Here is a 108,382-nt window from a genome sequence, read left to right as displayed (position 1 = left end):
ACTTTGAGATAGAGTCTTGTACTGGGTTGGGTACCTATGGGTACCCACCGAGTACACGCAAAGCAGGCAGGTTCTGGGTAGAAAATCCCTGATTCCATAGGTAACCTGCCTGGTTACCTGGCAAATGTGCAGAACTGGTCCCACCCACCTTCCGAAGTGTTGTAGGTGGTTTTTTGGTAACTTTCCAGAAAAATCAGCACCAGGATGATTTTGGTATGCGATTATGTCACTCCCGGTTTAGCAGCTCCTGGGTCGGGAGGTAAATTCAACTTATAGGGTCCTGGTCAGGTAACAGCTTTGGGTAGAGGGATGTGGTGGATGCAGGTCAGGTTAGGGGTCAGCGGGTCTGGGTCGACCAGGGGCCCTTCCATTTGGACCCATGCAATGATAATACATTTGTAGCTTTGTAGCATTTGCTTTAAAGAAGGGGTTAGCTACACCCATTTGAAAGCTGCAAAGAGTCCGAAGAAAAAGGCAAATAACTTTAAAAAAATAAACAATTAAAACCAATTGAAAAGTTGCTTAGGGGCAGAAATAAAGGGCAGATTTATCAAGGGTAGAATTTCGAGTGGGGTTAAAACCCTCGAATTCAAGCATCGAATATCTAATTCGAAGGATTTAACGCTAAAATAAGCATTAGATTGATCGAATAAAAATCGTTCCATCGAAGGATTTCTATTTGTTGCCAAAAACTTTGAAAATGCTTGTAGAAGGTCCCCATAGGCTTATAATGCAATTCAGTAGGTTTATCTTGGCGAAGTATTGACTTCGAAGGATTTTTAAATAGACAGTACTTCGACTATCGAATGGTCGAATAATCAAAACGATTTTTAGTTCGAATCGAAGTCGAAGGTCGTAGTAGCCTATTCGATGCTGGAAGTACCCAAAAAATTACTTCGAAATTCGAACTTTTTCAACTTCGAAAATTCACTCAAGCTTAGTAAATCTGCCCCTTAGAGTTGGCCATTAAAATCCTAAAAGTTACCTTAAAGATGAACCACCCCTTTAAATATTGTGCTCAATAAACTGTACATGCTGCTTTATTTAATGCATAGGTCACAACTGGGACCAAAATGTTAGTTGTAAATACATGCTGATTGTTTTAATACAGGTATAGAATCTATTATCCAGAATGCTTGAGATTGGGGGGGGGGGTTCCAGACAAGGCATAATTCTGTAATTTTGATCAACATGCCTTAAGTCTGCTAAAAAAAATTGATTAAAAATTAAATAAACCCAACAGGGTAGTTTTGCCTCCAATGTGGATTTTTGTAGCATAGTTACAATCAATAACAAGCTACTGTTAGAATTATTTGCGCTATAGACTCTATATGGGAGATAGACTCCCCTAATTCTGAACTTTCTGGATAAAGGTTCTCCTGATAAGTGATCCCATAACTTTTTTTTTTTTTTTTTTTTTTAAATTCTTTATTTATGATTTTCCAGAATACAAAAAGAAACACAAGAAGAAAAAAGAAGAAAAGAAAAAAAAACAGACATAAAATCACAAGAAATAAATAAAATAAATAAATAAATATATAAGTTACATGGCGGTTTTTTTTTTTTTTTTATCATATAATCCACATATGCTAGTTCTTGACTAGCTGGCATAAATCACCTTAAACTTCAAGTAGTTCTAACACCTTAATCCTTAGGTATATCTCGCCTATTACACCATATATTTAAATAAATAAAAATGGGCAAACAGTAAGAAAAAAAAAAAAAGAAAAAAAAGGGGGGGGGAAACACAACAAAGAAATAAATAGGGATACAACTCCGTACATACGTACTTGTACACCTGCATATGTACGAGTGTATAGGCATGCAAATATGAAATATACGAGAGGATGAATATACGAGAGGACCATGACTCCGATTTTGAGATTCCTATTTGTATCTGGATTCCCCACCATATTAGTGTTCTATTTCAATTCAATAATTCAATAATTCTTGATATTCTCTAGATTCTACAAACAGAAGCCAATGAGTCCATTTTCGTGTAAACTGTGCTTGTTGAGTTTTCCCCGTTTTATTTTTAAATTTTTCAAACTGATAGATTTCCTGAACTTTTCCTAGCCATTCTTTTATCGTTGGTACTATCTGCGATTTCCAATACTTCGGTATAAGCGATTTGGCCACATTTATTAGAGTGGATATCAAAGATTTTTTATATTGAGCTGTAGACAATTTGTTTTTATGCAAAAGAAAGAAGGCTGCTGAATCTTCTAAATCTATATCCGTAAATTTCTTTAATAGTTGTTGTATTTCGAGCCAATAAGGACGTATCTTAATACAGTCCCAGAGGATATGGCTAAGGTTTGCTTTCGGCTGGTTGCATCTCCAGCAATTATCTGGTATATTCCCCTTCATTCTTGCCAGCACCGTAGGGACCTTATACCAATATGAGAGTATCTTATAATTATTTTCCTGTAATTTGCAACAAGGGGTGATCTTATATGTGCGCTCATTTATTCAGTTCCACTCTATTTCAGTAAATGTTTCTCCTAGTTCACATTCCCACTTTTGCCGAAATTTGCTAATAGGGTAATCTCCCGACTCCAGCATTATTTTATATAGTATTGATATTTCTCGTGTTGGCCTATTTCGACCCATAAGCAATGATTCAAATGCTGTGTCTGCCGGGCCCCCATAACTTTTTTGATAAGTCCATGTTACTCTTTTTTTCTTCCAGCTACTCAACTCCTTCTGTGACATAATTCTTAATTTGCTATCTCTTTTCTGAAATAAAGTTCCTCTTACCACTACTACCGTACTTTCTGAAATATGACACGAGACAGTTTGCAGTCTGCAGTCAAGGAATAATAAAGGAATAGCATGAGAATAGCTTTCCTTCTTTATAATAGTTAGTGAAGTTCTGTAGCAATAATGCAGTTGTCCATGTCCTGTTCCAGTTAGTCTGAGACATACGGCCGAATGGATCTAACCAGAAAACCCAATGTTGAGTATCTGTACTACAGGAAAAGAGTTTTCATAAAGAACAAATGTTCTGATGTCCCTCAAAATGCTCCTAACGTATTGTATAGTAAAAGACTGAAAGAACCAATCACAGTGACCTTCTAAATTCGGTGCAAAGGTTGTTTTGCCTGTTGAACTGGCCATTGATGTCTTCAGGCAAAAAGCAGGTGGAAGGGATAACTCTGGTACTGGGATATAGTGGAAAATGTGCTTGTGCTGAGAATGACTCATACTATAAAATTCTCACAGAGTATCTACGTCCTAAGATGTAGGCTACTGATGAACTGTCATTTGTTTCAAGGTAATAAAACCCACTATTTAGAGAAAAAGTAAAATGAAAGAAAATAATAAATTTTCTACTTTTGAAATTTTAATTTTTTTTAATGTAATCACATTACATTATTGGAATTGTAGGTTTTTGTGGGCAATCAAATCTTTTTTATTTAAGGTGGTAAAATATTTAATTTTACTGATAAAATATTCAATTTTACTGAGAATGACTCATACTATAACTATTTTTTATTTAAGGTGGTAAAATATTTAATTTTTAAAACCTGAAAATGCTCAAATCAGAAAAAAACAATGGAGAGTTTTCCACGATTCACTCAACTCATCTTGAACTGTACTTGAAAAACTGATTGATTTGCCTCTAAAAAGGCAATATATTTCCTGGTTTAGTTTCATTGACAAATAAGAGATATGGGAAGCACTACTTACACTCTTCAGGTGTTGTTGCATACGGTGGTGCTATTCCTTAGACGTACGGCCACGTCCACATTCAGCAACATTTCACAGGAAAGGCAAGCACTTCACCACTTCTTGCTGTGCAAATAATCCTTTATTTTAGCCAGTTTTACCACTTCAAGTACAGAACAACGTTCTATGAAGGAGTGTATTTGGAGATCAGAGATGAAATATAGGGAGGGGCTTTATTATTAAGGGCCTTGAAGGTGTGTTTTAGTAATCTGAATTTGATTCTAGAGGAGATTGGGAGCCAGTGAAGGGATTTGCATATGGGTGCAGCTGATGCTGAGTGGCGAGATAGACTTGTTGGAATACCTGCAAGGAGTAGGTTGCAGTAATCAAGGCGGGAGATGATGAGTGACGGAATCAGTGTTTTAGTTGATTCTGAACTGAGATATGGTCGTTTCTGGCACTGTTGCGCAGTTGAATACGACAAGATTTTGCAGGTGTTTGAATGTGTCGTGAAAAAGACAGATGTGAGTCTAAGATAACTCCTAGGCAGCGTGCCTGTGTGGTGGAATGAAAGGTGGTGTTGTTTACGGTGAGTGATAACTGAGGGACAGGGGAAGATCTTGGAAGAAATATTATGACTTCTGTTTATGAAAGGTTCATTTTCAGGTGGCGCTGTAACATCCAGGAGGAGACAGCAGAGAGACAATCTGTAACTTGGGAAAGGAAAGAATTAGAAAGATCAGGAGTAGACAAGTAGAGTTGGGTGTCATCAGCATAAAGGTGGTACTGAAGTCCAAACTACTGAATACATTTTCCTAGTGAAGTTGTATAGAGCGAGAACAGCAGGGGGCCTAGAACAGAGCCTTGAGGAACTCAGACAGAGAGAGAGGGAATGTAGTAGAAATAGAGTTAGAGAAGGCAACTTTAAAGGAATGGTGAAACAGATAAGATGTAAATCATGAAAGAGCAGTGACACGAATGCCAGCTGAGTATAGAATGTCTAGGAGAAGTGTGTGGTCAAATGTGTCAAAGGCTGCAGAGAGATCTAGAAGGATGAGTATGGAATAGTGACCTTTAGACTTTGCCAGTACAAGATCATTAGTTACTTTGGTGAGTGCAGTTTCAGTTGAGTGTGTTGGGCGAAAGCCAAATTGCAGGGGGTCAAGAAGGGAGTTGTGAGATGCTTGTAAACAAGCCTTTCTAGTAATTTGGATGCAAATGGAAGAAGGGAAACCCGGACGATAGTAAGCGGGAGAGCTGGGATCAATGGAAGGTTTTTTGAGGATAGGAGTGATTAGTGCTTGTTTGTATAAGGATGGAAAAGTGCCAGTAGAGAGTGAAAGATTAAATAGGTGGGTACGTGCAGAAGAGAGTGTATGAGAGATTGGAAAGAGGAGGCGAGAGGGTATGGGGTTAAGGGAACAGGTTGCGAGTTTTGAGCAGGTTAGAAGTTTGCTAACTTCATCTAGTGTTGCAGGGGTGAAGGAGTGCAAAGTGGATGTGAGTGGACTGCACGTTAGTCTGAGATTGTTGTCAGACGGTATTCTCAGCCTAATGAGATCAATTTTTTCATTAAAGAAATGAGCAAGATCTTGGGCAGTTACATTAATGGGTGGAGGGGGTTGAGGGGGCATGGGAGTGAGTTAAATGTGGCAAACAGTCGCTGTGGTTTAGAGGACAGAGTGGAGATTAAAGAAGAGAAGTATTGTTCTTTAGCTAATGATAATGATGAATTCAGGATCAGTTTGTGACTTTCTCCACCGTCGCTCAGCTGATCTACTACATCTTTTGAGGTAACATAGTAACATAGTAAGTAAGGTTGAAAAAAGACACATGTCCATCGAGGTGAACCTTTTTTTTTTTCTTTTTATTAACTACCTATCTGCCAGTTGATCCAGCGGAAGGCAAAAAAAACCCCATCTGAAGCCTCTCCAATTTGCCTTAGAGGGGGAAAAATTCCATCCTGACTCCAAAATGGCAATTGGACTAGTCCCTGGATCAACTTGTACTATGAGCTATTTCCCATAACCCTGTATTCTCTCATTTGCTAAAAAGCTATCCAACCCCTTCTTAAAGCTATCTAATGTGTCAGCCTGTACCACTGATTCAGGGAGAGAATTCCACATCTTCACAGCTCTCACTGTAAAAAACCCCTTCTGAATATTTTAGGCGGAACATCTTTTCTTCTATTTGGAATGGGTGACCTCGTGTCAGCTGGAAAGACCTACTGGTAAATAAAGCATTAGAGAGATTATTATATGATCCCCTTATATATTTATACATAGTTATCATATCACCCCTTAAGTGCCTCTTTTCCAGCGTAAACATCCCCAATTTGGCCAGTCTTTCCTCATAGCTAAGATTTTCCATACCTTTTACCAGCTTAGTTGCCCTTCTCTGTACCCTCTCTAATACAATAATGTCCTGTTTGAGTGATGGAGACCAAAACTGTACGGCATATTCTAGATGGGGCCTTAAAAGTGCTCTATACAGTGGAAGAATGACCCCCTCCTTGCTTGACTCAATGCCCCTTTTAATACAGCTCAAGACCTTATTTGCCCTTGATGCTGCCGACTGGCATTGCTTTCTACAGCCAAGTTTATCATCTACAAGGACTCCAAGGTCCTTTTCCATAATGGATTTGCCTAGTGCAGTCCCATTAAGGGTATAAGTGGCTTGGATATTTTTACATCCCAGGTGCATGACTTTACATTTATCAACATTGAATCTCATTTGCCACTTAGCTGCCCAGATTGCCAGTTTGTCAAGATCATGTTGCAAGGATGCCACATCCTGGATGGAATTAATTGGGCTGGATAATTTTGTGTCATCTGCAAACACTGATACATTACTTACAACACCCTCCCCTAAGTCATTAATGAACAAGTTAAATAAAAGTGGACCCAATACTGAGCCCTGGGGGACCCCACTAAGAACCTTACTCCAAGTAGAGAATGTCCCATTAACAACCACCCTCTGTACCCGATCCTGTAGCCAGTTTCCTATCCACGTGCAAATGACTTCATTAAGCCCAACAGACCTTAGTTTAGAAAGCAGTCGTTTGTGGGGCACAGTATCAAACGCTTTGGCAAAATCCAAATAGATCACATCTACTGCCCCCTCCACTGTCCAGAATCTTACTTACCACATCATAAAATGCAATCAAATTCGTCTGACATGACCTATCCTTCATAAAGCCATGCTGATTGTTGCTCATAATGCCATTCATTAGGACAACATTTTGAATGTGATCCCTTAACAAGCCTTCAAATAATTTGCCCACCACAGATGTCAAGCTTACTGACCTATAATTGCCAGGCTGAGATCTTAATCCCTTTTTAAATATTGGAATAACATCATCTTTTCTCCAATCCACAGGCACCATACCAGATGACAGTGAATCTGAGAAAATCAGAAATAAGGGCTGGTCTAAAACTGAACTAAGCTCTCTTAGAACCCGGGGGTGTATGCCATCAGGCCCTGGAGCCTTGTTTACATTAATTTGTATTAAAGCTTTTTGAATCATATCCTGAGTCAGCCACTGACTAGATTGAGATGAGCCATCAGTGCAGTTATAAAGTGAGCCTGTGAACCCAGACTCCTCTATTGTATACACTGAAGAAAAGAACTGATTTAACACATTTGCCTTTTCTGTACCGAGTTACATTAGTGTGCCAGGGTTGGGGTTTAGCTGGTCACCTGTGATGGGTGGTAGAAGGTGCAAGGGAGTCAAGAGCTGTTGAAAGGGCATCGTTGTAGAGAGAAGCTGCCATATTGGGACAGGAAAGATTGTTAATATAAGAGATGGGTTGTGCTCATACTGTTGATAATTGTTGTGGATCAAAGGCGTTAAGGTTTCTGTATGTGTGGGTAGAGAGAGAGATGTTTGTGATAGTACATATGAAAGTATTATCTGAAAGGAGGGTAGGTGATGGTCAGATAGGGGTAAGTAGAGTTAGTAAGGTTGGAGTGGCGGCACGAGTGGCAGAATATACTGTAAGTTCAAGAGCATGACCCTCGATGTGGGTAGGTGAGTCGGCCCACTGAGAGAGACCAAATGAAGTTGTTAGAGAGACGAGTTTAAAGGTGGCAGGAGAAGCAGAGTTGTCAATATCAATTGTGGATTTTATAGTTTTGTGTAAACTGTTTAAATAAGTGAAGAATTATTTTAGTTCTTCCTCAGTCCCTTTAAGACAATAAACATATCGTCCACATACCTTTTCCATGTGACGATCTTTATCTGCTTTTTTAATAATTATGGGTCCTGTTGTAAATTCCTGAGAGCATTTCTCTCATCTTTGCTAAGATTGTCCTTTTTGACCCATACTTTATTACACATGTAGTAATTAATATCAGTGTTTACAATATTTACAAATGTATGGGCATTATTTATAGTGGGCCTATAGGAGCTTTCAAGTTTATTAGCCAAAATGTCTTTTTTACTTGAAGGTTGCTATGTTACTGTTGATATGTCCATAAATAACATTTTCATTTTATTTGTCTGTAAAATGTAAACATTTTATATTACCTGATTTTTATTTTTGTTACTACTTGAGTGAGCTAGGTTTTTTGCATGTTTTTCTCAAATGGCGAAAAAGCGATTTTCACCTACAATTTTTTCAAAATGGGTAACATATGTAGGGACCCATAGGGTTAATATGCCCCTATGACTTTAATTCCCTACACTTCCTGATCTCCCTAGTTGCTGGGCAGAGGCCCATGTAGCTAGATGTAATTTGCATATCCAAGTTATTGGCCTGGAGGTGCTGTGACCACACCATGTCACACTTTGGTATCTTTCTCTTTGGCTTCTGGTTGCTGATCAAGCTGGATGTTCCAGGGAGCCTGGGTGCAACAAGGCCCAGTAAAGCCATGTGCCCTAGAGGGACCAGTACCTCTAGAGAGATAAGTCAAGGAGCTGGAACCCTGTGATTGAGGCCAGCTAGAGATAGGTTACTACTTGTAACAGTACTCTCTAGGAGAGCAAGATAGACAGGTTAAGTAGCAAGAGGGATAGGAGGAGGTGGCTCTCCCCTCAGTCAAGACTGGCCATTAGTATAGGGACACAGCCTAATAGGGAATTATTGCCTCAGGGAGTTCCAATGTGCTGTTTCTGACGGACATGTTGTAACCATATCATGATTGTCTGCTGGGCCTCTGTGGCTTTGTAAGTACAACCCTGTGGATCATTTGTCTCTTACAAATAAAAGTTTTATTCTGTTTGTGTTGCACCAGAGATTGTCTCTACAGAACAATAGAATAAAACCCTGCTTCATGTAAATAAATCATTTTCATAATAATATACTTTTTTAGTAGTATGTGACATTGGGTAATCATAAATAGAAAATTGCCATTTTAAAAAATAAGGACTGCCCCCTGGGATCACATGATTCACTGTGCACACAAACATACCAAACAAACCATACATATTAAGTCACATGAGCCAATTAACAGACAGAGTTCTGTCTTTTGCTTCCAACTCCAGAGTTGCAGTATTTCTGGTCAGGTGATCTCTGAGGCAGCACACAGACCATCACAAAATGGTTTTTCAAGGCATGAGATGTAAAAGGCCAATATTTACTTAAATATATATATATCGGTATGACAAGATTCTTTAATATGCTACTTAATTTGATATAAACTATCTGTTGCTTAAGTATTCATTCTGGGGGTATAGTTTTCCTTTAACAAAACCCGAAATGTTCTCTCTGTCTTTTTATTCAGACTTTTAACACAATCAGGGTTTAACAAATCTCTAAAACTTTAAGGGTTTTTTTCTATGAAAAGTCTGACCAGAAAAAATCTGTATTTAGTAAGTATTTAGCAAGTATGTCTCTATTGCATAACGGGTGCTCACATAAATAAGTAATAACCTGTGATCTTTTAAATTTAGCTTTAATTAAATAAGGTATTGGTGGCCAGATGACTGTGTCCTTGTTATTTTTAGAGCCACTGTCAACCTTCTTGTCACTCAGGTCTATGATGCACATTTGTGGGAAGAGGTCTTCATTCTTCATTCTCCTCTTGGCTTAGTACAGGCTGAAATAAACAACAATATGTAGCTTAGAGCAGAAAAAAGTATATACAGTAAATAGTATCTAGAGTAATGTGCTATATTTATAAACTCAAAACGACCTATGTAAATTGCCATGGTAAAATAAAATATAAGCAATGTCTAATGCAGTTTAAAAAAGCATTTTATATTTTCTGTGTGGTGGAAGTGTTGGAGACCTCGTGATGCAGACAGGTCATCTGGAGGGAAGAACTTTACTTGAAAAAAAAAAAAAAAAAAAAAAAAAAAAAAATATATATATATATATATATATATATATATATATATATATATATATATATATATATATATATATCAATCATTGGGCATATCAGTGTTTGACATTTTTTGCATCTGCAGCCAAATTATACATGTCCTCCATTAATTTAAAAGCTTCATTTAGCACAAAGCGTATCCTATGTGTAGGGGACTGATAAATGTATTCCCCATTTATAGTGCATTTTGGGCACTTAAGGACCCCCTAGTTTATGCAGGAGCTAGACTCCTCTTCCAGGATAAAAGTAGGACCCCTAGAGTTCCCAATGTATAATCTGAGCACACATGTGCTAAGGGTCCATTTTGTTAGTCCCCTTACCTGAACAGGCAGGAAGGGTGAAGTGGAACCTAGTCAGGTCTAGCTAGTGATGGGCTATTCACATGAATAGTTCACTCTAGGAGTGATAGATAGGTTCAGGGCTATTTAGCTGAGCAGCACAGGTTTCACCAAGGAGTGTTGTGTGTGACTAGGATACCGAGTACTAATTGCCAGGAAGTAGGGACTAAGTATTGAGCCAGGGTTTAGGGAGATACTCAGCAGCTGCACTTAGGGTAAAGGCTGTAAGCTAGGAGTTCCTCTGCCATATAGTCTCTCTTTTACCCTGCAGGGTTTTATTGGTGCTGTGAATATATGCCTGTCCACTGATGTTCTATGTTCTTGCTTCTCTCTCATTGAACTCCTATGTGGCTTGTGTTCTTTAATAAATTCTTTGGTTAAGTTATAAGAACCGCAGTATTTGTAGAACAGCACTCTAAGAGCAATCCTCCAGGCAGACTTATAAACAGATGTTTATTTTTGTGTTCTCACAACACTTAGGGGCACATTTACTTAGGGTCGAATATCGAGGGTTAATTAACCCTCGATATTCGACTGTCTATATTAAATCCTTCGACTTCTAATATCGAAGTCGAAGGATTTACCGCAATTCGTTCGTTCGATCGAACGATTAAATCCTTCTAATCGAATAATTCTAAGGATTTTAATCCATCGATCAAACGATTTTTCTTCGACCATAAAATTGTTAGAAAGCCTATGGGGACCTTCCCCATAGGCTAACATTGCACTTCGATAGGTTTTACTTGCCGAAGTAGGGGGTTGAAGTTTTTTTTAAAGAGACCTTGACCATGGGAACAATTTGAATTTGACTATTTGCCACCTAAAACCTGCCAAGTTCATCTAGAAGTCAATGGTAGAGGTCCAGTGACCCATTTGTAGATGTTAATAGCCTTCCTGACATTTGTGTTTGTCTCAGAGAAAAAAGTCGATGACTAGGGGGGTTATTTACTAAAATCTGAAAATTTCTCACTATTTTCTTAAAACCACTTTGACCAAACTCCCATGCACATTTTTATTGTAAAATTTTACTGGAAAAAATCTGGTGCTGGAAAAGATTTTGTCTCACCTTTGTCTCCTCTTTGCCTGGAGGGTTGCGCAGTAGAATGAAGAGAGGAGCATACGCAAGGTTTATTATACCTAATATCACCATTAACCAGGTGAATCCAATGGCCTTAGCAATGGCTCCTCCACAAGATGGGCCTGAGACATCAGAAAGAAAAAATTACAACCCCCACATAGAGCGCTGACAACACCATAACTAAAGTAAGATTTTGTTCACATAACATTATTGTACACGTATTTATTTTACATGGTACATTTTCATTTTGTGCATAACAGCAGAAATATGCTGCTGGAAATCATAAAGCAGTTTTATTTCAAAATCACATTGGTTATATGTACTGTATAAAAGTTTTGTATGGAATTAAATTTGAGTATATTTGAACATCAGTTAAGTTCATGTAACACCTATTTGGCTGCATAGCACACAAATAGTTAAACTGTCCAGCTAGCAGTAGAAGCATGGGTTACACTGCGACTCACACAACAGGGTCAGGGCCTTCGCCATGTGGAAGTGTTCCCTTTATGGTGTAGTGCAACTACATCCCCCAGGCTACTGTGCATACAACAAAAGATGGGCGCCAGGAGGTTCTTGCAGTAAAACAAACGGTTTATTTAACTATGCACGAGGCAAGTGACAACAGGTTTAGTACTCACACAGGAGCTGAGGCAATAGCACATTTCTCACACAGAGCTGCAGGCATTAGGCATTTCTCACAGAGGAAAGGTCTCCATTAGGCATTTGCAGTATTCACACACATTCCCTCCTGGAAGTTGTCAGGAAAGCAGCTTCTACCCTACAGTCCCTCTTCACTGACAGTCTACCCTACAGTCCCTCTTCACTGAGGTCCCTGACTGGAGGCAACACATAAAGCCTCTGGGAAGCTACTCCCTTACTGCAAATCCTTATGGAGCTTCAGCTGCTCTTTCTCTCTCACCTCTCTGCCTTTCTCTCCTAGAGAGACTATGACAAGTCTGCCCTAGTGTAACTATTCCTCATTCACGGGGTACCTGGTCCCCGACTTCTTCTCCAAAGCACATGGGCCTTTCTGGGCCTAGCTGTGCCCAGGCTCTCCTGAGCACACCCAGCTGGATCACCATCCACAGGCCAAAGAGGAAGTGGCCACTCCCTACACACACTATATAGCAGTGTAGCAGGGGAGTGTCATTCTCTCCTGGCAGATCACTCTAAGAAAAAGGTGGGGGCCTTAAAGCTGCAGGGCAGATTACCCAGTAGGGGTCCCTACATTCAGATGATGTTTATTTTACACAAAAGAAGAAAGTCATGTGGCTTACAAATATATCATATATTTGGGTTGTACAGTGGCATAACTACCGGGGGAGCAGGGGGTGCAATTGGGCCAAGGCCCGCACCCCCGCAGGGCCCCCCGGCAGTCACACGCCCACTGCAGCGGTTGCAGCGCCGCACGGAAAAGGGTGGGGGGCGGGGCACGGCTGCACGGCCCGCACCAGGTTCCGTCTCTGGGGTTGTATACAGATGACCCATATAATACTGCATTAAGTACAAAATAAGTCAACTGTCAAAAAGCATGTTCTGTCTCAAAGTAACCACCTGATAATATTCAGTAGGTGTATTTAATGGAAAACTAAAGCTTAACTAAAGACTAGGCTAGAAATGTTGTACATTATGTTTTGGGCTTCTGTATCAGCCCAAGGCAACCACAGCCCTTTAGCATTAAAGATCTGTGTCTCCAAAGATGCCCCAGTAGCTTCCCATTTTCTTTTCTGCTGATTCACTGCACATGCTCTGTGCAGTGAAAATCCTTCGACTTCGATATTCGAAGTCGAAGGATTTAACTTCGATGGTCGAATATCGAGTGTTAATTAACCCTCGATATTCGACCCATAGTAAATGTGCCCCTTAGAATAGAAATATCACAATATAAGGTTGATTAGTAATTAATACAGATAATTACTACATGGCAGCACAGAAACCAGTGCAATTAGCATCAGAATTTAAAAATCAGCCCTGTAGCATCAGCTTATATTACAGGCCAACCTTAATTTCTGCTTGATAATTTTTGACGACCCCTAAACTTAACTTCTCAACAGCTGCTCAGAGCCCACTGAGCATGTGAGTATCACAGACACTTTCCAAGATGGTGACCCCTTTTGACAAGTTTGAAGTCCTGGATCATTGCTGCTATTGAGAAGATGACACTTTAGGCTGGTGCAATAAGGTCAGTATATAAAATATGGCATTTTTAGCCATATTCATTTTTTAGGGTTTAGTTCTCCTTAGTTCTCCTTTAAAGACTTTATTTGAGTATATATAAAAAAATCATGGATGTGCGCATGAGCAGGCAAGTATTCTACAATAAATTCTACTTCTTCTCTATTTTGCTGTAATGGACAGATCATAGCCCTTCACTGTCATGCTAACATATCACCTCATTTACAGTACATGCTCCCCTTGTAGTTAACTTTCTTCAGTGCACCAACAGAAACAAACCATAAATGAATTACTGAACATTTCAATGGTTACATACCCAGTGCATAACCAACACACAAAGCAATATCAGAGATGGCGTAGATGCCCCCATAGTTTGAAGTGTGACGTAAATCTACCAGGTGTGCCATGATTGGCAACATTGATGTCTCAAACAATCCAAAGCCAATTCCCAGCGCAGCTTGTGGTGCAATAAGTCCATAAATATTTACTGCTAAAGGCATCTATGAGGAAAGAAATATAAGATACAATTATTTTTTTTCTAAAATGCCATACAAGTATCTCTATGTCCCTATGATGTGTTCCAGACTATAATTGTAAAAGGATGACACACGGTTGGCTGGATTCTTTAGACTTTCATGATGCCCAGTTGTGTGCACTAACTCTGATAAGGGCTGTATAAGTAGATTTTCTTACCTGATAAATCTCTTTTGCGTAGGCCCGTACTGTCAGTGCAGGACGTATGGGGGTTAAGTTCTCCTCTCTGGAGGCAGGACAAACATAATTGAATCTTTTAGACTCCTCCTCTTCCTGTGTCTCCTGTATCTCCAGTTTCTTGTAAAGTCTGTGAATGGAGACACACAACATAGAGAGAGACTAACTCCCTAACTAACTCAGGCACGGCAGCAACCGGCACCCCACCAAAAAGACAAGGGCGGGATGCTGCACTGACAGTACGGGCCTACGCAAAAGAGATTTATCAGGTAAGAAAATCTACTTTTATGCGTACGGCCCTACCTGTCAGTGCAGGACGTATGGGGATGTCCCAAAGTCGTCCAAAAAAAGGGTAGGGTAAACTATAGAACTGGAACCATAGAAAAAAAGGTAATCTTGAAGGAAGCTAACTACGTGCTACTGCTGCTAGTAGCACCTTCCTGCCAAACTCAGAATGACTGGAAACAAAAACATCAAACTTGTAGAATTTTGAAAAAGTATGTGGGGATGACCAGGTGGCTGCTTTACAAATCGCTTCCAAGGAAGCCTCCTGAAGAAAGGCCCAAGAAGTGCTAACCTTCCTAGTGGAATGGGCAGTAAGTTGTATCGGAGGACTTAGACCAGCTGTGGTGTAAGCCTCCGAAATGGTAGAAACAAGCCATCTAGCAATAGAACGTTTCGAAGCAGGAAAACCTACTCTGTTCCCCCCATGAAGAACAAAAAGGGCATCTGACTGTCTAATAGACTTGGTCTGAGCAACATAAATCTTCAGAGCCCTAACGGGATCTAGAGTAGTGAACTCCTCTGTGGAAAGCTCTGAATTTTGAGACTGAAATACGGGGAGTACAATGTCCTGGTTGACATGAAAATCTGAGACCATCTTAGGCAAAAAGGTCAGATTCGTACGAAGTACTGCTTTGTCTGGGTGAAACTTTAACCAGGGAGGTTTGCAGGAAAGTGAAGCCAGTTCAGATACCCTCCTAGCCGAAGCTATGGCTAAAAGAAACACCTCCTTGAGAGTAATATATTTTAACTCTACGGACTCTAAAGGCTCAAATGGAGGTCGTTGAAGTGACTTTAACACTAGATTGAGATCCCACTGAGGAACCGGCCGCCTGGATGGCGGCCGGAGTCTGGAAAGACCTTGAAAAAACAGCTTGACTTCCTGCAGAAGTGCCCACTGAGTGTGAAAAAGGGCTGCTAAGGCAGATGTCTGAACCTTCAGAGAATTAATGCTAAGTTTCATGTCAAAACCAGTCTGCAAAAATTGCAAAATTTGAGGAGAGTGACAACTGTCCCATAGAATGCTGTGTGCCTCGCACCAAGAAAGAAAAACACGCCAAACTCTGTGGTAGGCCTGAGCTGTGGATGGACGTCTCGCTGCTAGCAGAGTGGTGCTGAAAAACCTTTGTTTTTCCAGAGACTGGATTCAAGAGAAACGCCGTCAAATGTAGTTTGTGGATGTCTGGATACCAGGAAGGACCTTGCGTTAGAAGATCCGGCAGTGCAGGAAGCTGGAAAGGTTGATCCTCCAAAATGGAGACTATGTCTGCGAACCACGTCCGTGCCGGCCACGCTGGTGCCACCAGAATCGTCCGAATCCTCTCTTGACGGATTTTCGTGAGGATTCTCTGTAACATAGGAAGTGGTGGGAAGGCATAGGCCATCTGGAATGACCAGGGAGTAGCCAGCGCGTCTACAGCCTCTGCCATCGGGTCCCTGATCTTGGAGAAGAATCTTGGGAGTTGACTGTTGTGTCTGGACGCCATGACGTCCACACACGGTGTGCCCCACTTCTCTGTTAGCATTTGAAATAGGGAAGCCTTGAGTTTTCACTCTCCCGGGTCCAGAGTGTTGCGGCTGAGGTAATCGGCCTCCCAATTCAACAGACCTGGAATGTAGATTGCTGTGAGATGTACCGAGTAGGACTCGGCCCAGCGAATAATCTTTGCAATTTCTGCCATTGCTGCTGCACTTCTCATGCCCCCCTGTTTGTTGAGATAGGCAACAGCAGTGCAGTTGTCCGACTGGATCCGGACGTGAGCTGATTGGCAGATTGGAGTCCAGTGAAGGAGAGCATTGAAGATGGCCCGAATCTCCAGAATGTTGATATGAAGCTTCTGTTCTTGCTGGTTCCATAGGCCCTGGCAACTGTGATGTTGGTAGGTTGCGCCCCACCCACGTAGACTCGCATCTGTGGTGATGACCAGGGGTGGAGGCAAGTGCCAAGGCCTGCCTTTGGCCAGGTTTTGATGCAGAGACCACCAACGTAGACTGGTGCGCACCGTTGAAGAGAGAAAAATTGTCTGGGAAAGATCCTGATGATCTCCGTTCCATTGACTCAGAAATGCTCTTTGAAGAGGCCTCATGTGGAATTTGGCAAATGGTACTACATCGATTGTGGATGCCATTAGGCCTAACATCCGGAGGGCGTCGAAGGCAGTAATTGGTTGGGCTGACAGAGAAAGGGTGAGATCCCGAATATTGTTGATTTTTTCTGCTGGCAGAAAAAGGCGTTGAAGAGTGGAGTCCACTATCATGCCCAAGAAAGGAAGATTCTGACTGGGACACAAGATGCTTTTTTGATAGTTGATGATCCAACCGTGTCTTGTGAGATGTCGAATGCAAAATTGAGTTGCCTGCGCTGCGTGTTCCGCAGTGGTTGCGAAAATCAAAATATCGTCCAAGTATGGAAAGATATGAACGCCCTTGTGGTGAATTGTAGCGATTAGAGCTCCGAGGACCTTGGTGAATATTCGTGGAGCCGAGGTGAGGCCGAATGGCATGGCCTGAAATTGGTAATGTTGCTGATGTACATAGAAACGCAGGTATTTGTAATGATCTTGGAAAATGGGAATGTGAAGGTAAGCGTCCTTCAGATCGACTTTTGTCATAAAAGCCGCCGGTGGAATGGAAGCTGTTATGGATCGAATTGTCTCCATTTTGAAGCGTTGATACTTCACAAATTTGTTGAGCGAGTGCAGATTTAGGATGGGACGAAAACCACCGTCTTTTTTTGGGACAAGAATCAAGTTCGAATAAAAACCTTGAAAATGTTCCTTGACAGGCACTGGTGCAATAACCTTTTTTTGCAGCAGATCTTGAACAATATTTGACATCGCTAACTCCTTGACTGGGTCTGAAGGAGGCTTTGAAGGAACAAATCTGTGATGTGGTGGGAATTTTTTGAAAAATATCTTGTGACCTAGAGAGACAGTTCTTAGTATCCAAGAATCTGGTATTGATTCCTGCCAAATGTGCGAAAACTCTTTTAGTCTGCCTCCTAGGGTTTGGACATGCTGGGAAGGCAGAGAGTCAGGAATCCTGACTTTTTGATGGTCCACCTTTCCTAGGGACCTTAGACTGGTTCTGCCAGGATTTGAATCTCCTATTAGGAGGCTGCTGTGTAGAAGGCCTACCTCTACAAGACTGTCTATTGTAAGAGCCCCAAGAGCGGCGATGATAATTTCGTTTATGGGAATCCCTCTGTGGTCTTTTGCCTTGAGGAAGGAAGGCTCCTTTACCTCCCGTGACTTCTGAAATGATCTTTTTTAATTCAGAACCGAAAAGTTGTTGACCTTCAAATTTTAAGGAAACCAACCTGTTCTTCGATGCTGGGTCCCCTAACCACTGACGTAGCCAGAGCGCTCTTCTTGCAGCAATAGCAGCTGCTGAGGATTTGGCTGCCATTTTAGTGATTTCTAATGAAGCATCATTGAGGAAAGACAAGGCTAGGCTGAGTTTGTCTAGAATGGCTGCTGTATCAGTGTGTGTAGAAGGGTGTTTAAGTTCTTGACACCAAAACGTAGCGGTGCACTAAATGAAGCCGAGGCTGGTTGAATAATGGCTGCAGAATGGAGAAAATCCCTTTTGAGGGCAGATTCCATTTTTTTATCCATAGGGTCTCTAAATGAGCCCGCATCTTCCGCTGGAAGAGTAGTATTCTTGGATAAACGTACAATAGCCGAATCAACTTTGGGAGATTTGTCCCAACATTGTCTGTGTTCCTCTGCAATGGGAAATTTGGCATAAAATTTCTGAGAAATGTTATTTCTCTTGTCTGGGTCAGACCATTCATTGGAAATAGTTTGAGAGACAGACTTACTTATAGGAAAAGATCTGGTCTTTTTAGGAGTATTGCCAAGGACTTTGTCGACCTTGGAAAGTTGTGGCTGTGACTCCGTGATTTCTAACGTGTCACGAATGTATTTGAGCAAAAGCTTAATGTCTTCTGGCTGTTTATGAGTGGAGACAGTGTCAGAATCTGAATCATCATAATCAGAGGAAAAACTGTTCTGGGAGTCCTCAGCTGATGAGAAATCAGAAGAACTAGAGGAAAGTTTATGTGAAAACTTGGTCTTTGCTTTGGTACTGGACTGAGGTTGAGCAGCAACAGCTTGTTGTACAGAAGCATTAATATGTGTCTGTAACCACCCCATAAATTGCGAAAACTGCTGATCGGCTGGATTAGCAGGGTCTGAAACTCCAGGCAAATTTAATTCTGGTTGCCGCTGTGGTGAAATAGCTGACAGGACCTGGAGAAAATTGTGGATTAAATTCCTTATCTGAGGTATCCTGAACAGCATGTACTAAAGCTGTAGTAACTGACTTGGGTTGTTGTTGCAACTCAATGTCTGAGTCAGAGTGGTGATGACAAGGAACCATTTTAGATAGTTTGGGTGGGGATGGTGATGGAACATGTGCTGTCTTTTTAAGTCTTTTCCTAGATGTTCTTTGTGATTTCTTAGGAAAGGCTACTGGCTCTGAGAGATCTTCAATAAGATCTGCTAATTCCCTGGAGTGTGCCATAATAGAGAAGAAGTTAAGTACTTAACTCGTGTCCCTTCAGGAGCTGCAGAGAAAGAGCGCGATCAGAAGCGCTGACGTCATCAATGCGCAGCCGAAACGAAGCGCGTGTAGTCTAGAAGCTCAGACCGCCTCCAGTGGTGACGTCATCCGGATGCGCCGTTAGTTTTGGCGCTCACCGGAAACAATCTGCCGACTCCTGCGCCTGTACAGGCTCGTAGGAGCGTGTTAGAAGGCGGAATGTAGTCTGCGCAAGCAGACACCTTGGCACAGAGGTAATGGTCCACTAGGGAGGCTAAGTGTCATTGCGGACTGCCAGGGGGGTACACCCGCCGGTCATCCTGAAAATTCCCCTGAATAAAAAATATATAGGAGCTAAAGGAGCACACTCAGTCCGCCCTAGAAGGGAGGAGGGGCTCACAATAACTGGGGAATAACGCTGAATGAACAGCGGAGCAACACCTATGATGGAAGGGGCTCAGTAAATGAAGGAAAAAAAGAAAAAGGGCTCATGCATGTATTACTAAGGGAGCACACAACCTAGAAAGGGGGCTCACCTTAGACAGAGCACACTAGGTAAAATCATCTTGTCTGTGGAAGAGGAAAATTGGAAGTGTCCACCTCCGAGCAGGACAAACAAAAAACTGGAGATACAGGAGACACAGGAAGAGGAGGAGTCTAAAAGATTCAATTATGTTTGTCCTGCCTCCAGAGAGGAGAACTTAACCCCCATACGTCCTGCACTGACAGGTAGGGCCGTACGCATAAATAGATATTTATCGTACATACACAGTGACTGAGAGCCCTGTACCTGGGCTAAATATGTAATAAAATAAAATATGTCTTCTATCTTTATGTTATTTCTCCCTAGTATATAAAAGGCAGGTGGATGATACAATAAAGTAATTATTATTGAATGAAATCTAATGTGTTTCTGTTGAGATGGTTGCCCTCATCTTTTTGGTTTATAGATTAGAAGACTTGCATAAATTGCTCAGAAGTGAATAAAGATTTGTTATTTACTTGGGGGTTCCCAAGTCTGTCAATTGAATAGTTATATACAGTTATTATTCACCCTCCTGTACCCAACCAAGTATATGGTAGGGGGAAAGAAAGAAATTCCCTTTACATAACATAAGCATCATGAAGCCTCATAGATGGATGGATTAAGAGGGCCCTTACACATGATCATTCTATTGAATTTTTGCAAGTTCAACATGCATTTCTCTATTTTATTGTATTGATTAAAGGAATTGTTCAGTATAAAAATAAAAACTGGGTAAATAGGCTGTGCAAAATAAAAAATGTTTCTATTACAGTTATGTAACGTTATCTTGGGCGATACGGTCCAACTGGGTTAATTACCAGCTAGTGCACTAGAGCATGGGTTACACTTGACTCTAACACTTCAGGCTTGGGCCTTCGCTACATGGAAGATGAAAGGTGTGGTGTAGTGTAACTACAACTCCCACAGGCTACTGTGCAATAAAACAGGAAAAGAATGGGCGCCAGGAGGTTCTTGCAGTAAAACAGAACAAAAAGGGTTTATTGAACATCCACAGGGCTTACTCACACTTACGTACAGGCACATCACATGCAGAGCGTAACACAGGCTGACACTCCCCTGGGACAGACTTGGCAGGAATCTCACTTCACCTCTACATATTCCAGTAGTGGTCTGGATCACCTCAGGGAAATCCTCTATCCTGATTCCCTCTCCACTGGGATCCCTATACTACAGACAATATGGCCTGGAAGAGATACCTCCAAACTGCCACTCCTATGTTGGAGCTCAGAACTGCTTTTTTTTAGCTCAACCCTAACTGACTTACACTCCTAGAGTGTACTATTACAGGAGCTACAACTGCCACTATCTAATGCCCCATTCACGGGGCCCTGACTTTACTGGACTGATGTCCAGGCTCAGAGCACACATCCAACCTCTTCCTCAGGTGGAAGGCAAAGAGGAAGTGCCACTCCTTTCCCAGCACTATACCAAAGTGAGGCAGGAAGTGGTCACAGCGCCTCCTGGCCAATAACTGGGATATGCAAATACTTGAACTAGATACATGAGCATCTGCCCAGTAACTAGGAAGATCAGGAAGTTAGGGACTTAAAGCCATACAGACACATTTAACTCTATGGGTCCCTACAGTTACTTTGCCAAAAATTTATTGTATAAAGGCTGGATTGACTGGATGTGTAACATAAAAGAACAGAACACTACTTCCTGCTTTGCAGCTCTCTTTCTTTCCACTGATTGGTTACCAGGCAGTTACCAATCAGTGACTTAAGGGGGGGGGGCACATGGGTCATACCTGTTGCTTTTGAATCTGAGCTGAATGCTGAGGATCAATTGCAAACTCACTGAACAGTTATGTCCCATGTGGCCCCCTTCAAGTCGCTGACTAACTCAGAGTTACAGAGCTGAAAAGCAGTTCTGTAAAGTTAGACATCTAGCCACTCCAGCCTTTATACATTACATTTTTGGCTAACTAACTATATTAGAAACATTTTTTTATTTAGCACAGCCTATCTATTTACCCAGTTTTTAGTTTTACACTGAACTGTTCATTTAAGATAAAAATATTGTGCATAGGTGCATGCAAACCTGCTCCAAACAAACACCATGAAGGAGCTCTGAATTTTATTTATAGTGCTAATTATAATTAGCCTAATAAGCAAGTTATGGTACTTACACACAGGACACTGATTCCTAGAACTATCATTCCAAGCATAATGCACAGCCACCTAGAATAAGAAAGAAAATTAGATCACTTTATATTGTATACATGGATACTAACTCACATTGAATTTACTCACCTGCCAATTTTTTGTGAAAGTCCCGCAAAAAGATTTAGGCAAATTAAATATGAAATCATACAGGGGAGAAAAGCCAGTCCTGTTGAATATATACAAACAAAATTATTGCAAGTATTGCTTGCCTTAAGAAAGAACATAATTGAAAGTATTAAATCCTTCATTACCACCTGACTGTCTTTAATTGGTTTTAAGGTTTACCATTAAAATTTAGTTGAGAAGCACATAGGTACAAAAGCATAATGAGTGGTTTGGTAAATACAGGTATGGGATTTGTTATCCAGAACCCATTATCCAAAAAGCTCAGAATTACGGAAACGCTGTCTCCCATAAACTCCATTTTATCTAAATTATCCACATTTTTAAAAATTATTTCTTTTTTTCTCTGTAATAATTAAACAGTATTTTGTACTTGATTCCAACTAAGATATAATTAATCCTTTTTGGAAGCAGAACCAACCTATTGAGTTTATTTAATGTTTACATGATTTTCTAGTAGACTTATGGTATGAAGATCCAAATTATGGAAAGATCCGTTATCCAGAAAACACCAGGTCCCAAGCATCCTGGATAGGTCCCATACCTGTACTTGGAAATAAAGAGTTGTAGGGTGTGGGAGATTTGTGAACTTCTTTGAATGTAAGAGTCAGTAGTTTGTTCTGAATGATAGCAGAAGACTTCTTCAGATTGGTAGGGTGGCATGGTAGAGGTCACCCACTCTTTTTTCTCTATTAGCCTGGCTGCTCCATTCATTATGGATTGGAACGCTGAAAATCTTTGGAGGGTAAGGCCAATTAATAATGTCAGTAGTATACAATACAAGACATGACGAGATAGAATTAATTAATTTGTTGGCTTCAGTGAGATCATATTTTATAAATAGTTGGTAGATGAAGTGATATAGTTATTGATTGGATATGAGGAGTGAAGGAGAAGGCTGAAATAAATATAATCCCAAGGCGCTGGGGCTTCAGAGAAGGGGTGACAGTTGAGGGAATAACTGCAATAAAGATTTCTGGCATGTTGTGGGTGTTTAAAGGGCAAGTCAACCCCAAAATAAAAGATATGCAAAATAAAAGAAAACATCATTCTAAGTAACATTACAATGTACAATTATAAAAAATGTGTTTGCTTTTTTGTTAAAACGAATTTGCTTAACTCCTGGTTGTTACTTTTTAAACAATGGGGAATGTTAAACAAATCTTTCTCCAGCAAATCTTTTTATTCTCCAGCAAAGACAGGTCAGCTGCCTTGTCTTACATCGTATCAACAGTCTGAGTCATCAGGGCAGATTATTTTTTTTGGGTTGACATTCATTTCCATCATAGCTTTGGAAGTGCTGGCATGAACAAATCATTCCAGCATGGAATACAAGTGGTTCAGTTTGAAATGTTAAGCCCTGGTACAACTTAACAATAACTGAGAAATTGTTTCCAGGCTGGAAATTGAGAATCAAATCTATTAGGAGGCATTTAAGATGGTTATCCCATGGTTTAGACTCATGTCAGAGTGTTGGGAGTGATGATTAGCTACAGAAGAACTCTTCATCAACATGCCATGATGATCCGTCTCTTATAACCACACCTAATTGTCCAAGACTTACCAAGCTGATAGGGAGGTGCACACATGGTTTCCATCATTCTAATGGGTATGGTTGGTTCCAGCATGCCGAAGGAAAAATTACAAATACAGAGACCCACTAGGGAAGTAAAAATAAAATAGCCTCTTTAACAAACAAATATTGGTACACGATAAATAAAGAGCAGAAAGATGTCCTTCCTATTCTTTCTATCCTTTAAAATGTCAATTATAATTATTTATTGAAATAGTACTGGTATATGTAAATAAATACATTAAAAGCCCATTGGTTCTACAATTTTATTTTAAAGAATTCAATGACACTGATACCCTAGTGTTTGCAGACTATGGGACCCATTTACAAATGCAGTAAAATACACATGTAGTTGATTTAGTCTGTTAGTTTATTTGGCTATAGACTTTTAAACTGGCTCCTAAAATACAGTTAGGAGGGGGACATGTTTCCTTATCTTGCCTTTAGCTAAGCCCCCTGTAGTTTAATTAGTGTCCAGTAGATGGTACTGTGCTAAAGTATACAGTCCTGTGCAGCCATGTACTCAGGGTCCATTGTGTTAAGCCCTGGCCTGAGCAGGCAGGAAGGGTAAAGTGGAACCTAGACAGGTCAGGTCTAGTAAGGATAGGCAGTCATAACCGTTGCTTTTTAATCTGACCTGCATGCTGAGGATCAATTGCAAACTCACTGAACAGTTATTTTCCAATGTTGCCTCCCATTCAAGTTACATAGTTAAATTACATAGTTAAAGTGGGTTGAAAAAAGACAAAGTCCATCAAGTTCAACCCCTCCAAATGAAAACCCAGCATCCATACACACACCCCTCTCTACTTTTAATTAAATTCTATATACCCATACCTATACTAACTATAGAGCTTAGTATCACAATAGCCTTTGATATTATGTCTGTCCAAAAAATCATCCAAGCCATTCTTAAAGGCATTAACTGAATCAGCCATCACAACATCACCCGGCAGTGCATTCCACAACCTCACTGTCCTGACTGTGAAGAACCCCCTACGTTGCTTCAAATGAAAGTTCTTTTCTTCTAGTCTAAAGGGGTGGCCTCTGGTACGGTGATCCTCTTTATGGGTAAAAAGGTCCCCTGCTATTTGTCTATAATGTTCTCTAATGTACTTGTAAAGTGTAATCATGTCCCCTCGCAAGCGCCTTTTTTCCAGAGAAAACAACCCCAACCTTGACAGTCTACCCTGACCGACTGACTCTGAGTTGGAGAGTTGGAGGTTCTGGCTATTATGTTAGACTTCCAGTCACTCCAGCCTTTATAGATTTTATTTTTGACTAACTATTAGAAACATTTTTTATTTTGCACATACAATCTGTTTACCCAGTTTTTATTTGTACACTGAACTCTTCCTTTAAGACCTAGGGATGTAGAGATTCACCTGGGTTCCACTTAGGGAAAGGCTAAAAGCTGGGTGTATCTTCGTTGCTGCTGTGTATGTTCCCTGCGGAGACTGATACTGACCATTGGTGCTGTGAGTATATGCCTATCCACTGTTGTTCCTGCTTGATCTATATGTACACTCCTTTGTGGATTACTCTGTTCAATAAACATGTTCTCTGGTTAAAGTGGACCCGTCACCCAGACATAAAAATCTGTATAATAAAAGTCCTTCTTAAATTAAATATGAAATCCAATTTCTTTTTTTTATTAAAGCATTCATAGCTGTTGTAAACTCATTTAAAAATATCAGCTGTCAATCAAGTATTGCCTACCCCTCCTCTATGCCTAGGCATAGAGGCGGGGCAATCAATTACTTTCACTTTCCATTCAGCACTTCCTAGATGTCACTGCTCTCCCTACATTCCCCCAGTTCTCTTAACCATTTAATTGTGTAGCCAGGGCATGGGGATGGACATTGGGTCCCTGTCCCCTGGTGCACAAACAAGATTCTGAGATGATACAAGGCTTGTCTTAATAACAGTGTCCACAAAATGGCTCCTTCCTGGTTGCTATAATTATGAGTTCCCAGACTGATGGAAACAAGATTTAAATAATTTATACAGTGTAATTAAAGTTCATTTTGCTTGACTAACATTATAAAATAGGATTTGGATAGTTTTGTTTGGGTGACGGGTCCCCTTTAAGTTGCAAGAACCACTGCGCCCGATTATTGTGCATAGTACTTAGTTACAGTTGTACAATTCCACACCATTGCAAGGGCTTAACCCATGAGAATCAATGTCTCATCCAGAGCAAAGTATTGGGGTAAAGCCTATAGTTAGAGAACGGTGCCACTCAATTTCCTATAGCGTTAGACACACTTTTTTTTACATTTTTTTAGGCAAATTTGCTGCAACAAAAGTCACGCGTGTAAAAATTGTTGTGCGTCAAAATTATTTTGATGCCCAATGACTTTAATACATTTGGACAAAAAAGTTTCGCATGTAATAATTGTCGTGCATCAAAATGACTTTTTCACGAAAAAGTTTAAGTTTTGCGAATTTTTCAGCGAAGCAAAACCGGACAGTTATGCCTAGAAAATAAAATCTTTGCAAGTGTAACTTTTTCTATTGGCCCAAGAACCATCAGAGGGAGGGTAACTAATATTAAACGCATACAGTATTCCAGTCATTTTAATAGGCTGTGAACATTACTGCTCTCTCTCTGGGATGGCATAGAAGACCTATTACAGTGAAGATCTCTGCCTCTCAGCTTTGAAATTGTCAACTGTGCCTCTTCTATCTTTGCATGTAGACAGCAATATTCCAAGGAAACTGACAACTGAACTTCATGGAAGTAGCTAGGAAATCAGAATAAATGAAATACACACCTGACCTGAGTTCCAAAAATGAAGGGACATGTGAGTAAGGTCCCTGCTCTTTAGACATTAAAGTGATACTGACACTAAGAAACTACTTTTCAAAATTTGTTTAATTACCTATAGGTCATGCTGATTGTTTTTTTTTTTTTTTCTGAGAGGTTTGTTTTTCTAAGTAACTGTTGAGGTTCCTAAACCTGACTGTTTTGCCAACCTGACTGTCCCATCTCAGTCTGTCAGTTAAAGTTTTGAATGCTAACGGACTCCTGCTGCACAAATATGGCAGCCCCCTCATAGGCGATCACAGGGAGTCAGATAGGTAATGTAAAAGCATTGGGCAAATACTTTATGGCAAAATTATAAGAAGCATGCAAAGTCAATTTTATGGTAGATGTAAAAAAAAGTTTAAATTTCTGGTGTCAGTATCTCTTTAATAACGGCATTTATAACCATAAAGTTGATCTTGGCAGTGACACAAATGAACTAACAAGTAACAATAATTAAGCAAATCACAAACATATTGCACATTCACCCTTATTATTCTTATTTCTAAGCCTTCTCTGTCTATTCTTTGTATGCCTTACTTATTTTTCATAGATCCACATATAACGTGTTTATCCTTACAGAATATATATATATATATATATGACTGACCCGTGAGTGCTTTCATCTGGTGGAGTATGAGGATTTTGGTGAGCACCCGGTAATTATTGCATAGAGTGGTGCGTGCCGATAAATGGAGAGATATATATATATATATAATTTGGTCAAACACCAATCTTTGCTGGTGAAATTATTTTTTTTTTCTCACCTGAAGCCACCACAATGTAAGGATCCATGAGAAGAACTCTGTAGGGTGTTCCAGGTACACTCTGTGTGAAAAAAAGAGCATTATAAATCTTCACTGTGTAAATTTTGTAATTTACTTATGACACCGGAATGCAGATTCTTACCATTGGGGAAATCTTCGTAGGCTTAAGTATACAAAACTGGAGTGCTAGGAATGAAGAGAAAAGTGCAGATTAACCCTGTGTGGTGATCATTCACACCTGAAAGGGAATGATTTCAGGCAAGCATATGTCAAAACGCTTGTGTGTTAACACATTCTCTTGATTTCCATTGACATTAATAGGTTGATGTGAAAGCACAAATAATCATGTTGGTAAACATCCTATTATAGTAAGAATGAAAGTATTTTCTCACCTCCATCTAAAAGAGCCAAGGCTGCAATGACCAGAAATGGGGAAGACTTTCCAACAAACTCATACATGGCAGAACCGAAGGGAGGCCCCGCTGCGGAGACAGACAAGGTATAAGTATCTCCTTGGTATAGATGAAGTTTTCTCTAAAATTACAGCTAGACCCTAAGACCTTAGAGCTTAAACTTACCAAGCACCCCAAAGGCAACACCACTCATGGCTAATCCCATGGCTTTCCCTCTTTCAGTATCATCTGGAAACACATGAGCCAGCATGCCCATAGCTGAGGGGACAGATATGTATAATTATGATGAGTTTGGTTTAATACTGCAGGCTAATATTTGTATTATTATTTTTATTCGTACCATGCTTATCAGAGTACAAACTACTTTGAAAATTACAGTGAGCTCTTCAGTCGTTTGCTTTACTGTTTTACATAATTTTACATTACACAGTCAACTTTCAAACTCCAAGTCTTTTTTTCTGGCAGCTTTAAGCTGTCATAGGGGCAAATTTACTAACCTTCGAATTTGCGCCAGCGGTGCCTTTGCTGCACTTCACCAGGCATAGATTCGTCAGGGCTGCGCAGATTCACAAAGTTCCAAAGTTGCGCACAAGTTACCGAACGTTATGTTACGATCAGCGGTTCGAATTTACGCTAGCAATCGGAAATTTGCATATGGCGTGCAGCATAAAACATATTACACTACACAAGGAAAGGGAACCTTAATAAATGTATTCTAATGCCCTACACATGTGCCCACAGTATAGTTTAGGTGCCATATGTTATCCAATGTAGGGGGAAGGAGGGTACCTTAAAAAAAAATTCGCTCTTTTTCAGCCTATCACCCTTAAAAAAGTAAGACTACAGCGTTTTTTGGGACTCAGAAAAATTTTTAACTTTTTTTGGAGCAATCCCTATCTACTCTATTGCACTAAAAAGGCAAAGTAAAGTCTTGTACAAGAGGTAACGTTCACGAAAATACGCAACTTAGTGAATTAGTGTAGTTAGCTCCCTTCGCCATATCGCAACTTCGCCTGGCGTAAGGGTGCGAAGTAGCACTAGAGTAGGTCCACTTCGCTAGCGAATTTACACCAGCGCCCATTACTAAATTGGTGAAGTAACGAATTTTCGCTGGCGTTAGCCACTTCACACCTAAATTTGCCCCATAGTGCCCTTCCATGACCACTATTTCCGTTTTGGTTTAGTAATGAGCAAATATTTGTGAAACTGACAAAATGCATTGGAGTCAATGAGAAGGGGAAACTACATTGGGTTAAGGCATTTTTAGCTCTGCAATAGTATATACAGTTCATTACCCTACCTTGTTAATTAAAGGAACAGTAACAACAATAAATGAAAGTGTTTTAGAGTAATAAAAATGTAATGTAGTGTTGCCCTACACTGGTAAAACTAGTGTGTTTGCTTCAGAAACTCTACTATAGTTTATATAAACAAGCTGCTGTGTGACCATGGGGGCAGCCATTCAAAGCCAGAAAAGGCTCCCATGTTGCCAATTTCTTCCAAACACCACATGACAAAATTCTAGCATGAATTTGTAAAAATGTTGCTGCAAAACTGTACTTAGCAAAAAAGTTTACTCTTCCCTAATTTTGTTTATTTCTGTTGTAAGAGGTTCAAGATATTTTACCTGGCACCATGGTGAAGGATGAGCCAATTCCCTGCAACCCCCTGGCCACACAAAGAAGGGCATATGAATTGGCAAAAGCAAACACTGCAAAATACAAAGATGCATCAGTCAAGAAAATTCATGGTATTATTGAAATGACTGCCTACATAATCATCACGGTAAATGCGGCACGGATTATAGGTAAGAGGATAATTTGTGTATTCATTACACAGATGGAGATGAGAACATACTTACAAAGAGTGGAGATGAACACAATTATAAAGCCACAGAACATTGGGACATCATATCCAGTTCTGGAGAGAAAAAAAAGAGTAAAAGTACATGAAGAAGGTAATTTATGATGAAATTATACTGAAATGTGCTTTCTAAATACTGCAGAAGATCCATCCAGAGAACCTGAAAAGTCAACCAAAAAATTGCATTTGGTGTAGTCAGATAGAATGCATTTAGTAGTTGTGATTTACCCAAGTTCTTTAAAATTCAACCACAGGATATTAATTTAAATCAAATTAGTTAGATTTACCTGTTAATGAGTTTACCCACTATGGGGTTTACCAAAAGCTGAAGAAAGGCTTTAATTGCCAGGAGAAGACCCACTCGCACATTCTCTTCATTTAAATAATCTTTCCCCTCGTAGCACTCTTTGCTATGACTCTTGTTACTGATCTGGTCATGGTACGGTCCATTTCTTTCAGAGTGTGAAAGATTGGAAAAGGAATCATAGCTGGAGACAGGATAATGACTGGAAGAATTCTTAAATGTTGTGTTTCCATTCCTATACTCGGTTTCATAAAGTAAAGCTGGGGCGATTGGAGCTGCAAGAAATACAGTACACATACAGGTATAAGTCTGTGATTATTGTAAATTTGTATCTTTCATTCTAACATTGACCCTTATTATCTCATGTATATACTCATCTGTCTTACTATCTCAAGAGTTGAGGTGCCTTCTCACTCTTTATTTTGTCTTTTCTAAACTTTTTTTTAAATCTTCTTCTTCTAATTACTCGCTTGTAATATATAAATCTTCAATAGTTAGATGTATCAATTTTATTATATTATACTGGCACAAACTGACTTTTGAAATATAAAACCAACAAACCAGGAAGTTAAATTAGTAGGGGGGGTATTAGTGGATCAGATGGTTGCATTGATATCCAGACCAGGTGTGTATACTTTTACAGTTCCATCTCAATCCAGTGGCCAGAGAAATATGGTGAGATAGCAATACCCCTTGCTGGTGGAGCGCACCCATGTATGTATGACTAGTATTTGTACTTCTCTGGGGCCTGATTCAGCTGCATTCCATAGATGGTAGTAGAAAAGCCATATATTAATTCTGGTGTGCTGAAAATCCTACTTATCCTGGCCTAATATTTTCACTGCTATTGTAATTAATATAGACATAATAGTTTGTTTACTAGTTCATGGCACCACAACGTTTGTGCCATTTAATGAAGGTGCAGTAAACTACAGTACATACAAAATATTTAGGTGCAAAGTAACCTCTAAACTGCATTTTATACATGCCATGCACAGGCCTAGAACACATGGAACATACCGATAATAGTGAACAGAATGCAATCCACAAACATAGCCACTGCAATCACGAAAAGGATCGGAGCCCGGGACTCCCAGGTTTTCTTCAACCATTGACATGGGGAGCACCCTGCCATAGTGTAATGTATATAGGTACTAAAATGAACATAAACAAATCTTAGCACAAAGAAACCAAGTATTCAAATAGATATTAAAACATGCAAAAACTAGAAAATGAGAATGAATTGTAGATTGTGTTTGAAAAATATTGTCTATATTAATACTAAGGGGCAAATTTATCAACATTCAAATTGAACTTTTTTGCAGCAATTCGAAAGTCTAAAATTCAAATTTTCAAAATTTATTTGGCAACTTAAAGCTGGCAAGGTCACTGTAACATAAGGTATCCCAAACTCAGAACTAACTCCAAGGACCCAGTCACGGCTCACGCTATGCCTATAGCAGTTGCCTTTGGCATCAGGAGGAGCCCTCCGCTACTCAGATGCCACCAGGACTTAATGTGAGAGGACCAAGGACCAAGGAGAGAGTTCTAAGCAGGCTAGGAAACCAAACATATAGAAAGGATGGGGGAACAGGATGCCATAGAAAGGATTATGTGAACAGGCAGGGTCAATACCAGATGGGCAATTGCTGTACTAAATCAAAAAACAGACAGACAAGTCAGGGACAGGCAAGTATCAAAACCGAAATAACACAGCTAGAAGTCACACCCATTTCACCCAAACCGCGATGATGTCACGCGGCGCACACAAAAAGCCGAGTTAACCCATAAAAAAACATAATTATGCCTCTTTATAGGTCCCTGGTGAGGCCTCATCTGGAGTATGTAGTGCAGTTTTGGACTCCAGTCCTTAAGAGGGATATAAATGAGCTGGAGAGAGTGCAGAGATGTGCAACTAAATTGGTTAGAGGGATGGAAGACTACAATTATAAGGGTAGACTGTCAAGGTTGGGGTTGTTTTCTCTGGAAAAAAGGTGCTTGCGAGGGGACATGATTACACTTTACAAGTACATTAGAGGACATTATAGACAAATAGCAGGGGACCTTTTTACCCATAAAGTGGATCACCGTACCAGAGGCCACCCCTTTAGACTAGAAGAAAATAACTTTCATTTGAAGCAACATAGGGGGTTCTTCACAGTCAGGACAGTGAGGTTGTGGAATGCACTGCCGGGTGATGTTGTGATGGCTGATTCAGTTAATGCCTTTAAGAATGGCTTGGATGATTTTTTGGACAGACATAATATCAAAGGCTATTATGATACTAATCTCTATAGTTAGTATAGATATGGGTATATATAATTTATGTGAAAGTATGGAGGGGTATGTGTATGGATGCTGGGTTTCATTTGGAGGGGTTGAACTTGATGGACTTTGTCTTTTTTCAACCCGATTTAACTATGTAACTAGATATGTAACTACCCGAACGCCACGCAAACCGGGATCGGTGATGAGAGGCTGCAGGCGGCGGGCTTCCCCGCTGCCCCACTAGACCACCAGGTACTCTTACAGTCACGTAGAAGTCAACGGTACTTGTTTAGCAAAATTCATGCTAATTTTTTTGTCATTAAAATTGATTCTTAGAATGTGATTTCACTGCATACATGTTGTTTTTGACGATTGTACACAATCACATTTATTATTATTATTTATTTTTATTTGTTTATTTTTTTTAAAGCAGGGGACTGGTAAATAGTTTCCCCTTTTATCTTTGAGTCCCCTCTAAAGTTTGGCTTTAAGGGTCCCCTTAGTTCATAGAAGGAGAAAGGGTCCTTTTTTTGGGTCAAATAATGACCTTTAGAGTGCTCTGGTTTAGCAACAAGGCGGCAGTATATATAGACTCTCCTAGGGGGAAAAAGTCAAGAAAGGGAGAGTGGGACACCAGACCAATTTAGGATATAGTAATTGTTAGTTGTCTCCGATTATAGGTCTCTTAGGACAGATAGTTAGTTCAGAACTATTTAGCTGAGCAGCTTGGGCTCCACCTAGGAGTATTAAAGGGACTAAGTTCAGGGTAGCATAGTTGCCTAGAGAGGGAATAAGAATGCAAGGCTTAGGGATTAGATAGTTCTACCTGAGATCCACATAAAGTGGAGTTCTAAGAGAAGGAACGAGAACTCCCAGTGCATTGATTTGGTCCTCTCTAAGTGTACTATAAAAGTGAATGCTCTGCTCACAGATTCTGTATCGTGAGTATATGATGACTTATATTACTTACAGTCTATGCTACTCTGCAGGCCTGGACTGGGAGTCAAAATAGGCCCTGTCATTCCAAGTACACAGAGGCCCAAACAGCCCCCTACCAGCCCACTATATGGTAACTTTCTATGGAACCATACAGCAGCCCCTCTGGCATTTGCCAGAACCCACAGATTGCCAGTCCGGGCCTGCTACTCTGTGACCTCCACTGTGGATTGGTTCCAATAAAAATGTTTCGGGTTAAGTTATAAGAACCACAGGCACCCATTCTTGTGATACTCTTGTGACTGCCATTTAACAGTACCCTGCCTCCAATATCATGAATGAAAGTCTTACCTCCTGTACAAAAGTTCTGTAACAATATAGCATTTGTCCTCCTCCAGTTAATATGAGATGTGCAGCCAAATGGATTTCATAGTGAAACCCTGTCAAGTGCCTGTATCACTAGAACAGAGTATGCATAAATCACATTACTACCCTTCCTCTCAAATTACTCCCAAAGTGGTTTAAATAATGTAAATAATGTAGAAAGACTGAAAGAACCAGTCAAGATGATCTTTCCAGCATACTTACAGCCTATGCTACTCTGTGACCTCCACTGTGGATTGGTTCCAATAAAAATGTTTCGGGTTAAGTTATAAGAACCACAGGCACCCATTCTTGTGATATACCTAAGACTGCCATTTAACAGTACCCTGCCTCCAATATAGTAAGGGCTTGTGCTGGGATATTAGTCCTCATGAGCAAGTATATGGTAAAGTTCATAGCTCCGGAGAAAGCTACAACTCCAATTTACTATAGTCTTGCATATAAAAGAACATGAAAATTACAAAAAAAAAAAAAAAATGTACAATCAGAAAAGGGAAATGTGTTTTAATGTTCACATTTGCATTTTGCCATGATTCCTGTGCATCATAACAAAAATAGCATTGGCAATGTTAATGAGATTACAAGTGAAAAGATCTTATGTCAAAGTGAATAAACCTGCTCAGTCAGACATAACCATAAAATGACAGTTTTCCAAATTTGCAGGGTTTTTGTTTTTTTGGCCACAACTGCATTTTTCAAAAAATGAAAATATATATTTTTTTTTTTTTTTAAAATGTGATAGTGAGGAAAAATCACTGCAAAGCACAAATACAAAAATGAATAAACATGATAATAATCAGGCCTTTGCACTTTACTAATGCAGCGCTGAATGGAGAGTAATTCTTTCTTTCTCATAAGGTTTGTATCATAGCAAAATTAGCAGGATTTTGACCCCAAAAGAATTGTATATCACCCGGGATCCGTTATCCGTAAACCCTTTATCCAGAAAGTTCTGATTTACGGAAAGGCCCTCTTCCATAGACTCCATTATAATCAAAAATCAAAAATGTAAAAAATGATTTCCTTTGTCTCTATAATACTAAAACAGTACCTTGAACTTGATCCCAACTAAGATATAATTTATCCTTATTGGAAGCAACAATAATCTATTGGGTTTATTTAATGTTTACATGATTTTCTAGTAGACTTAAGGTGTGCAGATCCAAATTACGGAAAGACCTATTGTCCGGAAAGCCCCAGGTCCCAATCATTCTTGATAATAGATCCTATACATGTATATGTATATATTTCTTTTTCTGTGAACTTCCTTAAAAAGGCTTTTCCCTCTTTCATACTTTCTTGAATAAAACACTAGACACAAAATAATAAAGAGTCTTACCTCCTGTACAAATGTTAGTGAAGTTCTGTAACAATATAGCATTTGTCCTCCTCCAGTTAATATGAGATGTGCAGCCAAATGGATTTCATTGTGAAACCCTGTCAAGTGCCTGTATCACTAGAACAGAGTATGCATAAAGCACATTACTACCCTTCCTCTCAAATTACTCCCAAAGTGGTTTAAATAATGTAAATAATGTAGAAAGACTGAAAGAACCAGTCCAGCTGATCTTTCCAATCGCTTCAAAGGGCTGTTTAATTTGCTTGTAGAACTGGGTTTTGAGGCAGTAAGGCTTAAGCAGCCAGCAGCAGGGGCGATCCTTGATCCTCCGCTGCCTGAGGCAGCAGCATTTGCTGCCCCCACTTCCCCCAGAAATTCGCTCTTAAAGTACCAGGAGCAGCATTTTTGCTGCCCCTAGTACCTAGTGGGGCGCTGCCGCCTGAGGCGAAGCACCCCTGGCCGGCAGGGAAACTTCCACCAGGAATGTATGCGTATATTATGCTTAATATGGAACTTAAAGTGCATAATAAAATGCATTACTGAGCAAAGTTCATTTAACTTTACACCTGACTAAAAAATACACATTTTAGGGTCTTACCCAAATGAGAAATCAAATCTGGCCCTGCCCAAGTCACAAGCCAGTGAGAGCTTTGAAGCTACTACTAATGTAAATGAAAAAAAAAATCAAATTTTTGTAGCTATTGCACCTTCTCTTCTCTAATGTGAATAATGAAACAATCTCTTGAGAATAAAAAAGAAAGTAAGCTATTGTCTAACTTGCTATCAGTGAATGCCAATATAAAGTGTAAATACTTATATACTTATAGCTATAGCATGCTTATCATTACACAATATGCGCTCATAGGCATGGTGGTGCCCTCTATTGAGGCATATTCTAATACAGAATCAGAAATAGTAGCAGTGAGTAAAAAACTTTTACCAGTGTGTATGATGTGTAGTAGCTACTATGCTTCCTGGGTTACTTTTGCCTTCAAATTTGTTCTCTGTTCCAAAATAGACATATTTCCTTATTTACACTCTCTCTAGACAGGGAAAATGATAAGGAAACAATTTATGTGCCATATACAGTAGAAGAATGTCTCAGCTCAAGTTCTATAGCAATAATGCAGTTGTCAATAGCATACCCCTCTAATCATGCGATAAAAGCCATATAGATCTTATTGCAAACCTAAAGTCCTACTGCCACTCCAAAAAAGTTGTCAGGAAGACTTTCCAACAACATACCCATATAATGGCTTTAGTTAGGGTGACTGTCAGGGCTCAGCAGAACAGCCCCGGGTTGAGCTGACGTCATCAGCGCGCTTTGGCCAGAGTCTCTACGCCAGCGCCTGTTGTTGACGCGTGCGCATGTTCTGATGCGCGCACGCATTCTAACGCCTGCGCACATTCTGATGCGCGCGTACGTTCTGACGCATGCGCACGTTCTGACGCAGGCGAGCGTCCTGACGCAAGCATGAATCCTGAGGTGAAAAGGCTCAATGCGAGGTGATCGTCTCTACTGACACTAAGCGTTTTGACTTTTGATGATACTTCTGATTACGACTATGGCTTGTTCCTGACTATTCTTCTGATTATTCCATGGATTTCTGTGATTGCTACTTCTGATTTCGACCTTGGCTTCTCCTGACTACTCTGCTTGTTCCTGACTTTGTCTCTTCAATTGCAGATAAGTGCCGAGTCCTTATTCACAAAACTGTTATTTCTGCGGGCTCAATTGGCACTCCTGCTATTCCTTATCTAGGACCGTCCTGTACAAACCCCCAGGGCGCAGCTCAGTGGGAAGCGTGGGGGAGGCTTATACCTTCAGACTCGCCTTGATACCTGACAGTGACAATACTGAAAGTGCTCATAGATTTTTGACATTTTCTGCAGTTCCTATCCCATGTGACATAAAAAAAGTGGTGCTTGGTTATTATGACATGTGGTTGTGCTAAATGGTGGGAAATTATTTAAATAGAATAAATAAATAAATAAATACATACATACATAAATAATTGTTATATTCACCAGGTTATAGGTGGCAATTTTTTAAAAACATGAACAAGGAGAAAAAACTGTTGAAAAAGAAATGTGCTTAATTAAAACAATAAAAAAGGACGAAGGACCCAATCCCGACCATTGATTTTTAACAAAACAGCCCCTAAATGAAAGTTGTAGATAATGAAAAAAATTAACGTTCAAAGCCTTAAGAATGATATAGTTACATAGTTACATATAGTTAAATTGGGTCTAAGTCCATCAAGTTCAACCCCTCTGAATGAAACACACCATCCATACATATACACTCACATAAATTACATATACCCATATTATATATAGGGATCTGTTTACAATTGTCAGAAAAGATTTGCCCAACCCTTTAATCTCCAGTGGCATTTTTCACTTGGGTTTAACGAGTTGGAAGGTGTTACATCTCAGAGCTGCTGAGAGTAGTTAAACATGTTCTGCGAAACTGGAACATTCATCAGCTATAATAAATGTGTAAATTCCTTAACATTAGCAGTCAGTAAAGTTTACATAATTGGAACTGCTAGAATTTCTTCAAGGTTCCTGAGTTTAGTTTGGTAAATATTTTCCTTAGACTTGTAGGGGCATATTTACTAAAACTCAATTTTTTTAATAGAACCAAATGAAACTTAGCTCCCAAATACAATTTGCCTTAATTGAATCTGAGAGAAAAAAGTCAGTGCAGGAAAAGTCACTTGAAAAGCCTTAATTTTTTAGATTGTCACACAAAAATCAGTGTTAAAATTATTGAAAACTTTGATAATCACGAAGGTCCCTTACAATCTTTAAAATTAAACATTGCATTAGGGAAATAGGATGAGCCAGGCATGTACCTTTTCTGGCTCATTCCTCTAGGCTGGTCCCCTCTCTGGCCGGCGAGCAAGTCCTTTTTGCGCATACACATAATTTTCACATGCTGTCCCGTTTGCACGAATGCATGCGTGTCCTTTTCGCGCATGCGCTCTCCTATTGGGCGCTGCAACAGGCCAGGATCCCTAGGGTGCCTGGAAGGCCTGGCCCAGTTCTGCTTCCTGTTTTGCAGTTCTGTTTCCACTGATTAGTTGCCATTTAGTAACCAATCAGTGACTTGAGGGGGATCACATGGGTCATAACTGTTTGCTTTTGAATCTGAGCTGCATGCTAGGGATCAATTGCAAACTCACTGAACATTTATGTCCCATGTGGCGTCCTTATAATCACTGACTAACACAGAGTTAGAGAGCTGAAAAGCAGAAAGTAGTGTTCTGGCTATTATGTTAGACATCCAGTCACTCCAGTCTTTATACATTACATTTTTGGCTAAAATTTCTAATGGCAATTTCTCACTAAACATCACCATGCATTTTCTGACCTTCCTTTTTCAGACCTTCCATGTTTACTAACCTGGTCAAAAAACAATTATAATTTATTTGCAACTTTATTTTTAAAAAGAGCTGATTTCCCCATTTTAGATTTTTTTTACTGATTTTGTGGTGGGGTTTATTCCAGCAACCCTTATTAATTTGAAATATTTCTAGACCACAGTTAGTTAAAGGAGTTGATACAGGTTAGAGTTTTGCTGCTGTGATCTTACCTGAAATACACCAACAAAGAATTAGCAATTGTCTCAGAGAAAAGTCTTGTAAAAACAAGAAATATTTGTAGCAGGAAGACAAGCTTTTCTCAGGAAATACTGTGATTACTTTACATCAAGGCATTTTAAAACTAGTTGCTAATTATCATGCATGTTTTCATTTACCCCTCCAGCAGAAGTAGAGAATGTTTCTTGAATGTTTCTATGGTCAGAATCTTGTAGGTTTTAAGTGACACACCCAACCCCTTGTTTTTCTTTGAATATTCTCAATTTAATGACATTTTAGTTTAATTTTAGTGAAAGCTTTTGGTTTCCCAGTTTTAGTGACCTACGAGATTTTGAAATACACAAAATAATGTGATGTCCTGGAAGCACACAGTCTCAAAAAACCTGTTGGAACAAAAAAAGGTCGCAATTGGCTATTTTTTGCACTTTGCACACTTCATGATGTGTTAACGTCATATCAGTTGTTATGTGAAAGTGGATTATGGACAATTGCGTTGTTAATAGCTAAAAAGATGAAGATAAAAAATGGCAAAATAAAATTTAGGGATCCATAGGATTAAGTTCCCCTAAGGTCTAAATATCTCCACATGGTTGGAAATCCCCTGTTGTGGCCAGCTAAGTGTTGGACTTGTATCTGTCCCAAGTACAGTGAGCCCTATTAATAAATTTGGCCAGGCGGCTTTCTCAATGGCTTTTACAGTTGAGAGGGCACATAGAATTCCGGGGAAACCGCCACCTCCGGGGGCCCCTCCAAGTTAATTGCACGCCTCCTCAACTATCGTGATAGAGATGCTGCGATATCTGAAGCGAGGAAGGCGGGCGAGCTCATGCATGAAAATCACAGAATTTCGATATATCCTGACTTCTCCTCTGAGGTACGGAATCAACGGGCCAAATTCACCGAAATAAAGGCAACTCTACGTCAACGTCACATTCCTTATGCCATGATTTTTCCGGCTCGATTGAGGATTACTGACAATGGAAGAACCCATTTTTACTCCTCGCCTGATGACGCATTTGCTTGGTTGGAGATGAGACCTCGTGGAATACAGCAACGGGACTGAGATACTGTGTTCAGGACTTGAACTTACTTTTACCTGATTTGCGCCTTGGTCTGTTTTTTTGGAGTATCGGGACTTGCTGGTCTTCATATACTTATGACTTTATGCTGTGAATGGCTCAGGCACGTTTACTTTAATAAGCAGCGGGACAGGTAAAGGCTCTAAGGTTTATTTTGTTGTAATGTTACATATTATAAGCACAAAATATTATTATGCTGGGTGTATCCTCAAAAAAAAAAAAAGAGTTGGATAGGCAACTGCGACTGCTCGGTTGCCCCAAGAGCCGTACATATGTATGACCTTCACGAGGAAGCTTCTCAACCTCTTGCGGTCACTAACCTCCACTTTAGTTTAAACCAGGGTTTGTTGTTGGGCACTTAAACTCACCCTGCTGATAGTATGGAGTGGGTGGGGAGGGAGAAGGTTAGTTTTTGGGTGTTAACAAGTTCGAGCCATGGTGTCCTTTCTCTAAACTTCCTTAAGAGTATACAGAGCTGTAGCAAGCATATCATTAAGTTAACCTGCTGCAATGATTTTTGATTTTTCACCAACAATGGCTACGGTTAAATGCTTATCGTGGAATGTCAGGGGTTTGGGTGACATGATTAAGAGAAGACTTGTATTTGACTTCATACGGAAAGTTAAGCCTCACCTTATTTTACTGCAAGAAACTCATTTGCTGGGGGGTAAGGTATTAGCACTAAAGAGGCCATGGATAGGGTCAATGTATCACTCCCTTTATTGGAATTACTCCAGAGGGGTAACTATACTGGTGTGCAAGTCCTGCCCCTTTGTGCTGGACAAGGTGATATCTGACGGATATAGTAAATATGTGATTATACACGGGACATTGTTGGGCAAGAGAATTACTCTGGGCAATGTAATGTTCCTCCGCCATTTGCTGATGGGGTGTTACATGACTTGATGGAGAAGATACTCACTCTCCCACCTTCATCTTTACTGTTAATGGGGGATTTTAATGCGGTGGCTAATCCGGATTTAGATGAACTGCACCCCCCAAGAACGGGTACCCCTGCTTTTAATAGGTGGTGTTCACTGTTCCACTTAGTGGACCTTTGGCGGGCTCGTAACCCTTACGGTAAACAGTATACATGCTACTCACAAGGCCACAATAACCTGTCCAGAATTGATCTGGCCTTAGGCTGTGCGGAACTGAACAAATTGGTGCAAAGTGTGGAAATTCTTACCAGAGGGATTTCGGATCATTCCCCCCTACTTCTTAAGCTGCAGGTTTCTGTTGAGCCTATAGACAGAATCTGGAGGTTGAGTTCCTACTGGATGCAACATGAACAATTAGCTGAGACAATTCATAATAATATAGAATCCTTTATGGCGCTAAATACAGATGAGGTCCCCCTTGCCACAACCTGGGACGCTTCAAGGCTTATATCAGAGGAGAATATATAAGTAATATCAAGGCATTAACTATAACTTTTGCAGCAGAAATTGCTTCCAAATCTCATGAAGTGTTAGAGGCAGAAGCCACATACGTGCGGCAACCGAATGAGTCTAACCTAAAACTATGGCAGACTAGTCAAAGGGCTCTGTCATTAGCCCAATTGGATATTGTGAAAAAACAAGCCCTGTATCAACAAGCCAATGTCTTTGAGCATGGCGACAAAAACGGGAAACTTTTAGCTCTGCTGGCTAAAGATGACAATATTTCCATAGCCATTCCAGCAGTAACGTTAGATACGGGAGACACTGTTTCTACTCCGATAGGAATCAATACCAGATTCGTAGAATACTATGCAGAATTATATAAAACTAAGTTGACTGTATCTCGGGGGGAGATTTCAGATTACTTGGAAGACACTAACTTACCCAAACTAGACGAGTGCGCCTCCAACCTTTTGGCATCTGCCATAACTCAGGAGGAGGTGGAGAAGGCCATTGCTGCTGCTCCGGCTGGAAAAACTCCAGGCCTGGATGGCATACCAATGGAATGGTATAAAAAGTATGTTAAGCAAATTGCTCCACTCTTGGCACAAATGTTTAATGGGGTGCTTGAAGGGAAGCATTTACCGGCCTCGATGAGGGAAACGCTAATTGTCCTGATCCCTAAACCGGGCAAAAACCCCCTTGACTGCTTGACTGATCGCCCAATTTCCCTAATTAACGCTGATGCAAAAATATTGGCGAAAGTATTAGCTTTCAGACTCGCAGTACACCTTCCTAATTTAATTTCCCCTGATCAAACAGGGTTTATGCCAGGCCACACCACAGACACCAACATTAGAAGGCTATTCACAAATCTCTCTATTGTACATGATAATTCGGGTAATAGGGTAGTGGCTTCATTGGACAACGAAAAAGCTTTCGACTCGGTAGAGTGGGAATACCTTTGGTCTACCATGTCACAAATGGGAATTCACTCCAGTTTTACAAAATGGGTTAAAGAATTGTACTACCTTCCAGTGGCGAAAGTGAGAACTAATACTAAAGTATCTAACACATTTCCTATTTCTAGGGGTACGAGACAGGGATGCCCCCTCTCGCCTCTTTTATTTGCAATTGCCATGGAACCCATGGCCTGCCGTATTAAGCAGTCCCTCATGGCAGAGGGTTTGAAGATTGGTCCCTTAAGTGAAGTTATTTCTATGTATGCGGAAGATACCCTCTTGTACCTAGCTTACTCGGATAGTGCCTTGCCCACAGCGCTAAACCTAATAAATAGGCATACTGTAAACTCGGGTTTGAAGATTAACTGGTCCAAATCGGTACTTTTCCCCATAGACCCTCTCCGGACAAATTCCCCCACACATTTACATGGCCTGCAATGGGTGGACTCATTTAAATATTTAGGGGTTTGGATTCACAAGGACCTCACACGATTCGTGGATCTCAATGTCAGCCCACTTCTTAAGTACATAGAACAAAAAACGTCTCCCCCTAACCCTGATGGGGCGCATTAACTTGTTTAAAATGGTGATTTTACCTAAATTGACTTATGTCTTTAGGCAGGCTCCCAACGGAATGCCAAAAACCATATTTACTAAACTAAACAGTCTTATGTTATCCATGTTCTGGAATGGGACCCCTCCTAGGCTGGCCTTGCGAACGCTGCAGTTGTCGACAAACTTAGGGGGCTTAGCAGCCCCGAACTTATTTTTTACTATCTGGCATCACAGTTGGTGGTGGCTCGTCAGTGGGCAACTCCAGATATTACTAATGCAGCAACCTTATTAGAAGCTCAGGTAGTGGGTTCTTTGGAAGAGCTTAAGTATTTACTGTACAGGGGTACTAAGTACACTAAAAAATGCTCCCCTCTTATGAGAGCGACAGTCAGAGCCTGGAAAACTGCTCTGCAATTCTTTCCAAAAACGCAACTAATTTGCTCGGTTTTCACCCCGTTGTGGCGTAACCCACAACTGCAACACCTGCATAGTGTGCCAGATCCACTGGTGTGGACCAGATTTGATATTAGACTTATTGGGGATGTGATAGAGGACGGTAACTTATTACCGTTCCAAGAGCTCAAACTAAAATTTTCACTGCCTAACTACATGTTTTTTCGCTATCTACAACTAAGACATGCGATGGAAGCTCAATTTGGGAACTTGCCCATAGATACACTGCCACAGATCTTGGAACTGGGGATTCACTCAACAGAATTTAAAAAACCTTTGTCTTTATTCTATGTACAATTACTGAAAGCGGGGAGTAGCAGCCTTGACCGCCTGAGGGTCAAATGGCAAAAGGACATTCCCCAGATTACAGAGGAGAATTGGGTAGATATTCTTGACACAACATTTGACGGGATTGTCAGTAGTAGGGATAGGATGACTCAGTTAAATTACTTGCACAGAGTATATATCACTCCCCAAAGACTTCATAAGTTTAAACCCGACCAGATACCAAAGTGTCCTAGATGTAATTATAGTCCTGCAGACTTTATGCACATGGTGTGGGGCTGTCCAGTAGTGCATATCTATTGGGAGAAGGTGGTGCAGATGATCCGCATAAAAACAGAAATCGTTCTACCACTAGACCCTATGGTGCTAATACCAAACCAGATGGAGGTATTACCCCTAAAAAGAGCGCACCAGACATTGATGTCAATCCTTTGTATGTATGCAAAAAAACTGATAGAGATGCACTGGAAGTCTCCAAAAGGGCCTACCTTGCAAATGTGGGAGCAACACATTGAAAAAAGTATTCCATTATATAAACTGACATATATCAAAAGAGGTTGTCCAGAAAAATTTCAAAAAGTCTGGGATCTCTGGATAGATGACGATCCTGAGGTGGAGCCTGCTTAAAGAAATTGCGGTTTTTCCAGGCTGCCCATAGGAGTTTGCAGGACTCACATGGCTGACATATTCGGAGGGTGGGGGAAAGAAATCAAGCAGGATAGGTCCTTACAACTCATCCTGATATGTTTTTCAGTAGCACTGTACTCTTGGATAAGTATGGGAAGGGGATGAAAGAAGACACCATGGGAGTTTCTTTTTGAATATACTTGTTTTATTTTATTTTAATATGTAATTGTTAATATGTAATAAAGACAAACTGTGTTACAGACTATGTACAAACAAAGACCAATATGATGTCACATGCTTACTATGTACAACTGCATTTGTTTGTTTAATAAAAGAAATGTTAAAAAAAAAAAAAAGTGCAGTGAGCCCTGGCAGACTCCAGATTTGCCCAGAAGGTGTCACTGTTGTGCATGGAGTATAAAAAGCTGAGCTGCCATTTGCTCAGTGCTTCTTTCAGTTTCACTTCAGCAACGAGTGAATGAACTGCAGCAATGATGTAATGGGCTAAAGGACTTGGGGTACAGGGCCCCAAGCCTGGTGAGCTCGATCATGGAGGGTTTAGAGCTTAGAGCCAGCTGCAAGACTGTGACAGCAGCTGCCTGTGGATGGATGCTGATTTGAAAGGGGGCCTGTGAGGTGCTCGCACTTCAAATGAGTGTTGGAGCTGTGCCCTGAAGAATAAAGCAGATTTAGGATTAGCTTGGGAGCCCAGCCTGAGGATTGAGTCACTGTGGATGCCTGTGTCAGCTCTCTGTGAGCCCCCGGTTAGTCTGCCTGAGGGAAGGTAGTGAAAGGCTCCAACGTGTGTCCCCTGTGTGAGGACAGGTCTTGTTTGTGTACCTGCTACATGGGAGCAACTACCTCTGTACAGCAGGAGAGGTATTTGGGAAGGTAATGCTACCTGGGGAAAGTTAAGAGAAAAAGGGACTGTGACTCTCTTTATACACTCGGAGTGGAGTGTGGTACTTTGCCTTGGGAAAGACTGTACCAGGCTTGGATTTACCACACAGGTTCCCCTGGGGGCAGGAGGGATATTAATATGTGATTGCATTTTATATTTGTTCACTTTTATAAAGTTCGTTCTTGGTTTATTGCAATTGATGTGTTTAATTATGTGTTCCTAGTGGGGTCACCCGTAGGTGTATCCCCAGATCCTACTAGATGGAGGCATTGCCATTGAAAGGAATTCCCGCTACCCTTTCATTCAGCAAAGGGGATTCAGGATCTGTGTATGGTAAGATATTGATGATGTACTTCCTATAATTTCATGAAGGAGTTATGATAGAGTTACAAAGCAGAGCACAGAAAGTTTTGCATAATACCATAAATTGGGAGTATGTGACTATCACCACTGAAGAGGTAATGGCATGAAAATATTGGGTCCAAATAGTGTGAACAAATAGCAGGGTTGCCAACAGTAGAGATTAACCAAATGTGTACACAAGTTAAATTATTAATTTTAATAGTTTCCTACTTTCAATAATTAAAGACATTTAGTTGACATGTAGGGGAACAAGTCCTTCTGCTGTTTTTCTGTCTGTGACATCATCCAGCCTGGTTATAGGCTGGAGAGCCATCCGATTGGCTAGGCGCGCCAGTGCATCCCTGTAAGAGGAGGAGGACCCAGGGGAGTGCCTGACTTTGGAGTCAAATGCACAGGGTTAGAGACAGAGCTGATAAAGGGAGCCCCTGATGCAGCAGCCAGCCAGTGAGAGTCTGAGAGAGACAGCGGGGAGAGTGCAGCATGTAATGTGACAGAGCTGCAGTACTAAGTAATTGTGCTCAGCTGGACAGATGAGTTTAAGCCTAAAAGGAAAGGTCGCCCTGTATTCAGTTCAGCATTTGGATGCCAGATGCAATTCTTGTGTGTGCCCGGTGTGAGCACAGGTGTTTCCCGTGAGCCTGCCATAGCCTATATACAAAAGGAGAGGTACATTGGGGGAGGTAGCGCTACCTGGGGAATAAAGAGCTCTAGGGAAAAGGGACACTTCATGTGAACTGAACTGTGTTGTCCAACCGGAGTGGAAAGAGACTGTTCTAGTTACTAGACAGAACCACATTTCCACAGTGTAGGAATATTACTGCATTGCACTGTTTAACCTATTCTTTTCTTTATTCTTTATATAAAGTTTCTCTTGGTTTACTGCAAACTGTGTGTTTTATTTTCCTAGTGGAAATCCCCTGAGGTGTGATCCTCAGTGCTCACTAGGTGGAGGCACTGCACTGTAAATTCCAGTTCCTAGTATCTTTCATACGCAGAGAATGAAGAGATCTCAGGGCCCTGGATTGCAAAGGGTTAATCATTATTTAAAAGAGTGTAACCAAGATTGGGTTATAGACACATACAAGGGATTACAGACTTGACCAGGTGTATAACTATTTGCAAGCTCATTGCATACAGAAAAAAGCCTAGCCTGTTCACCCACATACATAAGGAAGATGATAAAGGATTTTATGGTCAAGCCAGCTTGGTCAGTGACAACATGTGCAAGGCAAGTTAAAATTATAGTCAACTGAAGTGGTAGGCTCTCCTAAACGTTTCACAGGAGGAACAGAACCTGGGCATAGGTACAGGGCTGGCTCAGATGATAAGTGGTAGGAGCATGTACAAAATCAGAAGACAAAATTTGAGTCAGGGTCAGAGGCTTCCAGCATTCCAATGGGTCACTAACCAGCATTCTACTGGTCATAACTGTCTTCTGATTCAATGTGTATCCACTTCTGATTTTATCCCTTGCTCTTTGCCTTGATATCTGGCATCAGCCTTGATAACCCTGCTGTGCAGTACCTTGGACTTTCCCTGCATTGCCTGCCTGTTTGCTGGTATTTGCCAGTATATTCACCTGCTTCCCTAACATAGAAACATTGGTAACCTTAGATATTCTGATGATATCAAATAAAGAAAATATGAAGACCTTTATAAGCAAAGTTAAGAAACAGATTGAAATTATGGTACTACGGCTAGAAGAAAATAAAGCTTATGACAGCAGGAAAGACAGTTTTATAGTTGTTGGTAAAAGAAACTAAAACCAAAGGAACCCAATACAAGCCAACACTTGATAAAATGAGTATGAAAGCTGTACTAATGTACTAATGTGTCTATGAAAAGAAAAATATGGGCTATAGTATTTTCTGTAACTCTTTATAAATGTGAAAGTTAAATACAGTGAAGCAGCAACACAGGAATATTAGTGATAACTTTAAACCCTGGTTTTGACTAATGCCAGTTTAGCCATCAGTCTTATGTAAAACCGATAGACTATTACTAGAGCATGAGAAAACAATTACAGGTATCTGGGCCATACATAGTGATCTAACTATCAAATTGTGAAATCTGAAAAGACTAGTGATGTACAAATCTGACCCATTTTGCTTCGCCGAAAATTCTCAAAAAGGAAAACAATTTGCCAAATGTTTTCAAATCATTAAAGTCTATGGACAACTAATTTTTTTTGACGTTGACGAGCTGCAATTTTTTTCACCCATTGAAGTCTATGGGCATCTTTTTTGCAGCAATAAGACAATTGGTTACTTTAGGATGTCAAATTTTGGTGGATCACAGAGAAGTATCCATGGCCTGTCTAAAATGGTCTCTTAGGGGCACAGCAAGATGGTACAGGTATGGAACTTGTTATTTAGAATGTACAGGACCTGGGGTTTTCCGGATAACAAATCTTTCTGTAATTTGGTGCTGCTCCATTCTGAGTTCCTATTCCAGTGTCTTGATTTGAAAACAATTGTTTCTTTTTTACAAACCAAAGGCTCTTCAAAGCAAAGTTCATTGATGAAAAATGTATATTTCTAACAAAAATGTAGAGACTTGCTCAAAAGTTTTTATGCTATATTTGCTGACTTGTTTGTGGTAGGAGACAGAACAAGAGAGGAAGGCCAATAGTTTTTTTCCCTTTTATATTTTATACAGTTTAGATATTTTAAACCCTGACTTAACCAACAACAAGAATTGGAAATTACAATAAAATAATGGGTTATGAATATGACAAGATGCTGGTAGTAATTTCACTCAACCAATGTGAAAGCAGATCTTTTGATATATAGAAAGCTCAGAGTTATGTGAAAGCCATTATAGGAAGGTATAATTGTGTGTCTAGATTTCTGCTTTTAAAGGAGAAGGTAATGCTGAGTTTACTTGGGGGGTGCCAAAAGTAAGGCACCCCAAGTGATTGTATATACTTACCTAAAACCCTGGGCTCCTATCAGAAGAAAACTACACCAGTCTGGGGGTTCTTCCAGCGAGCACCACGGAGAGATCCTCTTCCTGTTTCTTTCTTTGCGTGGGTGTGCATGTGTAGTAGCACGAAAACCTGAACTTTAACAAAGAAATCGGCTATTTCATTCTAATGCGCATGTTTCTTCCCGGGGAAACTTGAAGAAAGAAGAAGAAGGAAGCCAATCACTCTGTGGTGCTTACTGGAAGAACCCCTGGACCGGTGAAATTTTCTGCTGATAGGAGCACAGGCCCAGGTGTCAGGTAAGTAAATATAATCACTTGGGGTGCCTAACTTTTGGCACCCCCAAGTAAACTCATCCTTTCCTTCTCCTTTAAGGTAGCTGTTATAAACCTTTACTGTCCATGCCGACCCTGTCCTTAGGTATCAAAAATTATTTTATTATTAAACACTTACATAATAGCAGGTCGGCCTACTACTATGTAAGTGTTTAATAATAAAAATAATTTTTGAATCTTTAACAAAGACTGAGTGTGCAATCCTTATATTTTTCTTGGCTTGTTAATTATTAGGAGGCTACTTTTGGGCGGCCTCCTTAGGTATTAGCACCTCAGCATTTTTCTTTTGGGGGCGAGCTTTCTAAATTGTAGTTTGCCTGTCCTTAGGTATAACAGCCAAGAGAAAAGAAAATATTATAAGGGAAGGAGGACAACAGTTGTAATCATTCATGAATAAAGATTCTTAAAAAAAAAAAGACTATAGTTTCTATGAAATCAGTGTTGTAGTTTGAAATATAACAGAGGTAACACTTGCTCTTCAACAATATTCTGCCCAGCCCTCAATTCATAGATGTCGCCCAGCACTGCACATAAGAAAAATTAAACATTCAAAACTTTATTTAAATGAAAATGAACATTTATTTTATTTTATTTTGATACACAATTTATATAAACTTAATATAACATAAGAATTTGATTTATTCGCATTTAGAGAATAGACAATATTCTTTTTGATGGTTATCCCTATATTGAATCACATACAACAGTTTCATGGATAACATCTTTATCAGTGCAAAATACTTTAGGTAAAAAGTTGTTTCAATGCTGTGAATGCAAATGATTGATGTTGCTGACCAGGTTGATGTGTCTCTCAGAGGTAGAAGTGTTAACCAATTCAAGTAAGTTGTGGGCCTATTGATCAGCAGACTTTGCCCCCTCTGGTGTTTTTTCATGGTTTAAAATGGGTTTAAAGAGACTATATTATCAGTGAGAAAACTAAAGGTGTACAGTACTTTACTTATTTATAGGTTTCATTGTTTTGCCATCTGTCTCTAAAGGTGGCCATAGATGTAAAAATTAGGCTCTTTCCTGCGACCATTCGTGAACTGTCCGATATCCAGATAGAAACATTAGAATTCTACCTCTATCTGATGATTCAGCACTAACAGTAGCCAATATTCGGGTGCCTTCAAAGATGTCCAATCAAAATTTTCTGACTGGCCCGATTGAAAAGCCAACCGATATCCAAGTCTTCTGGCGTTATCGGTCGGCACGTCCCCCAAACTTTGTTTCATATGATATTACCAGTGCATCTACCGCCACAAAAAAGATAAGTGTATTGTATGAAACCTGATTCTCATTTTCTGGACAAGACCAGGTTACCAACACTACCCTCCCACCAGAAGGTCCATGTCCAACACTTGCCACCATCTGGCAAGGTTCTTTTCCTTAGCAACTCCATGCTAGCAAGGAATGGGATATAGCAAGCTAATAATAATAATAATAATAATAATATACAATATTTAGCTTAGATCATAGCCAGACCCCAGGACCATAGCAGAAAATACAGAGGCTCACATTGTAGTTTGTCTTTACATTAAGCACTCACCAGGTCTTAGAGCCAAGGCAGTATAACTAGATTTAAAGTTTAACTACATTTGTTTGGCTGCTGCAGGGTCCCATATCACTGCAATGATTAGTACTGTAAGGGGCCGATTCACTAAGGGTCGAATATCGAGGGTTAATTAACCCTTGATATTCGACTGGGAATTAAAATCCTTCGACTTCGAATATCGAAGTCGAAGGATTTTTGCGCTGTTTCCGATCGAAGTAAAACTGTACGATCGAACGATTTAATCCTGCGATCGAAGGATTTGGTCATAGCGTATTGTCGAATGAGATCGAAGTAAGATCAAAGTGAACCTTGCCCCACTTGTATTCGAATCGATCGATTCGAAGTATTTATGCCCCACTTCCTTTCTGCCATTTTTTTCCAAACAGGAAGCCCTCTAGAAGCCATTTTAGGTGCATTTTCGGCCTGATTGCGCACTTGCTATTTAGACTGCACAGGTGGAGGAGGTGTCTGAGGCAGGTTGGATTTTTGGATTAAAAAAATGTCTGGGAGAAGGAGGAGGAGGAGGAACGTCTCTCCAGCCCTGGGGAGGTGCCAACGGCAACTGGATCCCACACTATGTGGGATCTTAGTCGTCGCAGGAGGGGGAGAGAGGGGGGCACAGGCTGGGGAGTCACTGGGAGGGGTTCCTGGGGGGAGGAGGAGGAAGAGAGTGGGGGGTCCCGTAGGGGAGGGGAAGAGGGTAGGTCAGGTGGGGGGTCCCGTAGTGGGGGTGAGAGTAGGTCAGGTGGGGGGTCCCGTAGTGGGGGTGAGAGTAGGACAGGGGGGTCCCGTAGAGGGGAGTAGAGTAGGGGCTTTCCCGTACAGAGGGGGAGCGTAGGGCAGGGGGGTCCCGTAGAAGGGAGGAGAGTAGGGCAGGGGGGTCCCATAGAGAGGGGGAGCGTAGGGCAGGGGGGTCCTATAGAGAGGAGGAGAGTAGGGCAGGGGGTCCCGTAGAGGGAGGTAGGAGCGTAGGGCAGGGGGGCAGGAGCATAGTGTAGGGAGGGTGTCCCCCAGCCAACGCAGGGAGTCCCCCAGGGCACGCTGCATGTCTCGCTCACCATCTGGGGCACGCAGTGTGTCACGCACCCCACCCAGGGCTCGGAGAGGCTCCCCCAGGAGGAGGACACAGAGGCTGCCCAGCAGCGAGGAGGAGATGGAGGCACCACTAACTGCCTCAGAGAGGAGACAGGAGGAGGAGGAGGGTGATGATGACGGAGGAGAGGAGGGCCCCACAAACAAAATGGCCTGAAGGTTTACCAGTGATGAGAATGGAGCACTGGTGGACGAGATGGTAGAGTGATGGGATGTGCTGTTTGGGAGTCGGTCCCATCATATCAGTGCTGCCAGACGTCAACAACACTGGCAGCAGGTAACGGACAAGGTGAACACTGTGGGTGCTTTACACAGGGATCGCCCCACAGTGTACAAGTGCTTCAGTGACCTGAAGCGTTGGGTAAGGGCAAAGCTGGTTACCAGGAGAGCTAAAGCCCAGAAGACCGGCGGAGGGCGTGTCCCTCCACTCAGACTGAAGCCCTATCAGCGCCGGCTTCTGGACATTTTGTGCTAAGAGGGCTGTGAAGGAGTGGACACAGACTGGAGAAGTAAGTTGACTTTTATAGAAACAAACATTTGACTCCTTTTTTCCACATTCACATCATTTAGATAAATGTCTAATTTCCCCTTTAGCATTTCACTTCTTTGCTAAAATATTGCTCCTGTTTTGCATTAGACGAGTTTCTTGTGCTTTTCTTTACAACTTTGCTGTTTGTTCATTACTAGTTATTAAGTGCAGCTGTAAGACAAAATGGCAGCCATTTCTTTAGTAACCATTTCTCCACTATACCACAAATGTTTAAAAACTGCATTAAAGGGGTGGTTCACCTTTAAGTATGTTCTAGAATGGCCAAGTCTAAGCAACTTTTCAGTTGTCCTTCATTATTTATTTAGTATATTTTTAAAATTAAAGGACTCTTTCCAGCTTTAAAATGTGGGTCTAGAAATGCTCTGTAAGACTACACATGTGATGTTATTGTGAGTTTTTATTACTCGTATTACTAATTAGACCATCCCCTAATTATATTCCAGTCTCTTCTTCAGATGAATGCATGGTTGCTATGCTAATTTGGACCCTAGCAACCAGATTGCAAAGTGTAGATCTGCTGATTAAAAAGCTAAATAACTTAAAAATCACAAGTATTGTCATATATTACATTCTCTCCTGCTCGCACCATTGCAAATGTATTTAAAGGAACAGTAACACCAAAAAATGTAAGTGTTTTAAAGTAATGAAAATGTCATGTACTGTTGCCCTGCACGGGTAAAACTGATGTGTTTGTTTCAGAAACACTACTATAGTTCATATAAACAAGCTGCTGTGGAACAGGAATTGAAAAAAGTCTATAGGGCACAGGTTAAATAGTGGATAACAGATAACACCAATATGTTCTACAGAGCTTATCTGCTGTGTAACCTGAGCCTTTTCTCATTTGAATGGCTGCCCCCATTGCTACACAGCAGCTTATTTATATAAACTATAGTAGTGTTTCTGAAGCAAACACATCAGTTTTACCAGTGCAGGGCAACACTGCATTATATTTTCATTACTGTAAAACACTTTTATTTTTTCATGTTACTGTTCCTTTAAGTTTTAACCATTCCATCTCCCTTGCTGTACCATTCCATTGGAGTTAGTATTTGGAATGAGAAATAAAATAGATTTGTAGCATGTGGGAGGTCTCTTGCAATTCCATATGATTTTGTCTTATAATACTTTTTTTGTTTTCTTTATTCACAATTGCAGTACCGCCGCAAACATTGCGGCCTGACTCGGGCAGTGACCAGGACGACGCTGCTCAGCAACCCCAGGAAGAGGGTGAGGCTGAAGATCCGGATAGAGCCCCGGAAGCTCAAGGTACAGACATGTTCAATGTTGTGACCAATGTAGTTGCTTCCTCAACTTGTTTAAAGCATTACTAATGTCCTATCTCACATTACAGAACACCGAGCTGAAAGCCGCACCCAGTCACCAGCTGTGATTCCTGTGGTGCCCCCCAGACATAAGAGTAATTTTATAACTAATAACCCCTTCCTTTATTTATTTGTCTGTGTGTCACCAAAGATGGCATGTATTGGTTAAGCTGAGCTCAGGAGAGGTGGTTAGGAGAATAAAATAGGATCAGACAGCTAGAGCAGAGTTTCTATGGGAACCAGTAATGATATCTCCTCAGTGGCTGTTAAGACTGGAGGGTGTGTTTAGTAATCTGAGCTGAGAAGAACTGAGCATGCTCATTAGCCAACAGCCAACGTGAATTCCTGAGGGAGGGCCAGAGTGAGTTAGAAGAGGAGAAGGAATTCTAAGTGATTAAGGGGATACTGCAGACTTTACTGTGAACCTTTTAAAAACCAGTGGCAGGTATCTGAAGCTCCTCCTCATTGGGAGGGAGGGTTTACATGTCCTTTAAAAAAAAAATTTTGTCTAAAAAAAAAAAAAAACATGTTTTCCAAGCTACAGACTGGTGTGAAATTTTCACTCTAATGTTGTGTTTATGCCACCCCCCCCAAAAGAAAACACCACCCCCAATCTAAATGTGGCCAAACACGGGCCAATAAAAGCTGCCGACAGACAGACAGCTTATTGGCCCGTGTATGGGGGCCCCCGACGGGCTTCCCCGATAGAGAGATGGCCATAAATCGGCCAGATCTCGATTGGATGGGACTAAAATCCCATCGGATTGTGGCCGCATCTGTTCGTTGATGCGGTCCTGCGATCCGACCGCCCGTTCCTATTCGTTAGGATCCGATCGTTGGGCCCTAGGGCCCACAATCGGATCAGCGCGATATTGCCCACCTCAAGGTGGGCATATCGGAGAGAGATCCACTCGTTTGGCAACATCGCCAAACGAGCAGATCTCTCCGTGTATGGCCACCTTAACTTGGAACCTTTTCTAACCTTTTGTTTGTTGTGGGTTATGCACATGTCCAATATATATACTTATATTTGATTTTTCTTGTAGGTCGTGCTGCTGCCACTGCTGCTGCTGCAGAAATTGGGGGACCACCACAGGAGGAAAGATGGCGACTGGGTGATCAACCTGCGGCACAACCGGGGCTCGTTGACGCGATGATGGCTGCCATGCAGCCTATGCTCGACCAGCAGCGCCGCCAGGAACTCTGGATGAGGCGGTGGATGGCACAAATCCATACGGATATTCGGGAGACCCAGGTGACCATCCATCGTGGATTCCAGGACCTGGTGGCAGCCATGGCAGCCCAGCCTCATCGACCAGGGGGCTCTGCTGAGGGTGAAGTCCCTTGTCCACCTACTGCTCCCCCTCCACCCCCTGAAGCTCCTCAACATCGGAGGGAAAGGGGGCATGGAAGGGGACATGGTCCTGTCCGAGGGGACAAACGTCCCTAGCTCCAGTCTGTGTCATTTTCCATCTGACACTGGCCTCTTTGCCTATTTTTCTCCTGGTAACAAACTTTGCCCTATTGACGCTTCAGGTATCACTTTGTCCGTTACCCAGCAATGGGACTGACTCCCAAACAACACATCCCATTGTTTACACTGTGCTCCATTCTCATCACTGAGGGGTGCCATTTTAACATCTATTGGCACCCTTTCCAATAACACCTGGAAAAGCACTTCAAAACATCTAAGTGCATTTGCTCTAACATATGAATATATGTATGGTGTTATCAGCACCAAAGTGTGCATATCTAACACCCATTGGTGCCCTTTCCAATAACATCTGGAAAAGCACTTACAAACATCAAAAAGTGCATTTGCTCTAACATATTTCTATGGCGATGCTGCAGTGTTGCCTAACACATTCACTTGGCCAAAAAATGTTACATGTAAGGGTCAATAAATTCCATTGCAAACATATGACTACACTTTTTTATTGTGTATTTATCACTAGTGCAGTGTTGCTTTAAAGGTTCCATATGCTAATCAAGCTCTGTATTTATGTGGTTTACATGTTATGTGCATTCATGTAACAATGGCCTATATTCTGCAACTGTCAAATTGAAAACAGTGTACCTTGTGCTTTGCACTATGAAGTATTGTTGGCTACCTCTGGCCTACTTTGGCTACCCACCACTCATAATAGGTGATATTGCCTACTACTACCTCCTCCACCTGTGGTACTTAAATAGCAAGTCAAAGGTATATGATATGCCTTAAAGGCACAAAGCATTGGTTGTTACTTTGCACTATAAAGTATTGTTGGCTACCTCTAGCCTACTTTGGCTTCCCAGCACTCATAATAGGTGCCAACGCCTACTACCTCCTCCTCCACCTGTGCTCATTAAATAGCAAGTCTAAGGTGTATGATATGCCTTAAAGGCACAAAGCATTGTTACTTTGCACAAGAAGTTATGTTGGCTACCTCTGGCCTACTGTGGCTACCCAGCACTCATAATAGGTGCTAACGCCTACTACCTCCTCCTCCACCTGTGCTCATTAACTAGCAAGTCCAAGGTGTATGATATGCCTTAAAGGCACAAAGCCTTGGTTGTTACTTTGCACTATCAAGCATTGTTGGGTGTCCAAAACTCTATCTGGCCAGCACTAATCTCATATTGTTGATACTTTTAAACTGGCCAAATTGTCATATAGTGACAAGTGTCATTTGTAGATCATATTGATTGTTATATTATTGTTTTGGACACAAGCTTATCAAGGGCCAAATTTTTGGATACTGTTTAATGTAAAGTTGGTCATGATGAATCCAGGGGTGCATTATCAATGTCATGCAACAAATGCTTTGTAAAGCTTTTGCCCTTTAGTGGTCTATAGGGGCTGCTATATTTTGAAATATATGTTGAGACCAAATTCCTCCTGTGGCTTCCAGCTAAGGTACATATTAAATGGTTTTAAATAAATATGTTGTGTTCCAAAACCAAACAAACTTTATACAGATATAGATTGTCTTTTTATTGTTGTTCAACTGTTTTGGATTTTGACAAAGATTGTGTCAGTAAAGCCACTAAAACAGTAGTTTTTTCTTTTTTGCCAAGGCTCTTGTCCAAAATAGTAACATGGGTAATGTCATTTCAAACAAGAAAACAGAAGAAGCGTTACGTGTGGATCAAACAAGAAAAATGCATTAACACAAATAAATTTAAGTAGCCACACAAAAGCCGGTCATTGCTAAACAAACACTGCCACTTACTGATATGTTTTCTAAAGGTGACTCCACCCAGGTTCAAATGAGCATTGGTCGCACAATAAAAAAGGTAATTTCCCCCCCCCACCCCGATTGCAAAGAATTGTGTGTGTGCAGATCCATTAAGAAATCCTCCCCTTAACACATCACACCTGTAAACTGAATCAGGTGGCAAGAATTAAAAGCCCTAACAAAGTTAGCTGATTGAACTAAACTACAGGTCCCAAGATGCATAGTGCATCTATTGTAGCCAGACTGAAAAAAGGGAAACATTTCTTGAAAATACATACATATCACCTTTAAAATAATATTTGAAGTGTCTTTGTATGAAATTGAAAATAGAACTTACCCACAAGCCTGCCGTCCGGCATTTCTCCTCGGGTAAAGAGGCCATGGAGAGCTGACTGACACAGGATAGTGGCATCATGGACACTTCCAGGAAAGCCAGATCTCACACTCATGATGCGCATGTTGGAATCACACACCACCTGCACATTGATGGAATGGGAGCGATTACTATTTCGCTAGCGCTCCTGGTGATGGCGAGGTGGTGTGAGCGCAACATGAGTGCAATCAATGGCTCCTAGGCAATTTGGAAATTGGCCAATTAGGAAAAAATCCTGTTTCAATCTTATCCACTCTGCCTGAGTTGAGCGGAAGGAAATGAGCCTTCGCGAGTGCTGCAGTAGTGCCCTCAGCACCTGTGCTAGTATCCTGCTAAAGGTGGACTGGCTCATGCCAATGAGGCATGAAGAAACCTGCTGGAAACTGCAAGCAGCTTGCACATCCCAGGCACTGCCTGAGACCGTGCCATCACAGGTTCAATGGCCTCACTGATGAGACCATAAACCTGCACTATGGCGGCACAACTCAGACGGAACATCCTCACAACCTCATCATCAGAAAGCTCGTCCAAACAAAGTACAGGTCTCCTGAAGTGACGAGGCTGCCTGATCCTAGCAGGGACAAGGTGTTCCTGCTCCTCAGCCTACTCTTGGGCCTCAAAAATGGCGGCTGGCAAAATGTCCATTTTGAAAAAATTCGAAGTCAAATGGCATCTGGTGGGGGTTTTTATAAGTAAGCCAGTGTTTCCCAGCATTCCATGCAGCTTTTAAACATTTAACCATTTAGTGAAGCGTAAGGATAGATAGGGCCAATTAATATTTGAAGTGGGGAAAAAAATAGAACAAAAAAATAATGTTAGACTTTTGTAAGCCATTGCTACTTGAAAATCTTAGGTTATATTCTGATTGATGCAAAAACAAACATGTTTCTGGTGTCAGTATTTATTTTAATGAAATTCAGCAAACCTCTAGTGCAGCCAGAACTAAAGAAACAGTTTATAAAGTGATCCCTAGGTGTCACTATACACCCACAGCAGTGGAGAGCACCAGTAAAGAAAATAGAAGAAAATCGAATAGTCGAATGATTTTTTACCTCGACCATTCGATTATTTTTCCTCGACTATTCGATCATCTTCGAATGTCGAAGTCCAAAATCAACTTCGGTAGGTCAAAGATGGGGTACAAATAAAACTTCGGGTGAAGATTTCATAAATAAGGTATCCTTTGAGTCGAAGAGTCGAATAGGCGAACTAATACATCCTTCGATAATCGTACTTGTCCACTTCGATTATCGAATTTGACTATTCACCTGATCGTAGGATCGCTCGATCGTTCGAATCGAAGGTCGAAGTCGAAGTAAAAAAACAGTCGAGGCTTAGTGAATCTGCCCCCAAATGTCAAGTGTGGACACTGCATTTAAGCAAGACTAATACTGGCACCCAGAATCACTACAGTTGGGGATATCAACTAACCTCATTTCTACAGTTCTGATTTTTTTTCTTCAAAATTCCACATAATGTTAAATAGGTCTCAGAATAGCCAAATAAGATAATTATCACCCTAATCTCTTCGGTATTTCACTGCTCACACTCCCCCAGGGCCCAGGTTCTTTGCATTATGCAATTCATATATGTTATTTGGTTTCTGCTTTAGTATAATACGACAGCTTATTGGTTCTGCAGTGCCAAATGACATATTTTGTTGCAAATTCTGGGCACAGTCATAACTAAATACACACAGACTGTTTTCTTACCCAGAAACACAGTAACGCTGACATATTGGAAGATACCAGTTCCACAGAAGACTTCAGTTGGAAGAATGTAGAAGTAAAATGCTGTTTGCAAAGGAGCATACAAGCCTGTATTCTGGCTTGCAGAATATAAACATAAAATCAAAATCAGAACTTTGCCAGTACCTTGCCTAAAGCTGCTGGAGTAATACCCTATGCTGCTAAGGTTGGGCATGGGGGGGAAGACCTTACTATGGACTCTTACATACGAGCATTTTTAGCTGCGCTCCCCTGCGTTCCGGTTTCACGTGTTCAGCCGCAGGGGAGCACAGGAGTAGACGCACTAAATTCTTTTCAATGGGGCTGTACTCACAGAGACGCTTACATGTGTCTGTGTGAGTACAGCCCCATTGAAAAGAATTCAGTGCGTCTACTTCTGCACTCCCCAGTGACTGAACGCATGAAACCGGAATGCAGATTCAGCTGTAGGCTGCACAGACGGATTCTCTGACTATGTTCAGCTGGTATCTGCACAAACAGGAATTGCAACTGCTCAGAGACAAAAAATTGCCTTCTGCAAAACAAACCTTGGACCTTGAGGCCATATTTTACTATAGTGAGGGAGGCAGCTCTACATTGTAGAAAAAAGAGAAAAGAATCCATAAGGTTTAGGCCTTAGATAAATATTCCTAAATATTCAGCCAAAATAATCAACTGGACTTGTAATTGTAAATCCAGTTGATATGACTTATTTCTACAGATATACAATGACCTGGATGAATGAGAATCTTTGCAAACATAATGCAACTCATTTTTGGGAGAAAACCCTTGCATCATCCTTGCATGCTCCTTTGCAACTTGCAGCAAGTGTCAATGCTGTAATAAATTGCACATAAGTGACCAGATTTATCTGAACATAGGGCCATATTAAGCCCTTGATGGCCCCTGGGCAAAGAGCTAAGTGGTGGGCCCCTACTCCCCTGGCACGTGTAGCGTGCCAAAAATTTCATTGAAGCCATGCTCACTTTTTGGCCACACCTCCTAAATACCACAACCATTTTAACAAAACATAACTCAGTCATACCAGTAATAAATGGATAAACAGTATATTAACCACAGATCTAACAGTATACTACATAAAATGGATAATTAACCCTAGCTATGCCAGTATAATCACTGTAGAAATGAGCACTCTGTTAATCCCAGACAAGCAAATACGATCACTAAAACATAGCCAATGAACAGAAAGATTGGCAGTAAGGGTAGGACTCCACGGACGATTTCCGCACGATCCAACGCGCTGCGCAAAAATGTAGGCGTCAAGTCAGATGCAACAGAAATAAGGTAAGAGATGGAAATGTTGGATGAATTTGCAGCGTTTATCTGACGCAACACAACAGCTAGCAGCATCTGCATCCGCCAGTCGCGTCGGATCAATGCTGCAACACCATCCGACAATGCTATTACTTACCTTATTTCTGTCACATCCAACATGACGCCTGCATTTTTGTGCATTGCATGGAAATCGCCATGGAGTCCTACCCTAAGGCAGAGCCAATAGAGAAGCAATTCTGAGAAAAAATAAATCTGATTAAGTAGTGAACCTGTGGAAGTGTAGCTCCCTGTTCATTAAATTTGTTGTTCGCCTTTAAAATAACTGTAAGTATGATGTAGAGAGTGATATTCTGAGATAATTTGCACTTGGTTTTCATTTTTTGTTATTTGCGTTTTTTAATTATTTAGCTTTTTATTTAGCAGCTCTCCAGTTTGCAATTTCAGCCATCTGGCTGCTAGGTTCCAAATTACCTTAGCAACGAGTACTGATTTGAATAAGATACTGGAATATGAATAGGAGAGGCCTGAACAGAAAGATGAGTAATGAATAGTAACAAAAACAGAGCACTTGTTTTTTCGATGGATCAGTGACCCCTATTTGAAATTTGAAAAACATTCAAGTAAGAGGCAAATGATTATAAGTAAATATAATAATAATAATAGCATAAAAATGTATAAAATAATAAATAATGCTTAATCTCTATCTGCCTATTTATACTCATGCGTGGCCTGGCCACTTCCACTTCACCGGGTTGGGGGGGTGCGACTGCAAGTGGATCGGACTGCGGGAGGAAGGGAGAGTAGTACAGCAGGTGCCTTTAAGGAGCTATTTTAAAAAAAAATGTAAAAAAAAAACTGTGCAAGTCAGAAGTGGGCCCCCAAAATAAGTGGGACCTGGGCAGATACCCCTTTTGCCCGCTTATTAAAGCAGCCCTGCCATGACTTACCCCTTGCCTGAATGCAGCTATAATTACAGGGCCCCATAGTGGGCCTCATTGATTTTTTACATTAGGGAGTCCCTTGCCCAGGCTGATTCAGTGGATAAATATAGGAAACTGCTAAGTAGGTGTCTAGATGTTTCTAGCCACTGACGGCATTTCGATTGTTGATCTAAGAAACCATTATTTGAAGAAAGGAGTGTTATTGTATTTATTTCAAAAATATAGGTATGGGATCCGTTTTCCGGAAACCATTCTCCAGAAAGCTCCGAATTACAGAAAGGCAGTCTCCAATAGACTCCATTTTATCCAAAAAATCCAAATGTTTTAAAACAATTCCGTTTCTTTGGAGTAATAAAACAATACATTGTAATTGATACAAATGTATTATAATTAATATATAATTAATCCTTATTGGAGGAAAACCAGCATATTGGGTATATTTAATGTTTACATGATTTCCTGGTAGACTTAAGGTATGAAGATCCAAATTGCAGAAAGATCCATTATCAGGAAAATCCCATGTCTCAAGCATTCTGGTCCCATACCTGGCACCCATAAGGTGCTTTCAATTAGTGATGTGCGGGATGTGCGGGTTGGGATTTCCTGACCCGAACCCGACCCTAACACGCCCACCCGTGAAGAAGAGTGTGAGGTCGGCCCAACCCGTCCGACGTATTGGGCAGGCCTGAAAATCACTACTTTCAATTGTGTGCTTTTAATCATGACTTTTATGGATGTTTGTCTTTTTGTTAGTTAATTTGTGTTATTAGTACTATTAGTTAATTAGTACTGAAATATTATATGTAACCCTATAGTTAAATGGAATTGCAGTATTCCAAGGGCTATCCTTTAACCATACAAATAAAGGATCTCGGCGAGGGAACCTCACGAACTTAGTGGAGGAATGGCGTTAAAGAACTCCAACTCTCAAGTCCATTAAATTAATTAGTGCGCCAGTGTTTTTTAAAGGATAAGAAAACCTTTAAATAAATGAATGTAACATTGCTGAGTGTGCTATTCTAGCCACTTTTGCCATTTACGTTCCAAGATATTAAGAGAAATAAGTACTGTTAATATGAATTTTATTTTTTACATCAGCTCCACCTGCTGGTCAGTTTCTAACAGTGATTCGGTTGAGGAAGGTGATAGAAGAAACAAAGCTGTTCCTCTGATTAAAAAAACATAAGTACAGTAGAACCTTAATATTACAAACCTCCAGTGTTGTACTGGCCCACTGGGATACCAGGAAAACTCCCGTTTGGGTGGGCCCAGGTCTTAGTGGGCCCTTCTGGTTCTAACCATTTCTCCAATTTTTGCATGGGAATGAAGAGGCTAAACAGATGGAAGGATAGTGTTTATTATGTAAAGAAAAGAGATTAGAAGAAAAAAGAGCTTCAGTGAGAAGAGGAGAAAAAATAATTTGGACAGGGGCCCATGGTCTAAGGTATTCTGGTGGGCCCCTGACTTCCCAGTCTGACACTGGAAACCTCAGATAACTTTTCTCATCAGATCGCCCCTCTTTCTTTTTTCTTACAAGTTCCTTGTCTAGATCATGGCAGGAATCTGACCAGCAGATGGCCACATTGTAACAAAATTCATTCATATTAACATTTAATTCCATTAATTTCTTGGAATCTTAAAAGAAAAAAAATAATGCATGTAAATTGCGAAAGTGCTTAGAATAGCACCCTACTCAATGTTACTTTCACATATTTTAATATTTACTTATCCTTTAAAACAAATTGTTACTCAAAATATAGACAACCTCCTGTAGCATTGTGACAGTACAAATATTTAGCAGGTACTCGCATACAAAGAACATAGCCAGTGCCTTACAGTTGAGTTAGTCAACCTGGAATTATACAATACCAAGTATCAGGCTCTTTAAGTGGAACCTAAAAGAGCTATAGTAGTCATTTAGTAACATAGTAACATAGTGACATAGTTAATAAGGTTGAAAAAATACACACGTCCATCAAGTTCAACCTTTTTTTTTTTTTTTTTTTTATATAGTGGATAATGTACCCCCTACTGTAATTTATAAAGATATTATAAGTCACCGAGGAGTTATGTGACCATATAAAAGCACGAGGCCGCAGGCCGAGTGCTTTTATACAGGTCACATAACTCCAAGGTGACTACTAATATCTTTATAAATTAAATTAGGGGGTACATTATGCATTATAATCTAGTTTTTATGTACAGTGCCTTACAGTGGCTGTGTATGTGCAGAGTTTTACTGGCATTGCTTTATGTGGTACAAAATAACACTTTTGAGGCTGTTTCATTTTGCCCTACCCCCCCCCCCTGATTAAATTTTTTCCATGTAGTTACTTTTTTTGGGGATAAGTACCTTTTGAATTCAATCTGCTATTTTCATTTTCCTTGTCCTGCATTGAGTGACGTCGTCAGTTGCAGGTTAAAGACAGCTGAATAAAGGAAGGTGACAGAATTCAGGAACAGAGAGTGATGGCTAAAGGCGGAACGAAACCGGAGTTTCACTGTGTAAGGGAGAATGGAATGACATCGTGGAGGGGGAGCTAAAGGAGCAGACACGGAGGAGTAGGAAGTTAAAGTTAAAACGGTGAGTGGAAGGGAGGGGGAGTGAGACAGAGAGGCACTTTGCGAAGGGGAGGGAGATGATAGAAGCATCATGTGACGGGAGCCAGACGGAGGGGGTGGGGCTAGGGAGAGCCGAACCTTACACTGACTGATTTAAACAGGCCATACTTATGACACAGGAGGAGCGCGCCGTGTAAAGAAAAAGCTGAGCCAGCGAATTACAGAAGCAGGATGCAGTGGAGGAAAAGAGAAGCAGCGGCAAGTGACGTCTCTAGCTTATAAACGGCGCGTTCTGATGTCAGAACGCGCCGTTTATAAGGATATAATTTACAGTCTGGTCCCATAGGGAATTGACCAGACTGTAGATTATATCTGTCTAACTGCCAGTTGATCCAGAGGAAGGCAAAAAAAAACCCATCTGAAGCCTCACCAATTTGCCTCAGAGGGGTAAAAAATTCCTTCCTGACTCCAAAATGGCAATCGGACCAGTTCTTGGATCAACTTGGACTATGAGCTATTTCCCATAACCCTGTATTCCCTTACTTGCTAAAAAGCTATCCAACCCCTTCTTAAAGCTATCTAATGTATCAGCCTGTACAACTGATTCAGGGAGAGAATTCCACATCTTCACAGCTCTCACTGTAAAAAACCCCTTCTGAATATTTAGGCGGAACCTCTTTTCTTCTAATCGGAATGGGTGACCTCGTGTCAGCTGGAAAGACCTACTGGTAAATAAAGCATTAGAGAGATTATTATATGATGCCCGTATATATTTATACATAATTATCACATCACCCCTTAAACGCCTCTTCTCCAGCGTGAACATTCCCAATTTGGCCAGTCTTTCCTCATAGCTAAGATTTTCAATACCTTTTACCAGCTTAGTTGCCCTTCTCTGTACCCTCTCTAATACAATAATGTCCTGTTTGAGTGATGGAGACCAAAACTGTACGGCATATTCCAGATGGGGCCTTACAAGTGCTCTATACAGTAGAAGAATGACCCCCTCCTCCCGTGACTCTATGCCCCTTTTAATACAGCTCAAGACCTTATTTGCCCTTGGTGCTGCTGACTGGCATTGCTTGCTACAGCCAAGTTTATCATCTACAATGACTCCAAGGTCCTTTTCCATAATGGATTTGCCTAGTGCAGTCCCATTAAGGGTATAAGTGGCTTGGATGTTCTTACATCACAGCTGCATGACTTTACATTTATCAACATTGAATCTCATTTGCCACTTAGCTGCCCAGATTGCCAGTTTGTCAAGATCATGTTGCAAGGATGCCAAATCCTGGATGGAATTAATTGGGCTGGATAGTTTTATGTCATCTGCAAACACTGATACATTACTTACAACACCCTCCCCTAAGTCATTAATGAACAAGTTAAATAAAAGTGGACCTAATACTGAGACCTGGGGGACCCCACTAAGAGCCTTAGTCTGTATACTTGAATCCCTAATCTATGGGTGGTACACCCAGGATTGTAATCTTTGCCTCTGCCCAGACCCTATCTTGCACCCTCTAGGAAGGTGGAAGACGCATAGCATATGTTGGCTTCCTGTTATATAGAAATGTGCCATCTACTGAACTGCCAGGAAACTACACTAACCCATATATTATTATTCAGCACCTGCATATAAGGCAAGCATGGCCTAATGTTGCTTTAATGCCCTAAGTGTGCCAATAAAGGCATTTTAATTGGAATAAATCTGTGGTGCTGTTCAAGTTTGCTCCTGTATTTGTCGATGGTAAGTGGCCTTTGGAGAATGACTAGAACTGACAAGAAAAGTGAATCGATTGTTGTACTGACTGCTTGTTTCTAAGTGATAATCAACCCAGCCTGCTCAACAGTTGCCGCCCCCCCCCGGCTTTAAATTGGTTTAACTGGTATCAGGATATCCTTTGACACTTGGGCAGTATAGTATCTGTTATTATTAGTTGGAGTCTAGTCTCTGCTACTTCTGGTGGAATGGTGCTACTTTGTCATCTTCAATGTTTGTTGCAATTAGCCAGTTAGGGCTCCATATCCCTCATGATCTAGGGGGGACTTCATATGGCCGTTTGGCTTCTTCTCCCCTGTACCTAGTTCTTCTTTGGGGGAGCACTCTCAATGAAGCTTTGGTGAATCCCAGGGAAAAGGCACCCTCCCAACTCACGAGATGGAGGAAAAAGAGACCCCCCAGAATTGTGGTAAAGTCTTTAGGGTAGCCATGGATTTTGGGCCTCATCCTTTTAAAAGGAGAGACTATTTTATTGCTCTGTTGTGCAGATGTGTCTCACTTCTCTTGTTCTTTTTAATAAAAAGTTTGCCATCTCTCTATATAGGTGATAAACAAAGGAGTTTCTGCTTTTGCTTCAGTATACAATTTGCATCCATTCCTGTCATGGCCACATAAAACTGTGCCAGACAATATCCTGGTCACTCGTCCATTGCACCTACATTCACGCACTCATACATACTCATATCTATACACGCACACCCTTAAACTATATCTACCAGTATCTATACTAATTGTAGGTTTTATTATTTAACCTACAACATTATGCTTATCCAAGAAATCCTCCGAGCCCCCTATGTGAATCAGCCACCACAACATTCCCTGGCAGTACATTCCATAACTTCTCTGCCCTCACTGTGAAGAATCATCTATGTTGCTTCAAATGAAAATTATTTTCCTCTATTCTAAAGGGGTGGCCTCTGGTGCGGTGATCCTTTTTATGGGTAAAAGGTCCAATGCTATCCGTCTATAATGCCCTATATTGTACTTGTAAAGAGTAATCGTGTTCTTTTTAGCCACAGAATGACACTGGCCAGAATTAAACATCTGGTTATCCACAAAATGCCCAGATTCTTCTCAATAAAGGGAAACCCCCAACACGCTGCCATTAAGTGTATAGCTTGCATTTATATTATTAATGCCAAAGTGCATAACCTTGTATTTATCAATATTGAACCTCATTTCCAGTTTGCTGCCCAGTTTTACAGTATAGTCAAATCTCTTTGCAATGTGGCAGCATCTTGAACAGAACTTATAGTTCTGCACAACTGAGTATCACAAGCAAAGATAAAAAAGGACATTTATATAATCTATGGTGCAGCCGCTACTTTAAGCTGTTTGTCTGTCCTACCGAAACCTGCACAAACTACTTATTGACATTATGGAACCTTTTATAATGTTACTGCAAAATATGACTGTTGTCTTAAATAAAGTCTTTGCAGTGAGTTTCTCAATCATGCAAAAATAGTAACTGTATTAAGCAACAGCCTGGAAGATTCTTTCCTGTGGTTACAGTCCAAACATGCTAAGTGCTACTAAACAGATACATCTATTGCCCTGAGGGCTTCTGTATACATAGTGAATTCTGCACCTCATTTGATCATCTACAAATCACTTATTGCAGTAGTTTGTGCCCCTGAATTATTATAAAATTGAGCCCCTTAGAGTTAATACACACAGCACTTGCATGTGGGGCATTTGTTGCACTCTGCATCTTGCCTCTTCTTTTGCAACTGAACCCTTCAGAGTCTTGCAAAGGACAACTCCACCAAAAAAAAGCCTCTTTTGGCATAAAGAAATAAAATATCATTCTAAGCAGTTGATTAAACATTTTTAATGTTTTTTAATTAATTGTTAAATGTAATTTCTATTGAAAGCAGTATCTAGTTTGCTTGAGAGATGCTTGAGAATGCAAAAACAATTAGTGATGCACCGAATCCACTATTTTGGATTTGGCCGAACAACCGAATCCTTTGAGAAAGATTCGGGCAAATACCGAACCGAATCCTAATTTGCATATGCATATGCAAATTAGGGGTAGGAAGAGGAAAACATTTTTTACTTCCTTAATTGTGACAAAAAGTCACGTGATTTCCCTCCCCGCCCCTCATTTGCATATGCAAATTTGGATTTGGATTTGGTTCGCCGGGCAGAAGGATTCAGCCGAATCCTGCTGAAAAAGGCGGAATTCGGTGCATCCCTAAAAACAATAGTGTTGCAGGGCACACTAATGCCTATGACCCTTTCTGCAACTAAAATGTCATTTTTTACTTTGCGTATGTTAATTAGAGGAAAATCACTTTTCTTCACAAAAGGATATAAAAAAAATCCTACTTTTTCCTTTCCCACCCCTAATATGCATATGCAAATTAGGATTTGGTTCAGTATTCAGTCGAATCTTTCACAAAGGATTCAGGGATTCGGTGCATCCCTATTTTCTACATTTCTCTCGTGATCTAAAATATGGAAAACTATACACTCAGGGAAAAGTGAAACAAAAAAGAAAATATAAAATGTCTGTTTGTCCTTGAAACTGGGTTTGACCCCTAATTACCTTTGTACCATTAAAATCCTTGAACTGAATATTAATTCTCCAGATCCAGTTCTACAACTGACATTTTATGTTGCAGGTCTGATGGACAGAGAGTTTGCACCATAAACAACAAGTTCAGAATACCATAACTATCTGTGAATCTGGTCTTGTTTGGGGAGAATTCAGTCAGTTGCTCCAAGAACTGACTGGCCTCATCTACGGGAAGCTTAACCTTAACCACTGCTGTTCTGGTCTATGAGACACTTCCATTCCTTCTTCAACTCTTTCCTTACCAGTACAGGTATGGGATCTGTTATCCAGAATTCTTGGGACCTGGTTCTTTCCTGGATAATGGATCTTTCCGCAATTTGGATCTTCATACCTTAAGGAAATCATGTAAACAGTAAATAAATCAGATAGGCTGGTTCTGCTTCCAATAATAATTAATTATATCTTAGTTTGGATCAAGAACAAGCTACTGTTTTATTATAACAGAGAAAAACAAGTGATTACTGTATATTTATAAAGCATTAACATCTTTTGCAGTACAGTGGACTACAAGGATCAGGATGCATGCCCAGAACAATCATACAGAAGATATAGTGAATAAAGTACCCCTTATTGTGAAATATAATGATATTATAAGTTACAGTGGAGTTCCATGACCATATAAAAGCAAAAGTGCCAATGCTGAGTGATTTTATACAGGTCATGGAACTCCGAGGTTACTTCTAATATCCTCATATTTTCCAACAAGGGGTATTTATTAAAATACACACGTTTTAAGTGAGTCATGTGACAAAAATGACATCACTAAGCTCCATTATAACCGATGACATCACTAAGAGCCATTTATAAGGATATAATTCACAGGATATTGTGTACTGTATATATTATGTATATATTGTGAGCATAGTCCCTTTATATGGGACATATTTATATATGTCCTATACAGGATATAAAGGGGCTATGCTCACAATCTAAAAAAGGGTATGAGACATAACCTAAAAGTCCTTAAAGGAAAACATAGCACTTTTCAATGACTGATCAAACCTGCTAGCCTGCCCACTGCTCCATATCTTTTAAAAAACATAAAAAGGCACTCACCATAAACAATTAATAAATGAGGAAAGCATTCCATATGCAGAATTACTGCTGCAAGGTGCTTTATCTCTGACTACCAAACACATAACATGTTTCAGGCCTTACATGCACTTTCTCAAGTGTAACACAGGAAGGAACATATTGACCTTTTAAACACACCCCCTTAAGTCCCACCAAATCAAACTTAAAGGAACATTAACACCAACGTGTTTCAAAGTAATGAAAATATAATATAGCATTGTGCTGCACTGGTAAAATGGGTGTGTGGGCGTCAGAAAGACTACTTTATATAAACAGGCTGCTGTGTAGCCATAGGGGCAGCCATTGAAGCACAGGATACACAGTAGAAAACAGAAAAGCTCTGCAGTATACAATGGGATTCTTCAGAACTTATCTGTTATCTACTGTGTATCCTGTGCTTGAATGGCTGCCCCCATGGCTACACAGCAACTTGTTTATATAAACTATAGGTTTGTTTCTGAAGGAAACACACCAGTTTTATGACTGAAACACTATATTATATTGGAGGGAGCCTGGGGAAAAGGGGACCTGGACTGGACTTCCTCTATAACTAATAAGAAACCCCCTTCCTCCCAGACGCTCTCTTACCTACAGTGAGGAAGCGGCACTAAAGTTGGGGCAGGGCCGCAAGAGGAAGTAGACAAACTAGAACAACAAGTCACAGCAGCAGAACAGCTATTTTGTCAGAACCCTTCCCCACGAACCAAGGCTGATTGGCTGACAAGCCAGAACACTCTACAAGAAATCCTAACAAAACAGGTTAAGAAATCATAACTATTTAGTAAAAATAATGTATTCGCAACGGGGGATAAAAATAGCAGACTGTTGGCTATGTTGTCTAGGGAAATCTCTCCTCTTACCAATATCCCGGCGGTCAAAGATAGTAAGGGATCCATATGTACAGATCCTAAAGACATCAACTCAGTTTTCTCCCACTTTTATTCACATTTGTATACTTCACGGGTATCCCGCCCTAGGGAGCAGATACACGAATACCTTGACACTATCCCCCTTTCCACACTAGAACCCGCAGACGTTGCCTTGTTAGACGACCCCATTTCGGAAACAGAAGTGCGAGAGGCAGTTTCTAATTTGGCCCCGGGTAAGACCCCAGGAGTTGATGGACTCCCGACAGATTTCTATTCCAAACACGAGAAGCAATTGACACCTATTCTCACCTCCCTTTACAATGAAGTTCAAGTCGGTGAAACCCTACCCCCTTCTATGCATGAAGCACTTATTACGCTCATTCCTAAGCCAGGGAAAGACCGCTTGGACTGTGCCTCCTATAGGCCGATCTCACTGATAAATGTAGATGCCAAGATTCTTGCCAAAATCCTTTCCCAAAGGTTGAATCAAGTTATCACGAAACTAGTTTCTCCTGATCAAACAGGGTTCATACCTGGTCGCACAACTGACATAAATATACGCAGATTATATATTAACATGACCATAAACCATGACAATGCTGGAAACCGAGTCATAGTGGCGCTCGATAATGAGAAAGCATTCGACTCTGTGGAATGGAGTTTTCTTTGGTCCACCATGGAGTCCATGCGTATAGGCCCCAATTTTAGAAGATGGGTAGCAGCATTATACCACAACCCAATAGCTCATCTTAAAACCAATCACACCTTCTCAGACCCTTTCCCTCTCGGTAGAGGCACCAGGCAAGGGTGTCCTCTCTCCCCTCTCCTGTTTGCGCTGGCCATGGAACCCTTGGCGTCCCTTTTGAAAAATACTAGGGAGGTGAAGGGACTTAGACTAGGACCAGTTACAGAAACGATTGGGATGTATGCAGACGACACCATTTTATTTTTAGAAAATCCCTACGGAGCCTTAGATAAGCTGAAATCACTGCTTTCCACACACTACTGGGCAGCAACAGCTCCTCAGACTTCCCTTGCTATCCTTCAACACCCCACAGACAAGGGGGGGCTGGCGGCTCCTAATTTATTTTATTATTACTTGGCCACCAAGCTGGTGACGTCAGGATGGTGGGCCGCCCCGACACTCCAAAATGCAGCCACAATTATTGAAGCACAAACAGTGGGATCATATGAAGCTTTAACAAACCTGTTATACCGAGGTACCAAACGGAAATCGGCCATATCCCCCTTAAAAAAAGCTAATGTACAAATTTGGAGGATGGCCCTAACTCACTTTCCTAGGAAAGATCCTTATGCCTCTACATTTACCCCCCTTTGGTATAATCCACAACTTCCACATTTACACACCATCCCGGACCCTGGGATTTGGGCCCGGTACAATATTAAATATGTAGACCATGTTACGGAGAATGGTGCTTTATTGTCTTTTGACTTACTGAAGGCCAAATATAATTTACCGAACCAGATGTTTTTTCGTTACATTCAACTTAGAAATGCCTGGAAGGCCCAATTCGGAGATTTGGTCTTAGATTCCTCCCTTCGGAGGTTAGAGGAAATGATATTTACCCCTGAACTCCCGAAACCAATCTCCCAATACTATTCTTTATTAAATACACCTGAGAACCCGGTTTTACCTAAACTGTATGCCAAATGGATCCAGGATATACCGAACCTCACCCCTGATGTTTGGGATGAAATACTGGAAACACATAGTGCACTGTTGATTAGTGCTAAAGATAAAGTGATACAGTTTAGATACCTGCATAGGTCCTACCTAACACCACACAGATTACATCTCATAAATTCCGATATCCCAGACATCTGCCCAAAATGTGGTCATACTCCAGTGGATTACATTCACATGGTATGGAGTTGCCGGCATGTACAGGTATTTTGGGGGAAAGTGGTTACTGAAATGAGTCATATAATGGCTCTCATAATCCCACTTGATCCACTAATTTTGCTACTAAACCAGGTAGCGGAAACTGCCCCTAACCCGTCAGAAAGAGCAGTAATGTGTTATCAATCAAAGAGACTTATTGCTCTTAATTGGAAATCGAAACAACCTCCAAAAAGGAAGCAATGGGTAGAAATGGTAAATGCCTCCGTTAGTATGTATCAGCTTACATACTTAAGTAGGGGTTGCCCAAAAAAGTTTGATAAGATTTGGTCCTTGTGGCTCTCCGAGCATCTACCAGGCCTCTTACCTCAGGCTAACTGATGAGAATGTAATCCATCCTCCGCCCTCCCTTGGTCAAGAATGACAGTTGAGCACATAGAGGGAAAATTGTGTCTTTATTGTTCACAGTAGTTATACACACAGTTTCTTGCAACAATATATCATGGGGACAGTCAGGATGTTGGTTATAAATGATTCATGTTCATTGTCTTAATAACAGGATGTCATATAGACGGCACAAAACATCTGAATTTATATGCTGACTGTTGTATACAACTGTGTGAATCTATATCTGTATTTTTATTTTCATTTTTCTTTTTGTTTGTTTGTATGTACGACAGTTAAAACTAAATAAAAACAAATTTGAAAAAAAAAAAGTTGGAGCAGTGCAGAGGTGGGATGGGAAGTAGGCGAGAGGCTGGGGATCGAAGTGCGCCAGGCCCCTCTGAAGATTTTTTTGCAGGGGGCCCTCTAGTTACACCACTGCCATGATCCCCTGTGCCTCTCTTTCCTTACTGCACTTTAGTACTGTACTGTACTTGCCCCAAGCTCTGCCAAACACTACCAGCATCTGAAATCATTTTCAGAAGGGTTTTTGGTCATTTAATTGAGGTGTTACAGTTAATTCAAGGCTGTTACTGCAGGAGACCTGGAGAGGATGGACAAAACCAGAACACTTTTTGAAAAATCAGGAGGGTTTACCTTGATTATAAGTGATGTATTCTTGGGCACACAAAACCAATACCTATATTTATAACCTGTCAGAAAATGTATAATGTTTAGTGATAATAACAAATGACCTTGGGCCACCAGCAGCAAAACAATTTACCAATGGAAAGAGAAGTTGCCCAGAGTAAGGGGGTTGTATTTGCTCAGTATTTCATTTTCAGCTCTTGGTATAATTCATATACATCATTTCATATTGCAGATTTTGGCTTCTTTGAGCTCTTTTTGCCCCAATATATGTAAAAAAAATTTAAAACAACAGGAATTTGGTCCTGAGCGTTTGTCCCTTTCTAACTACGGTCAAAAACGTACGTGTTCTGTTAAAAAGCAAGTTTAAACCGAAGCAGGGTTATTCTTTTCAGCACCAAGGACAGCGACACTGTCAACGACAGCCATGTTTCTACACCCAGAGGGTTAAGTACCCGGAAGTAACAGCATTACTACGGCGTAGCAGGTATACATCGACCACATAGGTTTTCCTGCTTAGCAATTATACTTTTGCAGTCAAAGTATTCAAAAATCTTCACGTTTACATCGCTGATGCATTTTTCTTGCTGTAGGGATTTCCCCCCGGTCCATCGAGGTATTCCAACATGGCGGTGGAACGCAAGACTCCACGTCTCCTACCCCGTGACTTACCAGGCGCGCATGTTCTAGGGTAGTGACGTCACGAAAGTTATAAAAAGGATCAGCTGCGGCTATCTCGGCTGCAGTCTGAAGTGCTGAGAAGATGGCGGTGCGTGTAATGCGGGGCGGTGAGATTGGAACCGGAGTTAAGGGCGGCCCGGGGAATCCCGTAGGCGCAGCTGCCAGAGAACATGTACAGGCGGTCAGCAGAGACTACCTGTCCCAGCCCAGGCTGAGTAAGTCATGGAGGGGGAGGGAAGGGATATTAATTGTGTTATTGTTGTTCTCTATATATTGTACTGACACTGACAGCTCTGCCATTAGAGTGTTCAGTCCCTTTGCAAATTCTCATTTACACTTTTATCCCTAAATAGAACTATTTCTGTTTCTACAGGAGGCTCTACTGATCTGTTTACATACTATAATGATTACCAAAATGATTGCACACGTATATAATTAATATTATGTATACAGTATATATACAGTATATATGTGTCTGTGTGTGTGCCTCAAAATAATTAATATACAGGCAGGCTAAGTTAGTAGAACAAGGTTTCTTAAAGGGAGAAGTATTGCAAAATTATAAATTTAATATAAACTTCTTCATACTCCAATTTGAAACTTTCTAAATACAATCAATTAAAAATTCTGTACTGTTTCTGAAATAATCAAGTTTGTCTTCACTATTCCTCTCTCAGCATCTGTTAATCTTCATACTGTCTTCTTACAGCAGTTGGGTGTCAGATATTCATTGACAGTTAGATCCGAAATATCTTATATGCGGCCTCCTTTTGCCTAGCAGATGTATTGGAGCTTACTTAAATAACTGATTCCAGTATAAACAAAATAACTGCCTTTTGCACAAATCCTGCATCTAGAGAGACATGATGTCTGGTGATTTGAATAGAGTGGGCTCTATAATACATCTACTAGGCAAAAGGAGCCCCCCTATAAGATATTTTGGATCATTCATCTGACACCCAAATCCTGAATGAAGACAGAAGGAGGAGAAACAGATGCTGAGAGAGGAATAGTGAGGATAAACTTTACGGAAATAGTACAGAATTTTTAATTGCTTGTATTTAGAAAGTTTCTTATTTCAGTATGCTGAAGCTTATATTAAATTTACATTTTCAAGATAGTTCCTCTTTAAAGCAGGACACAAAGCTGCTTCTAAATCTGTTTTTAGGTGACAGGCAGAAAAAAAGTATGGTAGTAGGTAAAAAGTTCACCAGCTGCAAAGAATTGCACTCTAAAGCAGTGATGCCAACTAGCGGCTCTTGATCAACATGTAGCTCTCTGACCCCCTTGAATGTTGCTCCCAGTGGCCTCAAAGCAGGGGCTTATTTTTGAATTCCAGGCTTGAAAAAAAGTTTTAAATGCAAAAAAACAAAAAACAAAAAAAAAACAGGTGTACTGCCAAACAGAACCTCATGTAAGCTGCCAATGCACATAGGGGCTACCAGTAGCCAATCAAAGCCCATATGTGGCACCCCAGGGACTTTATTCACGCTTGCGTTGCTCCCCAACTCTTTTATATTTGAACGTGGCTCACAGGTAAAAAAAAGGTAGGGGACCCCTGTTCTAAAGGCAGCAGATAGGGCAGTTATATGTGTAGACTTTCTAGGCACCATCTCTCTACTTCCCTCTGTCCTAATAGTTCCCTGTTGGGCCTCTCAATGCCTTTGTTGTGCTGAAGGTGTCCCTGTTTTAAAGCAATGTATTAAGTCAGGGGCAAAAGTATAGGGGACCAGTGGTGCACTGACCATTAACAATATATACTTAGGGAAAATATCTTATCTCCAGGGTTTAGGATAGTCTTAAAAACTGATTTTGCTGTGGGGCCCCTGTAACTGCTACTTTTGTCTTGGTGAGTCTGAAGTGCTTGTGGCCTTTAAAAGCTGCCATGGTGTGTTAAAAATGAGTGGTCAAAGCTTGTACACCTTAAGGGGGGTCATTTATAAACACTGGGCAAATTTGCACCTGGGCAGTTATCCACAGCAACCAATCAGATGTTTGCTTTCATTGATTTGCTTGCAGCTGGCTGGAAAAATCTAAACACTTATTGGTTGCTATGGGTTACTAGCCAGATGTTTGCCCATTGTTTATAAATGAGCCCTCTTCTTATCTTCTATTTCCAGCTTTTCAATTAAACATATATTACATGAACTGTATTTATTACGGTTACATTACAACTGTTATAAATCTGTATATATACATGAAAAAATGGGTCCCCGAGCTGTTTAGGGTGGCTCTCCGTGTGATATCCTTAAAATAGAAAAAGCTTTTGGTACAACAGGCAATCATAACACCAACGTGCAAATATTGAACCAACTTTTGGTGAACTCCCATGCTGTGGGTATTTATGATATAGTCAAGTCGGATAGTTCCGTGTTCGGGCTGATTGCTATGGCTGTGTGACCGTGTGTATTTGGTGTGAGTATGTATTCCCTACAGTGCTTTTTATTGCATAGTGTTTGCAGTCACAACAGATAGTGGCACTTTGGTGTTGTGTAAATACTGCAGCTGTCCCTGTATAAACAGCTCAGGATATGCTTATATATAATATATATACTGGTAGCCACTGGTTTGTGCCCGCCATCCTGTTCCCTGGAGCTGGACTGCACCAATACCAGCGATATCTAGTGATATCCAGCTTCTTTACATTGTACAGGTGTGGGATCCATTATTCGGAAACCTATTGCGGAATGGCCGTCTCCCATAGACTCCATTATAATCAAATAATCCAAATTTTTAAAAAAAAATGATTTCCTTTTTCTCTGTAATAATAAAACAGAAGCTTGTACTTGATCCAAAACCAAGCAAAACCAGACTATTGGGTTTATTTAATGTTTACATGATTTTCTGGTAGACTTAAGGTATGAAGAGCCAAATTAAGGAAAGATCCGTTATCCAGAAAACCCCAGGTTCGGAGCATTCTGGATTACAGGTCCCATACCTGTAATCGTTTAGCATCTCTGCTATATGATTTTATAGAATCTGTCAGATCCCTGCTCCAGATCTCTCTGGATGGCAGATTGCACAAAGGGAAGTGCATTGTATATGGGCCCTCTACTGTCATGTGACTGAGCTGATCACATGCTTGCCCGTCATGTGACTTACAGAACCTGATTCATCCTTGTCCTCTTCCTCATCCTCCCATGTCATTTGATACTTCTCTCTGCTCTTTATGATCCTTTGTCTGAATGTGACAGATATAAACCTCCTAAATGTACCTCCTATTTCTGTAATGCAAGCTGATATGTAACAACTGCAGCACGTGCACCCTTGTGTTACAATTAAATGTATGCTGCAGCATAGAGATCCTTGCCTGTTCCATGAAATACATAGACAATAGATAAAAGTAGGATTAGCTGATTTCAAGTTCAACTGTAATTGAGACACCTCCTGAATGGTCCTGCTCCCCCTGTACAGAAAGGGTAGAGCTGCCCAGCAGGTTTGGCAGCCTCCATAGCTGGCTTCCTGACTTTTTGTAAATATTCTACTATTTCAGGTTTCTGTTTATTCAAAGCTTGCAGAAACTTGCTAGCAAATAAAGCAGGGACGTAACTACAGGGGAAGCAGACCATGTGGCTGCAGGGGGGCTCAGGAGGTATAAGGGCCCCATGATGCCCTAATTCATATACAATTTCAATAAATATTGATAAAACAGGTCAACCTTGAGACATTTTGGGGGCCTGAAGAATAATGTGCTGTGTGGACCAGTAATATCTAGGTATGCCACTGACACAAAGGGTTAAATGTATACACATTATGCCACATCTATATGTTTAAAGGGGTGGTTCCTACTTTTAGTATGTTATAGAATAGCAAACTCTTGGCAACTGGTCTTAGTTTTTTATTTGTTATAGTTTTTTTTTTAATAATTTGCCACATTCTTCTGATTCTTTCCTGCTTTCAGATGGTCTTCTCCTATTTATATTCCAGTTTCTCGTTCAAATTGCCTCCTGGTTACTAGGGTAATTAGGACCCTAGCAACCAGATAGCTGCTGAAATAGCAAGTTGAATAGAAGCTGTAAAAAAAACAACTAATCATTAAAAAAAACACAAATAAAAAAGACCAATTGCAAATTGTCTCAAAATATGACATTTAACCCTTTATGGTGTGCTACAATGATAGCCACATTAACCTGTGCTTGTTGGGAGATACAATATGATATTCATTCTTTTGTAACAATGTAAGATAATACAATATTCACAGGCCTGATAGCTGCTTTATGCTATATTGTTTCAAAAGTCATACCCACAAGGGCAGAGAGTAGAAACAGACCGAATCTGCATTCAGTTACAAATAAAGCAAACAAAATTGTAATGATCGTCCACTGGAAATGTCCTTATAATTACAATTACTTCTATTATACATTGCATTTTGAGGTTTATGTCCTCTTTAAACAAGGCTTTCACTTATTCAGTAGTGTTTCTTCCATTGCTTGTTGTTTCTAAAGTAATTTTCTGCTCAATTGTGTGCTCACGTGCCCAACCCGAGCCTCAGGGCCTGTGCCAGGTCAATCAGCCAGCTGGACACGGGTAACTGCATTCTGCTTCATTCCGAAACTGCCCGAAGACACCAGTGCGTGTCCCTCGGGTTGTCATATTGCATTGGAGAGGCTCTGCAATTTAAAGGGCCAGCAACACTATAAAATAAAAAAAAAACCCAAGAAGCATTTGTGGGTAATCTTTAATAGGGGTGTGTTTTTAAAAGGGTATAAAGTAAATCTCTTCTTTAAAAAAAAAAAAAAAAAAAATCCCCATGATCCAACATAATCCAATTCATTTGCATTAACGTTTAGAAAGACTTACATTTTTCGGCACAGAAATTTATTTCCCCGTTTTTATATTCAATCCCCTCTGTTCTAAGCTTTTGTTGTTGCATAAATACCTTTACCTTCATGCTTTTGTAGGGCTCTCACCCAAATCATGAATATATACAGGTATGGGACCTGTTATCCAGAATGCTAGGGACCTGGGTTTTTTTTGGATAATGGATCTTTCTGTAATTTGGATCTTTACACATTGTGTACTAGAAAATCATTTAAACATTAAATAAACCCAATAAGCTGATTTTGCTTCCAATTTGGGTTATTGATATCATATTTTGGATCAAGTACAAGCTACTGTTTTATTGTTACACAGGGAAAAATTTTTTTTTAAACATTTGAATTATTTGGATAAAATAGTCTATGGGAGGTGGCCTCTCCATAATTCTGGAGCTTTCTGGATAACAGGTTTCCTGATAACTCATCCCATACTGGTGTTACTGTAGACTCATTGGGGCTTTGTTTAGACAACAGATGAGCTGATTGCATTAAAGTGCAATAAAAATGCTTCAGTGAAAACATTTCATGTACTTCTCTATGTAGCAGAGCATGAAGGTCAGACATTATTACCCCATATAAAAGCATCATGAAAGCAGATTTTGTATGGCCTTGTTTGCTAAGTGAGGAACTTTGCTAGTATAAGTCATGTACACTTCCAAGTGTTTTGCCAATTTGAAGAATATTTGTCCAGTAGTTAATGTTGTTCACACTGACATCCATGGGCGTAACTATAGAGGAAGCAGACCCTGCGGCTGTTGGGGGGCCCAGAAGGTAAAGGGTCCCCACGAGGCTCTAATTCATATACAAATTCAATAAAACTTGGTAAAACAGGTCAATCTCTTGGGGCCTATAAAATTATTTGCTGTGGGGCCCATTGATATTTAGTTACACCACTGCTGACATCCAATCATTGTAGGACTTTCAGATTGGCTAACAGGTTTGTAAAGAGTAATAAGATACAAAGGAGCAGTATGATGAATGTTTTGCCCTGGCCCTAATGGGTTAATCATGAATGTCCTCTAAACTAAAAGTTCCTGGAAAAGAGGGGATGTCATAATACATAGAAAAGGGGAAGTAAAATTTGCCTGTCTGTGCCTGTCTGTGCCTGTCTGTGCCTGTCTGTGCCTGTCTGTGCCTGTCTGTGCCTGTCTGTGCCTGTCTGTGCCTGTCTGTGCCTGTCTGTGCCTGTCTGTGCCTGTCTGTGCCTGTCTGTGTCTGTGCCTGTCTGTGCCTGTCTGTGTCTGTCTGTGTCTGTCTGTGTCTGTCTGTGTCTGTCTGTGTCTGTCTGTGTCTGTCTGTGTCTGTCTGTGTCTGTCTGTGTCTGTCTGTGTCTGTCTGTGTCTGTCTGTGTCTGTCTGTGTCTGTCTGTGTCTGTCTGTGTCTGTCTGTCTGTGTCTGTCTGTGTCTGTCTGTGTCTGTCTGTGTCTGTCTGTGTCTGTCTGTCTGTCTGTGTCTGTCTGTGTCTGTCTGTCTGTGTCTGTCTGTGTCTGTCTGTGTCTGTCTGTCTGTCTGTGTCTGTCTGTCTGTGTCTGTCTGTCTGTGTCTGTCTGTCTGTCTGTGTCTGTCTGTCTGTGTCTGTCTGTCTGTCTGTGTCTGTCTGTCTGTCTGTCTGTGTCTGTCTGTGTCTGTCTGTGTCTGTCTGTCTGTCTGTCTGTCTGTCTGTCTGTCTGTGTCTGTCTGTCTGTCTGTCTGTCTGTGTCTGTCTGTCTGTCTGTCTGTCTGTGTCTGTCTGTCTGTCTGTGTCTGTCTGTCTGTCTGTGTCTGTCTGTCTGTCTGTGTCTGTCTGTCTGTCTGTGTCTGTCTGTCTGTCTGTGTCTGTCTGTCTGTGTCTGTCTGTCTGTGTCTGTCTGTCTGTCTGTGTCTGTCTGTCTGTCTGTGTCTGTCTGTCTGTGTCTGTCTGTCTGTGTCTGTCTGTCTGTGTCTGTCTGTCTGTGTCTGTGTCTGTCTGTCTGTGTCTGTCTGTCTGTGTCTGTCTGTCTGTGTCTGTCTGTCTGTGTCTGTCTGTGTCTGTCTGTCTGTGTCTGTCTGTCTGTCTGTGTCTGTCTGTCTGTCTGTGTCTGTCTGTCTGTCTGTGTCTGTCTGTCTGTGTCTGTCTGTCTGTGTCTGTCTGTCTGTGTCTGTCTGTCTGTGTCTGTCTGTCTGTGTCTGTCTGTGTGTGACTGTCTGTGTGTGTGACTGCCTGTGTGTGTGTGTCTGCCTGTGTGTGTGTGTCTGTCTGTGTGTGTCCCCGTCTGTCTGTGTGTCCCCGTCTGTCTGTGTGTCCCCGTCTGTGTGCGCGCTTGTCCCCGTCTGTGTGTAGGAATGTAATAGAAGAAGTGGAAGTTCGTTTGGATCTGCAAGCCTCTGGGTACATTGGGTGCATTTCAGTAATAGCTGGATACAATGTGCCTCAAAAAAACAGGTAGAATATGCTAAATAGGTAATTTTGAATAACGGCCGCTAACCAATGGACAGGCTGTATAAACAGACAACAGAAAATTATTTTGGAGACAGAAATGGAATGTTGTTATTACTCATAATTGTTGTATTTCTTCTGTATTTATACATTAACAGAACTTGAACCTTGTCCCTGAGGTTCTATTGAAGGGCTTCAGACTTGTGTGCTAGAAGTATATACCCCGTGATTAATAAGTAGTCATTCTAGGCCTTGTGATGCTACAGTGGAATGTGGTGACAGCAGGGAGGTGTATGAAGGACTGGAACCATTAGAATGTATACATAGAATGGCTTTATGTGACAATAATCAGATCCTGTATTGGTCTCTCTTGAGTACCAGTGTGTGTAGCCAAATTGGCCCATATGTAGCCCCGCTTTAGAATTAAATAGTGTTCCATGACCTGTACACAGTGTAATGTTTCACAAAGCCGTGCTGCAACTTGTAATTGTGTGACAAGAGTCCTGGGATCGTTGCACCTTACTGCAAAATTTACATTTATATACTGTGCATAACTCCAACTGCCAGCCTGCTGTATATAACAGCCGCCTTCCTCTGGGAGCCATTTGCACTAGCACTAATTATATGGCAAGAGCTTTTATATCTGTGTAAGGCCATTCCTCAGTTTGGTGCAGGTAATTAAAGAGGTTATTCACCTTTAAATAAACTTTTAGTATGATTGATATTCTAAGACAATTTTAAATTGGTTTTCATTTTTTATTATTTATGATTTTTGAGTTATGTAGCTTTTTTCAGCAGCTCTCCAGTTTGCAATTTCAGCAATCTGTTTGCTAGGGTCCTAATTACCCTTGCAACCATGCACTGATTTTCATAAGAAACTTGAATATGAATAGGATAGGACCTAAACAGAAAGAGGACTGATAAAAAGCAGCAATAACAATACATTATAGCCTTACAGAGCATTTGCTTTTTAGTTAGGGTCAGTGACCCCCATTTGAAAGTTCGGAAGAGTCCTTTAAAAAAGGCAAATAATTAAAATAAAATCTATAAAAAAATAAACTGACTGAAAAGTTGCTTAGAATAGACCATTCTGTAGCATAGTAAAAGTTAACTAAAAGGTGAACCACCCTTTTAACACATTCTGAAAAAGAAATGTTAAAATCAGTTTCTCTGAGAGTCCACATATAAACCTTATAAACAAAAGTCATGTAATGATCAGTATTACTGCACATTTAACTTGCTACATATGGGGCAGCCTTGCTTCTGTACAGTGTATATCCTTGGTGACTATTTCTTTCATGACAGCACAGGCTTCAATTAATCATTTGTGTTTTTTATTTTTCCTTTTTTTGCAGCTTATCGCACAGTGTCTGGTGTTAATGGGCCCCTGGTTATCCTAGACAATGTCAAGGTAATGATAGGCCGACTTCTAGATCACCTGTTTACTTTCCAAAGCTTTCACTTATACTTGTAAAGCATACCTGTTTTTAAAGGGGAACAACTACGAAAATAAAAATGTAATATAAGCTTTAGCATACTGAAATGAGAAACTTTGTAAATACAATCAATTAAATATTCTGCATTGTTTCTGAAATAATCAAGTTTATCTTCACTCTCTCTCTCTCTCAGCATCTGTTTCTCTTCATTCTGTCTTCTTGCAAGAGTTGTGTTTCATTGACAGTTAGATCCAATATATCTTCCCCTTTAAAACACATGGCAGGAAAATTCACGAAAGTTTAGAAAGCATATTTTTGGTGTAAACGTGGTGTTAAAACTGGAGTAAATACAATCTCTGTATTCACAAACAGAAATCCGCCAAAATACCGACTTTTCATGTTCTGGTGAAAGTAAGAACTGTTTACAAACCCTTTCATGAATGTGTCATTAAAACGCCAAAAACAGAGAAGAAAACTAAATTTAACGACATTTTCTCCCAACATGGGGGAATTAAACAATTGCAGCAAGCAGGCAGGAGCCATTTATTAACGTAAGCTTTGCATCATGCCAGTATCTTGTTTATGCGGCAGAATGGGGCACCTTATGCCTGTGCCCAGCATTTTGATTAGATGGTAAGAGAGGAGAGCAGTGACATCTAGGAAGTGCAGAATGGAAAGTGAAAGTAATTGCCTGCCCCGCCTCTATGCCTAAGGCATAGAGGAGGGGCAGGCAATATTTGATTGACAGCTGAGGTTTTTAAATGTGTTTACAACAGCTATGAATGATTTAATAAAAAAAAAGAATTTTGATTTCATGTTTAATTTGAAAAGGCCTTTTATTATACAACTTTTTTATGTGACAGGTCCCCTTTAACCCCCCCAAAATAAAATTGCATTTATAAAATTCTTTCAGCCATTAGGTCACTCTTTCTACCCATCTATCGCCCAATTTCTCCTCTTTACTTATAATTGCCGCCTTTGGCACCATTTGCAAATAATAATTTTTTACCTCAGTTTCCCAGGTACTCCGAGATTGTTCACCTGACTCTCCCAGATGGCACAAAGAGGAGTGGGCAGGTACTTGAGGTCAGCGGATCCAAAGCTGTGGTACAGGTGAGTTCCAAAGCTCTGTCCCTTTCTGACTTCCTGCATTCACCTTTGAGAAAGGTTTCTAATTTTTTTCCTAAGCAGAAGAACATCAGAGCAGCCTCTTTCTTTCTCCTGACAACTTCCTAGACTACTTGGTGCTCAGATTGATTGGAAACTGACCAGAAGGTGGCGTTGTTGTAACAATTCATATTAACAGCACATGTATCCTTTAATATCTTGGAATCAAAAGAAAATAAATAAGGAATGAAAATTGCAAAAGTGCTTAGAATTGCACTCTCATCAATTTTACATTCAGTTGTTTTATAGGTTTATTTAGCCTTTAATTCTGAGATGCGTATTCTGCCCATCTGGCACTTCTTTTAATGTATGAGGCAGCAACACTCGATCACTAGATAGTGGTGTTCATTTAAAAATATAACACGATTACTGCAAGTTATCTCTGGGAATTGCCGTTGCATTTGGCAGCCGAATGACTGATTCTTTGACCATAATTTTTCTCCTTCCTCTTGTCTCGTGCTTCCCAGGTGTTTGAGGGCACATCTGGCATTGATGCAAAGAAAACTTCATGTGAGTTCTCTGGGGATATTCTCAGGACACCAGTATCCGAGGACATGTTGGGTATGTGCTCTTTACATTTCTGACCAACACATTGGGGGGAATTCACAAAAGTGGAGATAAACCATTTTTGAAGTAAAAGTGGTGGTAAACTTGTGTAAAATACTTTCTCCATATTCACAAACAGAAATCCGCCTACATTTCGACTCAACCACCACTTTTAATTTTTTTGTGAAGGAAAGACGGTTTCAGACACTTTTATGAATTTGTCTTTCAAATGACATAAAAATGAACACCATTTTAAACTTTAAAATTTGGAGGGAAATACAATTTTTTTCATTTTGTCTCAGTATCACCACTTTTGTGATTTCCCCCCATTGAGAGCTGTTGAACCATTTTCAGAAAGATGTTCTTCCTCTACATCCCATCTGTCTGTCAGTCAGATTCCTATTTATTGCTTGCAAATGAGCATTGCTTGTAACATTTTTTGGTTAAATGGCAAGAAACTAATGCTATGTCCTATGCACAACAATGGCAAGCTAGTGCAACATTTTGCACAGTCTCTCCAAGGGTGTTATTGATTAAACTTTGAATGCCAAAAACCCTGAAAAATTCGAATTCTATGGGATTTATTATTCCCCAGGGATGGAAAAAGTCAGAATCTGAAAACCCGGCATCTTAGAACTGCAGATGTTGCATATAAGTCAGTGGGAGATGTCCCGAAGATATCTTGATCTGCGCTAAGTTTTGTGCAATAATCCGAAGATTTAGTGGTTTATGGACAAAAATCCAGAAAATTTGTACGATTTTCCCGCACAGAAATTTTTTGAGAAAATGTATTGATTAATAAAGGGGGAAAAACCTGTGCGGATTTGGTAAGAGTATTTTTCAGCAAATAATGAGATAAATTCGGACTTTGATAAATGGGCCTCTAAGAGTAGGTGCTGAATCTTTCATAGTCCTAATTCCACAGCATTTGGCATGCCTTAGTTTTGCCATCACTACAGTGTTATTCTATTCAGCCCGTCTGCCCCTCGAGGGTCTTGCTTCTCTCTGACCCTTACTGGACTTAATCCTTCTGATGCTTCTTTGTTTTCAGGACGTGTATTTAATGGTTCGGGAAAGCCTATCGATCGTGGTCCTAGTGTTTTAGCTGAGGATTATCTGGATATAATGGGTGAGACCACTTTTTTTTTTGTAGAGCTACAACTGTCCCTCTTGATCATGCACAAGAATGTGGTATGATTTACTCCATTTGTAAGTTGCCCTTCTCTCTCATGATAAAATCTCACCCTCATTTTGCCTGTTGCAGGGCAGCCCATTAATCCCCAGTGCAGAATCTACCCTGAAGAGATGATCCAAACAGGGATATCTGCTATAGATGGTATGAACAGCATTGCCCGTGGTCAGAAAATCCCTATTTTCTCTGCTGCTGGTCTTCCACATAATGAGGTGTGTGATGTAAGAAGCTACAAGAACTTGTTAGTAATAAACAGTTCACTTTTCTAACAATGCCTATTTTTGTCAACAGATTGCAGCTCAGATCTGTCGCCAAGCAGGCCTGGTGAAGAAATCTAAAGATGTGATGGATTATAGTGAGGATAACTTTGCCATAGTCTTTGCTGCTATGGGGGTAAGCATCTCATAATTAGAACAAGGTCAGATTTTTATCATTAGAAGATACCCACATCTTAAATTCAAAGTATGCTGCATCACTGGTGTGTGAATAGAAAGAGCCTGGGAGTAGAGGCAGGCAAAGAAAGCTGGTACTCAACACATGCCTATATCTAATTATATTACTACTTAGTACTGATGTACATATATTTCAGTTCACATCTTTGCTCTTTACATTTTCAGTACAATTTTCGCCCATCTAATTTCCATATTGATTGATTTTTTGGTTTCTGAATGGGAACACTAGAGGAGGCTGTTGCTACATCAAACAAATTTTACACTTATTTGCCTGACTAAAATGTATTCTATCGATCCAGGGGCCACTTACGGACATAATAAGAGAAGATCTGCTCGTTTAGCGAGGTCGCCAAATGAGCAGATGTCCACCAATGGCAGGTTGGTATCTGGTTAATCCAAACATTTGGCCCTAGGGCAGAACGATTGGATTACAATGAAGAGACTGGGCACCAATGGGATGAGGACCGCATCAATTAGCCGATGTGGTCCTCAATTGCCAGAAAAGTCAAACCTCCTCGATCGATATCTTGGCCAGATATCGATCTGGAAGACCCGTCGTTGAGAAGCACCATACAATGGCAGATAAGTTGTCGAATCGGTCTAAAGGTGGCCACTCCTTAAAGCCCAGGAGCAGAAAGTATAGAGAATGAAAATTCTGTATTGGAGAAAAGGAAATTTACAGAGAATGCTTCAAAAGATAGAGCCTCCACCAAAAATAAACTATTTAGAAACTCAAATGAAATAATAAACATGATACATTGTATTAGACTGGCTGTATGGGTTCTATTTTTGCATTGTTAAAGAATCAGATTGTAGATAAAACAAGCTGCTCAGGACCATCACATACTTCTCCCACCAGGTTAACATGGAGACTGCTCGATTCTTCAAGTCTGATTTTGAGGAGAATGGTTCCATGGACAATGTGTGTCTTTTCCTAAATTTGGCCAATGACCCAACGTAAGTCCAGATCTTTGCTGTCACATTCAATTGCCTATAATGTCATTGAAAATATTAGAGACTGAAATGTCTTTTTTATTTTTTTTTAAACCCCTACAGAATTGAACGTATAATCACCCCGCGTCTCGCGCTCACCTCTGCGGAATTCTTGGCTTATCAGTGTGAGAAGCATGTGTTGGTTATCCTGACTGACATGAGTTCCTATGCTGAGGCTTTGAGAGAGGTAAATATTTTTTTATTACTCCTCCTTTCCTACAGTTTGGTATGTATGGTACAGTAAGGACAAAGTAACACACAACAGATATTATTTCTGAATACATCCATGTCGAAGAAACAAAACCCTTTTTTGTTAGGGATCTAACTACTAAACATCCTATGTCTGATTGGCAGAAGATGTATTAGAGCTCACTCTATTAAAATCAGCAGAAATCATGTCTCTCTACATGCAGGATTTTTGCAAAAGGCAGTTATTTAGTTATATTTTGTTTGTACTGGAAACAGTTATTTAAGCAAGCTCTAGTTCATCTGCTAGGAAAGGAAGCCCCCCTCCTATAAGATATATTGGATCTAACTGTCAATAAATATCTGACACCCAACTGCTGAATGAAGAGAGAATAAAAAGAAACATATGCTAAGGGGGATGTGAACATATAGTTAATTATTTCAGAAACAATGCAGAAATTAATTGATTGTATTTAAAAAGTTTCTTATTTCAGTATGCTGAAGCTTATATTACATTTTCATTTTCACCACATGGTGGCACTATTGAGTGTCCATTATGTGAAATCTGCTTTTCTGAATCCATTTGTGTATTTTTCTAAACTCGAAGCAAGTGCCAAAAGCAAGTAATTACAATTGTATTAAATACTGTATTTTAGTGTCTTTTAAAATGCCTGTTAATTGTTTATTACAGAAATCAGCTAATAACCACTTGGGCCCTCTGGGCTACACAATCTAATATATTAATCCAAAAAAACTTTACATTTGAACAATGCTCTATTTTTATCCCCACCTCTTGTATGGTGGCAATACATGGATCCATGTTGATATCTGGAGGCTGCAGCATCATGTCTTGTCTCTGCCCAGTGTCATGCAGATATTGCTGTACTATATCTTTTTTATTCCTTGTATTTCTGTTTGGAGCTGATGCTTCCCTTATGCTAGGTTTGAGGTCATTTATTGTGTTATGTTTCTTTCCAGTATACAGCAAAATTAAGAACAAAAGCAGAAGCAGTTCAGCCAATATTTAAGGGGCAATCTTGTCTCTCCCTTCCAGGTATCTGCAGCTAGAGAAGAAGTTCCTGGTCGCCGAGGTTTCCCAGGTTATATGTACACTGATCTGGCTACAATCTATGAACGAGCTGGGCGTGTGGAGGGGAGAAATGGTTCTATTACTCAGATCCCTATACTAACCATGCCTAACGATGGTAAGAACAGCTCATAAAAACCCAATATTTGGCAAAGACATTTTTTGGTCCTCTCCTGAAAAAATATTTTTGGTGTAACACAGTGCAGGTAATTGGTTAGTCATCCAATAATATCACTGCTATAACAGTACAGTAGGGCCATGTTGATATCTTATCTGCTGGCCTACCATCATCTGTAACAATGGAGTCTGTTCATCCTAACCCATTATGTTTGCTTTACTGTTTACTAGACTTATGATAAAAGGGTGAAAGTTAGGAGATACAGGAAATGTTCTCTTCCACTTCTGAGAAACAACGAGGTAATTTTCTTGGCCCACTGTCACCTCTTCAGTACACAAATTGCCTCCAATAAACTATATTCACCCAATTTCATTGGGATATTTTGCATTATAGTGTCATGGTCAGTATGTGCGTATGAAGGTTAAGCATGTATCCCTTCAGCTGCTGCTTGGTGTTTTAGAAGCAGTACAACAGAAATATCACTTAAAGGAAAACTACCTACAAAATAATACTAAGGCAACTGATCTACTAATCAAATGAAGTGGCATATTAAAGAATCTTACCAAACTGGCATATATATTTAAATAAATATTGCTCTATTACATTTTTTACATTGATAAACCATTTTGTGATGGTCTGTGTGCTGCCTCAGAGATCATCTGACCAGAAATACTACAGCTCTAACTGTAACAGGAAGAATTGTGGAAGCAAAAGACAGAACTCTGTCTGTTAATTGGCTCAAATGACCTAGCATGTATGGTTTTTGGTTTGTTTGTGTGCACTGTGAATCCTAGGATCCCTTATTTTTTTAAAATGGCAGTTTTCTATTTATGATTACCCAACGGCACATACTACTAAAGAAAAGTATATTATTATGAAAATGTTTATTTATGTGAAGCAGGATTTTACATATAAGCTGTTTTATGCAATATCTTTTTATAGAGACCTACATTGTTCAGAGGGGGTATAGTTTTCCTTTAAATAACTTTCTCAATTTACAGATTGACTTAAAAATATTTATCTTTGTTGAAATGCATTTACAAGTATGATAAATGATCATGATAAATGATACGTAATAAATCAGTACATTGTACTTGATCCAAACCAAGATTTTATTAATTTTTATTGGAAGCAAAACCAGCCTATTGGGTTTATTTAGTGTTTAAATCATTTTCTAGTCGACTTAAAGTGGACCTGTCACCCCGACATAAAAAGCTGTATAATAAAAGTCCTTTGCAAATTAAACATTTTTTTATTAAAGCATTCATAGCTGTTGTAAACCCATTTAAAAATCTCAGCTGTCAATCAAATATTGCCTGCCCCTCCTCTATACTTTAGGCATAAAAACCCACATTCCTCCTTTCTCTTTACCATTTAATTAGCACCAGCTCTCCCTAATCACCCTTAAAGGCAGTGGATGCTGGGAAATGTAGTGCATTCTGCGTCTTATACTCTTGGTTGCAGTATTTTAGTTTTAAACACCCCACATTGCAGTTTAAGGATTAGGCAGTGGGTCACATTTCAGTTTAGAACAATCCAAACTGCAATTTAATTGAATAGGCCAGTTAATCAGTAATATTCTGGCCTCCATGTAGCCATGTTTTTGGACATATACACACGAGCACATATATTGACTTAATGCTATGGTCTTGACCTACAGCATAATTGTTTCTGAAATCTATTTAGTTCAATATTTGAATTGGTTACTTGTTCATTACAGATATCACTCACCCCATTCCTGATTTGACCGGATATATCACTGAAGGACAGATTTACGTGGACAGGCAGTTACACAACAGACAGGTAAGTCTTAAAAAAATACCATTGCAATCTAATACTTTTGAATGCGTGCACCCCAACTGCAATATTGAATACCATATTTGTTTATCAGATCTACCCACCCATAAATGTGCTTCCCTCGCTTTCCCGTTTGATGAAGTCTGCCATTGGGGAAGGCATGACAAGAAAGGACCACTCCGATGTATCTAATCAGCTGGTAAGTTATTCCTGCTTGACATAGTTGAAGTACGTTTTTATAGCTCAAAATACATTTTTAGTTAAGTCTTTCTGTTTGCTTTCCCTTTTTTTTGTGCAAATTTTTATGATCACTTGTGGTAAGGGAAAGAATTTTTCAGTTGTAACAAATTGCATGCGCTCTGCAGAGATTCATTTGTATCGGAGCGGAAAGGTAGTCTGACCTGTCAGGTGTAACAGGCTTAAGTAGTGGACTAAATGCAAAAGTGGAAGCTCTACAGTTTGTTTTTCCCATACTATGATAAACCTTAACAGTTTATTAAAAAACAGCGTTAGAGTACCCCCTCTCCTTGTGATGTACCCAGCTGGAAATGCAGGTTGACGGCAGAATCAAGCTGCAATAGAAAATCAGACTATATGCTGCATATAATATATTAGCAGGTTGCATTTATTTTGGGTATTAAAGGAGAAGGAAAGGCTAACATTAAGTTAAGGTGGCCATACACGGATAGATCCGCTCGTTTGGCGATGTCGCCAAACGAGCGGATCTCCCTCCGATATGCCCACCTTGAGGTGGGCAATATCGGGCTGATCCGATCGTGGGCCCTAGGGCCCAACGATCGGATCCTAGCGTTCGCCAAACGGGCGGTCGGATCGCGGGACCGCATCAACGAACAGATGCGGCCGCGATCCGACGGGATTTTTAATCCCATCCGATCGAGATCTGGCCGACTTTCGGCCAGATCTCGATCGGGGAAGCCCGTCGGGGGCCCCCATACACGGGCCAATAAGCTGCCGACACGGTCTGTCGGCAGCTTTTATCGGCCCGTGTATGGCCACCTTAAGTTATTTAAGAAAAGTCATTAGGCTCACAATGGGCAATTTTGCACCTGGGTAATAACTCATAACAGCCAATCAGTGATTAGCTTTTTTTTTTTTTAGCCAGCTGCAGGTTCACTGAATCACTGAAAGCAAACATCTGATTGGTTGCTGTGGGTTACTGCGGGTTACTGCAGCAAGTAGCATGCTCCATGTATTCAGCTTTAGCTTCAATTAGGTGCAAGTTATTCAATGTCCACTTCACACTGTTCTCTTGAACCAGTATACTCACAGACAGCACCAGCCACAGAATTCTTTGGTTTAAAACACCTTCATTGGAACATGGGCTCTGAATTTTCAATTCGACTCTTAATAAATCTTCCCCTACATGTACGGCATAAGTACAAGTCACTGACAAATCAGTCAGAATAAATGATTCCGTATCTGAGATATTTGCCACCCCTATTAAACTTCACATGTGACCTTTCTCATAGGGGTTCTTTACCCACAGTATGAGAAACACTGTATTAGTAAGCTTTTATTACATGGTATTATAGTCGTCCCGGTCAGAGACTTATGTGCCATCTGTTGTCTGTCATATCCCGTACAAATGAACAAGCTGGATGTGAGATATGGAGGCTTGCTTGTAACTCTGCCATTTCAAGAGATTGGCGCAGTAAAATACAAGTTCTTTTTATATTTAAGGGGCCTTTATTTTGCTTATTGGTTTAGCCTTACATATGTAGTCTTTTGGGCAGGCTGCAAGCACCTCATGATCTCTCATAAGCTTCCAGTCATATTTATAATCTCAAGATCCAAGAGTAACCTGCAACAACACAGTATATCCTGAGTGATGTCATTACAGTTATTGTGTTCTCTTTAAGGCACCATAGATGTAGTCAGCAGTAGAATGGATAAGTAAACATTTAAAACAAGCAAATGTAAAATTGATGAGGGTGCTATTCTAAGCCCTTTTGTAATTTACATTCATTATTTCTTTTCTTTTGATTCCAAGATATTAAGGGATACATGTACTGTTAATATGAATGGATTTTGTTACACCAGCACCACCTGCTTGTCAGTTTCTGACCAGTCTGACCAGCAAGTAGTCAAGGAAGTTGTCAGGAGAAAGAAAGAGGCTGCTTTGATGTTCTTCTGCTTTGAAAAAAAAGAAACCTTTCTCACATTTTTCCTAAGCAGAAGAACATCAGAGCAGCCTCTTTCTTTCTCCTGACAACTTCCTTGACTACTTGCTGGTCAGTAACTGACCAGCAGTTGGCGTTGTTACAAAATGTTTTCATATTAACAGCACATGTTTACTTATCCTTTAATTTTTTGGCCAGATGGTTTGGTCTACTATTGGAGGGCATCAACATCTAATTCCCTAGCACATCTCAACTACCAGCTCACACTTACAGGGCATAGTCAACTGTTCTGAAGGGTCAACTGTTCTGAAGGCAGTGTGCGGTGAGTCTGAGCCGACTTGTACAGCCTTGTCTGTCTTAAGAACTATTTTGGTGACTCTAGACTCTTAGTTAACCCCTCAACATGGAACATGCCCCTGCCTTGAAGCCTACAGTTGGGGGCCCCAAGCTGCTCTTCATATTTCACCACCATGTGTTTCACATACTGTACCTGTCCCTCTCTCTGCAGTATGCCTGCTATGCAATTGGAAAGGATGTACAAGCCATGAAGGCCGTAGTTGGAGAGGAGGCTCTGACCTCCGATGATCTTCTCTACTTGGAGTTTCTACAGAAATTTGAAAAGAATTTCATTGCGCAAGGTAATACCAGTGTAACTCTTTCGTACTGTATACATAGAGAATGGTTCTATTTGTAGCACTGCCCTTGCATTTCTTCACTCATTTTCAGTGCTTTAAGCATTAGCGTAATTTGCTCTCTGAAAGCCTACTCTTTAACTCCTTTTTCCCAACTATTGTGTTGTGTGTTTGATTTACACACACTAAGGCATTCACACTCACTCTTGCATTACACTGATTCTCATTCTTGATTTCTCTGATGCCTGCACTTCCTCTCTCTGATATCCACACATGCACTCTCCCTGATGCCAGCATGCCCATTTTATCTGATGCCCACACTCCCTCTCTCTGATATACACACATTTACTCTCCCTGATGCCCACACTCCCTCTCTGATATACACACATGCAGTCTCCCTGATACCCACACTCCCTCTCTGATATACACACATTTACTCTCCCTGATACCCACACTCCCTCTCTGATGCCAGCATGCCCATTTTATCTGATTCCAACACTGCATTTCTTTGATATCCAACATTTACTCTCCCTGATGCCCAAACTCCCTTTCTCTCTCATGCCAACATGCCTATTTTCTCTGATGCCCGCAATCTCTCTGTGATAAACCACACATTTACTCTCCGTGATGCCCACACTCTCTGATAAACATGCACTCTCCCTGATGCCCACACTCACTCTATCTGATGCCCACACTCCATCTCTTTGATGTCCACACATTTACTCTCCCTGATGCCCACACTCCATCTCTGATGTCTACACATTTACACTCACTCTATCTCTTTCTGCCAACATGCCTGTTTTCTTTGATGCCTGCACTCTCTCTCTCTGATAAACCACACATGCACTCTCTCTGATGCCAGCATTCCCATTTTATCTGATTCCCACACTCCATCTCTTTGATGCCCACACATTTATTCTCCCTGATGCCCTCACTCACTCTCTTTCTCTCCCATGCCACCTATTTTCTCTAATGCCCATACTCTCTCCATGATAAACCACACATGCACTCTCTCTCTGATGGCAGCACAATGCTCTCTATTTCTGTGATGACTTGATGATGTATCTCTGATGCCCACACACTTTTTGGTACTCATCAAGCAGAACAGGATTGTTTTTCTAATCTTTCCCATGTTACGGATATAGAACAAAATCATCATTTCGGTGACCTAACTGAACCCTTTGGCATAGCTCATGATCAGAGGCCATAATGGGAAATGTGAGATCTCTGCCTTTCTATATGTCAGGCTTTGAAGAGGTTAATTAATCTGGCACTAGGATGCCTGCGGGTGGCCTGGAGCAGCCACCCATTTTTTTTGCTGCACATCCAGCCTTCCTTTAAATAGCTCTCACAGGACTGTCACATGGGCATGTGTATGTGTGTGGGCGGCCGTCCGTTGCCTTGGAAACCAGCTCCTCGTTAAAGGATAATAGCAGCTTTGCTACATATGGATGGATGGAAGCGGTAAGGGGCACCGGGGGAGGTCTGACGTGGCCCCACATTAACCCTTCAATACCCTCTCTCTTAAATGAGATGATAAATCTGATTCGCTACCTTGATGGTGGAAGATTAGTGTTACATTTCTTACATTTTACCACTGGGTGGCAGAAGGCACACGGTTATTTTGATGGGCTTCCAGCCATCCTCCGCCTGTAAATTAATAATAGTGCCAGTATAATTGCCATTCCCGCCTAGGAGAAAAGTGAACAGCAGCAAGGACAGGTTTCATTTGGAAAACTACCCTTGGTCGGTCCCTGCAGACCCATCCTGTGACAGTAACTTACAGCAGTCTATTGTATTAATTGTTATAATAGTTGTATTAGTGATTATGCTGTATGCCTTTGCAGTCACTGTAACCTAGTTTCTTGCTCCCTTTCAGGTCCATATGACAACCGCACAGTTTACGAGACGCTGGATATTGGATGGCAGCTTCTTCGAATTTTCCCCAAAGAGTTGCTGAAGAGAATTCCCCAGAGCACCCTTGCAGAATTCTACCCCCGAGACTCATCTGCCAAGCACTGAGCAGCCTCACTCATCTCCACATGTTCTCTGCCCCTGTACTTACACCACTCCCCTCCATGTGTGCTGTTCACCGATCCTTTTCCATTATGGGGTCACTCACAGGAAGGGGGCAGCTACTTTGTTTTTGAGATCAAAGGCACGGAGATGAAATAGAAGTACTATAAATGCCAATTTTATTCCATACATTGACATGACTGGGGGATTTATCGGTGCAAGATCTTGAGCATTCAGCATCTAGATATTATCTAATAACCCTGATTTTGTGTGTAAGCATGGTGCAAGATGGTCCACTATGTGTTCATGCTTTGTAGCATGCATATATTTATTGTGTAGCTGTGCCTGTTTCTCTTAAATTCTAGAAACCCCATGTGACATATCTTAGTGATATCTAGGCCTTTGCAGCACACTGATGTTGATTTTGCCATCTCCAGCACTCTTTCCTGCTGTCTGACCCATGCATCTCACTTTGCTGCCACCTTGTGCCCCATAGGCACTGCTGTCAACAACTGGTAGAAGAGTGCAGGAATGCATTGTCTATTTTTGGGTCATTTTTCACCTGCTTACTTTTGGTTCATCTCTACTCCCTAATCTAACTTCCTGCAGGATACATCTCCCACCCAATCTACCATTTTTATTTGTTCCCAGGCATCAGATTTTCTGTCATCCTTCCCGTTTTGAGATCAATGGTTTTATTTGGACATGCCTTTCCCAGGCTATTACTACAAGGGGCATGTTTTGTGTTATATTTTATGTGAAGTTGGTGCAATAGTTTGCTGTCTGGTTCATTCCATCTGTATACGGTGTATAAATTTATTGCTGAATGGCAAATCAGAGTAAATATTACATTTAATGTTGTCTTGCCTCTGTGTGGTTGTATCTAAAGATTGATCTTTTCATTGTCCTGGAACAACTGTTTGTAGTTCAAACTGTTTACAATTCGGGGCCCTCAGGTCATTGGGAGTATTTCAGTATAGTCTACTTTAGATCAGGGGTCCCCAACCTTGTTGGGAGTTGGGAAGCAACACAAGCATGAAAAAAGTCCCACAGGGTGCTACATAAGGGTCATGATTGGCCATTTGGTAGCCCCTATGTGGACTGGCAGCCTACAGTAGACTGTTTGGCAGTACACCTGGTTTTTATGCAACTAAAACTTGCCTCCAAGACAAGGGGGTTTAAGGGTTATTCCTGAGACGGCATTCTAGGTTTTGCAGAATTAAAAAAATATATATATATGCTGACCGGTAGAAATGCAAATGATTTACTTTTTAGATGTGTTTATGGCTTCCTGAGAATCTAAAAGAGGAAAAGAATAGAAAACCGCAATGACAGACTTGATGTATCTTTTCAATATCAAACCTTAAGGTTTAGCATTGGAAGCAATTCAGTTTCACAGTTAGGGACAACCTCATACTGCTTCTTGAGACTTTCCGTTAAATGATATATATATAGTAATGATCACTGGATGGGGGTTAACAAACTTTGCCTGTGCTAGAACTTCCGAAGCTCTACTTAAAGAATACAAAAACCTCACTGCCCTAATGGAAAAATGAATTGCATTGATTTAGAGATCTTTTCTCTAGACGTAAACAGCCTGTTGTCTTTTGTATATTTTTTTTTGTGTAAAAAATCCTCCACTGTTTGTCAATAATGTCCTCTAGCAAATTTGTATCATGCCCATCAAGTGTCTGTTTTCCAGAGGAACAATGCCAGATACCTAATATGCTCCTAAGCACTGGCGCCCAAAATTGCACTGTTGTACTGCAGATACTAGGCCTCTATAAAAGAGGTAAAGTTATAGCGTGTTCTCTTCGGTCCAAGGCCTTTTTGATTCATACACAAAGATACCTGTAGCACTGTATGGAGGTACAAATCTGAAAAGTTTGTAGGTGATATCAGTCCTTAGTTTCGCCGAAGAATGAGCCTTTTTAAAAGATTCATGTTTGTAGTGCCACGTGGCTGGTAAGTTGCAGTCAGCCTGCAGGAGAAGGTAAGTACTCGACATAAGGAAATACAAAGGTGCCGGCAGTGTTGGACTGGCCCACCGGGATACCAGGAAAACTCCCAGTGGGCCCAGTGTCAGTGGGCCCTTGTGCTGTTAAAGATTTGGCCTATTTCATGGCCATTTCCTATTTCTTTGAGAACAAAGAGGCTAAATATATGGAATAATAGATTATAGTATGTAAAGAATAGAGACTAGGAGAATAGAGGTTGAGCGAGGAGACGAATAATAATAGTACTGAGAGTAGGCCCCTGGTCTATGGTTCTTTGGTGGGCCCCTGGTTTAAGGTTTTTGGGCCCCTGGTGTCCCAGTCCGACACTGGGTGTCGGGCAGAGAGGGTGTGCATGGGTACTAATATTGCACTTGTTTCAGTGTGATCAAGGGATCCTGCCTGGATAAGAGACAAGCATTGGGCATTGTGTTTGTACAACATTCGATATTCAGTTAAAGGAGAAATATAGGATAAATGAAAAAAAACCTAATTTTGTAGGCAAGTAATATATGGTGTTGCTTTTACATGGTGCTAAAAATTAATATTATCTTTAAAAAATAGCCCCTTTATTGGAGCTCCCTACAGATGTTCTCTGGTCCCTGTCTGTGTTTCAAATGAGGGGTGGGTCCCTGCCAGAAGCACAGTAGGAGGGGGACAGCCAATCACAGCCCTGAAGTCACAGTTCTCTATCAGGTCCTGCTAGCTACTGATTGGTTCCTGTCCTACAGTGCAGTGAGCTGAGTGCCGACAGCTCCCCTGCACAGCCTGGGAATTCAAGGAGCAGGAAGTAGAAGAGAAGGGAGGGATTATTAGGGTTTTTACAGAAATATTAAATAAATCAACCTGAAACACTACTTTTTTAAGCACAATTCTATATCTAAATGAGTATAACGCACTGGTACGTCCTTTCATTTTTTTTACACAAAATGTCTCCTTTAAAGAATCAGGTAAAGATTCACACAGAGCAACACATCATCATCATCATTTATTTATATAGCGCTGTCAAGATACGCAGTGCTTTAACACAGAAGAGTCTTCCATGTTGGCATCTTAGACAGTAGTGTAGACAATGTAGCCCTGAGTTTGCAGCTCTGGTTGCTGGTGGGCACACTAGAGCTCAACAGGTACCTACAGGCGGTGTATGAGTGCCTTGAAACAACACAAATAGAAGCGTGTGGTTGTATCAAATTCATTTTGCTCGGTTTCTCTGTTAATAGATACAGAAGCAGCATTTCCAAACAAAACTAAAGGAGGCTGCCTAAGATTTCTGGGTAGTGATGTGCAAAAATACTTAGTCAGGATTAGCCAACATTGAACTGTTGCTAAGCTACAACTCCCAGTTGTCGGCTTCCTGAGAAGGCTCGCTGTTCTACTTCAGCAATAGCCAGAGAGCCTGGGGGTGCATCTAATCCACAGAAGGGAGGTGTGAGGCCTGCAAGCTCTTGCTGAATTGCACATGGCATTAAAAACTGAATCTTTCTAAGGCAATAGAAGAGAATGAGAACTTTACTTGCCCCTTTATCAATCACTTCATCATCCCCAAAATGAAGATTCTTTTGTTTACCACCTCTAAAACATTGAAGTTTAAAACGCAAGATATATACACACAAACAATAGTCCTAAATATCCAGAAATTAAATTCTTCTAAACCATGCTTGGTGATTTCATTCAGACGACTCCGTGAGACTTGTGTATTATAATAAAAGTACTCTCTGTTGTAAAATATGTGGATATTAAGTCAACTTGGAGTAACAACCTATATATATATATATATATATATATATAGCCATGTTTATTGTGGTATCTGTGTATTATATTGTGAATTGAGTACCTCTATTGTAAAATATAAGGATATTAGTCACTGAGGACTTCCGTGACCATATAAAAGCACAAGGCTTTTATACAGGTCATGGAACTCCAAGGTTTCTTCTAATCTTATATTTTCTAACAAGGGGTACATTTTTTATTTTAATTTATAAGTTTTAGTGAGTCGTGACAAAAATGACATCACTAAGCTCAGTTTATAATGGATGACATCACTAAGAGCCGTTTATAAGTATATAATTTGCAGGATATTCATGACTTTTGTGTATTTTATGTATTTGCAGGTATTTTTTGCAGTGTTGTACAGGCAGATTCGGTTTGGTAGAACTGCAGTATATTCAGTTTATACTTTGATGATCTCCATTAATAAAGGGAGAGGTGAGTTAAGTTCCACCTTTTAGTAGTGAAAATGCTGCTTAATAGCAGTGAGGATCTTGCTTAAATAGCTTTGAACAAACCTGTGTCAACTTGTGAACGTTGCTTTATCAAGCTCTCTTGGCTTTGGATACAACAAAGATCTTACGCTCCTGGACTAGACTCAATGTTGAGTATCAAGTTGTAGCACAAAGTAGTACAAATAGAATGTAAAAGAAAGCAGTTCAACGGTACAGAAAATACACAGAAGCAGAGATGTTTAGATTTCACAGACAGAAGGGTGCCCAGAGACAGTAACAACCCTGCAGCCCTGGTGCCACTGCTGATACACCTCAGATTTACTGTTACTCCTTGAATAGACTTAGCAACCTTTTGTGAACCTTTCCACCCCTCCCCTCCAATAGTAAGTCTTCCATGTAGTCAATGCTTGTTCCCCTGGAGCGTGATATTAATAATAGATTCCCACACCTCCAAAACACTGGCACCCTAAAGTTAGAGAGATCTCCTGTGGCCAGTCATATCATTAATTAAGCTGACCATAGGCGTGCAGATTTTAGCCTCATATCTGACGAATGATTGTACATCACCATCTTCCAACCTGCAACTAACCATTCAGATTAAATAAAGTAGTAAAAGAACAAATCGATGAACATGGATGATGTTCTGGCCATTATAGCAATTGTATTGTCCGACAAGTACCAGTGACAATCACCCATTTTTATAGTTGTAGGCAATACATGCAGAGATATTGTTGGCCAACAGAAATCTTCTAACCTGTCCGTTCTACTAAATGGATGCTCGCCATGGTACAAAAGGTTTTTTGAACCTTTGATTCTTACGACTTTATATTTGCATCTATTGCCAGCTTTATTGTTTGAGAGGTAGCTGGGCTTTGAGCACAAACATTCTCAGAACTAGGTACCAAATTTTTTTGACGCCCATAGACTTAAATGGGTGTCGGCAACATTTCGCCAGCGGCAAATTTTTGCCGAAACGAAACAGGTCAAATTCGCCCATTCCTTCTGGGCAGTCCTACACTCAATTTTTCATCTGATTCATTGGGGGGCATATTTATCAAAGGTCGAAGTTAAAAAAACTTCGAACTTCAAATTCAAAAAGACCAATTGAATGGAAGTCAAAGGTTTTTTGGGGTCGAAGTGGGCCGAATTCGATCGTACTTCGACCTTCGATCTCCCAAACTCCCCCAATTGCCTCCATACAGGTTGTAGGAGGTCCCCCATAGGCTAAAACAGCACTTCGGCAGCTTTTAGGTGGCGAATGGTTGAAGTCGAAGTTTTAAAGAGACAGTACTTCAAAAAAATTCGACCTTCGAATTTCAAAGTTTTTTCAAATTCGAATCGAAGTATGACTATTCCCTAGTCGAAGTACACAAAAAATAGCTCGAAATTCAAAGTTTTTTACTTCGAAACTTCACCTCGACCTGATAATCTGCTGATAAATCTACCCCTTAGTATTCTACTGCTTTACTATACATTTTAAACAGGGACTAAGTTTTACCAGCAACTCACATGCTTCCAAGTTAAAACTCACAAACATAGTTGCCCTTTTATTGGCCACCCTGTGGCTGTGGAAAGGGTGGGAACTACAACATGGAACTACCCACTGCTCCTGTATAAAATGTAACAAACAAGGAAAACAATCCCTGTTTTGTGTAAAGGGTAGTGCATTTTTTTTCAGGCACAAAATGGGTTGAAAAAAGGCAAAGTCCATCAAGTTCAACCCCTCTAAATGAAAACCCAGCATCCATACACACACTCTTCCATACTTTTTACACATAAATAATATATACCCATATCTATACTAACTATAGAGTTTAGTATCACAATAGCCTTTGATATTATGTCTGTCCAAGAAATCATCCAAGCCACTCTTAAAGATCAGATGTACAGATATAGTGGGTTAATGTTATATTCCTGCACCCTGCAGTTTTTATATAAAAGCATAAGGCACCAATCAAAAACCATCTGTGTTTCCAGATTTTATATGAGAGCAGCAAATTCTGGCGTTGAGACAGTTAAAGTCAAAACACTAATTATTAATAAACCCCCCTCTGCTATTTCCAGTCATTGAATGCAATTGTTAAAGAGGCTTTTATTGCAGCATTGCTTATTTATAAATGTGTTTATTAAATCTGTTTGTTGTGGAGCTAAGACTTCAAGCTGAGCACTGATCAGCACCCATTTCTCCTCTCCTATTATGAGGCTGATTGATCACGGGGGAGCCGATCAATCTCAAAAATGAAAATTTAATATAAACTTTAATATAAACTTCATCTCACTGAAATAAGACACTTTCTAAATACAATCTATTAGAAATTCTTTACCGTTTAAGAGAAAATGAAGTTACTCTTCAGTATCTCACTCTCAGCAACCTATCAGGTTCCTTATTGTGTCAGATTTTCATTGACATCCAAAAGGCAGCCTCAGGGCACCAAAGACCCATAAAATGCCCCTGTATATACAGTATATATACGTCTTTTTACTTGGGGGTGTCAAAATTAGGCACCCCCAAGTGATCACATGTACTTACCTGAAACCCTGGTAAACCCAGATAAGCGCATGCGATCATTTGGGGGTGCCTTACTTTTGGCACCCCTGAGTAAAAAGACCTTTCCTTCTCCTTTAAGGTTAAGGCAGAGGATCCACTGTACTCCTGTTCTAACTGCTGACCTGGCTTGGTCCCTTGTCAAGGAATTGATCAATCAATGTGACTGGTGAAGGTCTTATTGCTGTTGGCCAGTCAAAGGTAGTTTTTGATGTAACTGAAAAAAAGAATTACTAACAGATCCTTTCAGCTCATTTTATAGGGGCCTATTTATTAGGGATGCACCGAACTTCAGATTTCAGCAGGATTTGGATTTGGGCGAATCTTTCTGCCCGGCCGAACTAAATCCAAATTGCATATGCAAATTAGAGACGGGGGAGGGAAATCCTGTGTCACAAAACAAGGCCATATAAAATGTTTTCCCCTTCCCACCCCTAATTTGCATATGTAAATTAGGATTCCGATTCAGTTCGATATTCGGGCTAATCTTTCGCGAAGGATTCGGGAGTTTGGCCAAATTCAAAATATTGGATTCAGTGCATCCCTGCTATATATGATACTGTTGGAATACAAAAGCAAAGATCCGTTTGGTTTCTATGAGCAACATCACCTGTGAAGTTTTACTCTATGTTTTACACAGCATGATAAATAGGCCCTGACAGTGTGTGTCTTGTTGAAGACATGTGCAGTATGAATGTACACATATTTGGGGATTGAAAGACAACTAAAATGTTTCCCTGAGTCATGGGGGCTAAAGCGTTACAGCTGTTAGATCACATGACTAACACTGTCAAGAGGTTGATGTTATTGGCTTATCAAACGGAGGCACATTATAGTTATTGGCAGGCACATTTGGCAGCAGGGTAGCAACAAAAAAGAGCGGGAAAATTTATATAAAAAAGAATGACTACCTGTCATTACACCTGAGGCACTAAGCAAAGTAATAATAATAATAGGGATTCGGAAAGATATTTGAGCAGAAATAGGAGATAAGCACTTGACTAAGATTTTAGGCTGGGGGTAGGGTTGCCACCTTTGTGCGGCTAACGATCAGGGCAGGGAGCCGGACCACAGGGTGGGCCAGTGTCTTTGTGGGTGGGTCATGCTGCATCACATGGGTTATGAGTTATGATGTGGTGATCCATGTCAATCAGGAGAGAACCTGTCTGGATTTTCTCATTTGGAAAACCGGGCAGACTTTCTTAACCCAGGCAGCCCTTTTGAAAACCTTGCTGTCTGGGTCAAATCCAGGCAGGTGGCAACGCTAGCAACGGGTCACCGGGCTGCTGGGGAAGCTCAAATCAGGGACTGGCTTGTGTCCCAGTGAAATTGTGTGGTGGCAGTTCACAGTTACCTGCTCAAGCCATAGACCAAATGCCTCAACTGTAGGGTCTTACCAGACCAGCATGTTATTTTACTGTTAGCTGCTTGTGCAAAAGGGCAGCCCTAACAATGCACATGTGCAAGCCATGTCGTTCTAGTGATAAAAATTGTGACTGACAACATCATATCATGGCACAGGTAGTGGCGTATTCTACAAAGGCATCTTTTAGGTAAATCTCCATCCATGTGTAGCAAGAGCCTAATAGAGATGCTGTCAGTATGGTAAATTATCGTTTTTTGGGGGGAAGGGAAGTAGATGTAAATTTCCGTTCTTCAGCGGAGTAAGAATAAAAATAGACTTCAGAGCCATCCGACAACTATTCCCTCGGAGATCTATACATTAGAGTTTTCACTGGAAGAATCTTTTTCACACTGACGTAATTACTGGTTGCTACAGGTTACTGCACTACTGCAGTTTGTACCTTTGGTGGCAACTGTGCCCATCACTGACTAAAACTTCCAGATCCATAACTTTATCGTAGCACCCACATCTAAGAAGGGAAGATACAGCATTTAGAAGCTAAAAATGTGGCTGCCTGAGGAAGTCTGCACTAAGTGACTCTTGCCTAAAGGCCAGGTTAGTTCTTACCTAGGGACATCAAACTGCCACCAGCAAGAGCAAAATAGGATTAATTTCTAGGACATGTTACGTTAAAGGAGTTGTTCACCTTCCTTCACTTTCACCTTCACTTTTTTCAATTCAGTTGTTTTCAGATTGTTGACCATAAACAAAGACTTTTTTTCAATTGCTTTCCATTATTTATTTTTTACTGGTTTTACCAAAATTTAGTATGTAGTAGAGAGTGATATTTTGAGGCAATTGGCAATTGGTTCTTATTTTTTTTTGAGTTATTTAGCTTTTTATTCTGCAGCTCTCCAGTTTGCAGTTTCAGCAATCTGGTTGCTGGGGTCTGAATTACCCTAACAACCATGCATTGATTTAAATACGAGACTGGAATAGGAATTGGAGAGGTCCTGAATAGAACAAGGAATAATAAAAGGTACCAATAACAACAAATTTGTAGCTTTACAGAGCATTTGTTTTTAGAAGGGGTCAGTGGCTCCCATTTGAAAGCTGGAAAGAGTCGGGAGAAAAAGGCATAAAATGTAAAAACTATTTAAAAAATTAAGACCAATTGAAAAGTTGCTTCGAATTGGCCATTCTATAAAATATTAAAAGTTAACTTAAAGGTGAACCAGTATCGTGTCTCAGTATCTTTGATATAAGCAAATATTGTGTCAATTCTAACAGCTGCCTTTAATGACACTCAGGGATAATGCTCAGCAGGGGCAAAGAAACCCTCCCCCAGAGCTACTTTAGTAGGTGAAAAATGAAACTTTACACTTCAATCAATATTAGAAAAACGCATATGCTAATAAGGGGCGGGAGGGAAATCATGTGAGTTTTTGTTACAAAACAAGAAAGTAAAAAAAGTTTTCCCCTTCCCACCCCTTATTCGCATATGCAAATTAGGATTCGGTTCGGTATTCGGCCAAATCTTTCGGAATGGATTCGGGGGTTCGGCCGAATCCAAAAGTAGTGGATTCGGTGCATCCCTACTAAAAATAAATGCTCTTTAAGACCAGAACTGTATTGTAATTGTTACTTTTTATTATGTACCTTTCTGTTTCAGTCCTCTCATTCTAATATTCCAGTCTCTTATTCAAGCAGTGCATGATTGCTAGGGTAATTTGGACCCTAGCAACCAAATTGCTGAAACTGCAACCTAGACAGCTGCTGAATAAATAGCTAAATAACTTAAAAGTCACAAATAATAAAAAATTAAAACCAATTGCAAATAGTCTAAGCATATCACTCTCTACATCATACTAAAAGTTAAATTAAAAGTGAACAACCCCTTTTAGGTATTACATTTTTAGGAAAATGGCTGCTGAGATTCCTGTCTGGAATAGCCTGTGGTGTTTGGTGTTTGGGTCTTTAAATACACATATTGTGTTGTAAGTGTTCAAGCCTATAATTAAGTGTCTAAGGGACACGAAATGCGTAAGGCTCGAGATGATTGTTTAAATAAGGATTTTTTTTATACTTTTTAACCAACTATACTTGTATACATGTGGCTTGCTAGTGTGCCCTAAACCTTTCTTTCTTTGTGTAACACTGTGCAGTGACCCAGGATACTTCTGATTAGTTCTGAGAATTAGCATTAAACGTTGCAGCAAGTACAGGGAGGCACAAACTGTATATGGGTACTGATAGTATAAAAGAACTGGAAAAGACAAAGGCAGACACGGATCAGTGCACTGCTATAATAGAGAATAGTAAATACCATGGATCAGGGTGCTGCTGTTATAGAGAAATAGATGGGTAGGTGGGAGGCAATACATAGATATATATTATGGTGCTGCTAAAGAAGGATAGCAGGCATATGGCGATACAGACAAGGGGACTGCTATAATGCTATTATAGAGAAGTTTCCTGATGTTATTGGCAAGTAGATAAGGGGGGCATAGAGAGACAGATCAGGGTGCTGCTATTATGCTGCTATTAGAGGGTCACATAGAAACACAATCATGGGTTACAGAGGAAAAAAGACTCAGGGAGACATACTGTAGGTGTGGGTGCTGTTGTTATTGAGATGTGGGGGAATAGGGAGACCTACTATTACAGAGAAGGAGAGAAAGTATAAGGAGACATGGATTAGGGTGCTTTATTATACAGTGAATAAGTAAATAAGCGGGAATGGGGAGTACTGATATAGAGGAGAGGAGGCACAGGGAGATGGATCAGGGTGCTTCTATAATAGAGAGGGTGAGGAGGCTCAGCGGCACAGATTAGGGTGTCTGGCACACTGGTCCGAAGGGTACAAGGGCATAGGAGAGTTATAAATAGCAACAAACTGAAATCTAAAGGAGACAGAAGCACCACAGAGATAGGCGCACACAAAATCACTTTTTCTCCTCTCCCACATGCACACCATTCTGAGAAAGTGACAGTTTAATTAGTTACAGTTTCCTTTAACGCTTAGCAAGTATATGAGGCATTTAACAAAACAATTAGCAAAAGGGAGGAGGATCAGAGTAGATATAAATATCCCCAGGTGTAATATTATTAGAAGGCAAAGTAATAGTTGGTAGTATCAACTCTTAATAGATGTGCAACATATCTTTTGAAAAGTGCAAAGGGACAAATCATGTGTTTTTTTTTTTTACCTTGTGCAGAAAACACATTGCAAGGGCATCATTTGCACCCATTTACCTGTCCTTGTTAACAATCCCTCATGTCCCCAGTGATTTCATTATGTAAAGCTACACACAGTGTGGCCCTGATGTGGGCAACTCCACTTAGGAACTCGAGATATATGGAAAGGGGTCGGTGTAGGCTAGTCAGACATCATCTATTCCTGATGTCACTCAAAGGATGGAGGTATCTGACTGCACCAGCAAGTATCATTGTATAGTCCTTGCTCATGTGTTTGGTCATCAGTGGCCTTTAGTATTCCCAAAGTGACTAATGACCATCTGGTGCAGTAGTGAACTAGATATTACTTCTTTTTCAGGCCCCCTGTTTTACCAATATTTATTGAATTTGTACATGAATTAGGGTCCCATGGGGCCCTATACCTCCTGGGGTGCTTAATAATTCCTGTTATATTGATTCCTGGACATTTGACCCTGCCTGTAACTCGACCTTGATTCTAATCTGCCTGCCTTTTGGACTTCTGCCTGGATATTGACCACGATTATGCCTGACCCTATTTGTACTGCAAACTTGAACTTTAACCCCTAAAGCTTCCTCCTTGGTCCTGACTACGCCTGCTGGGAGCCGATAGGCCCCCTGACACTTTCAGACTGAATGTGGACTGTCCCGATATTTTTCATACCATGGAGATTGGTAATTTTTCTGCATGTATTGCCAGTAACGTAACTAGAGGGGGGCGAGGCCTGGCGCGGGATGCGCAGCCGGGCCCCCCGCCTCCCTACGTACACCTGGAACTGCCCGGGAATCAACCCAGAACTGCCCGGAATATGTGCTGCGCAAGCTGCCGAGGGGGCCCTGAGGGGGTGCGGGCCCTGGTCCAATTGCACCCCCTGCTCCCCCGGTAGTTACGCCACTGTGTATTGCCTATCTGACAATATCAATGAGTGACAGTTACTGCTATTTGTCAGACATAACTTTTGTACGATTGCTGTCATGGGCAGAACATCGTCTGATTTTCTCTTTTACTAATTTTTAATCTGAATGGTTAGTGGCAGGTCAGAAGATTGAGACGTACTATTGTTCGTCGGATACAAGGCTAAAATTTGCACATCTATGGTCAGCTGTAGGCTGCTATCCAACTGGGAGATTTTGTTGCCCCCATTAAATTGGTGCTACTGTGGGCGGCAAATCTCCCTAAAATGTTTCTCCATCGGCAATAATTGGAATCGCTAGTGGTAAGACCTATGCAGGGGCACTCCTCCAATGAGGTGAGTTAAAAGACTGATAGGGGCAGCAACAAGTCGCTCCTGGTACCTTTAAGAGCTGAATTTTCATTTTTTTAACCGGAAATTCGGCTTTACTAGTGCAAGAGATCGCAATTGCGCTCTCCGCACCTGTCTGTCACTATCATTGCTGCTGAATTCTCAGTGTGTGAATCAGTGTTTGGTTCCGACACTGCAATGAAACAGTCAAAGGAAATTCAAATGAAGCTCTGTTTCGTTTGATTGGTCGACTTGTTCTGATGCAGATCAGAGATTCCTCTGCTTGAAATTCCTAATATGGATAAACTGTGGGATTATTTATTATGTCGATTTTTCCATGCACCTTGTAGCCTGCTGATAGTGGGGAGTCCTGACTCTGTAGGTCCATGGGTAGATAATGTCTACCCATTATCTAAATAAGGTTGCCACCTGGCCAGTATCTTACTGGCCTAACTGGTAAAATAGCAGTCAAGGCTTGTATTGATTGCAAATTTACTGGCAATGTACTTGCCATTAGATATTTAATACCCACTTGTTCTGAACCTGGTGCACCTCAATTCTTGCCTTTTTCTCTCTGATCCCTCAGAATCCACCTCCTGGTCTGCCCACTTATGTAATCACTAGGCCCATTAACGTCATTTCTCCAACCCTTGATAACACTGATCCACCCCTCTTACATCATTAATCCGCCCTCAAGCATTCGCCCACCAGATTCAAAAGGTGGGAACCCTAAGTACAGTTTACATAAATAAACTGTTGTGTAGCCATTAGGGATGCACCAAATACACTTTTTTATATTCGGCCAAACCCTTGAATCCTTTGTGAAAGATTCAGGCAAATACCAAACCAAATCCAAACCTAATTTGCATATGCAAATCGGTGAGGGGGAGGGAAAAAGAAAGCTGCATGAAGTGCGCTGCTAAAGAACTTTTACGTCCTTGTTTTGTGACGAAAAGTCACATGCTTTTAAGGATTCGGATCCGGCGTATCCGAATCCTGCTGAAAATGGCCGAATCCTGGCCGAATACTGAACCAAATCCTGGATTCGGTGCAACCATAGTAGCCATGGGGGCAGACATTCAAGTTGAAATAGGGCTGTAGGGAACAATCGTACACCAAAAGTAATGGATAGAATTCAATGTTTAGTTCTTACACAGGAAGATAAACAGATGTATATTAGTGCAACTGGTTCTGTCTGGGCTATTTTTGGCTTTGTCCAGGGGCAATCCCGTGCTTAAAACATCAGTATTGGAACAGGTCAATGGGGGGCTGCATTGCTAGGTCAATAAGAACAATAGCTTTACTTTTAACCTGGAAATTCGTCTCTTAGGGGCAGATTCATCAAGGGTCGAATTTTGAGGTGATGTGAGTTTTTCTTAAACTCCCATCAACTCGAAATTGGAATAAAAAAACTGAAATTTAAAAAAAAAAAAAAAAAAAAAAAAATTAATTTGAGTGGATTAGGCTGTATTCAATGGCTGGAAAAAAAAGGCTGTTTTTTGATGGGGCCAATGACCCCCTTATGAAAGCTCGAAAGAGTCACAAGAAGAATGAAAATACTTCTAAATCTATAAAAAAAAAATAATAATGAAGACCAATTGAAATGTTTCTCAGAATTGGCAATTCTTTAACATATTAAAAGTTAACTTACAGGTGAACACCCCTTTAATATCTACTTCTTTTACCTCAAGTACAGTATCATGGATGCATTTTTCCCATGGGTAAATATAGGAGTTATATTTTGCCAGCTATAAATGTGTGTAAATTTAGCTAAGATGGTAACACGAGTACCAATCACACTGCACAAATAATCATTGGTACATGTATGGCGCCTTACCGAGTCAGACTGATGTCCAGTTCTTGTGGTTAGAAAATGTACCATGGCGGCCAGATGAAGAACAACAGATGGTACATGAGGAAGTGAAAGCTTTAAGAAGGGGTTGGATGGTGTTTAGCAAGTAAGGGAATACAGGGTTATGGAAGATAGCTCATAGTACAAGCTGATCCAGGGACTAGTCTGATTGCCATTTTGGAGTCAGGAAGAATTTTTTTCCCCCTCTGAGGCAAATTGGAGAGGCTTCAGATGTTTTTTTTTTTTTTTGCCTTCCTCTGGATCAACTGGCAGTTAGGCAGGTTAAAAAAAGTTAAAAGGTTGAACATGATGGACGTGTGTCTTTTTTCAACCTAACTTACTATGTTACTATGTTACTATGAAAGAGCAAC

At 40.5% G+C, this 108,382-nt stretch overlaps 2 protein-coding genes across 5 annotated transcripts; one reads left to right on the top strand and one right to left on the bottom strand.

Moving 5' to 3' along the window:
* Nucleotides 1-9,379: 9,379 nt before the first annotated feature.
* Nucleotides 9,380-62,883, bottom strand: slc18a1.S (solute carrier family 18 member A1 S homeolog). 4 transcript variants are annotated; one of them, XM_018254044.2, is made up of 16 exons: nt 34,623-34,789; nt 33,251-33,358; nt 30,716-30,849; nt 29,679-29,970; nt 29,390-29,448; nt 29,156-29,239; nt 27,694-27,786; nt 27,508-27,597; nt 27,258-27,301; nt 27,116-27,176; nt 23,531-23,626; nt 21,931-22,009; nt 21,807-21,858; nt 13,907-14,090; nt 11,404-11,537; nt 9,380-9,711 (listed from the first exon to the last, which is right to left on the bottom strand). In XM_018254044.2, exons 3-16 carry the CDS (start codon nt 30,828-30,830, stop codon nt 9,679-9,681), a joined length of 1,416 nt encoding a protein of 471 aa, XP_018109533.1. In that variant the 5' UTR covers nt 30,831-30,849; nt 33,251-33,358; nt 34,623-34,789; the 3' UTR covers nt 9,380-9,678. The 4 variants fall into 4 exon arrangements, with proteins under 4 accessions (XP_018109533.1, XP_041443429.1, XP_018109531.1 ...); XM_041587495.1 differs by lacking the exons at nt 33,251-33,358; nt 34,623-34,789 and adding an exon at nt 62,529-62,883; XM_018254042.2 differs by lacking the exons at nt 33,251-33,358; nt 34,623-34,789 and adding an exon at nt 37,484-37,665.
* A 9,806-nt stretch (nt 62,884-72,689) lies between these two features.
* atp6v1b2.S (ATPase, H+ transporting, lysosomal 56/58kDa, V1 subunit B2 S homeolog) lies at nt 72,690-94,454 on the top strand. The gene is given in 14 exon segments (NM_001087144.1): nt 72,690-72,833; nt 81,186-81,241; nt 82,281-82,379; nt 82,901-82,994; nt 84,031-84,108; nt 84,244-84,383; nt 84,463-84,564; nt 85,483-85,580; nt 85,680-85,803; nt 86,857-87,007; nt 88,728-88,810; nt 88,899-89,003; nt 91,454-91,583; nt 93,457-94,454. Coding segments are annotated over 14 exon segments (1,536 nt in total). The 5' UTR covers nt 72,690-72,700; the 3' UTR covers nt 93,600-94,454.
* The last annotated feature ends 13,928 nt before the right edge of the window (nt 94,455-108,382 follow it).

The sequence above is a fragment of the Xenopus laevis genome, chromosome 3S, assembly GCF_017654675.1.
Source record: "Xenopus laevis strain J_2021 chromosome 3S, Xenopus_laevis_v10.1, whole genome shotgun sequence".
Classification (NCBI taxonomy): Eukaryota; Metazoa; Chordata; class Amphibia; order Anura; family Pipidae; genus Xenopus; species Xenopus laevis.
The sequence above is the reverse complement of the archived record's forward strand: the minus strand, read 5'-3'. Positions and strand labels throughout refer to the sequence as shown.

What these genes read in the sequence shown, in the direction of transcription:
- slc18a1.S (XM_018254042.2), bottom strand. Translation starts at nt 37,608, where the DNA reads ATGCGCGAAAAGGACACGCATGCATTCGTGCAAACGGGACAGCATGTG. An exon ending in AGAGGAATGAGCCAGAAAAG is followed by an intron (nt 30,850 to 37,483) that starts GTACATGCCTGG and finishes TGTTCATTTTAG; the next exon opens with TACCTATATACATTACACTA. An exon ending in CAGGCAAAGAGGAGACAAAG is followed by an intron (nt 9,712 to 11,403) that starts GTGAGACAAAAT and finishes TGTTTATTTCAG; the next exon opens with CCTGTACTAAGCCAAGAGGA.